General features: G+C 41.9%; 1 protein-coding gene across 1 annotated transcript; it reads left to right on the top strand.

Annotated features, from left to right (window-relative positions):
- The first annotated feature begins 7686 nt into the window (after positions 1–7686).
- On the top strand, positions 7687–96181 carry DCHS2 (dachsous cadherin-related 2). Its single transcript, XM_042829684.1, is given in 22 exon segments — positions 7687–9498; positions 35513–35704; positions 42946–43177; positions 58488–58724; positions 60056–61075; positions 62440–62627; positions 63411–63510; positions 67414–67571; positions 68229–69069; positions 69935–70174; positions 73665–73799; positions 74011–74220; positions 75403–76260; positions 79695–79805; positions 80660–80871; positions 82641–82792; positions 85710–85840; positions 87174–87460; positions 90403–90541; positions 91911–94094; positions 94097–94227; positions 94229–96181. Coding segments are annotated over 22 exon segments (9759 nt in total). The 3' UTR covers positions 94418–96181.
- The last annotated feature ends 47998 nt before the right edge of the window (positions 96182–144179 follow it).

A 144179-nucleotide genomic window follows, 5' to 3' on the forward strand; every position in this document is an offset into this window, starting at 1 on the left:
ATACGGGTAGGAGAGCCTTTACAACATTAACACTACATTATTTTGTATTACTCTTTTGTATAATCCATCAGCAGGAGCATTGCACAGAGCTTAACTTAGAAAAGAACACAGACAAGAAGAAAATGCCTGAAGGTGAATCTAAATGGAGCTGAGGTGATGCTGAATTGGTGCTGAGGAGAAAACAAAGAGAATGTCTTGCCATTTCTATCTCAGATTTATATCGTTCCAAGCCTACAATCCAAAGACACGGTTGGATTTCCAGTCCCAATTCTGTCTGCATTTCTAAATGCTCAGGGCAGCACTTATAGCCTATTATAGGACTTGTAGCCTACTTATAGGACAACTTTTTGGGGTAGTGGTGGGGTAGGGGGGACCTGCCTGTTTCTGGCTGGAAGATTCTGATGAATCCTTCTGGAGACAGATCTTGTTTTTCCACCCAGGTCATCTTCTCCCCTGCAGAAAGTTCGTTCAACATCTTCCCTACAAAGATGCACCTTCCATCTGATGAGGAAAACAAGTACTCGTGGAGATCACGGGCTGGTTTATCCCCCAAGAGCATGCTGTTCCTGTTCTCTACAGCCTGTTTTGGCTACCTCATGTCTTCAATTGAACATGTTCGTTTTGGCTGGAGCAATTCGAGCAAGATGAGAGAGCTTGTCCTGTCCTGGCCCAGGCAGCAGTCAGTGCTGGCCCATGGCCTGGAGGGCTGCTAACATGAGAGGAAAAGGGGCAGCTGGAGAGACATTTTCTGCTCCGGATCTTTGATGTGGAAACTCACCTTCTCCTCTGGGTCAGAATGCTGTGAGTGAGGTGAATAAGAAGTGCTTTGGAGCTTATGCAAAGGAGGGAGTTAAGCTAGTGTCATGCTGTTTTCTGTTGCAAGACTGTAGGTGGTTAACAGACAATTGAGGGGATGCTCTGTCATCATAACTACGTTCAGTTTAAATATTCAGTGGAGCAAAAAGTGGCCACACAGAGAAAACAAACCCATAAGTGATGTAAAGCCTATATACACTAGAATATGAGATGATATTACGCCCTATCCCTGAAGGCTGGGTTGGGTGGGGCAGTGCCTGATCTGATGGGTGGCAACCCTGCCCACGGCACTGTTGTGGTTTTGTGATTTTTGTTCATAACATCACGCAAACAATGGGAGCTGAAGGGTTAATGTTCTGGTTCTGTGGACTGCCATTTTTGGGGGTTCGGTTCTGGGAGTGGAGGGGAGGAGCGGCATTCCTGGAGGAAGAAAGCTGGAGCTCCTGACTGGTCGTGAGTCTGTCCATCTGTCTATCTGTCTCTCTTTGTTGGCGGCAAAGTCATGATCCCCCTGCAGTCTATAGAGTAAGGCCTTGGTTTTGGACACTCTTTCTCATGCCGTTTGATTTGTTGACCTCAGTATCAATTGTATTGTGTTGCATTGTGTTATCTTGCATTCTTGCATTAATTTAGTAAATTTATGTGCCTCCTCAGATCACTGCTACTGCTGTTTTTTTTTTCTTCTGTTTGTTTGTTTGACTCATCTACTACCTCCCTACCCTTGCTCCTTTTCCCCTCTCCCAGGATGCAGGTCCCTGAATCTCCTGCCTCATTATTCACAGGGCTGGGCAGGACTGGCAGTAAACTATTAACACTCTTTTTTCCTCTCTTTTTTTTTTTCTCTTTCAGGCACCTGCTGTCCCATCACAGAACTAGAGATAACTCTGTGACATGCAGATACTAGAACTAGATGTAATCTTCAATGTCCTTTCCAACCCAAGCCATTCTATGGTTATAAGAAACCGACTGGGAGAAAGTGCTGGTAACACTGCTGACTGCAGAGTGCAGAACTTCTAAGCCTTGGCTGAAAAACACCTGCTGTCCAGCTCAGGAGTGGAAGCAATAGGGCTGTTTGAGAGGTTTGTGTGCAAGTAAGCAAGTCTGGTTTTCCAGAGCATACCTGTGGTATCACCAGCTCCCAGTAAGGGTTATTTACTTCCAAGCGATTGAAACCAGTCTGTATTTCCATGTCCATTTACAGTTATGCCTACCTGGCTTTTACTTATGTGATTGAAAGGAGGTATTTTATATTGATGAGAAAATTAAATTTTTCATCACAAGAGACTCACATCTGCCAGGCAATGTGCAACTCTCAACAGTGCACATTTTTTTCATTTCCCTGGTACGCTCTTGAATCCTAGCTTCCGATTGATGCTTCTGCTATAGCCTTGTCAGGCAATTAATCTGGGCATAAATGGCAAAAATTGTTGCAGTAAATAAGGCATTCCATATCAGCACTTCTACGCTCAGGGAAAAAAAAGCCTATGGGGATACTTCAGCTCCTTGGCCACAGAGTACTACGATCTGTCCTTGCAATGTGAGTATTTTCTGGAAAATATTAGCAAACACAGGTTCTCTTGTATTGTCTTATAACAAAGGATCATGATTTGGATGATGCTCTGGTTTAAGTCTGCTCTAAAATGGAAGGAAGTAGTCTAAAATAGTAATTAGAAGAGAGATTTGAGGGTCATGAATTGTTTTCTCTTTCTGTTAGTTCAGAACACCTTTGAAGTCAGAGGAAATCCTATTACTGATTTCAGTGGTTCTGAATCGGGGGCATTCTGTCTGAGCTGGGACATGCCAGGTGTCTTCTTGGCTGGGGAACGAAGTGTGCGTGCTGCTCTCCACTCCCAACAGGATTGCTGCAAAGCCCAACTCATCCCGCAAAGAGCATTAGGACTCGCAAACGAAGGACTCTTTTCAAAAATGCAAAGTGTTATTTCTGTATAGATTAATTCATTTTACCTTCCCACTTGCTGCCAAGTCAGTTTAGGACAGTGAAGCCATGACAGCCTTTGTCAACAACCAAAAGCAGTTCTTTTGTGACAGTGAGAGGAGGAAAGGAGAAAATACAGACTTGAACTCCTCCCCTTACAGAGAATGCATTAATCAAAGAATTTCATTGTGTACGAAAACAAAAACTGTGGCTGTCATTTTAAAAGCCTCCTCATAAAAGAAATGCATGTTAAATTAAAACCACTTCTATTTTTCTCTTTCTCTCATAATATGGACCCCTCCTGGTTCTTGATGAAGAGTGAGGTGAAATATCACACGACTGAGCTGCAGAGAAAATACAGACTGCTCCAAGTGCATGTGCCAGAATGAGTGCTCAGAGAGAGATCGCTGTGTCACGAGCTCATGCTGGCAATTTGCTTTTTTAGTATGGGTGTAAACTGAGATTTGAGCCTGAGAGCAGCCCTATAGTTAGCCTCACAGGGCACTTGCATGTGTGCTGTTTTCTTTAGCATCAGTGAGGAGGTTGCGAGCTGTTCCCAGTCCTAGAAACACAGTGGCAGCCCTGGCAAGTCCCATGGTCACCTCCACCTTCCTCACCACTATACGGTGATAAACTGAAGGTGGAGCCCAAGAGGAAAACACCCAAATTGTGGGGATAATAAAATAATCTGTCCTGCACAACTGTTTGCTTTTGCACTTCCATTGCAGAAATGGTGAAGGTGGTGGTCAGGGGTGGGGAGGCAGTGGTCAGGGGCAGGATGTTGGTCAGGTTGGCCTCTTCTCCCACGTAACAGCGATAGGATGAGAGGGAATGGCCTTGATATGCAATGGGGAGGTTCAGGTTGGATGTTAGGAAAAACTTCTTCTCAGAAAGAGCAATGATGCATTGGCACAGGCTGCCCAGGGAGGTGGTAGAGTCGCTGTCCCTGGGGGCGTTCAAGAATTGTGTGGATATGGTACTTAGAGACATGGCTTACTGCGCTATATTGAAGGCAGGTGAACAGCTGAACTAAATATCGTAGAGGCCATTTCCAACCTTAACAATTCTATGATTCCACCAGGTCGTTCCAACCCAATGGTGGAGATACCTGGACCCACCATTTCTTCAGGATACCCTGAGCATGGTCCGAAGTCAGGGAAGCACCAGATTTCTCAACACTCTGAATTTCCTGTCCAGGGAGTGCTGTGCTGCACATACCCATTTTAAAATTCCTCTTAAGAGCCTCCTATCTGTGTTACTGGCAAAGCCTGAAAAAGCATATTAACAATCCTTTTCAGTGTGCTAAGAAAGGACAGTAACTCGTTAGGAAAAAGGTATGTTTAGAAATAGGTGTGTTTGTCTAATCCCTAAAGCGCCACCCCAGCTGTAGGATGTGGCTGAGGCACAGGACCCTGGCACTGGGAGGGGATATCCCCCGTGGCACAACCTCTTCAGAGGAGCAGGTTTAGGAACCCAGTTTAATTTGCCTAATATTGCCATCAGCAGAGTTATGATCTGTGTTATCTTGAAAGAAGCAGCTGCAGAGCCCCTTGACACTGGAATTCAGAATTGAGGCAGCCAAAACAGGCAGGAACAAATGGTGAGCTGGGCACACAGCTCTTGCCCAAATGAGCTCTATCAGTTCAGTCTTGCCCTATTTTCTTGCTACTGTACTCATATGCATATATGGATATGGTTCTAGAAGTATTGCTTTGTTTTTGTGGATACCTTGTAGTCTTCCTTTTCCCTCTAAATGTGATACCAAAGTTTATAGCTTAAGAGCTAGTGAAGCTTCTCTTTCCTATCCTTATTCATTCTGAAATGCAACTGCTAGTCCCTGTACCCACTGCTGAATGACATATGCTTTACAACCCATGAATAGTTACAGGTAATAAAGTCAGCAGTTGTTTTAGTTTACCATTAGTTGTGCCTGTCTGGCCCTTCACCTGTCTATAGGCCTGCAACCTCAGGGCTGTCACCCTCACCAGCTGAAAGCAGGGTTGGCATTGGCTCAAGGTTCCCTTTCCTTTGCCTGATGTACATGTGCTCTGTAAATGAATAATTTAATATTTGCATGCACTCCTCAGTGTGGGATGGTGATAACAAAACTTCTCAGCCTCATAAAGATTCTGTAAAGATGAACTCTGTAAAAAAGGAAGAAGACCTTGTGTAAGGTGCTGAAAGCAACATAAAAATAAGATTTCCCCCTACAGACATGAAGCAGCCAATGAAGGTACAAATGACTGCTACTTCTGCTACCTCTAGCCCCGCAGCTCTCAAAGTGACGTGAAAGCCTTTTCTATCTCAGAAAGCACCATCAGGTATGTAATTCCCAATCAGGTTCTGGTCACAAAATGATGGTTGATTAGTGAGTGCTCAATCATCTGTTATGCAGCAAAATGAGCTGTGCAAAACACTTTGTGACCAGGAGTGAAAGGATGACTCCCAGTAAAACCATCCCTCATAGCTGCATTTCACTGTGATTATAAGAAAACCAGTCCCACACATAACTTTAATGTTATAGTCACTGTGACTATTATAGAAGTCCACAGCAAATATGTCGTGCACTGGCACTCCTTCAAAGATGTGTTGCTGAAATCACTATATGTCTGTATGGGAAACTACAAGTCATGGAACACCTGGTGCTGTGCAGAGCTGATGCTTTCTCCATGGGCTGCATAATCCAGGCTGAGCTCCTGCAGCAAGCCTTGCTGGTGGGGCAGCAGGCAGATGTCCCTTCTGAGATCTGGCTGCCATGTTTGGAAATAACCCTGGAGGTGCTCAAGGCCAGGCTGGATGGGGCCCTGGGCATCCTGAGCTGGTCGGGGGGGCAGCCCTGCCCACGGTAGGGGTTGGGGCTGGGTAGGCTTCGGGGTCTCTTCCAACCCAAGCCATTCTGTGATGTCACGGTCAAAGAAGCCACCAAGTGTCATCACCACACCAGTGAGCTGGTTGGAATGCAGCTGGTTCACTAAAATTTAGCACTCTTCCTTTAGGGTGATGCTGCTGTGGTAGCTCCTGTCATAGAATCATAGAATCACCAAGGTTGGAAAAGACCTACAAGATAATCCAGTACAACTGTCCACCTATCTCCAATAGTTCTCTCTAAACCATGTCCCTCAGTACAACGTGTAAATGTTTCTGGAACACCTCCAGGGTCGGTGACTCCACCACCTCTCTGGGCAGCCCATTCCACTCTTTCAGAAAAGGAGTATTTCTTAACATCCAGCCTAAATCTCCCCTGGCGCAGCTTGAAGCCATTCCCTCTGGTTCTATTACTGTTACACGAGAGAAGAGGCCATCCCCAGCTCACTGCAACCTCCCTTCAGGTAGTTATAGAGAGCAATAAGGTCTCCCTTGAGCCTCCTCCAGACTGAACATTCCCAGCTCCTTCTGCCCTGTGCTCCAGACCCCTCACCAGCTTTGTCACCCTTCTCTGAACCCGCTCCAGGGCCTCAATGTCTTTCTTGCAGTGAGGGCCCAAAACTGGACACAGAAATGGCTCAGAGAAAGCAGAGGGACAGAGGAGGTGGAAGAGCACCTAGAATGCTCAGGTTCAGAGCTCTGTTCTGTCCCAAAGATGTGGTACTTCTGGAAACGTGCTGTGGCTGAGGAGGGTTTGAGGAGGGTTTGACATGGCGTTGCTGGATGCCTCACTGAAGTTAGGGATGCCTGGCTGTCAGTTTGTGCTGCCAGACATCAGCCAACTGAGTCCCTCCTATTTTCTCCATGTACGCTGTCCTGAGCACAGAGCTTGCTCCTGAGACAGTGCCTGAGCTTGGCAGCAGCAGGTTGTATTTAGTAAATGTGTGGGATTGAGCACGATTCGTATCTTTTCTTAGTGACTGCACAAGCTGCGTGGGACATGGTTGTTTTTCTGAACTCGCTGTGATTCAACAGAATTCAGGCATTTTCATCACAAACAGCTGTGACTTGGGGAGGATCTGTGTGTTTCCTCAAAGAATATGAATGGAACTGTCAAGGCCTTCAGTGTCTCCTAGCTCCTATTGCTTGTAATTATCACAGTATATAAATATACAGAGACTTTCTCAGAATGTTGTGCTGCGCCTATAAAGACCTGACCTGGGGTTTGGCCCAGCCCCTGGGCTGCAGGCGCCACTCAGACCCAGCAGTAGGGGGAGCTCTGCCTGGAGCTGCTCCCCTGAGCGACCGCATTCCTTCAGGAGGAGACCAAGAGCAGAAGGTCTGCCACTCTGTGCCCTGCCATGCTTTTACTTGCCTGCAGCAGCACCAGTGTATTTTCCCTGAAGACAGTTGGAAAGGTAAAACACTCCTTGGTGAAGGTGCGGTGGGAACAGGAGCGAGGGCTGTTATGTTCTGCGTTTAGCTATCGGGGCAGAATAGATGTCTGGTGGCTCGCACTTACATGATGCTGTGTATTCTCGGTGTCATTGAAAATACACAAATGCATCCGTACACCATTCCCTATTAGATGTGGGAGTCTGGAGTAGTGAAAAAGGGAGGAATTTCTTGTCTCACGGAAGCCGATTGCAGTCTCCACTTGGATCTTCTTTCAGGCGCACGCTTCCCTACCACAGTGAAAGCTGATCCCACACGAGGCTACAGCGTGAGCAACGGGCAGCGCAACATTAAGACGAGGAAACCGCGCGCAGAGCGCAGCCATCCCCCGCTCATCCTCGTGGATCTCTGTCCCATTTACGCCCTCTTCCGGGAGCGCCGCGCCGGAGCTCCTGCCGCTCCCGAGAGCCCCGCACGCCCGAGAGCAACCTCCGGCACCACGTTGGCGGTGACGTGCGGCTCCGGGCCCCGACGGGGCGGGGGCTGCGAAGCGGTGGCGGCGAGGCGCTTCCCTGCCCCGCCCGCCCCTCGCAGCTGCTCGGACCTCCCGGCTTTGAGCTCGTAGGCGCTGGCGGCGCGGCGCGGCTCGGGGCGCAACCGCTCGGCCCGGGAGCATGGAGAGGCGGCATGCCGTCGGGTGCCGGAGCGGGCCTCGGGTGGCGCCACCGGGGCTTGCGTTGCTGCCGCTGTGGCTGTGGCTGTGCGGGGCGGCGGCGGGCGCGGGGCCGGTGTACAACCTGACGCTGGCGGTGGCCGAGGGGCTACCGGCGGGGACGCTGGTGGGCGACATCCGCGCCGGGCTGCCGACAGGTGCGGGGCCGCCGGGCGGCTTCCTTCTGTCGGAAGGCGGCGGCGAGTCGACGCTGCTGGCCGACTTTCAGGTGCGGACCGACACCGGCGAGATCCGCACGGCGCGGCGTCTGGACCGGGAGCGCCGGGCGCGCTACAGCTTCGCGGCGGCCACGCTGCAGGGCGACGTGGTACGGGTGGAGATCACGGTGGCCGACGCCAACGACCACCAGCCGCGCTTCCCGCGGGGCCGCATGCGGCTCGACGTGTCGGAGCTCAGCCCGCCAGGCAGCGCCTTCCGCCTGCCGCCCGCCAAAGACCCGGACGCCGGACGCTTCGGCACGCAGGGCTACGCGCTTCTGGAGGCGGGCGGCGCGCCGGGAGAGGCCCCGCTCTTCGCGTTGCGCTGCGGACCCCCGGCGGCGGGCTCCGCGCCCGGCCCTCTGGACCTGGTGCTGCTGCGGCGACTGGACCGCGAGCGGGCGGCCGAGCATCGGCTGCTGCTGGAGGCGTGGGACGGCGGCAGTCCGCCGCGCCGCGGTCGCCTGCACGTGGCCGTGCGAGTGCTAGACGAGAACGACAACGCACCCGTCTTCGGCCGCGCCGAGTACCGCGCGCGGCTGCCCGAAAACGCGGCGCCGGGCACCGCCGTGTGCCGTCTGCGCGCCACCGACCCCGACCTGGGCGCCAATGGCCGCGTGCGCTACTCCATCAACCGGCGGCTGAGCGACCCCGGCGGCTTTTTCGCGGTGGGAGCGCTCAGCGGGGTGCTGCGGCTGCGCCGGCCGCTGGACCGCGAGGCGCGGGCGCTGCACCACGTGGTGGTGGAGGCGCGGGACGGCGGCGCGCAGCCCGAGGTGTCATCCGCGCTGGTGTCCGTGGTCGTGCTGGACGTGAACGACAACGCGCCCGCCATCCGCCTTCTCTTCCTGACCGAGAGCGGCGGACCGCGCGTCTCCGAGGGAGCGCGACTCGGCGCTTACGTGGCTCGCGTCTCCGTGTCGGACGCCGACGAGGCGGACGGCGGGGCCGGCGCGGTGCTTGCCCTGCGCGGCGGGGACAGCGCCTTCGCGCTGCGCCCGGCGGCCGCCGGCGTTTTCTTCCTGTGCGTGGCGGCGGCGCTGGATCGCGAGCGCCGCGAGCTCTACGCGCTGCGCTTGGTGGCCCGCGACGGCGGTGCCCCGCCGCTCTCTGCCGAGCGGGCGCTGCTGCTGCGCGTCGTCGACGTGAACGACGAGACACCCGCTTTCGCGCGGGCCCACTATCGCGCCGCCGTCTCGGAGGCAGCCGCTCCCGGCACGGCCGTGCTGCGCCTCAGCGCCTCGGACGGCGACGAGCCCGGCTCGCCCAACGCCGAAGTGCGCTACGCGCTGGAGGGAGAGCCCGGCGCGCTGGCGCTGCTGCGCATCGACGCGCAGAGCGGCGCCGTCAGCACCCGCGGGCGCCTGGACCGCGAGCGCCGCGCCGCGCTGGAGCTGCTCGTGGTGGCCCGGGACGGCGGCCGCCCGCCGCGCTCCTCCCGGTGCCGCCTCAGCGTCCGCGTGCAGGACGCCAACGACAACGAGCCCCGCTTCCAGCGCCGCGTCTACCTCGGCCGTCTCCCCGAGCACGCCGCGCCCGGCCGCTGCCCGCTGCAGGTGAGTGAGCCCGCGGCGGGGCGGGGCGCGGGGCTGGCCCTCGAGCCGGGGTCGGAGCTCAGCTCGGGCGGCCGTCGGGCCCTGAACGGTTGAAGCGCGTCGCGTTTGACGCCGGGGCCCCGCGTGAGGTCCGTGGTGCTGAAACGGGGAAAGCTTTTCTTCCTCGGTGGTTGTCTTCATCGCGCTCCGAATCCTGCCGTGTGGGGTACGTTTACACGGTGCCGCGACCTGCCTTTCATCCCGTCTTTTGCCGGGTTCTCCCTTTCTATAGGAAGCCGCTGCTTGGAGGAATTCGGGAGGAGTGAACGGCTTTGCACTTAGGGGACGCGGAGCTGTCAGCGGCTCCTGTCAGCTGCAGGGGCTGCTCTGCTCCGCTCATAGCCACAGGATTTCCGTGCTGACAAGAGTCTGCCTCCCAGTATACATTGCCTAGAAAGGGGCAATCTGTATCTCCCAAAACAAGAGCGGTTTCATTTATTTGCTTATTTATTTTTGCACTGGTCAAGTTAGAACCGTGCTGATGCAGTGGCTGCATCACCAAAGCCTGGCAGCTGGAACTGGGTTTGACACGTGCTGATGTGTGCTTCTGTGAGTACTGCACCTCTGTGGGCTCAGAGCAGTGCAAGTGACCAATTGCCTCCCTTGTGAGCCACTCTCCTACATCTAATGCAGTGAATTGAGGAATAACACCTTGCCATTGGACTGCCTTGGTAACACAGGTTGCATTCTCAGTAACAATTTCATTTTCAAGCTTTTTAGGTGATTGTATTTCCTCCCCATGCTCACTGAAATGGTTCTGCCTACTACATTGTGTCGCAGAGTCCTGACTTGCCAGGTGTGTCAGGACTTTCCATCTTTTGGCTGAAGTTGCACTCTGCTGTCTTGGTCTCTCTTTCAGGCAGTGGCCTAAAGCTCAATGCAGATGGCAATAACCCAGCATGTCAGGTTGGCACCTCTTCCTTGGGCTGTGCCTTTTATCTTGGTAAGACAGAGATGCACTAGTTCAGTCTCTTACAGAATAATGGAATCAGAATTGTTTGAGTTGAAAGGGACATTTAAAGGCCATCTGGTTCAACTCCTCTGCAATGAACAGGGACACCTACAGCTAGATCAGAATGCTTGGAGCCCCGGCCAGCCTGAGCTTGGATGTCTCCATGGAAGTGGCATCCACCATATCTCTGGCAAGCCGCCCCAGTGCCTCACTGCTCTCACTGTAAGAAACTTCTTCCTTATATCCAACCTAAATCTCCCTTTTTAGTCTGAAGCCATTTCTCCTTGTCCTATCACAGAGACCCTCCTAAAGAGTCTGTTCCTGCCTTCTTATAGCCCCCTTTTATATACTGATGGTGTCCTCCAGATACTCCTGCATACATGAGTATTCCTCCCTTATGGGGCTGTGCAGAGCTTAGAATTAGAAAGAGATTCAGTGCCTGTGGCAGCTTTCAAGTGCAATCCTACTTCGAACTTAGTGCAGGTGTTTGTTGTGTGTTACACCAGATGATACACTCTGCGTATGTTGGGATTTAGGTGAAGCACGCTCTTGCTGCAGATCTGTGCTGGAGCTCAGGAGGTGGCTCACATTATTCTGCATGTGAGTTCCTGTGAAAAGTGCAGTGCATTACTGTAATGGCATCCTGAAGAGAACATAAATTGTCATGACTTAGCGACAGTCACGTTAGCAGCTATTTGTGGTTTTGTTTTTAAATTCATTTTCTTTTATAGTTCATTAGCAAATGTGTTTATTGGCTTTATAGCGATCTCTGTCAGAGAAGAGGAGAAAAACCACGTGTTATCTGTCAAACGATAAAGGCCTACATGCATTCTGCTGTTATGACAACTTGCACTTTGTGGGTCCATTAAGAAGGCTGCTTTAACTCACTGCTTAGAGCTCCTCCGTTCCCTTTCTTTAAAAATAACTGCCTTTCTGATGGCGAGATTGTGAGGCATTTGTGAACGCAGTGACAGCAAGTAAAGGTTTTGTTTAACGTTCTGAAAGGTAACCTAGGTGCACTGGGAATTGTTCCATGATTAGGGAAAGGCCTCAATTGTGTGGCTTTCTAGAGAAAATCTGTGGCTTTCTAGAGAACAGCATTTAAACCCGTAATGCCCGTCAGAAGGATGCTTCCCTTCTGAGAGCTTTTAAAGTTCTTGGCATGTTTGAGAGAGGAGGCTTATTCTTGCAGTTGCAGTGTCAAAGGAGAGGGATCTACAAAATGTCTTTCTATCATACAGCCATTCTTCAGGTTTTTCTCTGCTTTCTGAAAAAGAAAATTAAGACTGAGGAGAAGGGGTTCTCTGCAGAATTTAGTTTTAGAGTGTTTTCCCCATCCTGCAGTTACAAGAAACAGAAATGAAGCCAGCCATCTAGGCTGTGAAGAGCTGCAAAAGCTGACTGCTTAGAAGTGAGACTGAAGGAAGCTAGAAGAGGCACGTCATTTAGCTTCTTAGATTGACAGGTCTAGCTTCACTGTATTCCTGTTCAAGAAGTCAGCTTCAGAGGAGAGTTAAATGTTGTTTGTTGACTCAGAATGATACCTTTTAACACTAATATAATTGACGGTAGGGGGACCAAAAGCCTGGATTAACTAAATTTACAGCAAAGAAATGGATCATCTAGCCTGTAATTATAATTCAGAGTTACTTGTTTGTTTATCCAATTCACATTACTGTTTTATGGGATGTGACAGCAATTACCATATTGGCATTTATCTGTTAGGTATGAGATTTAGTAGCAATTACTGTTTATTAATTGACAGCAAATATTTCTTTGCTCCCCAGAAGCCGTTCAGTGGCTTCTCAATACATGATAGTGGCTTTGTGGAATGAAGTGTGTGTTTCCAGGGCTGCCCAGAACTGCATGACATCTGTACGGTGTTGCCAATGGTTCATGGGCTGGTTTGGCCCAATTCCATGACGAGTGTGTTGGAGGGACCCACGGATCCACACCCCAGAAAGGGAGAAGGGATTAAGGGTAGAGAGGGGTGCCCCAAAACAAAACAGCGGTCACGATCTGAGGAGAAACAAACTATTTTACTAAATAAGATATCAAATGCAAGATAACACACTACAACGCAGTATAATGCAATATAATTAAAATTGCAGCTAATATATATATATAAATATAATGAGAGAAAGAGTGTCTGAAAAAAACTGAAGGCTTTACACTAATGCTGAGACAAAATGTGAATAGTCAGGTTGAGCAGCAGGGAGGAGAGCCTGACCATCAAAAGGGGAAAAGAGACATCAGGTGACTTTGTCAGGGATTTTATCTCCTCTCTGAACACAAAGTGGCTGGGGTGTGTAGTTCTTCTCTTCTGGGACAGGTACCTGGAACTGGAGCATTAACTCTTTAACTCCCAGTGCACTACATGGTGTTATGATGGGGAATACTGATAACCAAAAGTCATAAAACCATGACAAATGTGCAGCACTGGGAGCTGTAAATGGCTGGGTATGGTCTATCCATTTATCAGATATGAATGTCAGCTCATCACCCACAAAAATCGTATTTTCATCAATTGCTGGCTCAGCAAGGGGCTCAGCCTTGGCTAGAAGGTTTTAAAGCACTGGGAAATAAATGAGTTCTCCATCTCATAAGGTGCAGCAAACTGCTGTGTCACAGAGTGAGCCCTTATATTGAGTGTGTTTTGCTGCTCAGTTCGTTCTTGAAAACAAACTGCATGTTGAAAAAACATGAACGATGCGTTTGTTTGTCTTTTAAAATTCACCAGTCTGATTAAAAACCCACCTGGGAGTTTTACATGACTCAGTGCAATGTGTGCAGGGGAAGCTTGCCCTGCAGGGCATTAACAACAGGGTTAGCAACACCCCAAAGCCTCACCCTTTGTGGCACCATCTGACAGGGAGAGTAAGGAGTCTGTATCCTAAAGGGAGATGCTTTTGTTGCAACCCCTTTTCCTCTGTTTACCAGTTTCTCATTGATTATGGCCTTTGAAATGCTGCTTTGTGCAGAAGTAGGTTTTTCTTCTGCACCTGCCAGCATGGCATTAGAGACGCATCTCTTTCCCTCCTTCATTGAAAACAAGTGTTGCATTTCTGCCAGACCCTAATAAGTCTGACTGCTGCTGGATGTGACTGAAATCTCAAGATACTGTCACGCCTATTTACTTGCACTCACAGGCTGCACCGTTTTAAGAACAGAGCTGCTGTGATAACAACAATATCTGCTATAATAAAAGCAAGTGCACTAGCTTCCAGCCTTGACAGCTGTCTGAGTCTCCTGCCCTGACCTTGTAGGACTCCTGCATGGTGTTTTTGTCTCCCCTTCCCCTCTCTCCCTCCTCCCCTTTGTACTTTGTGCAGGCAATTAGCTTGTCATGCTTATGTCTGCTACACTTCCACTGCCCTGTGTCTACATCTGGTGCTGGGGAAGGGGTGGCAGGAAGGGCAGTTTTTAACTAATGTCTGACTAAACATGTGTGAGACAAACAGCTTGTGTGTGCCCTGTGGTTTTTCTCCTTTACAGCCATAAATACACACACATATGGTATAGTTCAGTGTCCAAGGAGCAGGATGTATGTTGCCAATCAAAGAAACTGCAGCAGACTTCTGCACTCAGCCTCCGCTGCTTTACGTGCTGCACTGTCACTTGTTCACTGACATGTGAAACCTCAGTAAACACGATTTTACAGCACAGGTTCAGTTTTTCCTGTTGTCTTTTGCTCTGAATTCTGAACTCATGGCCAGACGTAGCAGTTACAGTTCACTGGAGCCATTTCTCCTCTCTGCAGGGTGACTGCCTTGATAGCAGACCTGTGATTTGTATGAAACTAGGTTTTCTCATTGACAGTCATCAAAGGCATGAATGTACTGATATCTTCACCTCTACTTCCATCTTAACACAGGGCTATGTGTTAAACATTCTCCATAGATATACAGACACCTAATTACTTTTATTTAGGAAAACATTATTAATCTTTGCATAGACTGTTGCTTTGGACATTGGTAGCTAATTTCTTGGCTTCATTTCAGTTTGGTAGTTTTAGCAGTGTAATGCTTGATGACATATACAAATGATACTTCTAGGTAGGAGTGATGTTGTGCCTTTACATGGGCATGGACTCGATAAAACATGTTCTGTAGCACAAAATTAAATTTTCAGCTGTCTTAACGTGCTGTTGGATGGAAGAGAGTAAGCCTAACTTTCCTGTGTATTTCTTAATTATAACACCTGTATAATCATTGATTATACAGTTTGCCAAAGAAGTGATTATTTTCAGTGGCCAGTCATTTTATCTGGGTGGGGATGTATGGTTGGAGACTTTTTAGTTCAAACGGTGTCTGTGAGACCATGAAGAAAACACTATTTATAAAACACATACAGAAGGTCAGGCGAAGTTTGTGAGTGGTTTACAGGGAATATTCATGAACTGTCACAGGGGGTGTGGATATTCTCACTGTCCTGTTACTAAAACCGCTTTTCTGGTGTGCAGTTGTTAGTGAAATCTTTGCAGAGACTTAAGTCAATCTTTCATGTTCTTCATCCTACTTATAAAAATGCTCTAGAAAATTCATGACTTCTGAGTGTTTAGGACAGCTGTAATCCCTCTTAGAATCGATATTTATTGATTGAACAGCTGATTGCTGTTGATGCGAAAGATGCTGACTTAGAAAAGCTGTGTTATGAAGTAAAAATTTTCACACATGGTTTTGGAATGATGTGAAGCTACGTGTCATTAGCATTACAAGTACTAATACAGAAACTCATCTGCAGGAAAACAACTTCCTGTGTGAAGGGAGCTGGTCATAACCTGCAGCAGCATCTTTTAGGAGTCACAATTATATGCATTTCATGTGCTCAGTATGCTCTGGTCATTTAAAAAATGATAGTATCAGAATGTAGGTATGTAGGAGTTCTGTTTGATACAAATTTCCTTCGGGTAACAAACTGTGGTCTAAGATAAGTTTTTCTCATTTGCAGGGTGAGAAAGAAGTGTAATGTTTCAGGGAAGAGATTTGCTCTAATGCAGTAAACATCTTTGTTGCAGAAAGGCAGAGGATGCTGATAAAACAGTGTGCATTTTGGCTTATTTTTGTTGCTGCTTAGAGTGCCCTTTCTTGAACTAGATTTTAAGCTGTTTCATTCCATATATACGCAGAACAACTTATTCTCTTTGGATACCTGCATGCTCTCTATCAAGATTAGCTATTTGTCCACTGAAGTTTCTTCTCAAATTATTTTCTAAAATTAAAGTGGTAGTATTGCTACTTCTTTAAAAGCTAATGAAAGTGGGATTTGTTCAGACATTGAAGTAAAAACAGCTCATCTGGAATTACTGAGCTTGTGGGAATAGCACACATTCTCCTCGTAACGGCAGTCTTTCTAGACCTCCTTGCAAAATGCAATGCAGAACAGAGATTTAAGGTCTTGGGAGCATTGTGCATATTTCCAATGATTCCAGGTGGACTGGAAGACTGTCATTGTTTTGGTCTTGTCTAACTGGAGCGTCAGTACTATGGGTAATATGATAAACTCTTAAAAAAATGTAAAATACAAACAAATTTGGTAGAGCCATTTTTAACTTCTTCTTTTTGTCTGTGTGGCTTAGGGTGATTTATCAGTATTTAGTAATTCTGGCATCATCTGTCAAAAGTTCTTTTAGGTGAAGTCTCTGGATCAACTGTATGGTTTTTAAATTCGGACCAGCAGCACAGAATGAGTAGTAGCAGAATTAGGCTGTTACTGATCTCTCTTCTAGTTCAGATCCCAGAAGTGCTGCCTTTAGCTAGCTTTTCTATCACACTTGTTCTGGCTCAGTGCTTTCCACCTTATCCTACCTTGTCTGTGATGAAAAATTGATGCAGATGTTCAGTTTGAAGAAAAATTAAAACTGCAGTGTATAGTGTTGCTTTTTTTTCTTTAGTTTCAGATTAAATATGACTCACAGAATCACAGAATGGTTTGGAAGGTACATTAAGAACCATTTAGTTCCATCTGTGGACAGGGTTGCCAGCCACCAGATCAGGCTGCCCAGGATCCCATCCAACCTGGCCTTGAATGCCTCCTCATTCACTGAATAGTTCACCCAATCCATCTATCCTCAGTTTAGAGATGAGGTTGTGGTTGGAACCATGTCAAATGCCTTGCAGAAGTTCAGGTAGATGACATTGGTCAGTCTTTCTGTGCCAGCTGGTGTAGTGACTCCTGCCCCTCCTTCCCTGCATAGCCCTTCTGAAAAGCTTGTAGCTCTCAATTAGTGTTCCAGTTGTGTAATTTGTCCCACCACGTTTCTGTGTTAGCAATTAGGTCATAGCTTTCTAATTGCACTGTGCTTTCCAACTCCTCCTGCTTGTTATCCATGCTGCACTTCCTTGTTAATTAAACTAGCAAGGTGGTCCAGGCTGAATGAAACATTGGCCTCGTTTGTAAATAAAGCATTTATTTTTCTTTCAAGGAAAATAAATAAAGCACACTCTCTCCCCTTTTAATCTAATAAATCAGTGATTAATTCACTTATACTGGGGCTGCGGCAGAAATTAAGCTCCCATCTCTCATTTCTGCAGGGAGTTGTGCTCAGTGGTATCTGTGAATAAAGAGTTTTCCTTATTAATGAAAAGAGGTACAATTCAGACTGCATCTTCCTTGATTACAGTTGTAGACTTGCACTTGGAAAATACTAGTCTTGAAGGTGTTCTTAATCATTGTGATATTCTTGTGGGACCCAGTAAGGTTGTAGGCTATTTCCCAAGGAGTTCATGATAAGAAATCCAGAACGTGGACTTTACCATGAAGAAATAAGACCTGTAAGAGGAACCAAAGTCCCAGACAGCAAAACAGTATTCTGTTTCATAAAAGAAACACCACAAAATTTCAGTTTTCTTTGTACCCTTGCCTTGTGCCTTCTGCTGGCATATTTCCCCTTAGTGCTCTCTTTACTGCTGAAAGTCTTGTGCTAATTAGCTCACTGTAAAGGCAGAGGAAACTGAACATCAGTGGTTGATGGGGATGACTTCGAGTGTGGTGGTAGGGGGGAGATGAACACGTGAAGGTCTTTAGGAACGCTCCCTGTAGGAGCACCAAGGCGAAGCTCCCCAGCACTTGGTGGGAGTGATAATGAGTTACTCTGGGATTAATTGCTTTATCTAGGTGTTAACAGTCTTAGCGGATGCAGCCTTAGCTGTATTCACTTCAGTGGGATGTAATACCTGGGGAGGCTAATTGCCTAATTCCATTTCTGGAGGAGAAGTAATTAATGTATTCATTCCCACACCCTGGCAATTTCTCCTAGTCGCATTTAATGTGCCTCCTGCCTTCACTTCCACTTAGTGGAGCGTTGTGTCACTGGCTTCTCTGCTGTTAGTTTTTCTTTAGCTACTGTAAAGCTGTGTGTTTTGTTAAATGAACGTAGGAAGTTTTTCAGTAACTCACGATATTTTTAAGTCACACAAACTATTTTCCTTCAGCGAGATTGTATTTCAATGAACTCTTGTCTGAGGTTTGAGGTGATGGCAGCAGGTGTCTGTGTACTCGTCTTTATTTAACCATTTTTACAGCATCTGAGAAGTAAAGGGAATTAAAAATAATACTTAGTTACCTTTCTCACTTCATGGATCTATGCTGAGGTCCAGCTCTGCCCCATATGAATAAATGGCTTTAAACTGAAATAGGGTAGATTTAGACGAGATTTCTAGAAGAAATTCTTTACTGTGAGATTGGTGACACACCGGAACAGGTTGCCTAGGAAGTTGTGGATGCCCCCTCCCTGGAAGCATTCAAGGCCAGGCTGGATGGAGCAATCTGCTTTGGAGGGAGGTATCCTCACCTATAGCAGGGGTTTGGAACCAGGTGATTTTAGAGGTCCCTTCCAACTCAGACTATTCTAGGATTCTATATCCCGCCTTGGGTGAAGCTCTCTGCCTTAAACCCAGCAGAAGACAGAACATGGAGCACAGCCACCCTTACTGAGACAGATGTGCTTCCAGGTGAAGTGGAACTGAGCGGTCATGGGGTCACTGGTGGTGCTGAAATCAGGGTGGGAGTTCATTGCTTTCAGTTCTCTGTGGAGTCTTTTTTGTTTCTTCTGTGTTTTTCATGTTTTATCGAGGCATGCAGTGTTCCTGTGCTTTGAGCACGTAAGCACTTTATTTTCCTTCTTTGATTTGCAGCTGAAGCTATCTCAGATTATTACATTTGTCTCATACATTCTGCCTGGAAAGGTATTTTCCTTCCACTACACTAAAGCCACTACAACACTTACACATTTCTGAATATATAAAGAGACTTTTACTTGTTTGGTTTCTTTTTACTTGTTTATGTCAAACTTTTGTGTTCTAGTATTCATCAGCTTAATAGAACTATGGTACAGTTTTTCATAGCAAAAGCCAGAATGGTGTCTTGTTTTCTGTTCTGCTAAATAACTGGTCATGTGAAAAACGTGCTTTTAATAATACAGACGGCAATAGATTCTTAAAGCTTTTATGTTTGCCAGCAACATTTGCATTTTCATGCTTAAGCAGTCAGGAACACTTAGTAACACTGACACAACAAATGCAGAACTTAGGATGCTTTTTTTGTATGCGGGATTTTTCTAATTAAATCAACCAAAGATTGTTTTGGTGTTATTTTTGTCTTGTCTTGCTGCAGTGTAGTTGGTGAATCCCAAACAACGTTATCCAAATGGTGGTCAGTCTGTTTTATTCCTGCTGTCTCATGTTGGCAAAGCGACATGAAATCAAATAAATGTGAAAGCTTATTATGTCAACTGTTCTACTTTTCTTATTCTTTTGATGTTGTTATGTTATGCCAAAGCATCGATTTTCTTCTGTTTTCCTGGCTGTGATGATTCTGTACTTTGAGTTTAGTTTTGTCCTACTAATCCTAATTCTAAATTCCTTGCCCACTCAAGTTTGGAACTTTCAACAGGTAAAAGGTATAAAAAAAGGCAACTGGAGAGTTTTCAGCAGTTCCTCTTGTCCATTATTACTCTTAATTTGATCATGATTGATTGATTCTCTGTTGGCTGTTACAATATTACTATTGCTGTTCATTTAGGTCTGGATCTGGATACTGAACTTGTACAGTGTTTTAAACGATCTACTGTAGTGGCTCTAGCCACGAAGAACAGCCAAACTCCATGTACTTGAGTTTGACATTTAGATGTCCATTGATCTCTGGAGCTTGACGACACCATTTTCATTAGTGTTACTGCATAAATTCTTCATAGTTTTGAGTAACCATTGGAAGGTTTTCTGCTTTATCGTTCTTGCTATTGTGAATTTTTCTCTATGTTCCTGTGATGTGAAGAGTCTGAATTCTCACATTTGTTGCAGCCTATCTTCAGATGCGTGTGTACATGAAATGCAGCTGGATTTTACCATCGGAGTTCACAAACATTTAACATGGGAGTCAAAACCTGAATACTGTGAAAGCAGTATTTCAGCAGGAGTAGAAAAACCTTGTGAGGTTATTATCGTTCACAGTAACTGTCAAACTTCCAAGTGTTTTTTGCAGAAAGATTCTGCACCAGCTGTATAGGTTGTGTATGTATCTAACAGATACAGTCCCTCAACAGCCATCCTACAATGAATTTAAAGCCACACATTTTATACTTTTACAATGACCGTGGGCAGTATTTTATTACAAAATGAAATTTGCTTTCTTCCGGAGCACAGCAGCTGTAGTGTGCCTGACTGCCCACATTTGAGGAGCTCCAGAATCAACAGGTCAGGTTCTATTGTGAAAAAGAAGCCACCTACTTTCTTTGGAAAACAGGATGCTGAGTTTTCACTGTGAAATCAGGGCTCAAAGGAGAATGTGAAATTTAACAGCTGTTTCTTAGTTTCTCTTGAGAAGGCTTACATGCTTCCATGAGGCTTGTTTTCATTGTCCTAGACAGCAAGAAACCTGATCGCTTGGAGGGGGTAAAAAAGAAATTGTGTATGTGTGGGGAACCAACCAAAACAACACAACCTCACACCCACAGAGACAAAAACAAACAAACAAACAAACAACCGTGTAAAAGCAACCCAAGACCTCACTGTCTCCTCTTGACTGGATATCGTTCTCTGTAGCTGCACGATGACATGTTCATGTGGTTGCTTATGCTCATCTCCAACTCTCTAGAGATTGTATAGATACAGAGATGTGTTTTCATGTACAACTTTGTTGTTGAGGCTATGTGACACAAACAAATGTGGCTTTCTTGGAGGAAGGAAGATGACACTGGGCAGGACTTGAAACAAACCATAAGCAGTATTTTTTCCATGCTGGACCTGGAAGCGTGGCAGATGCAGTTACAGTGAGGAAGGAGCTGTGTGTGCATTGTCTTCTGGGACAAAAGCAGACAGTGCTGGCCATTTCCAGGGCCAGTGTAGCTGACCTGCTTAGTGGAACTTGAGAGCTCTGGTGCAACTTCCTTATTCAGGCCCTTGGATTAGCACTGCTGCATGAGAGACAAAAGCACTAGTCAGGTGTAAAATGAGACACGACGGTGTAATGTTAATAACTGGAGAAGGAGCACATGAAGTCTAATTTGTGGAACTTGTCAGTATACTGTTTTTACTTGGTATAAAAAAAACCACTTAAGTGTGTTCAATAGCAAGTATATTAAAAATTGCTACCATTGTAACACGTTCTTTTGAGGTTTAAACTTACTAGTTACATGTATACCTGGCTTGTGGAAATCACCATGTTGTAAAGATGCACTCCTGTGTAGTGAAATAAGGGAACATGGATAGCTTTGCTCTCCTTTTGATAGCACTGACCATATCTTTAAAGTGCAGTACAGGGGAGGTTTCATTTCAGCTAATGTTAGCAGAGTAGCTTAAGAAAATAGTTTTTGCTTTCTGTTTTTTGATAAAACTAAAATTTGTGGTCCTCATCTCTTCTGGAAAGGCTTTTATTTTTGTGCCTGTCATGGGGAAATGACATTTAAGGCATCACATCAGTAACAGAACCATTGCTGATGGTTCTGTCATTTAGAAAAGCAGTTTATCTAGTAGCTGAACCTCACTCCAGTGAAAAGATCTGAAGGTAAGAATGGGAACCTTCACTTTGACCCATTAAGTTTGCTTGAGTGTAGCTACTGAGCATCCGACTTGCTGCGCTTGGCTCTGTTTGGAGCCTTTGTAGGACTGGCAGGCATCCTGTGTTCCACTGACTGCTCAGTTACAGTTGAAGTGGTGTAAAAGCTTTGTGATTAAGTCCAGCTGTGATGGGAATGGCACCCTCTGAGTAGCTCTGCCCTTTTAAATATTTGAGAAGAGTGATAAATTCAAGTGGACAGCAGAACTGGTAGCCTAATATTGTGTGGGGAGGTCACAACTGATATGGGTGATCCTAGAAATACGTTTTTTTAACAACTTTCCTTTTTCCATCAGTACCTTCTTACTATTGCTAGGGTTCATCTGGCTTTCTGGTATGCAAGCATGAACCACACTAATGTGGAGGTTAAGTAGGAAATACTGCTCTTATGTTTGATAGCAAGGAGGTGTGTTAGTGGTACATAAGCCATTACATTTAATTTTCCCCGGTGGCTTCGTGGAGAGGAAGCAGGGATTCTCTGAAAAGTGCTCTGAAACCATCTCAGCACAAACCCAGAAACCCTGTGAGGTGTTTATGGCAGCAACGTTCAGAAATTGTGCTTCTTGGCAGTTCCTGCTTGGAAGCAGTTCTTGTCAAACTTAAATAATAAGAGCTCCCTGTTTCTTCTTATTTGAACCCTGTGGGAACGAGGAGGGCTGTATTACAGATGGGACATAGATAGAGGAGTTGAAGAAACAGGGAGCTTAATATGGTGTGCTCCAAAGGAGGCCCTTCTCAAAAGCATTTAAAACTGGAAAAACAAAAAAGAATTTAAGTTTGTTGTTACACTGCAAGCCTGGATTGTAGATATAAGTAACACACGACAAAGACATGAATATTTCTACTTGTTGATCTCTCTTAGCTTTTAGGAATCAGGCTGAATGTCACAAGCCAGCTATTGGCTGTTTGTCAGAGAAACCACCATCAAAGAGGCCACTTTTTTTGGTAGCTGAGCAGAAAGACTAGAAGTGTGCACACAGCATCACCTCTGTACTGAGTGTGTTCCCTCATGGCTGGCACTGACACGCACTGAAGGAATTACTCCTGATGGGGAGAGGGAGGATTTCATCAGCATGGATAGTTTTGGGCTTTTGTGGAAACCAAGTCTATGTTAAGGAAATACTTGTGGGTTTCCCACAGAATTCGTGAAGTCTCATTATGCTTGTTTACATGAAAGGATCCAAAAACAGTTGTTCGCATGACATGTCTGGTTGCACGCAAAATGCTGTGTGACCTTTAAAGTTTGATAAAAGCAGTGTGTAATTGTGGGCAGGTTAGCCCAACAAACAAAATATTAATAGATGCTTTACTGAGTGATTAAGGCCTGACAAAGGGGGGAAAAATATATTTGATTAGGTAATACTCTGCCAAAGAAATTAAGGACCAAGACCTAAATAGTAGTGCAGATTTAAGACTAAGTAGATTCTAATGTTCAGTTACAAGAAAGGGCTTATATCAACTACATACTAGCTCAAAATCAATTCAACATTTGTAACTTTATGTCTACTTTGTAGCTGTGTTTATATGTTTAAGCATATTAATGTGAGACAGCTGCTGGTGCTTTGTACAGAGATTAAGTCCACATGATGAGCCTTTCTTCTATGCAGTGGATTTAGTGCTATTCATACTCTGAAGTGTTGTAGCAAAATGCTGTTCCACCCCAGAACTGCCTTGCTTGTAAGCAAATGGCATAACACTATAGGCCTTTCTTATTTCTGCATTATGATGTCAATACCTAATACTCATTTATTTTCTCCACCTTTGGGAGAAATACCTGACATTATTGGTTCTGACACAGGTATCAGGTGAATACATACCAGCATGGCTTTGTTCACATTTATCGCTGATACCTTTGCTATGGAATGCTGCCACTTTCTATACTGAGTGTCAAATGAGCCTTGTTAAGGCAGAGACTGTGCATTTCTTTCTCTTTGAATACTGATGGTCATGACATTATAAAGTTAACGATTGCTCTTCCAAAATTCCCCAAGCTATTGTTAGCAAATTAAAAAAAAAAAACCAACAGTGGAATTTTCTGTAAGAGGAAGGATTATTAAAAATGGTGGAGCAGAGTATTGCAGAGTTTAAAACAGAATTTGAAGCAAGCGTGTTTTTCTTTCATTCATTTCATAATAAATTACAAGGTTGCTTTTGAAAACTATAGTTTGAGAATTTTTCTGCATGCTGGATCATATTGCGGGCTTTTCTTCTGTCTGCAGCCTACCTGAATGATTTTTTAGGTTTCTCTGGGAAACTGTATAAGAAATTAAAAAATATTTTTGAGAAAGTTTTTTTTTTTCCCTACTTTCCATAGTTTCTCATTCTAGATTTTGTTCTGAAAACAAAAAGTATTATTTTAGCTACTTAGCCATGGCTTTCCAGGCCAAGTACAGTACGGTGTGCATGCTGTGAATGTGTAATGACACAGGAGTGTGAACCATTGGTGACCAATTTGCACTGCTGCTCTTAAGATGAGGCCACGGAGCATCCTCTCCGTTATTTCCAGTGAGAAGAATACTCAGTCCATCAGAATAGTCAGGCAGACTGCAATGGAGTCCAGTGTTGAGAGATGGTTCTTCTGCTGGAACGGCATCAGCAGCTGTTCTGGCTGTGATAATGTACAACACGCAGTGCTTCGGGAGATCTGGGTTTGTCAGGTGGTTCTTAAATGTCTGTGTGCCTGCAGAGCACTGATGCTGTCACTGGACTTACACAGTCAGTATGGCAAACCTTTTCACTTCCAGTGATGTGACTAACTGTTGTTTTACTAACTGTGGAGAAATATTGTGTGGTATTTTGTAAATGCTTTCCGTGCTTACTGATCTTTTGGAGCATACTGTTTGGCAGCATTATGAATCTTAGTGGCACGCAGAACATGGTGGCTAAGTGGAGATCATTTTTGCTTCCTGTCACAAAAACTTATCTGCAGAACACAATGAAATGCATGGATTTCTCTAATTGTGAAGCTGGTGGAGAAGATAAGCTTCATTTACTTTGTGCTAGAGCAGGTCTTTCCCACCAAAGCACTTCACTCTCAACATAACTTATCCTTCAATAAGTTTCTGATACATCTTTTTGGCACCTCATATGAAAGATCACATTCAAAAATTTGTTGTTCAGCTAACTGCTTTTTGCCTGTTATGATTGTTCTCCTCTCTTTTCATTCCTAGTTCTCATTTTTCTGCAAAGTTCTGTGCTTTGATACTAAATGTGTATATTGATATTGGGACTGACTTTCAAATTTTTTTTATTTTATGTTTTTGGAGCTAGGACATTGGATATCCTCCAGCTGTGCATGCCTCCTCCCCAAGTTATTTCTTAGCCAAAGGGAATTTGAGATGCACATGTATCATGCTTGCTTTAGACACCATGTGCTTTTTCCGTTATTCACTACTGTCAATTCATATTCTTCGGCCTTTCTGTCAGTTGATTTCAGTCCTGCCCTGTGCTCCATTACTGCATCCTATCTTTGGATCTGCACTCTGGATGCTTCTGGTGTTTCAATAAGTGCAGTATTTCCAAATTGGAAACATCTGCCAATTAACCAAGTTCTATACGACATGATGCAGTGAATGTAAGTGGCAGAAGTTGAGGAAATAGGCCGTCACAGTGTCTGCTGATGCCAGCTCCCATGAAGATAAATATTGGAAGTGCCTGGGCTGTCTTGATCACCTCATTCGTAGCCTGTAGCTGTAATGCAAGGACAGTACTGTAACTTCTGAGGTCCAGGAGCCTCTCCAACAATGGTGCTACCAGCAGAGAGGTGGCTGAAGTCTCCTCCCTTTCTGTTGTCTCAGCATCAATTTGAAAATATTCACCTCCTTTGGAGAGAAAAAGTATCTACGTGCATGCTTTGTTAAAGGTGCCTGCTTTACATGCCTGATTATACATCATCTGCAATGGTTGATATGAGACATCATAGCAGGGTTGATATGAGTAGTTTACAGAAGATATTAGGAGATTTTTCTTAATGTTGTCAAACAACATAACACAGTTCATGAAAAAGAAAAGACGTAATTTCAAAAATGATAAAATCCTTTCTGAGTAGAAAACATCTTGACATGGCACATCTTTGGAAACAGTTTAACGTGTTTGGAGAAAGATTGGATGTTTGCATGCAGTGCAAGAAAAGGCACTTCAGAACTCTGGGGAAGAGGAAAGACCAGAGCTTTAACTGAAATCTATGTTGAATCCTTCAGTGGGAAGGAGAAGGAAGAGGAAGTGAGTAGTTATCAGCAATAGGTTGTTGGTTTTTTTTTTGCATTTTAACTCCTAAAGATGTGGTGCTAGACATTGTCCAGGAAGTTTTGAATCTTTATAATTCCCCTTCAACAGGCTGTAATTTCATTTAAGAAAGAGGGGAGCAGGAAAAAAAGTGAGGTTATAATGAGGCAGGACAAATGAGAAATCTCCAATTGCATGCACTGGAAGATCTTGAGAATGAAATGCATAAGGGTATTTACAAGTGAGCTGGAAAACTGCAGTCAAACGTGGAAGGAGCTGCAGCCTGGATCTCCCTGTCTGCACTGCATGCTCTCCAGTGCCTCCTGTGTGGCTGAAGCAGAATGGTCCTGCTGTGAAAGCTTAGCTGCTGCGATTCCTGCTTGTGTCATTCAACAGGAGCCAGGTCTCTGTAAGAAACTTGTTTTGCAAGGTTAGTGAGAAGACTGTAGCTGCATGCCTGCTGTGTAGTTGCTGGTGAGGGGCAGCTGCCACCCTCTGTGGGGCCACAGAAAGAATGGAAAACCTGTGTTAGGGATAACAAGACATTGTGAGGTTGGGAAAAACAATCTGTTTTGGGACTAGCTGGTGAGAAGTTCCGATGCAAGCAGCTGAGATTAATGAGAGTTGTGGAAAGGTACCAGTACTGCTCATGAGCGATTGAGAACAAAATCTCATTATTCGGCAATTCCCTGTTCTGTATTATAACGTGCTTTTTGGTATTCTCTAGAAAATGCAGCAATGTTAACAGCAATGTGAATTGAAGAGCTACAAATTTAACATGCAGATGTCACAAAACTACAGGGATCCTTTTGGCTTAGTAATATCCAGTCTACTTATAGTCCAAATACCATCCTGCAAATGGTCTCATCCATTAATCTGAGCAAAAATGTGGTGAGAAAATAGAGAAAAATGATGTTACTTAGTGACTTAGTATTAGCAACGTGCTGTCTGAATATCCAGGGAGGCTTCAGTCCTCTCTAGACATACATATACAGATTCTGCTTTCCCCAGTTGGACATGTCTCCAATCCTCAGAATGCAGTACCTCCTTTTCCTAAGAGAGAGCAGATGACTTGAGAAAAGTCTGGAGCTGAGCAATCAGATGTAGCCATCTCAGTTTGATAAACTCCCATTTCAAAACAATTCTGTTGCACAAGAAGTATAGGGACTGTGCAGGGCTCCACTGTGTTGTTTGTGGGAGACCTCCTTATCAGAGTGAGGAAAACGAAAAGGGATGCTTCCATCTTTGTAAATGATGTGGCCAAGTTATACCCTGTCAGACTTTTTCATTTCCTTCCTGGAGCTTTACAGATCTGTTGCATTCATTAATTAAAATATGCCATTGGCATGCAGTGTGCCCTCTTTAGATGTGATGCCATAAAACCGAGCTGCGTTCTGTGCCTGTAGGCATGCGTGAACGACTCCCACAATGGTGATCCTTTTGTTCTGTGGTGTGTCTTGGCTCAACTGGCTGTGCTATTTAAAAACTCTCCCTTTATGCAGGAAAACTTGTTGGTGAACACTAATGGGACAGGATCTACTTCTGCAGCAGGTTTATTGACTACGACATTTGTCATTCTCTTCCCATTCTTGATTTGACCCTGCTAGCTGGCTCTGTACTGTTCTGGGCTGTAAAATTCTGTAATTTGGGTTTTCTCAGCTGTGGGGTGGATATGGCCCAGCAGAATAGCTGTTTCAGCCCATGGGGTCACTTCAGCTCCTATGGGACCCTTTTCAGTTCCTGGGTCCCATCTGATGAAGGTGTGTTCTGTTGTGGTTTTTAGATGAAAAAGATTAAATCTGTTTGCAGTATGGCACCATCCAGCTGTATATCCTGGCTTGTATGCATTGTGGCTGTCACATAAACGGAGTTGCGTATTAACAGAGAGGGACCACAGCAGAGGAAAGGCTGGTGCACCCCACAATTTCATGCAGACATCCAGCTAGCCTGTGGCCAGCATACACCTGGTGTGCGAAGGGAGTTCACGTACTTCTGGCCCCGTAATTCTGAGACAGGATAGTTAACCACCTGGATGTTCTGTGCTCATCTAAAGATTTGTGGCTTATGGAAGGGTGTGTTATGCACAGTCATGTTCATTCATCATACGTGAGGTTTGTTTGGCACGATGACTATCAAGTAAATTTTACTAGTTGTTCATTGAATGGAGTTCTCCTTGAGCAGAGTTTCCACTCGAGCAAAATTCTCATTAAACTAATCAGGATTTGTAGTTTGGGAGCAGGAAGTAATTTATGGTAAGCTCTGCTTTAGACAGTGAGCATGTTTAAGAGCTTTACTTTTAGATTAGTTTGTGCAAAGTGTAGAGTGGCAGCTTTGTGGTACTTCTGCATCTTGTTTGAACGTCATGGGTTGTCATGATGTCCTTTACCCTTTTGGGTGGTGCTCTGCTTCCTCCACGTACTCAAAAACTGGGCCATCTGAGTTGTTTGTAAAACATACCTGGCTTAAGGAAATTACTGGTTTAGTTACTCACATCTATTGCATGCAGTTTTTAATTTTAAAATAATTTTTTTTTAAAAAGCATCTTTTTTGTTAGCATGCTCTGTTTTGTTTGATGTCATGCTCTTCAGGTTAAGGTTTTGCCTATTTCTTGCCTTTTGATTTTTCTGAATTGCTTACAGTTCTGCTTTTTGGTCAAGTCTCTAAACTGCCTGAGAGCTGTATAGAGCAAAAAACAGCTGGGGACAGACATGGAACATTGGAGTAATGGGGAAAAAATGGTGTGTATGTGAAAAAAGGGAAGGGGGGGAGATTTCTCTCCAGTTTGTTAAAGGCTTCATTTCTGCACCAATTATTAGAATATATAGAGATCCCTTGCCAATTTTTATGTTTGCAATGAACAGAGTATGAAAATATTTTAAAGTGCTATGAATACATTACTCAAGCTGTGAGTTTGGCAGTGTTTTCAATTTTCCATAAAAGCAGAAATGAACTAAGAGAACTCTCATCTTCTTACTTGAAGAAATTTGAATTGGCTATAATTTATAAGGCTACAGTTACACAAAATACATGCTTTCGTTGGGAGAAAGACTGTTGTTTTTAATGGTTAGGGCATGGGTGTTGCAGGGAGCTGGTGAAAGCAGTGCAGGCCATGCTTCTCAGCGCCAGGCTGAGTTGCTCACTGATGACTCGGATGTTATTAGCAGTGTTATTTTGCTCATAAACATATAAACAGGTATTCACAAGGGAAGAGGGCTTGGAAGGCTTTGCATATTTGTTAAAATTTGGCAGACCCTTTAAACAAGCAGTTAGAGTGACAGAAATATTGGCTACCTGTGCTGATGTGTCCAGAAAAGCCGGTCACAAAGTGCTGGAGAGCCTCTCCATACTGTTGAAAACAAAATGAGAAGAAAGGCGCAGAGCACTGTTAAGCCACTCTCGTACCATCAGCTACAGTCACTGCTAAACCTAATTTTTAATGGATGGGAACAGAATACATGTTTTTCAAGGGTATATGCATGAGAATAAGAAGTCAGTTGAATTCCTTGTTGCCTATGACTGAGGTAGCAAGGGTGTTGGAACTTGGTGATCCTTGGGATCCTTTCCAACCCAAGCCATACAATGATTCTAAGAAGCATGGGGTAGAAGAGAGCCTGCCACTAGTTCAAGAAATACATAACCTTGAACCACAGGTCAAAGGCTGATGCTGTGAGGAGCATAAAGGGGAGCTTGCACAGCACTGATCAACTTTATTTTTAAAGAAGAGTTCCTTCCTGATTTACAGGAAGATGATTGATTTCCTGCTGTAGCAAACCTGCAAGTCCAGTGCATAGCATAGTTGTGTTGCAAGTGTGGGAGGCAGCTGGCACTGAATAGACCCTTTCTGAGACCCTTTCTGGGCTCATTGAAGCATTACGTTTCCTGAGAGGACCTTCTACAATGCTTTCTTTTTTTTTTTTTTGTTCAGAAATGATACATTGAGGTTGGCTTCTCCTGTGTGTCTGCCATGCTACCCTTGCTTCTATGGTAAGCTATCACATTCACTAACAAATGCAGCAATTTTTAAGTGGTGATAGAGGCAGTCTGCACTTGGTGTTTATTGACTATAAAGGTGCAATAACAAAGCCTTCTTCTCTGACAGCAAAATCAATTTGAGAAATTTTTACTCACTGATCCTTCCAAGTGAGAGTGGAAGTAAGCACAGAATTTTTTAACTAATCTGACTAAGTGCAAATACATCCCAAGGACCCTTATTTCATTTTACGTATCTTTTAGTGGAGAAGTTAAGCTCTGTTCTAAGTGATCTTGTTCACGAGGTGGCTTCATGAGTAGTTGTATCAGCCTCGCCAGGAGTGTTTGTTGAGCACTGTGCTTTGTAGGCAGGAATTAGCAGCTCAGTTTGAGGGTTTGGAAAACATATATAACCATGCCATTTCAGCTTGTGCTAAGGCCGTGCTATTGCTGGAAGAGTTTTCAATCTACTTCCTGCCACTCTCCCATCTTGTGCCCTGGGGTCAGCTGAATCAAGCTGAGCTAAAATCTACTGTTGCAAGAAGCTTTAATGACTGGCTTCCACTGGGCCACCTGCTGAAGGCAGACCTGGGTGTCCCAGAGGAAGGAGCGGAAAGGGCTGCTTATCCACATCTGCTGTTCTTCTTTCTCTCCTTTGTAGCATCCTCCTCCAATTTCTCCGTTAGAGATACCAGCAAAGTCTAAAGATCATTTTATCACCAGTGTTCTGCTTTAAGGTCACACACCTGCTCTGCATTCAGGATATGTACTTTGGCCATTTAGGCTCAATAAGCTAGACTGCCACATGGCAGCTTTGTAAGTACAGTAATTATGTTAATTGATTTAAGATGAAAAAATGAATTATTATTAATTTTAATTAATGTAATAATACATGTTACCTACAAAATTAACCAAATTATCATTCACAGGATGGAACTGTAATGGGAAAAACATCTCAAACAAGAAGATAGTTCTTGTCAATTAGTTCTTCTTTCCAAACCATCCTGTTAAACGTAATGTTAAAATAAATCCCACCCCCAGAAATTAAAATGTGGTCCGGTATGAGATCATCAAAATGTGGTCTGTACAAAATATTTCTTGGTGACATATTGCAGATTATTAAAGATATTATTCATAGCTCCTTGGTTTGCTCAATTAGCACAGAGGAGGGAAACTTGTGCTCTGCTGTTGCTTGACAGTGGTTCTTGGAGCTCTAAACTTGCTAAAGTTAATGAAAAAATGGATTTATACTTATGCTCTGAACTGTGCATAGCAAAGGTTTAGCAGGCTATACAATGTAAAACTGCAGCATGGCATCTGAGTATGAATGGGCTGAGTCGCTTTTTTAACTGAACAGTAGGAGTCGTCTTCAATTAAATAAGGTTTTAGTCCTGGTAATGTCTGCTACTTGCAGTGACAACTGGTTTTCCTTCATCAAAATATGCTGTCTTTTCACTTCTGTTCTTCTAGCATATATGGCAGTATAAATAAATGATAGAAATCCAGGCTGTGTTTGCACAGTGAGGAGGGTTGTCTAGACCAAACAGACCAAGTAGATGCTTGACCTGTTAGCAGATGGCCTTGGTGCTGGATCCTATGCTTCATAATCCCAAAATATGTTTTCTAACCACCACACTAACATGTAGTGAGTAGGCATTAGCAGCACTACAGCTTACTGTGAAGCCATGTATTGACAACTGATCACACTGCACATTGTTTGAGGACAGGCTGACAGTTCCTCTTCTTAAAGTCAAGGTTCATGCCTTTAGAACTTAAGCAAGTAGATAGGATGTTTTATTCTTGTATCTGTATGTTAAGACTGCCATTCTGGTGGGAGGGGGGATGGGAGGGGTGAGCAGTGATCAAACATGTTGAAACAGATTATAAAAAAAACATAAGTATTTGTTAAAACTCTTCTTGGGCTTAATGTTGGCATTAGCACCCACACTGCCTCAGGTAGCTAAGAGATAAAGATCACTAATTATAGGGCCTGTAAGTAAGAGCACTGGATTAAAGACATCCAATTAGCCAACTGGCCAGAGGAGCTGAATGCTCTTTGTGGTGGAAGATTACGGACTTCCAGAGGATGTTTCTGGCAGCTCATGTGCTAATCTCACAGGTATGATTATGTCTGAAGGACTACTAAAGAAGAACAATTATTAGTAAATAATCTTTATTTCTGCAGCCTCATTTCACTGAAAGCACACTTTGGAATTGTAGTGTGGTGAATGCTTACAAAATACTGGTGGTCTGTCATCCTGGTGGTTTTTGGGTTGTACTGCAGTATTAGCTGGGCAAGGGGCAGACATTGGGCATTGCTCCATCACAGTGAACACATCTGATGTCGTTTCATCAGAAGAATGTAGGAGTTCTGGTTGGTGACCCTGGATATCTGTAGAACAGGACTATTAATACTACTCACCAGCAGCATAGCTGTATAGTTGAATTACTTCCTTTCACATTCCTGGTAGTTTCCCTATGTCTGGATCCATCTTACATTTGGATGAGTATGCTGGAATACTGAATATGTGCCCTGAGTTTTTGGGCTGCGCAGTTGAGGTGATCAGATCGCATTCTATGGTGTAGTTTGGCATACAGAAGTCATTTCTCCCATTTTGCACACAACTTAAGATATCTGCTCTTCTTTTCAAGATACATTCAGTTGATATTAAACAGGAGATAACGCTGCAGGAAATAAAGTGAAGATATCTAAATCAAAGGCAGGAACCTTTTTTGTTAAACTGTTGAAACAGTTAAATATATGTTTGAGAATGTCAAAGCAGTGGAAATGAGATGAAAAATGAAAATGGTGACTTTTCTCTCAAAATCAAATAGCGCCCAAAGTAATCTGGACTTTTGGAGCAGGTATAATTCTCTCTAATCTTGTTACTCATGTATTGATGACACCATTCCATGCCCTTAATGCCCATTTCATGCCCACGTGGAGGCAGATTGCTTAGTGTGGTGAGTTGTTATTGTCACAATGAAGGGAGGGGAACCAGCTCAGGTTCTGCTAAGTATTTGCTTTCTGTTAGCTGTAAAATCTCTCCTTCTTTAGTGTAATAATGAAAAAAGATGTTTCTGTTCCCATCTGTATGAACACATTGCCAGCATTTTTCCTTCGTTCAGACTTCCACACCTATTGAAGGATTGAAGTGTACATTTAGGTGAGGTTGATGTCACTGAAGCACACAGTGCTTCCCTCTATTTTTTTCTCTGAGATCAGGGCTTCTTTCCATAGGCAAATATGGAAATAGGTCATTTCTGCTCTTCCAACACTGTCTCTTAGCTGGTCATATAAAGAAACAGATGATTTTTCTTTGTTTATCTTACATTCTTTAGCACCTACTGGTTCCCACCATTTATTCCACCCATGTGCTGGTCTGTCTGAGCATCGCATCGACTGATCAGCTTTTTGATTTGTTCGCTGCAGCATTTCTCTAGGTCTCCCTTTCCCTCCTCTTCAGAGGCTGTCTGCCTTCTAACCATTTATTTCTTTATTGGTAGTGGCAAAAGAAACTTTTTCCCACCTTGGTAGTGGCAAAAGAAACTTTTTTTTTTTCCCCCTTTGACAGATTTGCAGACTAAACAGTCTGCAAATGGAGTGAAGCATGTAGATTACAGAAAGCATGACTGACTGGAGAAGAGCAGCCAGCAGCTATCCGTGCCGTGGCTGTGGTTGGCTTTTAAAAGTGTTCTGTGGGAAATGCTTTGTCCTGTATTTCCATATTCCCAATCTACATTCCTTAACTACACGCATCTTCAGTTTAGCACACTGAAAATGTATTTACCTAGGGAATATGAAAGGCCCCTGAGCTTCATCCTCCCCTGCTTCCTTTTCTCCCACTATCATATTCAGCCTGACCGTCAGGGATCTGAAGTTACAGCTCCATGCTGGTTGCCTCCCCCATCCTTACAGCCCATAAATCCCTTCAGCTCTATCACCTCTGTGCTATTGCCAACGGAATGCTCCTGATCAATGCACTGTGAAAATTCTTGCTGCTGCCTTAATTTCCTCTCACTTGGACTGCTGTAACTCACAGCTCCTGAGCACTTTGCTGCTGTAATGCCCTGTAGGAATGGTAGTGGTGCACCTAGTTACTGCCTGGAGCACCTGTTACGCCCTGCCTCATGACCACTGCATGCTTCCAATTCTAAAATGTGTGGATTCTTCAGCTGCATTGAAAAACTTAAACCTGCTTGAATTTTTTCACTGGGTTCCTTTGAAATGATGCTACACTGGTAACAGCTAATTGCTCCCCAGACCCCAGGTGTTTCAGTGCCGTCAACCTCTACTGTGTTACTGTAAATTCTTTCTTTCGTTTCTAATTCCAGATTTGTTTCTCTTCAGATCAAAGGTTCTGTGGGCACATCTGCAGAGTGACTTAAAAAAAAATACTATTAGGTGGGTGGAATTTGAATGGATTCTGAGGATTTGGACAGAGTGTAAGATAGTGTTTTTATAAATGCCACTTAATTCTTCTGCCTGAGTCATACACGATTAATGTTACTGCAGGTGACCACAGTTAGACCTTCAAATCTGCAATGCTTTGAGCTGAAGAGTTCTGATTTAAATTCATCACTCTTGATTCTTTCACATGTACTGCTAAAATCTAAGAACTGCAGAGTTTAACAGAAGGAAAGCAAGTTACTGAACTTGTCATGGGCTACATGGGCTACACTTCCAGCAATGCTCTTTGCACACCTGTAGTTACTCACCCACACTCAGTTGCAGACACAAGTAGCACCATTTACACGGAACCTTTCAGTACTGGCATTAGATTTTAGGCGCAATAAGTAAGTTGAACTAATCTTTTCCTAAGAGCCAAGTGTTACTGCTCCATAGCATCAGAGTGGCTGAGCACCAAGGGCATGCTTAAGCTACTATTTCTTTCTTTTTTTTTTCTTTTAACATTAATTTGACACAGGGGAAAAAAAAAAAAAAAAAAAAAAAAAAAAAATCAACCTAAGAAACTTCTTGCTAGGAATAGTTGCTGGCATGTCTTACTTGCCTTCTGTCAGAGGTACGTTTAAAATCATGCCAGGTGTTCAATGGGTTGGGGTGGGCAGACACTCTTGCACTTCTTGGTCAACTTGCCCAAGTTTCACTCTCAGGCCTGGTAATAATAACGTCTCTAAAGCCCTGTTAAGTTCTTCAGGTGTTGCACTTGCACAGATAGGCAGGGGGAAAATAGGATTTTTCTTCAGAGGAGTAGAAGAAGATGGAGCCAAATGAGGAGAAATCCTCCAAGTATATTTTCAAGTGGGGCAAAGTAATGCACTATAAATACAGGCTATTTTAACATGTACTGAATTAGGATGTGGGGAATCTTCCAGAAAAATATGTTTGGTAAGGATGTCCTGCATCCCACCTCCCTGATGTGTTGCAATGTAGTTTCTGTAGGGCTGGTAAAAACATGAAGGGGAAAGAGGCTGAAGTTACGGCCTACTGATGTGGCTTAACGTGCATAGCTTTTCCAGTTGCAGGGTGTTCATGTGATTGAGATAATTATCAGTAAATGAATGAGGATGTTACAGACAGGTTGCAATCGCTCTGTGCTTGTTGCAAGAATTACAGTCAGTATCCAAGTTGCTGTCTTGTAAAATGCACACAGATAGCTCAAGGTGTCCTTGTATTCATTGGCTGAATCCACATCTTCTTCACTTGCTTTCATGATACAAGGGGCATATTTAAAGTACCTGAATTTTAGAGATTGAGTAGTAGTTTCACTTCCTGTTGCTCCTGTTCACTTCATTGCTCCTGTTGTTTCCCTGCAGGTCACGGCAACAGATGCAGATGCTGACAAGTTTGGTGAAGTTGAGTATTTTCTTTATGATGGATTCCATTATTATGAAAAATCCAAAGCTTTCCAAATCGATCCACGTACTGGTCAAATCTGTGTCTCTCAAGACATTGACAGAGAAGGAGGTCAAACTACTTATGATCTATTAGTAAAAGCTACAGATGGGGTAAGTTTTGTCCTTCTGTCCTGCCAGGTTTGTGACTGCATTTGCAAATTTGGATGTGCTGTACACTATTGCAGGGGAAAGGTGTAAATGAAAATAGCATGGTTTTGAACACATTATGTTACCCCTACAAAGGACGGAATGATAGTTCACAGAATGTAAATTTGACCCAAACTGATAAAATTCACTGTCAAATCCACAGTTACTCCCACATGAGTTACTTTAAATCATTTCTAGGATGTGTTAGTTCCTGCTGATTCTCCTTTCGAGGCTGGTGGACTCCAGGTTACCTCTGCTTTTAGCATTCAAGGTGACTTCAGCAGTGATGAGCCAGCAACTTGTGCCAGAGCTTCATGGCAATAGTGCGTGCCAATGATTTTCCTGGTGAGAAGTGGACTGGTGAGCAATGGAGATTAAGAAATTGGTCTGTTTTTTCTGAAAGCTACCTCTAGTCCAGCTCTGTTAAACTGATGGCCCTTTGCAGCTGGAGCACATTAGCTACATTAAGCACATTCATGGAGCACCTCTGTCATTTAGTTCCAGCATGTTCTGTGGCCTTTGAGGCCGCAGACAGTGAGAACCAAAGCAAGGTACACAATGGCAGTCAGAGAATTGTCAGAAAAGTATTCACGGTAACAAAAAGCATTATGAAGAAGGCCATTTCTTCAGACTAGAAATAGGTTCAAAATAGAGAATTCTTTTTGTTGGGACAGCGCCTATTTTTTTTTTCCAGCAGAAGTTCATGTGTTCATTTTGGAATTTCTCTGAAATTTCTGATTTCTATCTTGAATTCCTTTCTAGGTGATATTTGGTAGTGTACATATGTATAAACTTGAATAAAACCTTGAATAAAGCAGTCAATAATACACTGTGTAACGTCAGAATATTACCTAATTTGCTCTAGCTTATCACTTCATTTTTCTCTCATGGATCCAATACTGATTTTGTGCAGGGCCTCACATGTTTTGCAGCTGAATAATAAACATAATACAAATGGAATATCAAAATTAATCTTATACATCAGGTCTATGGGAGAGCTGAACAGCAGCACTGCAAGTCTGACAGCTTTCTCACGTGTGTTTTTGATCTGACCCAGAAGGTTACTCTGAACATGTAGAAAGAAAGTAGGTTTACATGAAAATGATGGACGCTTTTTTTATTAAATTGTTGCTCTGGTTATAGAAAAGCAGGCAATGCGCTGAAACTGTAAGATTATTACATTTTTTAAGATTGATCTGTAATCTGTATTCATTTAGAGACCTTGGATTTTTCAGAATTTCAGTACTGGGTAAGGAGTGCAATTTCAGATTGCAGGTGGGATGTGATTTTTTAATGGGAACCCCACACTTTTTAGCTACCACTGATTGCGCTCCTAAAATTTAAGTCACCTGATACAGCCAGTTCAAATCACCTAAAATCAGCATTTGCTTTTCAAAACATCCGGTGTTACCTGAGCACGTGCTGAGCCACCACCACCTCTGCAGCAGAGCTACAGTGGCAGATTTTGTTTCCTGGCATTCTGCTGCTGATGGTGGTGGATTAAACTTGTTAGGCGTGCAGTTTGAAGCAGATGCATTGACCAGGGGAGAAGTGCATACAGCCAAGTCAGAGAAGGGTGAAGCATCAGTGATTACAAAGGGGAGGGAGAGATGAAGGGGAAAGAAAATAAAAGTTAAGTAGAAAGGAGGAAAATATTTTCCAGGTGGTACACAGCTTAACTTACAGAATAGCTATCAGATTCTTCTACCTGTTAGTGCCTACTCTGTTACACGCTTTTGGAGCTTGTCATCTCTTTTATGTGCTATTTACAAGCGGTGATGGAAGAACTGAAATTGCATGTGGGAGCCCCTGAAGAGGCAGGTGTAAAACAGATTCTGTTTAACTGGTGTTAAATAAACATCCTGTGAGACCTTGTGGGAGTTTTGCCTTGACTTGTAAGGGGACAAGGCGAGTCATAGTGCTAGTGCTAGCTTTTTCAGCAGCACTTGTTCTGGTCCCTAAGCCACTTACTTCACATATGTCTTTGGTACTCCTCTGTGAGAGACCTTTTGGGTCTTTTTGGTTGTGTCAGACAGTAAGACTGCTCCTGTAGTAAGGGTTGCAGTCCCCTGATCAGCGCATCAGTGCTGCCTGTTCCTGCTCCCAGCCACCCTGCACTGCCAGCCCCAGCTGCAAACAGCTGTGTCAGGCACTCGTAGCACATCAGAGAGTCCAGCTGGCATTTTGGGAAGCTTTGAACTTTCAGTTAAAAAAAAAAATCTTATGATGATATTAACATTCCAATGCTTTTCTCCTCACCCTCCCAAAACAAACAAACAAAACTTTGATCAAGTGGCTTTGCTTAGGAAACCTTCAGAAACGTTTGAGAGGTTTAGATCAAACTTACAGTGGAAAGCCAAGTCTCAGAAAAGGAAAACAGGGAGAAAATGGGGATTCTAGTAAAAGTATTTGTGTTTTCAAGTGTGGTCTTGAGGACAAAGTCGATATGGGGGAGCAATTATTCTGATTACTAATTTTTCTTTTTGAACATACGCAAGTTACATATGCTAAGCTACTTATGCTTGTTTTTTGTTTGCTTTTGAAACATGACTGAAGCGGACTCTACACTGTGTTCTTCCTACTTGCACTGGAATCTCCAAACTGTTACATATGCATATTGGTGTTCCATTACTCCTCCTGTGTACTCAACATGAATTTATTGTTATACAGGAAACTTTTTTCCCTGCAGTTTTCCCCAGTAACTGAGGAAGACCTGATTATCTACATTTGCACAGGTTCCATCAGGGATGGCCAACTCCAGCAATAAGCACCTCTCTAGCTGATATGGTGCACGTACCAGTCTGCCATCCCTCTTCATCACTGTGGCAAGCAGTTTCAAAACCTGCAGAGGACAGGAAGGATGCTCTTTCCCTTCTTGGTGTTCCACCACATCCTCACAGCAGTAGATCTGCATGCATCAGTATGAGCTTGAATTGATCTAATGTCAGATCGATCCCCATGGCTCCTGCTAGCCTTTGGTGCTTCATGTGCCCGTCAGCTAAATTCGGCTGCTTCTTGTGTGCCCTCCCATTGCAAGCTGGCAGCAGACACTGATGCAGCAGCTAAGAGCTCCTAATTGTGCAGATTGCAGGATATGTGTGGTATTCAGGGTGAGAGGGAGCAAAGCAGGCTGTGAGTGGTGTGTTGAACCTTCTACAGTGATTAAGCAGCAGCTGAAAAAACTTGAACATCTTGCATTCCCTATAAAAGAAACAAGAATGCTTCTTTTCATCTGTAGTTAATCAGTAGTAAGATAAGAACACACTGGTGTATTTTCTAGGTTTCTGAGTTGTTAGTCTTTCCATCTTTTTCTGGGAAACTTGTCTTTTTTAATAGCTTCAAAATCAGATTTGCTTGTAGAAAGTAAAATAAGTTTTTTAAGTATGGTTCTTTAAAGTAGATCAGTACTCAGATATAATTGCATACACAAGTGAATCTGCTCAGTAAGGCACAAGGCAATTACCATCACATCTGTACTGCATACTCAGGGTGGTTACCTGCTGTGTTTACTCAGGATTCTATGTGGCCTTACACGAATGGGTGTTGTCATTTACTCCTTGCTATAAAACATTTCTCAAAATTCAGCTTAAATGCATCAAGAACGCATAAGCAAAGTGCACATCTTTGAAAAGTAACAAACAGAGAGAAAAGACTGAGCTTCGTGTATTGTGCAAAGACTGACTTTGGTGTCACAGAACACTTTGTTAAAGCTGCCTTACAGTGTTGACTGCAGTACTGTGCCAGGGTTTTCTTTCTACACCACATATTTGGTATGTAATTGCACGTAATGTCTTCAAGGTCTGTTGTGTGCAATAGGAGCTTTAATGCACCAAGGGACAAGGAAGTAAACAGCACACCCAAAGAGTGAAGGGTTTTTTAAATTAATGTTTACTATTTTAAAATATTAACATTTAATAAATTTTTGCATATTTCATATGTCAATGATTTACGGGCTGGATGTTATGATGTGGAATACTGACCAAAAATCACAAAACCATGACATAATATGTTTTTCTTTAAAAATAATAACAAAACTACAAAAAAAGAACCCTCATGATTTCTAATTCATCATGAAATTGTGAGTGGAAATTTTATTATTAATAGAAGGTAGGAAGTTAAGGCTTCGGGCTGGTGGACAATGCTACATTTATTTATTTATAAGAACAAATTCAGAGTGTGTCCTGAACTTTAAATTTTGACTTACAGCAGGTAATGAAATTTCCTATCAACATCAAGTATGCCATTACTAAATTTTATGTTACAGCTCTTTTTTTTGGGGGGAGGGGTATGAGGGGGTGGCACCCAAACAGCGTTTCATTAAACACATCATTTCACTAAACACTTCACCTGCATTGAGTGCACCCTCAGTAAGTTTGCGGATGCACCAAGTTGGCTGGAAGTGTGGATCTGCCTGGGGGTAGCGAGGCCCTACAGAGGGATCTGGACAGGCTGGATGGCTGGGCTGAAGCCAATGGGATGAGGTTCAACAAGACCAAATGCCACTTAGGTCTGTTCGTATTTACTTAGATTCTGAAGGACTTCTAAGAACGTTGAAAGCACAGTTTCTTCTTTTCCACTGTCTTTGCACATGAATAAATATTTCCTATTTTGTCCTTTTTTTTAGTAGGCCGTGCTGCCTGTGCAGATTTCACTGTCTTTTGCACTGAAGCAATTAAACACGGAGATGAGCACTCAACACTCGCAGGCAAAGCTTCTAAAGATGCTAATGCTTTTAAAATAATTGGCACTGTCTCTCCATCTTGACAGCACTGTGACTGGATGGTGACATACCATCTTTTAAGTTTAACAAAGAAAAGATTATTTTCATGTCAGAGATCCTGTGTGTCACAGCTGAGCCGGGAACAAAAATTCAACAGTATTGTTCACTGACAAAAGCATTGGAGGCTGTAGTGGAAATCCTGACAGATTCTTAAGTGTTTTGCAGAGTCAATGAGAAGAAACATGGCTATTCAAAACAGCACCATTTCTACTTACGAAGCTAAAGAACCTCCAAGGCAGCACAGTTATTTGTTTATTGGAAACAGCATGAAGAGGGGTAGTGGCAGCTTTCTATTTTCTGACAAATTTGATCCTATCCAAGAACAGAAAATATTACTCGTAGTTATTTTGCCTTGGTGAAAACTTCTTATGCCCCATCTTTATTCTGTGGGTCACAGAAATCACAGGATTCTGACGAAGAAGCAGATATAATTGTGAGCTTTTGTTGCTTGAAGCAATAGTTAAAATACTTGCATGCTTGAGAAACAGTTTAAAAATGAACAACTGTGGCTTTCTGTTTGTTCTGACAAATGTTATTTTCTATCAACAAAATACTTGTTTAAGTCAGCCTTCATATTTCAGAATACATACTTTGTGTTTGCTTTTGAGTCTATGAAGTACATCCAGAAGTTAGAAGAAGCATCTTGCTCTTTCTCAGTCATGATGTTACTTACAAAATTTCATTTGCCGAGTAAGAACTGGGCCATAACCAGGTTAACATTGCTTTTGCCTCATGTGAAGGATTATATTGCTGCTTCAAGAAGAGCTGTGCCTGAATCCATCATAAAATTTGGTGTGTTTTCTGAGAGATTAATAGATTTCCAATTTACTTCCCCCATATAGCTAGAGTGAATCGATTTCCAAAGATTTTAGTCTACATACAGCTCTTTATGATAAATTTAAATTGGCTGAAGAGGCCATTTTTTCATGTCTGTTTAGTAATATTGAGACTTGGAAGAAGCAGTGTAACTCATTTATTGCAGTTGCATCTTTTTAGATGCTTTTTATTCTTGACCTCACTTCTTCCTTGCCCTGTTTCCTTTATAAAGGTTTGTGATTCCTGTCATTAAGTACCTGAAAGCTGTGGAGCCACAGCCCCAAGGAATTGTCTGGTAGTGGGCTTTTAACAGAGCGTGAGGTTTCCTTTTTGTGCAGGGGTTTCTTCTCATGGAGATCACAGCACTGGAGAAGCGCTCGCTCCACAGTGAAAATGAGAATCTAGGGAGAATGATAGCAGTATTTCTCCCTCAGGCTTAAGTCTGATCCTGTGGAGATAAAAAGCAAATTCCCAAAAAGTTTGGCACATAGTGCAAGCATAAAGTAATATACAGTCAGAATTACTGGATGGTTTCTGTGATTATTAGATTTAGAAGTGTACAGAGAAGTTAGGCTGGTCTTTAGAAAGCATATAGGTAGAAAGATTATCACATTAGAAAGGGATAACCTGAAATGAATGGAAAAGCTTACCTGTGCCCTGGGCTCAGAGGAAAAACTCCAAGAGGAGCAACCTCCAGAGAGAGAACCTTCCCCAGTGGCAGTCAGCCCTTAAATGGGGTCCAGGAGAGGTGCAGCCACGCTCCCCCCTTCTGGCCACACAACTGAATTGCCTTCACCTGAGCTCCCTGGCTCCCATGGCTGACTCAGGTGATCAGTCAGAGGTTTAGGCTGTGATTCAACAGTTCCCATACAGTATCTAACACATAGGATTAGGTTGTGGAGACATGTAATGTAGTTGTTTTGAAATATCACCGCTACTGTGACAGCAAAATGAAGTTTGGACTTGCTCATCATAGCTTGTCATTTGTACTTACCAGCATGCCATCTGTGTCAGCAGTTTTGGTAGGTGCCATAACACATCCGAGCACCGTGCTCCCAGCCTGACTTAGTAGCATGCAGGATCCTTCCTCCATCTGTGCATTGCTGTAGTGTAAATAGTGCGTGCAAGGTGCATGCGTGTCCAGTCCTTTATGCCTACGTAATTCTTCAGGCGGGACCGTGGCAGGTAGGACTTTGGCTGTCCTGCATTGGTCTGCTCCCAACATGTTTTTCTAATCAACACCGAAAACGTCTTGTGTGTATTGTTGCAGTGGTCATACTTTTAAATCTGAAAGCTTCATAGATAGAAAAAAAGCTATTAAACCCTGACTTTCGGCTCTGAAGATGATGCATAAGATGATTTCCACATGAAATCACCAGCAGACTTTGCAGTTGCAAGAAGTTGAACTTCTGAGTGTATTGTCAGCGAGCATGCTGGAGCTGTCCTGAGCATAATATTTTGGGCTGCACATACCTTTTGTTGTTTTTAGTAGACATTTTCACTGCTCAGTAGTGTTGCAGTGTGTTCTTTAATGATCTGCTGAAGCTAGACGTGTCATTCTATTGTGTACATTTATGATACTGAAATATTTTTCTGATTTGTCTAACAGGGCGGGCTGAGTGCCCAAGCTTTTGTTCGCATTGAGATAGAAGATATTAATGATAATGAACCTGTTTTTGAACAAACCATCTACGTGACAAGCATCAGCAGTCACACAGAACCAGGAGCAGAGATCATCAATGTTGTTGCCAGAGACAGAGATTCAGGCATATATGGAGCTGTCACATATGAGCTGGTCCCAGGAGAATTTTCTTCTCTTTTCACAGTGGACCCCACTACAGGTACTGTGTCTAATTCAGAAGGACTATAATTATACTTCTGTATCTTTTCCTTGAAAGTTGGTTTGGCTGTTTTTTGTTTGTCTTGGTTTGTTTTGGTTTTTTTCCCCACCTGGAATCACGTAATACAGCTGAAACTGAAGTTCTCCATCAGAGGATGGAGGATTTAGGTTCAACATGAAGCTTTTGCATTCACTGGAATAAACAGGAGAACAGGAAACTACAATATAGAACAAGCAGTTATGTCCTTTCAGTGTTTCCAGACAGAAATCCACTCACTGTTATATGAAATAATGACTTTTTACAGTAATACTTGAATTCATAGAATCATAGAACTGCTCAGGTTGGAAAAGATCAAGTCCAACCACAACCTAGCCATATTACCCTGACTCTAACAACCCTCTGCTAGATCATGTCCCTGAGCACCACATCCACATGATTTTTAAACGTATTCTGGTATGGTGACTCAACCAACTCCCTGGGGAGCCTGTTTCAGTGCCTTACAGCCCTTTCTGTAAAGAAGGTTTTCCTGATATGCAACCTAAACTACCTTGGTGCAACTTGAGGCCATTTCCCCTCGTCCTGTCACCTGAGAGAAGAGACCAGCCCCACTCTCAATTCCTCAAATTTTTAGATATGTATTTGAAAAGTAATCAAAACCCAAAAATGTTTCTTCTTTCATTTCATCTCTCCATTTCTGTCCTAATCTTTCCATGCATTGTGCTAGAGAATGGGAGACCCATTCTTCTTGCAGTCTTAAAATATTCATCTGAGTCCCTGCATAACTTGATGATTATCTACAGAAGTGTCTTCTTCTGCCTTTTTTTTTTTTTTTTTCTGGTGTGACCCTTCCCCCTTCTGGTTTCCAGGAAGAAGTTCAATGAAGCTGTGACAGTGAAAGCAAGAAAGCAATTTTGGCAAAAACAAATCTAGATTAATTTTTTCTATGCCAGTTTCAATCCGGCAGATTGATTTGTTTTTCCAATGGTCATAAGGCAGCCTGTGTAGCCTGCTTTCTAATCCTACAGTAATTATCAGTGTCAGCTGGAATGAACATGAGCCATGTATCCGTGAAGGCCCATGGATCTTTCAGAGAGTAGCTAACCAAGCTGCAGCTCCCACTGTACTGGGAACTCGCCCTTGCATACTGCTCACATACTGGATGTATCCTGATCAACAGTTTTGCTTCCTGATGATGTTGGCACAGGGGATTATTTTATATATATATTTTTAAGACTTCAGAGTTGTTGTATTGCCTCTCGTCAGAGAGCCTGTGTTGATTGTGCTAGAAGAACTAGCTGTGCTGAAGTTCTTCCTTCTGTAAAGGGTTCTTCCTCAGATTGGGACCTTTTAAGCTCTTTTTTTTTTCTTTTCACTTTTGGCACTTTGTGTAGGACAAATGTCATTCTTAATCAAGAAGACCATAGAAGATGCCATTACCTTGCAGATCTATCATAGCGTTTGATCAAAGGCAGACCAAGTTCAGGTGAAGTAATGTGAGATCATTACTGACATTTCATGATGACAAACACATTTAGGTTAGAAACGCTGTTCCCAACATTGTAAAGCTTGGAATCTGTCATGGGTTTATGATTTTTGATTATTGGTATTCCACATCGTAACATCATGTAGTGCACTGGGAGTTAACCTGTCTGGAAAAGAAGAACTACATACCCTAGGGGACTTTGTGTTCAGAGGAGGGATAAAGCCCCTGGCAAGCTCGTGAGACCAGGCTCTCCTCCCTGCTGCTCAACCCAACTGCACATCTTGCCTGAGCATTAGTGTAAGGCCTTCAGTTTTCAGATACTCTCTCATTATATTTGATTTATTAGCTGCAATTTAATTATATTCTATTGTATTGTATTATAGCGTGTTGTCTTGCATTCTGATATCTTATCTAGCAAATTAGTTTATTTCTCCTCAGATTGTTGCCACTTCTTTTTGGAGCCCATCTCTCTTTCCCTTTAATTTTCCCATTTCCAGAGGTGCAGACCCACAGGTCTTTCTGCCTCACTAGTCACAGAACCAGGCCAAATCAACCCATAAACTGTTGATGTGCTTGGTGGAGAATGCAGGCAAAAACAGATTTAAGCAGGCTCCTAGTCTCTGCCTTGAATCTTTTATGTGGTTTTTGAATGCTCATCTGTTCACGTTAATCTCCCTGAATATACTGTTCATTATTTTAATTATTTCACTCAGTATTTGTATTTATCATATTTTGAAGAAGCCTTCCCCAAAACCAGAGAATACTGAGTGGCAGAGAGTGTGGAGGGTCCTGGGAGAGACTTTAGAGAGATGGACATCCTTGGTGTCATGGAACTTTACTCCTGAACACCTGCAAGATCCTACGAGCCTGAACAGATATTTGAGACAGGGATGCTGTGGCTCAAGCAGGTCTGAGGAGGCACAAATGATTTGGGGCCTGGCTAATGCTTATAGGGATGAAAAGTAAAATGAAAGTCGACTCAAGTAGAACAGAAGGAAGAGGAGGAAGAGAAAGTAGAGGAAGCAGATACTGTAAGAGAAGAGGAAGGAAGAGGTCCAGAGGAGTGGCTCTGAGCTCTAAGGGACCCAGAGGGAGTGCTGAGACCCCCAATAAGATCACAGTCACCAATGCCTAGGAGGGTAACAGCGAGCCCTGGAAGAATAGGAGGTGAGCAAGATATCATCACCATTACCACTCGAACTCTGAAAATGAATGAAATTTGAGGTCTGTAGGCTGTCTGTAGGCTCAAATGAGCCTACTGTCACCTGATTACTTTGATACTGGGACAATGTGGCCAACAGTGTGACACTAGATAGAGAAGCTCTCCAACTGAGTAGCATTGCCAGGGACTCAGCCATTACAGAGGTATAAGTACGTGCCAGGATGAGGCCTTCACTCTCTGGAAGTGGATGCTGTTAGCCATAAAAGAAAAGTATCCCTTCAAAGATGATCTGATGACTGATAGAAAGAAATGGGCTGACACGGAAAAAGGCATCCTTTATTTGAGAGAGTACGCTGTGGTGGAAATGCTACATGACCATGCATTCATTCCTGACAATCCAGACTAAGAGCGTGATCCTGAGAGAGTCAGGTGTACACCAAACATGTGGTGTACATTCACAAAGACTGCACCAGAAAGGCGCACCAGAAAGGCACACCAGCACATTGCAGCAATGTGTGGCAGAGGGGAAAGAATACCTTTTATAAATGAACTGATTAATAAACTTCAAGACTTTGAGTTACATTCAAGCCCTCTGCGAGCTTGTGTTTTAGATACTGCAAAAGTGACTGACCAACTGGACAAAATGGAGAGCAATTACGAAGACATAATAGACAAACTGTCTACCGTGCTTTTTGCTGATGGAACCAATGAATCCATGGCAGTATCAGATACACCTGATGGGGACCAGGATTCCCAAAACAGCCTACCGGTTCCCTCCCAGTCTGCATCATCCAACATCTCAGCTATTAGAAGAAGACGTCCTTCTGCTTGAGCAAGTGACAACAGTAAGACTATGACACATATCGCCTTTGGCATTACCTACGTGACTGTGGAGAAGATATGAAGAAGCAGCACAAACAACCCACTCCTCACTTCAAGCACGGATGAAAAAATTACAAGACAGATCAAGCACCATGGTGAACTTCTCCATAAAGGTGATTGCTCTAGTTGCTTCTGGACATGGCAAAAGCCTTAAGAATGACAGAGGTAACCTGTCATAGAGGGGCCTGAGCCCAGCCAGGGAGTGGAAAGGGATAATAGAGCGTACTGGGCTGTGTGGATTAGATGGCATGGCACATCAGAACCACAGAAATATAAAGCATTGGTGCACAGTGCACTCTAATGCCCTTAAGTCACCAAGGGACAAGATCAATTTGTATTTCTGGGGTGACTGCGGATTCCCAAGAGCTGAATATCTTGGAGGCTGACATAAGCCTCACTAGTAAAGACTAGCAAAAGCAGCCCATAAATCATTGGCAGAATCTGATTGCACTTAATCAGATCTCCTGGGTAATTTAAGAGGTCAGACTGTGTATAATCAATGGATATTAAAATGTTACAACCACAAAATAAACAAGAGAGTTAGGTGAAGTAGATTGTGATAACAAAAGAGAATAAATGGAAGGCTTACCCTTAGTTGGGCTCACCACAAAACACAAGAAGGAGGAATCTCCAGACGAGATCCTTCCCCCACTGGTAGCCAGGTCTTAAATAGGTCTAAATTGCCTTCACCTGTGCTCCTCTGGCTGACTCATGGCTCGCCTCAGGTGATCAATCAGAGGTTCAGGCCGTGACTCAGCAGTTCCCATACACACTGTGTTTTGTTTTCACTTATTAATACTAGTGGCATGTGTGATTTCTGAGGAATACATGTTTTCTATTTATGTTCTTGCTAGTGTACCTACAACAGTGCTTACTATTTTAGACTGTTGGCAATACATAGACAGAATGAACCTAAAAATTGCCAATTTGCTACACAGGAGTTTTTGCATCTTTGTGTGTTAAATAGCCGCAAAAGCTGTTTGATGTTCAGAATGACTAAATGGCTCGTTGTGGTGCAGAGATTTCAGTTATTCCTCCTCACTTCTTAGGATGTTGATTTTTTCTAGTTTTTGTCCTTGTAAACTTTCTCTGTACACTTACAGAGGTTGCATACAAGATTATGTGAGCATCTTTAGATTATCTACTTATGTGGACGGCATTCTGTAAATGGCAGATGTTGTCCAAATATGACTGGAACAGCAGTTCTTCAGCACTCTGATTGCCAAACCTATCAGCTGAACACAACACTATCGTTTTATTTATTTTCCTTTTAGTGTTATAGGACCTGAAAGGAGGCGCAGCAATGGTGCTGGAGTGTTCCATGGATTTACCTTTCTGTTAAGTTTTATTCTTAAGCAGCTAGCTTTTCTCACTAGTAGAGCATTTAGAAATGGGAATTTAAAATCAGTGCATTCATCTTTGAGTTACTTTGTTGATTATAGCCCTGAGTGTTGCCTGTATAAATAGACAAAGGTATTTTCAGTGTTATGAGATGTAAATTAATTACTAGTGAACAGTTTGTTACATTACACTATGATATATGAAAATCATATGCAAGATGAAGCTGTTGGAGTGCTTCATTAGAATACTCACTAAAGATTCACTTTTTTCCACAAATCCCTTTTCATTTTTAGAAGAGAGATGGGTAAATTAATAAAATAAAAACTGTAACCTCTTCAATGGCTGATTTATGGCTGTCACTTTGTTAAAGCAATTATATAGGCCTATCAGGAAAGTCTTTTGGTTTGCATAGTGAACTGTGTTCACAAGACAGGCATCACACTAGCTGGTTAACCACTTGCTGTATTTATCAGTGACACTTTTGGTTCATAGAGGTTGAGGTCAGGCCACATCCAAGCTGTTTGAAGGGGTGCCATCTTTTGTTTTGAGCACTGTGATGTGGATGCCGTATAATTCAGTGGAAGAGGGCAGGAGGAGCTTTTTATTGGTCAGACAGGTGTTTGGTTAAAAGGTTCTTTGAATTGTAATTCAGTAATAGCATATTTTAGTATGCATATGCACAATAGCATATTTTAGTAATAGCTTTTTTTTTTTTTTTACTGGATTCTGTATTTATTGTTTGTGACACACTTTTGTATTCTTGTAAATAATGTATTGTGTTTTCTTTTGAGAAAAAATTGAAGCAGTATTTTTCACTTGGTTGATGATAGACTGTCCACAGGAAAATAAAACATTTTGAGAAATGGATAGCTAGAAAAATGTGTGGCTGAAGAACTGCTGACTGGTTCCTTCGCTAGATCATGAATTATTATCATTTATTTCTTGTCATCTTGGCTTCATTTATTTCCTTTTCTAGGTAGCTGATCTGTAAGTGGTCTATGAACACCACTTGTGAACTGATTGTCAGAGCAAGTTAAACAGCATTCCTGGCTAAGAAAATATCTGAATTATGCTTGTTTGTTTTCCCTATTGTTACCTAATAAGCTGAAAGACAAGGTGTTTGTATTTGTGGCTGAGTAAGTAATTAAAATTGTAAGTCACAGGATATGATCACAAGTGTGGCAGAAAACCTACACAGTACTTAAGTTAAATTGTTAAATTTACAAACATTCATTATGTTGCAAGTGTTAACATTTTCTTTCACCCATGGGCAAAAGAGTAATTTTTCCGTTGATCTTAGTGATAACCTTCTTGAAAGCTGGATAAATATGGTTATCATCTCATTATCATCCTGGTTCAAAGAAGCTGCTTCAAATGAACAAAAATAATAATAGTTAATAATAATAATAATTAATAATAATGTTGTTTTTTAAAACAACAGTCTAGAACAACTGGCTAGTCACTGTGTATGAGAAGTGAAGTCATGAAGGTCAATAGCCGTGGATTTGTGTTCGTTTGAAGATACAGAATAAAAAGGATGTACAGAAGGTAGAGTTCACATAGTCGACATCCCAGTAGTATAATCATTTAACTTAGCTTTTCTCTTTCTTTTGACAGTTTAAGACATTTAGGCTCTTGTTTCTGTGAGTCTTTACCATATTAGATGTCTAGAACAGAGGTTGAAATGGAAGAGATATATGGAATGGAAGCTGTCCTGGAAGAGATGGGGGGCAATCCAGGGGCTTAATCCATTGGATAGAAATAAAGGAAGAAGACAGCTGAAGAACATAGAGGCTTAAGAGTGTAGCAATTTCTACTTTAGTCATCCAGAAAGCAGATTTAAGTCCAATATCTTAAATCTTTAACAGCATCTAGTAATGAAAGCAAAAAGGAGAGGTTAAGAAAAGACTTCTGCAACATGGTTCTTCCACTGGTACATTTGGCTTGGTTTGGCAGCGTGCAATTCAGTCCTGCACTACTTCCAGTACTCTTCTGCAGCACCATATGTAAATTCAATTTAATGTCAGACTGAGTTTAAATAACCTTCTTTATTTGGTTTAGAGCACAGAATAGATTAATTCCAGTTAAGAATGTTGACAAGTTCTGTTTTGTTGATGAAAATGGAAATGCTGTTATTCGACAGTTGCATCTTGGGATATTTTCATTTTGCCTGAAACAGTCTTGTTTGTTTTTATTACAATATAGGTTGACAATAAAAACTAAAATACCAAAATTTCTCTTTTTGGGAAAGAAAATATCTAACTTTTCTCAACTGTATGTTTTATTGAATGTTTAATATGTAGCAGATTGTAATAGGCATCAAAGTAAATTAAGAAAGCATCCTTTTTAAAGAAAGCAAGGCTGTTTTTATGGTGATTAATGATGTTTTCCTACAGTACTGTAGGAAAAAAATAGTTTATTTTTAAACTACTTCTGGCATTTTCTTACAGCATAAAGTACCATTTGCTAAACATATGAAGAAGTTCTTATAAATAATGTACAAAATTAGGAGTGTTTTTATTCTGGAACATTTTGAGACCACGTCTTTTAACTGATGTTTCTTCCACTACTGTTTTTCTAATCTTTCACATGAAATTGATATCATATTCACAGTGCTGCAAATTAAAGGAATACGTGTGAGACATTGGATTAGCTCAGTAAGTTTTCAGTTTTGAAGAATTTTATTCATGTTAGGACACAAAGGAACAAGTAGAGATCTCAACTGAATAATCCATGAACAGTGACCTTTATCACTGAGTTCTCATCTATTGAGTAGTAAAGGAAAAAGAAGCATACATGTCCTGAAGCATACGGTTAAAATTTGTGTAGAATCAATCATGTACAAAGAGAAAAATCCCTGCAAGCTACATGCCCAAAGTTCAACAATGCAATAGTAGTGATATGTGGAGACTCATTGTGTGTGACACAGTGCAAAGTATTTCCAAAAAGAAAATTCTAACCCACCTTCCTTTCTTGTAATTCGCTCATTGTCAGATCTCAGAAATCCACCAGATGAAACCAACTGGGAATGAGCTGCCCTGGTGCTTCTATGCCACAGCTCTTCGTCTGTGTGAGGCAGCTGGTGAGGGCTGGCAGCAGAAAAAATGAAGAAGAGAAAAACTGCACTCAAACCTCAGATTTTGTAGGAGAGGAATAACGTGAGGCTAGTACAGTTAAATGCAGGCAATCAGCACGTTTCTTTAATAGATTGTGTAGTTCTCAAGCAAGAAGTGTTAAGTAAGAAACCACCAGCTATTGCTGGCAGTGGAGACATGTTCTGTTATTGCATTCTCTTCCATTTCAGCAGAACAAGGTACTGGCCTGGCACCTTGCCTTTCTCAGCAGGAGCTCAGATGGACAGGGTTGGCACCCCACTGCCCCTGTCCTGTGTCTGTCCTGCTTAGTTTTCAGGGAGGTGACAGTCCTGGGGCCTTGCAGTTGGTTTCTGCAGAAAAGTGAAGGCTCTCCTTTGGGTTCTCAGTTAACTAAAAGAACAGAGTGCCAAGTCACACAAAGAACAAATAGGCTTGACTAAATGCCTGCCCTGCTAGGCTGTTAAAGTGAACATAGTAAGGAATGTATGTAGCAGAAATTCTGTTTTAGAGGATTAAGATAAGCATCTGGACTGTTCTGCAGTGCTCTGAATACAAGAACATCAAATATCTCTTATTGTGCTTATCATGCTTTAGTTAGTGCCTGTGCTGGAAATGCGTATCTTCTTTTGTGCAGTGCCTTCAAGGAAATACCACCTTTGCTTACTCTGGCTGTGGAGCTTTTTCAACAAGTTGTGTATTTGCTGGCTTTGAATCTTCAAGCTGGCAGCTGGATTGCAGAGGTCTTCCATTAAGATGTTTTTGGAAAACTTCAGTCAGCTGGGCAGCTGAAAGTGCAGTGAGATGGCAGCGCTGGAGCTGCAAGGGGTGTGGGGAAGGGTCAACCTTTCTCTTGGAAAGCAACAGCTGGTCTGACAAGAGTCCAGCCTACTTCACTGTTAAATGCTGTTTTTAACCATTTCTTTGTTTCTAAACTCAAGCCTAGTATTATACATTTGCACACAAAGAGAACTGGTGTTAGGTTCTGAGTTACCATTATGTTAGATTAATAGAATAAAGCAGTATGAAGGGAAATGTCCAAGGAGCTGTTTGATTTGAAGAAGGTGCAGCAATCATGCTTACTGGAAATTTGAGCTGGTTTTTTTTATGTTGAAATTTAACATGGGGAGAAAAGGGTCAAGCATCTCTCCATCGTATTTGAAAAGCCAAGACAAACTTTTCTTGTAAAAAAAAGCATAAATTGGTGGAGCCAGCACTCTAAAAAATTTGCCTTTGTTGAACTCTAAGCTTCTTGAAATCATTGGAAGTGGTTTTTTTAAGAGTTGTAAATTTTGTTTGGAGTTTTACATGGGATTGGTGAGCACTGCTTTAGGATTGACTGGGACCTGAGGACGTTTACAGAGGCTATGTTATAAATATCCAAGTATCAGTTCCTTATATTGCAGATAACCAGTATTCACTGAAATTCCAACCACTGTTTATGTCATGAAGATTAAGCTCTTACGAGTAATTTTTATAAGCTGAAGCTGAGCACGTTATGTGGGTAGGCAGTAAATAACACCATAGTTCCTCATTAATTCTTCCCTTTCCCTTAACAGTTGATAAATTAGCTCTTCAAACAGTGCAGAATTTTGCAGAATGTTGATGTGGTTACCATCAAAAATTCAGCTTCACTAAAAAAAGAAACACCAAAACAAAACAGGTGCATCTTAAATACAGATGAATTACTAAAACTGCAATCTGAGCGTTAAATGGAGCTGTCAGACACTCTGGTTCTCCCTAGGACAGTGCTGTTTTTAATGTGAATGCAAAGTCTGTCACCGGACTGTGTGTGCCCCTCCAAGGCAAATTTTCTCACATATTTCTTTGCAACACGTAAAAAAGCAGAGCTGTATGAATGTCTGCATTGAGAAGTTAATGTGCTGCACTGGGTCAGACATGCTCCCAATAGATCAGTGGGTTTGCACTGACCTACGTGGTGTTAAACTCCAGGTTTAGAGACCATCTTTGGAGGTGAACTGGGGTAGTGAACTAGCATACCTTTTTGCCATCTGCTTACTGTCTGAGTTATTTCAGTCCATGTCCCATCCTAGGATATTTGCTAAAGGAATACTAACATCATCTACAAATGTTAGGGAATCCAGTTCCACAATCTCGGAAAATGTTGGTGTTTGTTGGCTTTATTCCTCTTCCTGTGCGCTGAATTCATTATGCTGTTACCAGAGAACAGCAGGTGACACAGAGTCCTGTCTTTCACTAGTGCGTTTGCACATTCTGGGCAAACGTTGGCTTCATTTCACCTTTTGTTTTGTACAGAACAGTGTTGGAAGTGCCTTAGCACTTTGATGCATGTCCAGTCACAAGTTCACCCTTTATCAGTACTTGCACTCACTGTAGCACGTTGAATTGTAACAATTTTCATACCCTCGTGAGCTAGAATTGATTCCAGCACACTCCCCTGCTCAGTGAGGAATGACCGGAGGTAAAATCTTCAAGGCAAGTGCAGTAATGCAGAAACAGAAAATATGGTCCAGTACTGCTAACTTCTACAGCTTCCTTCCCAGTAAATGGAGTCATCATATAGCTTAATGTCTGAAGTATTTCTGTTCCATGAAACAGTCGGTGCTCCAGGAGGGAAGCAGGTTTTTTTCTGTTCTTGGCTAGGGGGTGTTCTGACACACTATTTATTGCTTTTAAAGAACAGATTTCAGCATGATGCTTGTCCATAGAAGTTTTTCTACTCTTCTCATACATCTTGGACTACATCCAGTCTACTGCCTGTGAGGAGCTCTGTAATCTGTCCCCCTGTGTCCTGAGGGAGGAGAGGGCTCTCATGGCTGCAGGTGTGCCATGTTCAAGGAGCTGCTTGAGCAGATGGCCAGGCTGCAGCAAGAAATCAGCAGCCTGAGGGGCTCTGGGGAATCTCTGAGGGAAATGGATAGGAAGAGGTGTCAATCTACTCCCACTGCAGACATAAAGCCTCCTCCTAAGTCCCTGCAAGTAGAAGCGGCCAATCCAGCTGCTCACCTGCTGGACAAAGGGCTAGACAACTCACGAGAGGAAAAGAGTTGGACCCTCATCTCTGCTCGAAGCAGAAGGAGGTGTCTGCCCCCAGTACTCAGAGTATTCCCCAATCCCCCCAACCCCTGCAGAGTCCCCTGCAGTGTCCCTGAGTAATAGATTTGAGGCTCTCAGGCTGGATAGGAGTGAGGGTCTGGAAAACAGTTGAAACCCATGCCCTGATAAGCGCATTGAGAATACAGGAAGTAGCAGGCAAAGGAAGTGGGGCTAGTCAGGGCACTGTCAATACCAGAGCTGCCAAAAAAAGGGTGGAGAGTCTTAGTAATTGGGGACTCCTTACTGGGAGCCCTGAGGCTCCTGTTTGCCACCCAGATAACCTGTCCAGAGAGGTGTGCTGTCTTCCTGGGGCGCAAGTTAGAGACATTGGGAAGGTTTCTACCGCAGCTCATTAAGCTGGAAAACTACTATCCTTATGTTGTCATTCAGACTGGGTCCTGGGATGCTGCAGTGATGAAACTGAAGAATGTTAAAAAGCACTTTGCATCTCTTGGAATGATGTTGAAGGGATCAGGGGTGCGGGTAGTGTTCTCCTCTGTCCTGATGCGTAGCTGGGACCCAGGAAGATAGAGAATATGTTGAGTAAATGGCTGAGGTGCGGTGTCGTGATGGAGGCTTTGGGTATTTTGATCTTAGGCAGGCCTTTGAGAGACCAGATATGTGGGCTCCTGATGGACTCTGACTGAGCAAGTGCGACACGAGTGTTCAGGGGAGCAAACTCTCTGGATTGATTACTGAGGCTTTAAACTAGATCTGAAGGGGGAAGGCAGGGGAGTTAAATGTGACAGAATAGGGCTGAGGGATGTTGCCACTGTTGGAGATTGCGGGGAAAAACCTTTGAGTTTTCCCATAGGATTGTGAGAGGACTCCTCAGAAAAGGTCGTGTTGCTGTTACCTCACGTAAAATCTTCTTGTGTCCCTCTATAGGTAACTGCACTTGCTGCTTCCCTTAAGTGCCTGTATGCCAATGTGTGTAGCTTGATAAATAAATGGGATGAGCTGGAGATCTGTGTACAGTTGCAGGGCTGTGGTGGGACAGGACGCATGACTGGAATGCTGTCATGGAGGGCTGTGTACTTTTTCAGAAAGACAGTCTGGGGAAATAAGGTGGAGGAGGTGCCCTTTATATGAGAGACCAACTAGAATGTAAAGAGCTCCACCTGGGAGAGGGGGAAGAATGTGTGGAGAGCTTCTGGGTGAGAATTAAGGGTGGGCTGGTATGGCTGATGTTGCTGTGGGAGTGTGCTACAGGTCACCAGATCAGGAAGATGGAGTTGATGAGGCCTTCTGCAAAAAGCTGGAAGTAGCTTCACAATCCCGTGTGCTGGTTCTCATGGTGGACTTCAACCATCCAGATATCTGGAGGGCCTGTTCTCTTTGGAGGAGTATAGGAGTGTTGTCAGGGCCTGCAGAGAAGCAATGAGGAAGGTTCTCCTGGAACTGAAGCTGGTGAAGGAGATGAAGGATAATAAGAAGGGTTTTTTTTTAACAGTAAAAGAAAGACTAAGTATAATGTGGGTTCCCTGCTGATCAAGGGAGGTGTCCTGGTAATGGGGGATGCTGAGAAGGTGGGGATGCTGAACACATTTTTGCTTCGGTCTTCACTTCAGAGACTCCCCCTTGGGACTCCTGGACCCTGGGGGGAAGAGAGAGTCCAGGAAATGGTGAGCTTTTCTATGGTAGAGCAGGAAGTGGTCCGGGAGCATCTGGGTGGGATCAGTGTGCACAAATCCATAGCCCCTTATGGGAGGCATCCACACGTGCTGAGGGAGCTGGCAGAGGTGTTGGCCAAATCACTCTCTATCATCTTTGACGGGTTTTGGAGAACAGGAGAGGTGCCTAAAGAACTGGAGGATAGCCAGTGTCACTCCAGTCTTCAAAATGGGCAAGAAGGAGGATCCTGGAAACTGAAGGCCAGTCAGTCTCACCTCTGTCCCTGGAAAGGTGATGGAACAGCTTGTCTTAGATGCCATCTCCAAGCAATTGGAAGAGAAGAAGGTCATCAGGAATAGTCAGCATGGATTCACCAATGGAAAATTGTGCTCGACCAACCTCATAGCCTTCTATGATGGCATCACCAACTGGGTAGTTGGAAGGAGAGCAGTAGATATCAGCTACCTTGACTTGAGCAAGGTTTTTTATACTGTCTCCCACAACATCCTTATATTGAAGCTAAGAAAGTGTGGGATAGATGAGTGGACAGTGAGGTGGGTTGAGAACTAGCTGACAGGCCAAGCTCAGAGGGTGGTGATCGGTGGTGCAGAGTCCAGTTGGAGACCTGTAACCTGCAGTGTTCCCCAGGGATTGGTGCTGGGTCTGGTCTGGCACTGGAACAGGCTGCCCAGGGAAGTTCTGGATTCTCCTTCTCTGTAGATATTCAAGACCAGCCTGTACACCTACCTGTGCAGCCTGCTGTAGGGGGCTGCTTTGCAGGGGGGTTGGACTCAGTGATCTTTGGAGGTGCCTTCCAGCCCCTACAGTTCTGTGATTGTGTGATCTTGAAGTATCCAAAATGAAAACGAGATTGTAGGGGTTTTCAATATAAAACTACCCATTAGTTAATAGGTAAAGTTAGTAGTATACAGTCCATCTCATGTTTTCACTTAATTTGGCAGCAGCAATGTTGAAAATCCATACTTACAAGTTTAACCTCTGGGAAAAAAGAAAAAGAAAAAAGTTTAAAAACCTTTTTCCTTTGAGCTACAGTTGCTCAGATTACTCAGGAAATGACAGAAATTTATGTCTCTGGAATACTATCACGTTAAGCTAACTAATCATAAAACCCAATTATCAGAAGACCAGGAAAAAAAAAAAACACCTAAACTAAAAAAAGGGTTGATTCTTGGAATTGCAACAATTACTGGCATAGGAAGCGGAATGATAATGAATTCTGAATCCACCTATATCTTCAAGGTTTTACTGTGGTTTGTCACACTGGAATATCTGTGTTTTGTTGTTGATAGAAAGCATTCTTCTTTGATCCTTGATGAGGGTGCTTGGAAGGCATTTTAAGGCACAGTTTATTATTATGATGTCCTGACAGTACTTGGAAAGTGTAAAGCATGCACATTTCAATATTTATAAGGATTTTTATATATTTTCTGTTACTCTGCTTAAAAGTGCATTGCAGCCATGTTATGGCTTCATGCTGAATTTTCACAAGATATGCTGTAGTGGAATCATGCACTGATTCTCCTAATTTTTACCCTGTCTGTCCATGGGACCAATCAGTGACTGACTTAAGTGCCTAACATCATCCTTACTAAACCTATCTTGAGAGCCAGGAAGCCACAAACATAGTTCAGAGCTTAAAAGTAGAGAGCTACATTCTGTATGTGATTCTCACTCCTGGGATGTCTTTGCTCAAGTAAAGCTTTCTTTGAAGGTTAGACAACCTTTCATTGCAGAAGATGGGACAAGATTCCTGCTGATGTTCATAAAGACTTAGTAGCATAAAGAAAATGCATTTGGAGACAGCTAGTCTCTCATTCACTAGTTAGTGGATGAAAATGTGTTTCTCTTAAGGAAAGTACATCCAAAGTGCTGGATTTCTGGACAGAGAATTGCATTTTCTTTTCACAGGATTACTTATTTCACATAGTTTAGATGAACCATAATTGATGGCAGTAGATGGTATTTTAATAGAAACTTGTAATCAGACAGCAGGTGATTGCTTTCCAGATAATTTCCACAGAGCCCAATGCTCCTGAGATTTGCATTTGGGGGCTTCAACTCTCCTCTGGCTGGATGTTTTCAGTGGGGAATTGAATTAACTGCAAATTTTGTTGGAAATAAAGTTAATTTTTACCATTTGCAAAGAGAAATTCCTTCTCGTAACATGTTTTTTTTTCCTCCAACTCTCTTCAAGATTCTTAAATGTTAGTACTGCTGAAAGTGTCTTTTTCCCAACATTGCTGAAAGCTCAGAACAACTCCAGTAGCTCAGTGAGGTTCTGAGATCTAGCCAAATTTGTTTCTAAAACAGGAATGCTGTGTTGTGACACAGAGCTTACTGTGAGTGGCTTTGAGCACGGTAGAAGACTGTATGATTTGAGAAAATTTGGCCCTTTGGCCCTTAAAAAGGGAACACTGCATGCCTAGTGATTGGAAAGTGGTAAAGCATGTGCACAGTCACTGCCTTCGGACATTTTTTCTTAGTTGTGTCTCACAGTCCTGGAAAGCTTTTTTCGACATTGTCCAGCCCTCTCTCTTAGAGCCAGAGGAATGCTGAAGCCATTTTGACAGCCTGCTAGGTTTGGAGAAGAGAATCCTGAACTTTTTTCATTATTCCTTTACTTCTGTGCACTTTCAGGAATTATTTACCTGATCTCAGCTTTCAGTCACCTGGCACATTCTGTGGTGCTTCTGGTAGTTTCTGCACGGGATGGGGGTGGTCTTTCCTCAGCCACCCATGCGGCTGTCACGGTGCACATCCTTCAGACCACTTCGCCCCCTGCCGTATTTGAGAGATCCCAGTATGCTTTTTCTGTACCTGAAGATGCACCTGAAGACAGCCTGGTTGGAGCCGTAAAGGCCAGAGAGCCTCCGGGTGAGTTGTGTGTTCAGAGATGATTCTCTCTTACAGGTGTAATGGGGAGCGTCTACAGATAATATTCATTTAAACTTTCAGATGACTTATTAGTTCTGATGAGCATCAAATAATATTTACAGCTGGTATTTAAAACAGCTGGTGCAATTGCTGCTATTTTGGGATGCCCTCTAGATCAGGTGGAGATTATGGTCATTTCTTTGGTGGCCCACTGGGAATGGCCCCATTTTTTAACTTTAATTTACTTACTTGATTTGCAGTATGGTTTAAAGAAGCCTTAGTTTTCTAATACAAATTTTGCATGCAAGCAGATGCTGTATTTTCCAGAGGGATTTGTGTAATTGTAAATGTGGAGATGGGGAGTACACTGAAAGATTGTGGCTTGTGTTAAAACATTTTCCATGAAAGAATATCTGAGAGCAACACTCATGAGCGGAGGGTATTCTGAATTATCAGAGAATCTGTAAGATATGCTGCCACAAAAAAGAAATTTTTTTCCAAATCAAATGGTGAAGTTTAGATGGGTGTTTACTGGGCCTTAAAAACACATATGGTTAAGCTATTTGTTTTGTTTAGTCACTTTTAGAGGGAAATGGGTTGCCATAAAATACCCTGTCCTGAGAACCATGTGTGTTTGGTTCTTACGCAGAGCGCTGGGAGCCATGTGCTCATATAGTGGCTTAGTGATGAATCTCCAAGTGCGGCAGAGAGAGAAGTTTTAGGAATTTGTGATTAGTCGTGTCCCTCCATTTTCTTCTCCTTGGAAGGGACAGTACATTGACCACTGTCCCCAGAGAGGCAGCACCTGCAGAGCAGCCTTGGCACTAAGCCTTTACATAGCTCTTGCTTTAGACAGCATCTGGCTGCCTCAGGTTGAAGCAGTGGTCCTCCATGATCAGTAATGACAGAAAAATGCCTTTCTTGGAGGGGTCTGCTACCTGTCTCATTCCTTGCTGCAGTGAATGTCTGTGTACAGTGAAGTGATTCCCTTAATAATTTATAGGAGCATTTTTCTTCAGTTCAGATTAGGGAAAAACAAGAGACTATTATACAGTTTTTCACTATATAGTTTTATCATACTGGAGATGAAAAGCAAACAGTGCACAAGTACACAGAATAAATAAACGCAGATGAAGCTTATGCAGTATTTATGTTATTGAAGGGCTCTGGGGATAGGAACTAGGAAGCATAAAAAGCCCAAGTCAAAGTCTGTGTAGCTTACAGCTATCCCATTGAATTGAACAGCATGCATTCTTCACATTTCTCACCAGCCTTCATGCTATCACTCTACTAGTATTATTCTTTTTAACTTTTATTATTTTTATTTATAGATTCTTTAGGAGTGGTTTCATACAGAATTTCTTCTGGTGATCCGCAGGGAAGATTCTATATTCACTCCCAGTTTGGTATCATTCGCATCAAGAAAGAGCTTGACCATGAAACCCAGTCTGCTTTCATGCTCACCATTCAGTCACAGTTGGGAAAGTCTCCTGTTTACAGCAGCACTCACGTCAATATATCTGTGATAGATGTTAATGACAGCCCTCCAGTATTTCTTACCAGGTCTGATAAGGTAATTATTTCACGCACGCAGCCTCCTGGCACTGCTGTGTACATTGCTCATGCAGAAGATAAAGACAGCAGCCTCAACGGGGCAATCAAATACAGTCTTACCAGCAATCAGACAAATGCATTTAGTATTGATTCAGATCTTGGAGTGGTAAGCCTCATCAAAATGGTGTTTGAGGATAAACAGCAAGAATATACTCTGTACATAGCAGCTGAAGACCATGGAAGCCCTCCTCTGAGTTCTTTGCTGTTGTTGACAGTGACTGTTGAAGAGCAGAGGATGGGCCCCACTTTGGTTTTCCAGAAGTTGGTGTACCAAGTGGAAATCAGTGAAGCTACATCTCCAGATTCCTACATCCTTCAGGTTCAAGCCTCCTTATTTGATCCACACCATGTTAGCTCCAGGCTGACATATTCCATAGAGTCTAGCACAGATTCTGCTGCATTTGGAATCAGATCTGATACTGGTTGTATTTATCTTCGGAAACGTTTGAACTATGAATGTGCACAGATTCTTAGTTTTAGAGCCCTGGTCAGCACCTCAGAAGAGGAAAACTCCATGCAGAGTGCAAGCGCGTTAGTAATAGTAAATGTCCTGGATGAAAATGATAATTCCCCTGTGTTTATGCATGAGAGCTACTTCTTCAAAATGGAGGAAAGTCCAGTTCCCAGGGGTGTGATTGGCACTGTCACAGCTGTTGACAAAGACTCGGGAAGAAATGGACAACTTTCATATTTGCTTCTGTCTGATGGAAAGTATTTCAAGATGAATTCCAACACAGGTAGCATTTTTATGATTTATAATCTGCTTAATATTGCTTTTGGAAAGCAACCCACCCTAAAGGAATGGAAATGAAGTATAAAGCTTTCAGGAAATGCTGTGAGTCTCTTGGGTTGGTTGGTATGTGAAAATTCTAACTGGAAGCTTCGCAGTTGAGAGAATGAAATAAATCATGTTTATGAAGGACAAACTAACCCTTAGGATTTGATTGTTTTTGTAGCTTCATTCTAATCACTTCAGTGCAAGTTTTCACTGTTCCAAATTAAAAGGGAATATTAAATTATAGCTTCAGTAGATATGAGACTCTGGACAGGCAATTATCTGTGATCAAGTACAATTGAAAAGTATGAATCGGTTGTAAAAAATTATGAAAGTAAGTGTGATGTTTGAAAGTGTTTTAAAACATTTCTGGAAGCTTCAGCAAGCTACATCAATCAGTATGGAGTTCATATTGTGCATGGCACTGAAAAAAGCAAATTGGCTGAAATAAATTCTTCACAAAGCGTGTACTCTGCAGGGAATCTCAAATGCATTGTGAGATAGATAATATATCCATGCAGCGTAGCAGTAGAGAATACAGCATGGAAATCCCAGGGGAAGGGGATCCTGTAAGGAACTTAGGCATTCTAAGTAATCCAGTTTAGCAAAATAATATCTAATGCTTAAAGATCTGCTATTTAAAATTTATTTTCTTGGAGATTCTGTCTTCGTAGGCAGAATTTCTCTACGAATTTCGTAACTGTTATTTCAAAGCAAAGGTTTATTGGGAATTCCTAAAGAAATCTAAAGGTGAACAGAATCTCAGGAATTAACCACATATTATTTTAACAGTACCTCTGTTATCTGTGTGAAGGGCTTTGGTCAACCACAAATCTTCAGCTATATTGAGTATGGGTGAGCAGATGGAGAGGAGATTGTGTTAGATTTATTTACTGGGTTTACCAGAATGTATAGGAGACATAAGGCTTCCTGATTAATGTACAGATGTTGTGTTCAGATTGGCTAACTCATGGGCATAACAAAGCCCATTTTTATCAGCAGTTAAAACCCTGTGCTCATAGATTATCTGTCCTGAAATTTGATGAAAATCCCGGTTGGGTTTGTTTAGAAGGCCAGTGTGTTGCTTTGTGCTGCTTTACGCATTTTCTCAGGGGAATCCAAAGTACAGTGAAGAATGTAATGTCTCACTAAAGTACAAGTGCACACTTTGACATAACATTTGTATGGAGTTGAATTCACAAACTGGGATTTCAGTGTCAGCAACAAGATATATCAAAAGACGTCTGATTACTGCATGTCATAATATTAGTGCTAGTGTACAATAATACGCAATTCCCTTTCTCCCTCATTTTCCATGTCCATCAGGTGAAGTTATAAACTGGGTTGCCTTAGACCGTGAAAAACAAGCACACCACCAGCTGACTGTACTAGTGACTGATCATGGGTCACCACCACTTAATGTCACAGCAACTGTGTACATCTCAGTGATGGATGTCAACGACAATAAACCTATCTTCCCTCAGATTGCGCCTGGAAAAGAGCTAAGCATCAAGGTCTGTAGCAGCCTGTGCTGCAGTTTAGGGTTTGTTCTGAGCACCACCCTGTGGTAAGAGCTCAAACTAAACACAAGATTTTGGTCTACGTAGCAGAGAGCTAGGCTGGTGCCTGCTGAGTGAAACAGCTAGCGCAGCACACATCTTTCAGTCCAGTGCATTGCCTGCAATGCCTGACCCAACTGAGATTCAGTTAAGGTTAATTAATTGATGAGGGAGCAGCTACTGGTCTGAATTTTCTTCTTTTTTTTTGCACTTATTTTTTACCCAGGTATATTCAGGACCTTCAAAATTTGTAAATAAACAAAATTTTTAAAATGAAAAAAAAAAAAGCAAAATATGTGGACTGTTGTTATGCACAAAGGATATATGTATAATTTTCTTTATGTGTGTAGTAGTCTTTTCCAGCTCCTGACCTCTGAATCTGCTATATTAATTCATATGTATTTTTGGATTAGTAATATATGTGGACCATAGTAGGAGATTTTTCAGGACTACGTTGGATGATGCCCTGGGCAGCCTGATTTAATGGTTGGCAACCCTGCCCGTGGCTGAGGGGACAGAGCTTGATGGTCCCTTCCAATCCAAACCATGGTGGTTCCGTGATTGTTAGAACTGTATTACTTAACCATTTTCTGAAATGCCATTTGTGCTGATTGTACACCTTACTGAGATGGAAAATATAGCAGCAGTAAGCTCTTGTGCTAAGGGGAGGAATTTCTTTTGAGGCTCACAGTTATCCAGTTATGCTTGCAAATTAATTTATCAACTGCTCAATGACAGGTTTTGGAAGGGCAGCCATCGGGAATGCTCATCACCTCTGTCTTTGCAAAGGACTTTGATTCTGGGAACAATGGTACAGTACTATATGCAGCAGAACCAGGTAAGAATCTAACGTGGAATTCATAAGCAAAGATACACTGAAATAATCACCATGTTAAAGATGCATGCATACGTACTGAATTTCAAGTCTGTTTTGTCTGTTAGAGAAGTGCTGCCCATATAAATATGAAAGAGGAACATTCTGTGTCTTAATTATGTCTGAATGCACAGACAGCTTCCCTCCCTCCCCTCTACTCCACGTTCCCAGGGATTTGGGTGTTTTTGTGGCCAGACAGAGGGCATCTGAACAGCACTTGCAAGGGATTAGGTCCATGGTGTTGTGCTGAACAATTCAGTGCTTCAGTCAGTTGTCTAACATGGTAAAAGAAAGATGATGTCCCTTTCCCAAGACTAACAGAAGGTTCTCCTGCTAGAGGAATGGTTTACAATAGACTGAGGCAGGAATCAGAAGGATCAGCAGATAATCTGAGCAAACAATTAAGCTTGTGGGTTTTAGTTTATGCTGTACCCTTTTGTTAGCCTTGTATCAGCATTCCTGAGGGGTCACCGCCTCTCTGTGCATCTGGCTGTATTCCTTCCTTTAAGCAGCACATTGGGTTTTCTTATCCCTTTCTGTAGAGCTGCAGAGCGAAGTGAGAAGGAATTCCAATGGTAAAAAAAGACTAGCAACACAAAATAGGTCTGGTCTTGAAAATGATGTCTCTAGAAAGGACAAAAGGATAAAAACAGAAGCAACCAACCAACAAAAAAACAAACCCACCACCACAAACAACAACAACAACAACAAAACAGACCCACGCACAAAAAAACCAACCCACTGAAAGACCCCTCCTGGCCTTACAGGTGGATATGTTCCTGGTAAACAAATACAGAAACAGCTGGACTTCTCTGATGTTAATTTTTGTTGTTGCTTTTCGTTGGCTTACAGCCTTTAACATCTGCTCTTCTGCAACATGGTGAAGTTCTTGCCTTCTTTATATTTAAAATAGTGTTTTCTAGTTCAGGGGTACTTTTCAGTACTAAAACTTGAAGAAATGTGATGCAGTTTATGACCATATTTGCTAAACGTAGACATCGTGTTCATCGGAGAACTGGAGACTAGAGAAATACAACCGTAGATAAATATAAAAACAAGAGATTAAGACATGCAGGAGGGCTAATAACAGATGGTGGCAAATTATATGAGGAAAAGGTCTGTAAAGTGAAAAATGAAGATATGGCTGGGGGATGAGTTTCAGCCTTCAGTGTTTCCTTTGAAATGCCCCTCCCTCTTTCAAGAAAACCCAAACAAGTAATCCTTAAGCTTTCTGCAGATACATTAAAACCTGACTATGTGATGAAGGCAGCAGTTGCCTCACTGAGGTGATTTATTGAGAGAAAAGTTGAGAAAAGGTTTCTGGAAGTGCAGCGAGTGTGAGCTTCTAGAGCTATGACTGAGATGCTCTGAGTATCAAACTTAGTACCCACCTTTTTCCCTTATTCCTCACTTTGAACTCACAAAAGAAAAAAGAGGAGAATTTGGAGTGCACTTAGAAAGAGAGCAAGCTAACACTCATTCACACTTGTCCTCTATTATCTTGGGCAAAATATTTATAATTGATTTGTCTTTTTTTCTTAATATGTGCCATATGTTTCTGATTTGGGATCAATCGTCTCCCCTTTGCAATTATTCATGACTAAATTAAAATTATCAGACTTCCTTGCTACTTCTACAAAACTGATGATTTCATGCCATACTTGAATTTTAGTGGAGTGATAGAGTCTAAAGGATGTTCCTTTTCTGGTTGTCTAAATGGTCCTAATCACTGAATCACAGAATCACAGAATGGCCAGGGTTGGAAGGGACCTCAAGGATGATGAATCTCCAAACCCCCTGCCACATGCAGGGCCACCAGCCTCCACGTTTAATGCTAAACCAGGCTGCCCAGGGCCCCATCCAACCTGTCCTTGAACACCTCCAGGGATGGACGGGGCATCTACAGCCTCTCTGGGAAGCCTGTTCCATTACCTCACCACTCTCTGGGTAAAGAATTTCCCTCTGATGTCTGACCTAAATCTCCCCTCCCTCAGCTTAGAACCATTTCCCCTCCCTTCCAGCTTCAGTTATTCTGAAGAATGTTGAGGATTTGGGATCATCACTCTTATTTTACTAAAAAATATAAATCCTGAGCCTTACCTTTCAGTTTCTAATGAGCTTGAACCTCTAGAAGCTGTGTTGACTGATGCCTATTTCAGTTGACCTTAACTATACACTCTGTTACTTCAAATGAAAAAGCAAGCAATTATTGGTCCTTAGCCACTTAAGCAGTGTCTGGAGTCACTGGACGTCCTCAGTCACTGTTAGCTTTCTCTATCAATTATGTCAGTTTTAGCAATACATTAAAAATATTTGAATGGCATTCACGTTGTATTCTTCTTTCCTATCTATCTTTGCTGTTTTGCTTAACTGGGATTTTGTTTCCAGAAACACTGCATGGAACAAAATAGCTCATCTGTGCATGGAGACACACTGTTGGGACCTAAGCCAGAATGTACGAGAATATATAATATATATTATATAATTATATAATATAATAATATAATATAGTAATAACATATATTGCAGCACTAGTATTTTGAGGCTGTCATCAAAAAATGCAGAATGTGGACCTGTCTCATTCAGATGAATTGTCTCTACATGTTGTGTCCCTTTGACAATCTGTTTGTTACGTTTCTTACTGCTGGAGGAGCCCAGAAGGGACTCGTGGAGCATTAAAAACACGGAGTTGCTCAAAAATAACAGAACAGTGTTGGGAAAAGTGTTGTGTTAGTTGTCAGAACTCTGTTTTCTAACCTGCCTGCTCAACCTTTGGTCGTATTCTGCAGGTGCAAGTATTTCGCTGTTACAGACAAACAGAAACGTATATACAAGTGAATACTTCTGTGTGCAGCTAACTGATTTGCATGTGCAGATTTGGAGAACATAAACAGCTTCATGCTCTCTTAGGTGCCTATGGAAGTATGGTTCCTTATAAGTGTTCTCTTTAGTCCATATGCATTGAGTTTATTTTTACCACAGTTGCTTATTAGAATACCAGCTGTTCTACATTACTTTGTTTAACCTGCCAGCACAGCTTATTAAAAATTAATATACCTGAATTGTTTGCATAGTATTTTAAGGGAGAGGGAGTTATGACAACTTTGATTTCCTCAGCTTGTGGTAATATATATCAAGTAATAGATATTTTCCAATTTTACTAAAAAAAATTGGAGATTGATTTCAGTTGTGTTCCTTGAATATGGAGAATTCACAAAGAGCTAGTTACTCTTCCATCGTAGAGTTTTTTTTCCTTGCATCTGGAATAAATGCAATAGGATGTTCAATTAGAACTTGCCAGTTATTAGCATGCAGCCAGTCCTTGGTGACAGACAAAAGCCTAATTCCCACTATGTATGCATTGCTCTGGAACCAGTCAGTGTAAGATGCTGGACATCCCCAGTTGTGTCTGTGCTGGGAGCAGAGGCAGGGAAGGCAGAGGCATTGCTGTGGTTGCATTGTCGTAGGGACAGAGGAGTCTTTTTTTTGGCTTGTGGTAGTGTATTCAGCATCACCCGTTTGACCCTTCATTGCCTCTTCAGAGACCTAGTCTTAATTCTCTCCCTGTCCCTGCTTCCCAACTGGCATTGGAGATAGAAGTAGCAGTCCTGAGGTGTCTGCTGTTCTCCTGATGCTCATCACTAATATGAGCAGCATCAATACAAAAACAGGCAGTTGCTTTGGTATAGGTTAAGCTGGCTATAGTAATTACTTACTCAAGGAGGTGAGCCAGATGAGTCTGAGAAATTGTAATTGTAGCAGGTTCCCTTTCCTTTGTGTCCTGCTCTTTCTTACTCATTAGTTATGATGGAGACGTATGGCGAGTTGATGAGGTCTGCAGTAACTGATACCCATTTTTTCCAACAGAAGAGGATATAGGATACTTCCAGATCGATGCTGTCAGCGGGGAGTTGAGAGCAACCCGGCCTCTGTCATATGCTGAGAGATCAAGCTACAGAATGGTGGTCACAGCCAGGGACCAGGGGATGCCTTCCCTTCAAGAACAGGCTGTTGTTGACATCCAGGTACTTCTTGGTATTGTACAGATAGGAAAACTATGCTGCATGCTTATTTTCTTTATAAAAAATAAAAATAAAAAGCAGTTAAACTGTTCTGGGAGAATCCAGGGAAATAATCTGAAGATAGGAAAAATTTGAAACTAAATATATTGTTTTATAGTTTTCTTTAGTTTGTTTTTCTCTTGAATGAGGAAATGAGAGAGCAAACTCATTTTTGTTTTGAATACAGAGCAGCATGATGAGTTGCCTTATGAATGGAAGGTGTTTATGCATTAGTAGGAAGCCATTACAAACCCTGTAAAAGAGAAGAAAAATATCTACTAGCGGTGTTCAAAGTTCCTGTATTTGGATGCCTATGATTCAGTGGGTACCAGATAGTCTTGTCCCTCTTTCTTTTTTCCTTTTCCTTTTTTCTGGTGTGGGAACGAAGAAGAGAATTATGGAGCATCTGGTTAAGCACTGTTTGAACGCTGTTGTAACATGTAAGGTTTGTTTTCTGTCTTCAAGCCATACACACTACATAGAACAACATATATGTAATAACATACATACAATAACATATTCACAAGTGATGAATGAATAAATTGTCAAGGAAAATAATTATCGTTACACTGCCTCTAATAGCATTGGGAAAATTTGTCAGTCTTTGTGATTTTGTTACAGGTCATCCCACTTCCCACAGGGAGATCTATCTTCTCTCAAGATTTCAAGCACTTTGTCATACCTGAAAATTTTAAACCTGCACGAGTATTCACTTCTGTAAAGTTGCCTGGTAATCATCTGACAACTAACAGGAAACTGTCTTTTAGTGTCGCTGAAGGTGACGATGATGTTTATTTTGAAGTAGACAGTTGGACAGGAGAGCTTTTTCTGTCCAAGGAACTTGACTATGAAACATCTTCACACTTCTTTTTGCAAGTTATTATAAGGGATTACAATAATAATCCCCCACAGAATAATACTGTCTTCCTCAGTATTGGTGTAGAAGATCTGAATGATCATTCTCCACATTTTCAAGACGACTTCATAGTGATTGGCATAGAGGAAAATGTACCTGTTGGCACTCTGGTTTACACATTCGATGCAAAAGATGGAGATGGCAGTTCTCCAAACAGCAAAATACAATATTCCCTGGAAATGAGTAACATGGCTGAAAACCCATTTGTTGTTCACCCTTTCTATGGTACCTTGGTCACAGCATCCCCACTGGACAGGGAGATTACTAGCTCTGTGATCCTTAAGGTATCTGCAACAGACCAGGCAATAAATGTGGCTGATCGCAGACGTGATTCTCTGACTGCAAAAATTGTTATTCTGGATGTCAATGACAACAGTCCCAGCTTTATATCTGCACCTCTTTGCTATGTCATGGAGGATGCAGATGTGGGCCTCCTTGTGCACCATGTAACTGCAAAGGATCCTGATGAGGGAGGAAATGGACGTGTTATGTATCACTTAATTTCAGGCAATGAAAATGGATCATTTATATTGGATAAAATCACAGGTACTGCGACTCTCTTGTTCTTACACTGTTCTTATCATGGTAGTATTGGGGAATGCATACAGTGCAGTAACAGGATAATGAATGACAGTGCCACTCTACCCAGAGTATCAAGCACCATACAAGTGTGGCAGTGCTGAAAGCTTAGTGAGACTTAGCTCAGAAGTTTCTGCATGACACTCTGACTGTGTTGTGCAGATGTGCTGGAATGCCTTCCAGTGCATTACTGGGGAAAGTGTGTGCAGTGCAATGCTTCACACTGATTTTTTACACAGTGCATACTTAAAGCTTGTGTACATGTATACAGTGCTACCTGTAGATGTGAGGAAAGGCAAAATCGAGATCAGAAGAATGAAGGAGTGCACCTGCAGATAGAATGCATTCTGTAGGTGCTCAAAGTGCTGCCAAATTTTATTCTATAGCCTTTTGAAGTTCCCTGGTTCCTGAATGAGTTCTGTGGCTGTTATTCCACAGAAATAAGCATTTCACTGTAATAGTTACAGTATTTTCAGATTCGTGTTCTGATTTTAAATCCATAATGTGATACAGCTGACACTGATTTGTGGAGTTGCTAATCGGAGAACCGATGTGCAAACTAACAACAACTATGAAGATATATGAAGCTAAGCATAATGCAAAGCTCAGAGTTAAGTAACATATTTCTCTCTTTGAACCTCATCTGGATGTTTCATGAATCCCAATTACCCCTCTTGTCAAAATGAGCATTTCTGGGCTGCTCTCACGGGAATTATCCAAAGTCTGGAAGCCTTGCAGCAGTGGCAAGAATGTACTTTAGTGTGAGCGCAGGAGCAGTCGAGATCCTAACCTGGAGCTGAGGCTTCTTTACTGTTTACATTCTTTATAACAGGACTCCTAAGTACAGCCCAACTCCTGGACCGCGAGGTTCAGGAGCACTACAGTCTGACAGTCATGGCTCTTGATGGTGGCAGTCCAGCTCTCTCTGCAACACAGGTTCTAACAGTCCTTGTTCTTGATGTGAATGATGAGAGCCCAATATTTCTGCAGCAGCTTTATGAGACTGCAGTTTATGAAAACCAGGATCCGGGGGAGCTGGTCGTAAGAGTGGAAGCTGTGGATAGAGATGCAGGTAATTTCAACCTTTTTTGCTATTGTGGACATTGTAGACTGATCAAATCTTACTTTGCTCCGTGCTTGCATGTACAAACATCATGCTTTTCCCAGAGTAATGTCTGCGTTTGAGTTCCAAAACATGGCTGTTAGTTCATTTTCTCAACATTCATTCAGGGCTTGGAGATCTTCTGACTTACACACTCGGCTAGCCTCAGCCCTAATTAACATATTCAATACAAGTTGAGTGCATGGGCAATGTGGGGTAGCTCAACACACTCCGAGTGAAAACAGCTAGAGGATTCTGGTTCTCATTCAGAAAAGAATAGTCATCTCCATTAGACTCGATATTTAGACACTTCTGTTTCTGTCAATGAGTTTTTACTAGTTTTAAATTATCTCAGAAGTTCAAATCCCAGTTTCGTGAAGGCAAACATGCACTGATGTCCTCTGACCAGAGAGGGGCACTGCCATCCAAGAATTTCCAGGCACCTGAGCTGTGAAGGAATTTTGAAAACTGTCCTGGATTTCAAATATGGTTTCACATACACGCTTTTTCAAACATACAGAAAGTAGATGAATAAAAGGAATGGTTAATATGCTCACAGATAATGATGTAAACGTGAGAATCTTCGCTAACCAACAAAAAAGTTCTTGAGCTTTTGTAGTATCTGAAATGCACAGGATGTTACAGATAGTCTGGGTCTGGAGATAATTTTGCCTTCAGTAATGCAAAACGTGGTATATGCAGTTGATGTAACCTGAAGCAGTTTCACTGAGCCTGTGATCTGCATTAAAATAAAAAATGAGGAGAGATTTTAAACCTTCGGATAGTGCTGCATTTGACCCAAAAGTTGTCTCTGCTTTGCAAATGATTTTCTCTTGACCATGGATTCGCTTTCTGCACATCTTTACAATTGTTTAAGATTGTGCTATAAAAAAAATAATAAAAAAAATCCTGTTAGCAAAACGGTCTTCTGTCTCTAGAAAGATGTCCCATTTTAAAGCAGAGCACATACTGAGTCCAAAAGAGATGGAAGAGCCATTTCCCCACAAGTATGTGAAGTATCTGAAGATCAGGAAGGAGTCAGTATTCATATATATGAAAATCTTCATGATAGCTGAGCAGCATTACTGTCTACCTCTGTCTCATTCTCCCATATATTTTCTTTTTGGCTCATCCTGTAGAAACAAAGTATTTGATGTAAAAAATTGATACATGACATAGAAAAGAAATAGCTATCTTGAATTCTTGAATTCCTTTTTCTTATTACGGCATCCCTCTCCCTATTAAGTTTATTATTATTGTTATTTTGTATTGTGCATTTTATGGGAGGTACAGCAGGAGATGCATTTTGAAAGCCTTTAGTAGGAGGGAGCACTGCTGGCTTGGCTGAGTGGAGAGGAAAGGCACTGCAGGTCTGCTGGGGGGCACGAGGCTGGCCAGTGTGCGTCTGCTGGTATAGACAGGTTAGGCTGGAACACGCTGCTGCTCATGGTTCTTTCCTGGCTAATTTTGTCTCTTTGTTTAATTATTATTACTTTAATTTATATGTTTTCCAGTAACCAGAGCCCTTCTGCTGGGGCTTTTTCTCACATTTTCAATTTTTGGCCCAGTGTCATATGTATGTTGCAGAATGGTTCCAAATACTGAAAGTGATGCTCATAATGTAAGAAAATGAGATTGATATGGGAGTCATACAAACAGAACTCATTTTTATTACTTTTTGAGTAGAAGACTCCTCGTTGTGGCCTTGATTTTTTTACTTCCAATTTTTTATATCGTTTTTATTTGCTCTTTAAGTTGCAGTTCAAATCCCAGGAATATTTGCATAGTCTCAGTAGAGGACTTTCTTGCCTGTATTGTTTTTTTCACCATAAGTGTTCCCTAACTGACCACAGGGAGGAATCATTCTTACTGACAATCACAGCCATTATCAGCCTTATGTTTTATTTGTTTTCCTACTTCATGGATTATCTGTGAAGAGAAGAGCAAGCAGCTGTCATCTGCTCCGTATCTGCTCCAGGCTTTAAGCTTGATTTCACTTCAAAAGGTCTTTCTTGGAAATCTCTGCTAAAATTTTTGCCTGTATGATTTTTTTCACATAAATCATCTTGTACCACTAACTTGTACCTGCACATTACAACAGGAGCACCATGAAATCACCCTGCTTCCTGGAAAGCTGGAAAGATTTCTATAATTCTTTTTTTTTTGTGTGTGTGTGTTTTCGTGAATAAGTCCCTTCCTTGAATTGGTGTAGGTGAAAGTGCATTTACAGTAATAATTCTTTCAATCAAATGTCACTAGCTTTGTTAACTATTTAGCAAAACTCTTCAAAGGCAAACAAAGGCAGTCATGGACATTTAAACCGTAGGCTCTGTTTCTTCTCTTGCAGTAGTGTTTCTCCATCAACTCCAGCTTAGATTGTCTTATTTTCTGCTGTTCTAGTTAAGAACAGAATGTAGTGTTGACTCTAAGTTTAGTATAACTAGGAATGCTGTAGTTTTCCAGGTGCACTGTTCTTACACTACCAAAAGTTTGTGATGGATGAAAAAACACAGAATGACTGAATGAAACTTAATTAAAAGAAAAAAGGCAAATAAATGAGTACAATTGCACAAGGTGCAGTAGTAGTTGCTCTTCATGTAGAACGTGGGATTAAACTCATTGAAGATCTCCTTATAGAAAGGACACAGTATTTTCCTCTGAAGGGTGTTGAAAACAGTAGAAATATGAGAGATTATTTTATGGTCATAACTAGTAGGAATGTGGAATCCCATTTCTCCTTCAGCTCAGGCAGCTTTGAAAGCATGACTTGTGAAGTCCTGCACAGTTTTATCCTATTCTACTATCCTACTATTCTAGATAATGATAGGACCAAGAGGGAATGGTTTTAAACTAAAGGAAGGGAGATTTAGATTATGTGTCAAGGGAAATTTTTTACTGAGGTAGTGGTCAGGTGCTGGAACAGGTTGCCCAGAAGTTTATGGATACACCATGCCTGGAGGTTGGATGGGGCCCTGGGCAATCTGATCTAGTGCGTATTCTAGTGGCTGGCAGCCCTAGTTTGAAGCTTGATGATCCTTGAGGTCCCTTCCAGCCCAAGCCGCTCGATGATTCTGTGCTATGATTGCTAGAGAAGGACAGGAAGAATAATATTCAAGTATTGTATACAAATGGTAGATCTAATTAGGAACTGATTGAAAATGACATTCAGAAAAACACTGAGAGAGGGAAAATCTTTAACTTAAACTTGGTAACTTGCCTTGGGTCCCTCAAAATGCTGCTGGGCTCTCTTGGAATGCCTGGAAAACTTACACACAATGCAGTAGCTGTACAAGGATTTTGAAGATCCACTTTTAAATTTTGATCTCTTTTGTTAATGAAGAAGCAGTTTCAGCATTGAGAGTAATAATTTCATTTCTAATCTATTTCCTAGAAGGTGGGGGGAAAAGAGGGCATGTAAGGAGAGTGACTGTTTTATTAGCATTTCTATGTTCCTTTTTAGGACAACATTCCTTGCTTCAGTATGATATCTTACCAGGACCTGGATATGAGAAATTCAGGATGAATTTGGACAGTGGAGAATTGTTAACAACTGTATCACTGGACAGGGAAACCCAGGAGGTTTACAGTATTAAAGGTAACAGCATGAAGTAGCTATGACTGCTTGTGCAATGGGAGGTGAGAATGGCTGTGGTGTTACTGCCAGAGTTAGTCTGGGTTACATGGAAGTGCTGATATATTCAGGAACAGGGAAGCGTGTGCTCTATTTATAGCAAAAAATAATGACTATTCTGCTATTGCTAAGGAGCAGTATGCCTCCGTATTTGCTTTCTGTTTCTAAATCTTAGTTTTGGTTCGAGATGGTGGAACTCCATCTCTATCAAGCACAGCGACAGTTGTCTGCAAAGTGCTGGATGAAAATGATAGCTCTCCCGAGTTTTTCTTTCCTGTCTTTGAGATACGTATTCCAGAGAATCAACAGCCTTCAGCAGTTTACGTTGCCAGGGCTACAGACATGGATGCTGGCAATAACGGAGCTCTAAGATACAAAATAAGTGGTAAGTTATATCTTGTTGTTATTGTTAGATCAGGAAGCGTATCAACAACAATGTCCAAGTTTTAGGCCTTGTCACATGCTTTTTTTATGTGCTGGATGAGGAAAAAAGTCTTTCACCCCTTTGTCAGTATTAACAAGCCTTTTCCAAGTAAACTTTAAATCTGCTCTCTGAATTTGAAATGGTACAGAGGAGGAAAACAAAAGCTGTGAAATCCTGCAAGAAGGCATTCATCACAAATGCATAATTTTATCCCTTTCATTGTAGTTGTGGAAGCTGTGAACATAAATATACTCTTTTAGTAACTGCAAGAATTAATCAAATTTTTATTTTTTAATTTTATTTTGTGAGAGCTTTCACTCACCAATTAAAGTAATACTTGGTTTTCATATTGCCAAACTCTCCTCAAGTCTGCTATGTCAATGTAAGCTCCACAGCTGTTCAAAGCCTCTTGTAAAATCTTTGCACAAATACAAGTATGCCATGCTTACTTTGGTTTGTGGCTCCCAACATTAGCTCAAGCAGAAGATAGCTACTGTGATACCAGCTGACAAATTTTTCTTTGAAGAAACTGTAGAATTTCTTTGTTTTCTTGGTTTTAATTTCACAATCTTTTACAATTTTAAATTTATTTGCCATTATTGGTCTTTATACATGTTATAAAGTATGTATGCCATTCACTACAACTGAAAATGCTGACTTTTCTTCTGTCAACTGCTTCATATTTACTTTCTCTTTTCCTTCCCCCAAAATCAAGACCTTGAAGTGCAACTATTCATTTCCAAGGAACAAATTTGTAGAATAGAGCAAAGAGCAACTAATCGCAATTGTCAGCAATGCCTTATAGGTTTCTGGAACTTGTAGCTAAGGTTGAGAACAGGTCATCTTGTGATGTAGCATAGTTACAGGAGACTTTGTAAAGTGTGCAGCTTTGGGAAAAAAAAGACACATCTGACAAAATAGCTGTTCTGTAAATTGATATGATGTTCTGTATTTACTGTCATTGCCACCTGCTGATTTATATGAAATTCTTATAAGAGGAATAAAATGCGCAAAGGATACATGAGCACACCAGCTGCCCTTGCAATTGGATCATGTTGTTGTAGTAAACATTGTGGTAGTCACAAGAGATTCTTTTTCCAAGCGCAGTTGTTTGCCATGATTTTATTTTTTTGTGTTTGAAAGGTGGGAACGTTGGAGAATACTTCACACTAAACAATACTTCTGGAAAACTGCTGGTCACTCGTACCTTAGACAGAGAGGATGTCAGCAATTTTACTCTTGTAATTGAGTGCCACGACCTAGGCAGTCCACCAAGGAGTTCCACTGCGCTGCTGTACATAACAGTCCTGGATGAAAATGACCACAGCCCACTGTTTGAAAAGAACCAGTATCACATCTCTGTGAGAGAAGACCTAGAGGAAGGCACAGCCATCCTGGACCTCTTTGCCTCTGACAGGGACAACGGCCCGAATGGCGAGGTTACATACTCACTCATTGGAGACACCTTTGGAGCGTTTGCCATTAACAGTGTCACGGGCTCCATCGTTACTACAAAGGTGCTGGACAGGGAGGTCAAGTCCCAGTATGATCTTAGGGCTGTGGCGAGTGACTGTAGCTCCCATTTGCCAAGAAGCAGCACTGCCAGCATTGTGGTGCACATCGATGATGTCAACGACAACAGTCCGGTGTTTCTGCAGAGCCCCATCAGGGCCTTTGTGCCTGTCCAAACCGCAGTGAATGAGACAGTAGCCACTGTGAGAGCAGAGGATGTGGATCTGGGGCCAAGCGGAGCTATTGTCTTTAGTTTGTTGGCAGCAGAAACTCTATTTGAGATTGACTCAGAGACAGGTGACATCGTTCTTCTGGAGCCCTTGGCTTCTGAAGACTTCAGTACACAGTTGCTAGTGATGGCTTCAGATCAAGGTACCTCACCTCGAACAGCTGTGACTCTGGTCATTATCTTTACAAAGGAACAAGAGGAGGAGATTTTGTTCAGCCGTAGCCTGTATGAAGCAAGTGTGCCTGAGAACAGTGCAGCAGGTGAGTCTCAAATCGTCCTCCCTGTTCTTGCACCTGCTATCTCCTCTCTAGTTGGGATGGTAATTGTAACAAATTGTGCAGTAGCAGGGAAAAGTGAAGTTGGATGAATCAAATTCCTGGTCCAGGTAATAGATGGACCGATCTGGGGTGAAGCCTAACTGGAACTAGTGCTCACTAACACTGAGGAGAGCATTATAGAGGTTAAGACTGGAGGCAGCCTGGGCTGTTGTGATCATGATATGGTGGAGTTTGTGATCTTGAAGAATGCAGGGTTGGCAAAAAGCAGAGTCAGGATCTATGCTTCAGAAGAGCAAAATTCCGGCTGCTCAAGGAATTGCTGAATGGAATCCCCTGGGAAACTGTCCATAAGGGCATGGGTGCAGAACAGAGCTGGCAGCTTTTTAAAAGCACCCTTCTGAGAGCAAAACGGCTCTCCATCCCCCAGCAGAAGAAGTTGAGCGGGGGAAGCAGGTGACCAATGTGCAAGGACCTGCAGCTTAAACTTAAAAAAGGGCAATGTACAGGAAGTGGAAACAGGGTTGTGTAGCCTGGAAGGAATACAGGGCTGTTGTCTGCATTTGTAGAGATAGGATTAGAAAAGCCAAGGCACAAATGGAGCTGAACTTGGTGAGGGATGTGAAAGGTAACAAGAAGGGGTTCTACAGGTACATAGGCAGGAGGAGACAGATCAAGGAGAGTGTTGACCCTCTGATGAAAGGTAATGGGGAGCTGGCTTCCTCAGACATAGAAAAAGCTGAGGTGCTCAATGAGTGCTTTGCCTCAGTCTTCATGGGTGGTCAGGCTTCCTGTGTCTGCCAGGAGCCTCTAGGTGAGGGTGTGGGGAGTGGATTCTGTCCCACTGTAACAGTCCAAGTCCTCCTCGTGAAATTGAATGTGTGCAAGTCCATGGGGCCGAGTGATCCATTCTAGGGTTTTAAGAGAGATGACTGGTGTTAATCTGATTCAACTTAAAATATTTTGATTACGGGAAATTTAGCAGAGCTTCAGATTGAGCAAGAAGCTAGAGGGTCTCACCCCTAAATTTTAGTTTCAAGTATGAATAGCCCCAGCGTATTCAGTCTGAGGGAGATTTACATTACATACTGATTATTTGTAGAACTGGTATTAACAAATGTGGCTTTTCCTCCTAATTTTATTTCTACCTTAACTAATAAAATGGGAAAGCTCTAAGTTTATTTTTAAAAGAATTGAAACTCAAAACAGTGTAAACAATGAAAGCCAAAGCCCAGGGCCTGGAGCTTTAATTTCATCTAAAATCGCCTTTTGGGTGGGCACCTTAGGACTTTCTTTCATTAGCAACTAAGAGATCTCAAGAAGAAAAGGGCAAGGATGAATCGATTATGTGACCACAGAGGAAGGAAGAGACTACAATACTCACTACAGAAGAAAGAATGAAAACTATGACACTGATGTATTCTAATTGAGAGCAACATTTTGTTAACCTAGTCCCAGAAAACCAGGGATTCAAATGGAAATACTGCTGCTTGCTCTATTTCTGGTAGCGTTTCTTCTAAAGCCAACAAACAAACCAACTGCTAACAGTATTAGGAGAGAAATATTAACATCCTGCAGTCCTTGATTTATGCTTTCTTTTATCTTTAGCTAGGGATGCTATAAATGATCGTTCTTTTGCTGCTTTCTGTTGTAAATCAAAGTTGCCCAGTGTGAGATCAGTAAGTGTGCAGATGTTGGATAGAATTATGGGATCAATAAATATACAGAGAAATTAGGCTAGTAAGATTACCATTCTGGAAAAGATAATCACAGATAAATGAAAAGTGCTCACCCGTGTTAGAACCTCACAGAAAGCTCCACAAGAAGCAGTCTCCAGAGATAGATATTTCCCTACTGGTAGTCAGCTCTTAAATGGGTCCGGGAGAGGTGCAGCCAGGCTTCATCCCTTCCAGCAGCACTGGTGAATTGCCTTCACCTGTGCTCCCAGGGCTGACTCAGTGCTCGCCTCAGGTGAGCAATCAGAGGTTCAGGCCGTGATCCAACAGTTCCCATATACCCAGCAAAGAAAATTCAACCCACCATCATTCAGAACGCACCCACTGTGTTTTTTTTGTTTTGTTTTGTTTTTGTTTTTTGTTTTTTTTTTTTTCGAAAGAAACAGTGTCAATTTTATATCCATTTGTTTTTTGGTTAGATTTTATTTACAGAACTCTTCTAGTAAATATCCTATAAGTATATTCGCTAGTGCAGGAAAATGCATCTGTCATGATTGGTGTGTTTATGCTTTTGATTCCCAAATTTTTAGGAGTAAATTACAATCTATTTAAAACAAGATTTCCTGGTTTTAAAATCAGTGGCTACCAGTACTAAAATAAAGCTTAAGAAACCCAAAATATAGCAGATAGAAACTAAGAATATTTTATAAAGGTAAAGCCTTTACTTCCAAAATTTTGCATGAGCAGCATGTGCTTTGTTATGTAATTAAATAGCTTGTTCTCTGTAATACTGTTGGAAAGGTTGTATGGTGGTAATATTCCATCACAGCTGAATGGAATAAATTAATTTTAATTTAAACAATCAAAATCTATTAAGTAGCAGTTGCTATCTTGAAAACAGTAAGTTATTTGGAAGTATCAGTAACGGCCTTACTAAAGCTTGCTATGATTCTTGTTAATATTTGAAATACAATTTATATTTCACATTTTTTGTATTTTATTTTAAATCATTACTTGTTGCACAGAATCAAGATTCTGCTGGATTCAGCTGCCTTTAACACATGGCTATGCACGTTGTTTCAGCGTTGCATTCTCAGAAAATAGCTACATAAAATTTTTACATATGCTTCATCCTAAGTATTCCTCAAAAATCCAGATAGAGCTGAGATAAACGGCACAATAAATAAAATAACATCCTTGTAGTGTTTCAGAGGTAACGTGCATTCCTATGCGTATCATTAAAAGGGACTTTTTTTTTAGAAGAATCCCTGAAAAGGTTGAATTAAAACATTGCAAGATAGCATAACCTGAACAAACGGAATGCAGCCACTACTCCAGACACTCCGAGAGGGAATTTCATAGCCAGTGTCTGTTTTGCCTTCCACTGAATCAATGCTATCTTTTTCCAATTGTGGCTTCAGGTAAGACTTAATTTCAGTGGTACGAGACAATTTGCAATCAGCAGAAGTTAAAAACTCATATTTTCATTAAGTAGCTCATGAAGTTTCAATCAAATGACTAATTTACTGTGCAAGGAGGGAGGGGTAGTGCCTTTCCTTTGATGTGCCATGATGATGAGAGATCACGGAAGACTTGTCTTTGTTGTCTGCTTTATTAAGCTATAAATAAGCAGCTAGGCTAATACACAGATATTTGGCTGTGCATCTGCTATTACTCATAGTAATACCAAATTACAGTGTACCTTCCTTTAGCAGACATGAAGATGTCGTGCTCCTTCCGTAGGTACATCACTTCTAACTGTAGAAGCTCATGAACGCAAATTTACTGGAGAAAGCATAAAATATAGCATCCTTGGTGAAGAGGAAAGCGTATTCTCCATACACCCCGTTACAGGTAAACTTGTATTTTCTTTATTGTTTCTGTCAATTGTCTGTCTGTAGCTTAAAGCGTGGCCTTGTCTGAGGCCTGTTTAGAGGGCATAGCACCTCCAGTCAGCTCTTGGCTCTTTCCAAATGTCAGCAGAAGGAGACTTGGCCTTTTGAACAGCCATAGTCTCTCTGGGCTGGCATAGACAAAGTATTTTTCCTGAGGAATAATGGGAATAGTTTGTACTCATAACAGATGTCTGAGTTCCCTCTGGTTTTCACCTCTGAGTACTCTGATAGCTTCAGGCATCAAGCAGTGAACTCTCCTTAGAACTATCACGTTTACTGCTGATGGACAGTTTAAAATGATTTTGTTTTGTCCAGATGAGGGGCTATTAAAGTGCCTGTGCTTAATTTTTCCAGGAAAAACCTGGAAAAAATCAGGAAAGAACCAAGGGAACTTTGAGTGTAATGTGGAGGTACACAGTTGTGCCTGTTGTCTCAATCAGTGATTATTTTTGTTGGGAGAGCTCACCACATCAGAAGAAACTGCACTGTTCTGCCTACGTGTCAGTTAGATACAGGTAAAGCTACTGCTCTACTTGAATGTAGGTGAAGGGCTAGATGTGGGTATACCGAGATGAGAGCCAGGAGTATCAGCTGGTTTGCTGTCACTTTAGAGCAGCACATGTAGCAACACAACCTCTAAACAAGTTGGTCTTCGTTTTAGGAAATTGCATGGTAGTTAATCAGTGAAAACATAGCTGTTAGAGTACAGAAAATTGTGTGTGGAGGATGGTGTCATGTAGAGGGAGGATGCAATGAGAAGCTCATTTAAATTCTGTGCTGTTTTCACAGACTTCTGATTTATTTTATAATCAGGTACAATCACAGTAAAGGAGCCAAAGTTTCTCGATTATGAAGTTAAGCACAAAATACATCTATCGATCTTGGCCGAAAATAGTTTAAATTCAGCGCTATGCAGAGTTACAGTATTGATACAAGATGTTAATGACAACGTACCTAAATTTGAACAAAGCTCTTACAAAGCATCAGTATGGGAAGGCCAAACACCTAAAACAGATGTCATACAGGTAAGAGGAAACATATCTTCATAGGCTCAGTTCTGTTGTTAAGAAATTGGATTTATTGGATAACAAATGCGGTCCTGCTCAATTTGTCTTGGATGATTTTCTCTCAAAAACTGAGAGTGGATTCTTTGCACAATGTAAAACATTTTATGTAGACCATACTTCAGAACTCTTCTCAGTTTCATCAAGTTGGGGGAGAATTCTTTATCTTCTTACTAGTTGTGCAGCTGGACTTAATATTAAAGAGATTTGAATTTACTGTTTCTCTCCTCAAGTAGAGGAAAAATGTTAATCAAGTTCACAATTCTAGTTATGATGTAGGCTAGACCCTGCATTAATACATCTACTGTGAAAGGGCCATAGTTGCAAAAAAGAGTACTTCCAACCCATCAAACCAGGAATGGAGTTAAACCTCAAGTGTTCAGTTTAAAATCTGATGCTTAAAAAGGAGTTTGTCTGAATTTAAGTGTGGCAACATTTCTTCCTCTGAATAGATCTAAAAGCATTTCCAGCTGGCCAGGTAAGAGCAAAAGATGTTGGACTAGAAGATCACATGATTTCCTCAGTACATGTTCTTGCATTGCAAGTCAGGTTGCAGTAAGATGCAAATTGCATCTTAGGTACTAAAGATACTCATCCTCTAGACATTACGTAAATGGAAAGCCATAACTGCCTCACAGGCCAAGTGATTAGAAATTGATAGACATTGCATTAAGAGAAACGTGTCCAGCAATAGGGAAAGATCAAAAGGCAGTCAACCCAGATGTGTAGCCAAAACTTCATGACAATGTACAGCCTGTTTTCTTTATTCAGTGACTGGTTGTCACTGCCATGGTTTGGATCCCACACTCATTATAATGCTTCTTCAGGAACTAGCAAAATACAATGACAACTCATTGAAGAGTTGGAAAAATCTTTGAGAAACTTGTTACTGCTGTTGAATGTTATTTATTATATTGGTTTTATAGATTCCCTCTGCCCCCTTGCATTTTTTTTATTTGTGCTTTTGTAGAGTAAGTTAAAATCTATCCCACAAAAGCTCTGAAAACCTTAATAATTAGTTACACTTATTCTTTGACTGTATAGTGGTAATATCTTAAGGGGTAGTCCTGGACCAGTGAGAAAGTAAATTTTAGTCACCCAACAGAGACAGAATTCTAACAACAACCTATACAAATAAGCAGTGTAAAAATGATTATATATATATTATATCATACCTAATGCCTTGTGTAGCTGGATTTCAGATTGTGCAGGGAAATTCATGCACGCTATTTCAGTTCAAGAGGAGAATTCATGGCTTGTGTGTAATCAGAATATACAGATGTTATAATTAAGAAATAATTAAGGAAAGTTAGGCTAAACAGATTATCACGCTAAAGAAGAATGGATGTAAGGCTTACCCTTGTCCTGGGCTCACTGAAAAGACTCCAAGAAGAGCAATCTCCAAAAGAGATCCTTCCCTACTAGCAGTCAGCTCTTAAATGAGGTCTAGGAGAGGTGCAGCCAGGCTCCACCCTTTCCAGCAGCACAGGAGAATTGCCTTCACCTGTGCTCCCAGGGCTCATTGCAAACCTCAGGTGATCAATCAGAGGTTCAGGCCGTGATTCAGCAGTTCCCATACAACCTCCCATAATACTTATGCTGGGGACCAGTGTGTGTGTTTGCTTAAATTTGAGCAGTCAAGAGGAATGCATCCAGAAATATAATAAAGCTTTCTTTACAAAATCATGTTCTACCATTTTGAATTAAGCCTCAGATTTGCTTCCTAACAGATATCTGCAACTGATCTTGACAGCCAGCTGAATGGTGAAACAGAATACACAATTTTGTCTGGTAATGAAAATGCAGCATTTCTAATTGATTCAGCACGAGGGACTTTATCAACTAATACTGTCCTCGATCATGAAAAGGCTTCATGCTATAGGTTTGTATGCAGAGTTCCTAAAAAAAAAAAAAAAAAAAAAGCTTTTTTTTTTTTTAAATTTTAAGGTAAGTTTGCTTAGAACATGTATTTTACAGTTTTCTGCTGATATCCATTACCTACAGAACCTGGGTGCAAAATTAGGCAGCACTGAAAACAGCTCTAAAGCTGCTCATTTCTAGCGTGGGTTTCTGATTATTTGTTAGGGGAAGGAAAATAGTTTTGTTCTGTCAGTTGCAATATTCACTGATAAAAGTGAATATGATTCGCCAGAGGAATGACGACTGCTTCTGGATTTTAGTTTACTGAGAACTATAGTTTCATAGAATCATTAAGTTTGGAAAAGACCTCCAGGACCACCTAGTCCATCTGTACCCCTACCCCCAATATTGCCCACTGAACCACATCCTTCAGTGCCACATCTCCATGTTTCTTGAACACCTCCAGGGCCAGTGGCTCAACCTCTTCCCCTGGCAACCTGCTCCAATGGCTTGCTGCTCTTTCTGAGAAGAAATTGTATCTAATATGTACAGCTCTTCCTTTTTGGATCCTTTTTTTTTTTTAATTTTTTTTTAATTTTTTTTAAATAATAATTGAGACAGAGAGAAAGAACTTGTCCCTGTTTGTTGGATTTGGTTCATGATCTGCTTTCGGATTTAAAATAGAATATACTTCAAACTTTCTTCTACATCATTTGATAAAATTATTCTGTAAGCTGATTATATCTATAAGCTGTCCTGTGCTCAGTATTAGTTTCTGTTTTCCTAGAAATTGTGAGTAAATATGATATCAAGTAAATGTGACATTTTATCAGGCATGCTATAATTGAATTTAGAAAGAAAGCAAATCATGCCTTGCGGGGAAAGTAAGAAATTATGCTTTGAAGAGAAAGTGCAAGTATCTTGATTCATAAATGTATCCTTCTTATATACTACAATCTCTATGAAAACTAGATTGCTTTATATGTGTTAGTAGAAATTCCTTTCTTTTTTTCCACATGGCGGTGTGGGGCCTCAAATTTTTAATCATCCAATCAGAATTATTGTGAATCAGAATAGTGTTTAGAAAACCACATGAGAAAGATGAACAGTATATGATTTTTTTTAAAATGTAAGTGTAATTTGATAATAGCTTCCTAAAGAAAATGCTTTATTTTAAATTAATAAATAAATTAATACAACACTTCACTCGCAGTTTATTTTTCAGTTTTTCACTGAATCAAAAACATCAGTTCTGATTTTTAGTCACTATTTAAATAGTGATATATAATAGTGATAAATAGTAATACATTTTATTTGCATGTAGTACTTTAAAAGAATGCCAGGAATAAATCCTCCAAAGGAAGGACGTTTATGGTTAGTGAAGCACTGGACATGTAATCCTAGCAATTCTGGTGTCTATCTGTAACTGGAAACATGATTTATGTCAATGTTTAAGTTGGAATTCTATCATTTTTCGATGGGCAGTTTGTTTGAGGATTAGAATATTCATATTCCCTCTCATCATCTTTTAATCTGTGTCACGAGGTGGGGAGTGAATAACAAAAGAAGTTTTGAAAACTGTTTTGCTCTTTAATTTCAGAATTAGACTGTTGATTCTTTCCAGTTTGCAAGGAGTTATTTATTTTATCTAAATTGAATGTTTTCATCCTTAGAAGTTCTAAGTCTCTTACAAGAGAGTTTGTAATGGAAGTCTTGACAGAACCTTAATTTAGCCTTGGCTGAAATTTTTTTGAGAGTTTTTTCCTGAAACCCTAGAAAGTGATTATTTGTAGTAAAATATTTCTATATGTACCTTACCAATAATCATTCTAGAAAAAATACACTTTCTGTATGGAATTATATGTGATCACTGATTGAATACCAGTCTGCAGTTCAAGTTGTGTGTTCTCTCAGTATAGGAAACCACTGAGACACCCAGGGCAGAGTTTGCATGGCTCAGGAATGGAAGTGCAATCCACAGCTTGAGTTACAGCCTTGTTGTTCCATACTGTTGTGTGAATGTTTAGAATGTAGTATCTTCTTGACATTTGGAATAGCAATTTTCGACTAAGAGGAGGAAGTGAAGCACTGAGATGATTTATTGAAAGACCCAGAAAACGTTGACACACGTGTGAACAGTTGCTCCTACCCAAAACATTCAATAGAGATGCCAAGCCCTGGTGTAGCTTGATGTCTTCTGCTTTCAATCAGTTGCCTTCTTAGAGCACCTGTTGAGTCAGATGTAATTTTTAATTCCTGTCATAATCTTGGGGAAAGATGGAATATTGTCAATGGTTTACAGGCTGGTTCGGTCCAGTTCTGTGACCAGCAGGGCGGAGGGATTTCGTGAATCCACGCCTCTGCAAAAGGGAAACGGGACCCTGAAATAATTAAAAACAGCGGCAACGATCTGAGGAGAAACAAACTAATTTACTAAATATGGTATTGGAATGCAAGATAGCACACCATAATACAGTATAATCAGAACTGAAGCTAATAGATCAAATATAATTAGAGAGTGTCGGAAGGGTGGATAGGCCCCACCACAACGTTGAACTGAGATGCACAGTGTGGTTGAGCAGCAGGGAGGAGAGCCTGACGAAGAAAGAGAGCATCAGGTGACCTTGCCAGCGGTTATAGCTCCTCTGTGACCACAAAGCACCCTGCGGTGTGTAGTTGTTCTCTTCTGGGACAGGTGCCTGGAACTGGAGCATTAACACTTGAACTCCCGGTGCACTACATGATGTTGTGATGTGGAACACCAATAACCAACAATCATAAAACCATGACAAACATAGGAGGAACTGCAAGGAGCAGAGAGAGCTTATCTTTTTACTTATTTTTTTTTCCTGGTGAATATTTCTGTGTTTTCTGACAGATGCTGACAGTTTTCTGTTTTCTGACAGTTTTCTGACAGTTGCTGCTTCCTTTAATTGTAGATTGGTTGTACAAGTTGCTGATAAAGGAAACCCCAGGCTTTCTGCCACAAGTGTTGTGAGGATACAAGTGGTAGACATTAATGACAATGTTCCAGTTGTTCAACCACGTGGTGAAGTGAAGGTCCCGGAAAGTAAGTGTGATGATACAGCTAGGTAATGTATAAGACTGGGATTTGTCAGACCACCGTAGTGTTTTCTGTGATTCGTATAACCAAGAGATAACAGCCAAATGGACAATGGGTCATATTAATATTGAAATATCTAAGTAGACTATGATCTGCTTTTGTTCTCAGAGGCATTATTCTTTAGATATTGTGTTTAAGAACAGTTTCACATAAAACTATAGGCAATTCAGAAAGAGAAGAAACTGCAGAAGTACATCTGTAGTCTGTTCATTTTGGACTCCAGTGCCGTATTGATCAGATGTCTTCAATTTATTCTTTTCTGCAATAACAAAACTTGGTGCTAAAACCAGCATTGGTAGAAATGAGGCATACTGAAGCTCACTGTGATGAAAGTAATCCTGTAAATTCGAATGAAAGCTTAAAGTGCAGTGTAGTTTGATCTGGTTGATGGCATGAAGAAGAAGACTCAGATCCTGTTCTCATTGTAGCAATCAGTTGGTAAGGTTGTGTGACATTAGCTTAGCATTTACATATCTCAAGTCTTTTCAGAATTTTAAATAGCAGGCATTGTATATGTGATGCACTGAGGTAACAGCAACATGTTTGTAAATACTTAGTCCAGTCCTCCTACTAGCAAAAGGCATGAAGGCTGTCTGCTTATTATAGCTTTTTTTGTGAATTTAGCTTCCACTTGTAATGACAAGAATGGGAGTCATGGAAGTATAGAAACTGTAAAGTACTTGCTTATTATTTGGGCTTTTCTATTCGGTTGAAGAACATTTGTCCCAGAGCATGGCACAGTGTGTTTAAAGCTTAATGCCCCAGGGATGCAAATGGGAAATGGTTTAATCTCTGTTGACTCTAGGCTTGATTCGATTATCACTGATAGTGGGGTTCTGTTTGCAATTCCTGATCTGTCAGTTTGACACAGGACAAAAGCTGTCTGTATCCATCATTAAATCTCAGAGAAGTAAACATCAGTCTCTTAAAATTCTGTACTTGGCTCTGCCTGGATGTCTCTCTGATGGCCCCTTCCTCCTGTGGAAAAGCTTCAGGACTACAGCTGTTGATTGTACAAAGATCAGGGGACTATGCCTCAGTTAAATATCCCTGTGGAAGTCTGTGATGCTGTGCAATTAATTCATGTCAGCTAAATATATATCACATTTCCACATTTTGCTGATGGGAAGAACATGAAAGTTCCTCTTCCGAGTGAAGAAACAGTCTAAGGGTATTTTGGCATTACCTCTGTCTAAGATTTAGTATTAGGAAAGGCAAGATTTTAAGAAGTAGAAACATTATCTTTAGTTGTGACTTACTCTGAAAATTACTGTTTCAGATGTCCTGCCTGGTTTTACAGTGATCCATGTATCAGCAACTGATGCGGACTCTAGCCCAGCACTTCAGTTTGACTTAATTGATGATAAAAGTTCTAGAATGAAATTTGCTATCAATCAACACACTGGTGTAATTTCAGTGGTAGAACCACTGGATTTTGAAGAAACTGCTGTGTATAAGCTGGGAATCATGGTTTCAGACTCTGTCCATCAGACAGAAGCAGAACTCACAGTCTATGTTTTGGACGTCAATGATAACCCACCAGTGTTTACTCAGGATTTCTATCAGGTGAGGAAGCAGCAAACAGACAACTGTGTGATGACTCTGTGTGAGAGGACAAGGAGTGGGAGTACACATTCATCTCTGTGTTAAAATTGTGTTTGATCACCCCTGAGAAGGAATGTCTCCACGAAGCAGACTGTACAAACTGCTCTTCTCAGAAATCCCTGCCCTTTCCTAGGAATTCTGTGAAAAAGACCAAAGGCTTTTGTTCGCTTTTCATGTTTGTGTTTTGTGGCTTCAGAAGAACGGTGGTGAGAATGCCAGCTGTACTCCTTGTGCTGTACATTCATCACTCAAAGTTACTGCATATAATCCAAAACTGGTTTGGTGAGCAGTGTCTGTTGTTCAGGACTTCTTACACTATTCTTCTGACAGAATAGTAAAAAAAAAAAAGTTGGTAATTTATTCTGACTCAATTACTATGTCATGTATTTCTTCCTTTTCAGTTACACAGCTCTACAGAGGTGTAGCAGCTGTCCCTGTGATAGGTTAGGCATGTGCAGTTTGTAGCCTTGTCTTACAGCCATGGCACACTTGTAGGCAGTGAGGGAGACCAGTTTTGACTTCCCTAGCAGCTCCTGCTAGAAGGAGGACTGTAAGGCAAACAACGGCAATGACAGGGCCTTTATTTGAGACACAGGCACCACAGAGCAATATATCAAAGAACGAGGAATTAATTTACCCCTTCCAGCAACAGCCTGAAAAAAAGGGAGGCTGAGAAATGCAGACTTCTGTGATTCAAACTCTGGTGCACCGTAAGGAGAAGGGTGGGGGGAAGCCCACACAGACTCAGACTGCACACATGCTCCTGGAAGCATCACTGAGACTGGGAGAGGGGAAGAGTGGATCTAGGCTCCCCCAGCTCCTCTCGTGCTCACATAGTGGTTCAGGCTGTGACCTGGGAACTCCACTGCAAGGACACAGATCAACTTTTGGACTTCTGGACAGAGATTTGAATGCTAGACTGTTTTAGACGTCAAGATGTCCAACAATGTTTTGAACAAAAGCTGCTTTAGCAACTATGGGCCACTAAGATGATTGAAGGAATTGGAACATATGTCATACAAGGCTCCCGAAGGTAGGGATCAGACTGCTGAGAGGGTTTTGGCCTGACATCTTCATGTGATACTGAGGCTGTGGAGCTTGGGCTAAGACTAGGCACATGTAGTGGCTTAGGTTAGGGTTATGGACAGGGGAGAGACAGCCTGGAACTGAGGGGAAGTTGTCTCCTTAGGGCTCGTTCATGTGTGGCTAGTCTGTGGGTTTGCCCAGGAGAACCTAGAGCATGGACTGTTCAGCCTGGCAACAAAAGACTCAGAGAGGATCTCGCCACTGTATGTAAATACCTGATGGGTGTAAAGAAGAGCTAGACTGTTCTCCGAGGTGCCCAGTGACAGGGCGAGAGGCAGTGGGCACAAACTGAAGCACAGGAGATTCCACTGAAACTTCAGGAAGAACTTTGTCCTGACAGTGGGGTCGTGGAGCCTCCATCCCTGGAGATAGCTACAAGTCTGGCCAGCATGCTTTAAGTTACCCTGTTCTGAGCAGGGCCTGGACAGCACAGCCTCCAAAGGTGCCTATCAGCCTCAGCCATTCTGCGAGCCCGTGAGGTCAGCTATTGGCATGTCTTGGTTCTGTTTGTGTCTGTTGGGTCTGCTCAGAGCCATTTTCATTTACAAATCTCAGGCAGCTCTGAGGAATAAGCTTAAGTAGTTGATGTTCTGGAGAATTTTAACCTCTGAGCCTGTGCACAGAAAGCAGCTTAGCCACTCACATAACTGGAATAGACTGTAGGCACCTGTGAAACTTTCAGGTACCTGAGCTGTTAGGATTTGTGTAAGTCGTCTGCTTAAACCTGTAAGTCAAAATCCCAGAAAAAATGCACTTGTAATGCTCAAGTGATTTTTAGAATCTGGCCTTAAGTTTTCCTTAACTCTCATGTGTGTGTCTGATGTTGAAGAATGATTTAGGAAAGTCCTTGCTTATGCAGGTGCTAGGAGAGGTTGTGTGGATGAAAGTGAACGTTACAGGCAGTGTTATGACCTGCTGTAAATCAGTGTAACTCTATTGACTGTGCTAACAGAAACAGCTGATCTCTGTCTGCAGTCCTGATGATATGTTGCTTGAACAGTAAGATGCACTGCTTCTCCTCAGTCAATGATATATATAGTTCATAACCCTGTAATTTTTATCCTTTTGTTGTCCTTCAAATCGTTTTCATATTTATACCATGTATGTCTATTATATGCACATAGAATCTGCATGTTGAAATGATTTAGACTAACACTTGAAGCAGCTGCCTTTGTATCTACTATTAATTTGAAACTGAATTTAGAAAGTAAAAGGAAACTCATTACAAAAATAAATAGTGTGGGTGAGCTTTTAAGGAGGGAATGGCCTGTCTTGTCCCAGGCTATGTGTAGAAAATGGAGAAACCTGAAAAATTATTTGGAGTAGTCTGGTAAATTTTCGGACTTGTGCTGAGATTTTCAAGTTTTGGGATTTCAAGTTTTGAGGATTTGGTTTCGTTTTATTTTTTTTAGTTTCTGCAGAATGGGACTGCAAACTGTATTGCATGTACAGAAATCAACGTGTTCCTTAAAGGAAGGAGTAAAGCCAGTCCTAGTTGTAGTACAATGCAAAGTATTCCTCTTGTTAGTGTATTACTGAAGAGAGATTCAGGGATTCATCAACCTCATCAAATGGAGCCTGAATAGATTAATTTTACTTCTGTTTAAATGTTTCTATAAAGCCTGACTCTGTTGTATGCATCATTTTCAGCATAATAGTTCTTTATTCTTTTGTCCATTAAGGAAAGGTGAAACCTTTACTAAGGATAAGGACTGTATTCCTTTTTCCGCATCAGATTAAATGAAAGAAAACCAATTGTTTATGTTCAAAACCTTTCATGAAGTTTGCTCAAAACTCAGTTTTTCTTTATATGACAGGTGAGCTTGCCGGAGTTTATTTCAGTGGGTACCACTGTTATGACTCTCTCTGCTGTGGATAGGGATTCAGAGCATAATGGAATGGTTTCCTACAAAATCCTCTCTTCCTCAAAAGGATTTGCCATTGATCGCAAGAATGGTGAGTCTGTAAGCATGGTTTATTATTTCCACTTTTTCACTGTAAACTGAAAAACCGTATTATTCCACTTCCTCACTTGCTGCCAATGATCAGTTCTAGAAATAATTGGTGTTATTTCACCAATTCCACTGTATATTTTGGCTACATCTAGCATTGCTGATGAAGAACTGACAGCATCAAAGACCAGTTCTCAGTTTGTCCGTGAACCATGCTCAAAACATCTACTTCACAACATCCATTAGCATAGGTACTATTCTTCTGATGTAGTTTAACAGAGAAACTGTTCTACACTGCTCAATGTTTCAGGGCCTTTCAGCTCATGTACTAAGCTGCATTAAGTTTAGGTTCATACCTGTTGCTTTTCAAAATAAGTTGAGCCTATCATAATGGAGGTTCTCTACAGCTTGGACTGTATGCTTTTTGCAGTACTGGTTATTCAGTTATCTAAAGTGGAATTTAAAAGTTTTCTAATTTGAGAACTCACTGTTTGAAGTACACCAACTTTGTTAGTAGCTAACAGATTTACTGATTTGATTTTTCTGATGTAATGTTGTAATACCCTGAGAGGTAGAAAGATGGTGTGTGTGTCTCGATATACATATGTGCATATAATTTTTTGCTAATGTCAGCTTCAGTTGTTGTAGATACTGGAAAAACAATGTGTAACTGTTCAGTGTGCAAGTGCATATCACTTATTTTTTGTTTCCAGGCATTCATGACGTAAATTTTTGAATGCATTTTTATTGAGTGATGCTAACTATAAACACTGAACGTACAAATTTCTCGCCCAAATAAAATTGTCTATTTTTTACTCAATATTTAACTGGCCTTTCTTTTATCCTTACCCAGAGGTTGTTTTTAACAGAGAATAGAAAACTGTAATTGTCACATAAGGTTGTCTCTGTGTTGCTTAAATAAAAAAATGAAGTGGATGGCTTATGAACGTGTTCAGATGAGTTGAATGAAACATGTCGACACATTGCCAAACCTATCTAAATTACAAATATGCCCACGATGTTGCTACCAGATTGCAAGCAAAGGAGAACCGATGATGTTCAGTAAGGAACAGCAGAGCCACCCCTAAAGATGAACATGTTATACTTTATTTTGCCTTCTATGTTCTGCTATTTGCATGTTCAACCTACTATGAGGAAGAGAAATTTGTTTGTCTAAGTGCAGTATGTGTATTTGATACTGCATCCTTGTGGGCAGACCTTGGCTTACAGCATTAGCTGCGATTTCATAGAGTTACATTGTGGTGTGTAACATCTGAGCCATTTTCCAACATGACTGATAAGATTCAGCTTTTGCAATCATGTTTATATGCCTTAAAGAGTGCAAACTTTCACGAATTGTGTTTTATTTTCAGGTTCGTTGTTCACTACTGAGCCAGTGGCACATGGGGAAAACAATGCCTTTATTCAGGTACTGGTAGCTGCTGTGGACGGTGGCAGTCCTGCTCTGAGCACAGTCACCTCTGTAGAGGTACACATAGAAGATATAAACAACCATGCCCCTCAGTTCACAAGGGCGCTGTACAGTCTCAGCGTGAGTGAGAGCGCTTCAGTAGGAGAAAGCATCCTTGCATTTTCAGCAACAGACTATGACTGGACTTGTGAAAATACATACGTTGAGTACTCTATTATTGATGGCAATGCTGAGAACTTATTCGCCGTGGAAACAAGTGTCGTGGAGTCAGAAATATCTCACAAGCTTGTTGGCAACCTTGTTTTGAGCAATGTTCTTGACAAGGAAACTACTGCTTCCCATCGTTTGGTCCTCCTTGCCTCTGATCATGGAAAGCCCTCCTTGAACTCAACTGCTACTGTGCTGATAAGTGTATTGGATGTCAATGATAACCCTCCAGAATTTAGCAGCTCAGAGTACCACGTTCACATCAAAGAAAGCCTCCCTGTTGGGAGCCGTGTCACAGAAGTTTTAGCAAATGACCCTGATGAAGGCCGTAATGCAGAGATCACTTATGCTATAGTTTCTGGAAATGACAAGCAGTATTTTCGGATGGATGGGAAAACTGGATCTGTGGACTTGATGAAAACTCTGGATTATGAGGATATCACGAAATTTACTTTGGTCATTCAAGGCTCAGATGGAGGAGCTGATGTAAAAAATGTGGCTTTTTCTGTTGTCCACGTTAGCGTCCTAGATGACAATGATTATGCCCCACTGTTTTTGTTTCCCAGCATGAACTGTAATGTCAGTGAAAACCTGCCCAGCTTTTCTTTTGTATGCACTGTCACTGCCTTGGATTTTGATAAAGGCTCCTATGGACATCTCACCTACTCCATCCAGTCTTCATGTTTGGCTCAGCGTGAAGCTCCTGGAGATCATCACATGTTTTTCATTGACCCTTTGACAGGAGATATTCATACAAACCAAACATTTGACTATGAAAGTCAGAATAAGTACTGTCTCATAATCCAAGCAAAAGACAAAGGTGACTTACTGGCCACAATTACAGTTCAGGTAGATATTGAGGGGAGAGATGAATTTGGCCCAGTTTTTTCACAAGATCTATATTTCTTTAATCTCCCTAAGGAAAATGAAGCAGGCCAGTTGCTTGGCAAGGTGATAGCATCAGATAGTGATGGTGGACCGGATGGAGATGTTCATTATTCCCTGCTAAACACTTCTGCATTGTTTTCTGTAAATCAAAACAGCGGTGGTATTTATTTGACTCAAACTGTTCACCGAAATAGAAGTGACAGCAAAAGCAATGATGACACCTTGAAATTGTTGGTAAGGGCTCAGAGCCCAAAAATGGAGTCCAAGTTTGCAGTGTGTACTGTTCTGGTGAATGTTTCCAATTCTCCTGAAAGTTATCCCCTTGTGTCAGCCTACAGTCTGACCATTAGCCTTTATGTCTCTCTCATGATGTTTCTGCTGCTTTCCTTGCTTATCAGTGTTATTGCTCTTATTCTGAGACGTAAGCAGAAAGATGTGATGAACTCCTACGTGAAGAAAGAAACATTATCTTCCTCAGCTACTGATGTGAATTTGGCCAGAGAAGATGTGGTTCTTAAGGACTGCCAGAATATCCAAAGTACTGAGGGCAGCGGTGTGCTTCCCATGGGTGCCATAGCAGATTGGCTGAGGTTGTCAGGAATCAAAGAGAGGAAAGATGATGATGTGCCCTGCAGGCATTCAGGCTTCAGTGGCCACAGTTTTGCTAGAGGAGAAACTGCAGAGGATGAAGAAATCAAAAGGATCAATGACCATCTTTGCAGGAAGAGTGCTGGCTCCACGCTGAGCGAGCGAGACTCCCAGGTGCCAGATTCAGGGATCCCAAGGGAGTCTGACCAGCTCTCCTGCCCGTCTGAGGAAACTGACATCGTGGCTACCACGCAAAGCATGGAGAGCATGCAGGCTGTTCAAGGCAAAGTTGGAGAAGCCTGTGATGCAGCCTATCCAAATAACGAAGTGTTGTCTCAGACACTTAAAAAAACTGAAATGAAAAAGAACATATTGACAGACCTCACAAGAGACTGTGCCTTGGTATCAGATAGGCAGGTCTCTGGGTGTGATTTGCTTGCAACTCTTACACCTCTGATGAGGACCTCAGAGGCAGTTATAGCTGGGGTTACGTGCTCAGCTGGGAGCCCAGATTTCAGCCTTTCTCCTCACTCTTCAGTGACATTGCAAAACTGAAAGATGACAGTGGATGTGTTTTGTAGCCTTCCTAAGGAGAAGCCTTTTCTTTTCCCTCCACCCTTGGTATGTTACCAAAGGAGTAAATCAGTAGCTCAACCTGGCGTAAGGCCAGTGCCACCACAGGTGCCAAATGTAATATCGGGGCAAGCATTTAAAAGATGCCCTCGTTCTCCCCTTATCCCGAGTCTTGGATACCTCCACCAATGAGGGCCCTCTGTTTTTGTCCTTCCCTATCTTTGTTTACCATGCAGACACCTACTGCTTCTGTGTTAATCTCTGATAGGAGAAGCTAGGAATATGTCTTATTTGTCCAAGCCGTTAACTTGCACCAGAGGAGCAAATTCAAGTCTAGGTTATTAACTGATGGTAGCTTGTGGAAAAATACATGGTTTGAAATGTTTTGTTTTGTTTTTAAACAAGCAAAGCATGCCTGTCAAAACATGGTTGCTATCTTGTCTGTTTTCATGAGCTGAAAAGGTTAATATATAACACAGCCACAAACTTTGTAACAATCCGTCCTGTTCTTCCCGGAGTGTGCTGCCAGTCCATGAGGTTTGTCCTTTCACAGCTCCCAGTAAGTGTGGTTTCCCATGTAAATCACACAGCTTGGTGCCTGAAAACCAACTTGATGATCAATTCTAATGTTTTTAACAAAATATGTTAATAAGAAATTAATGGCAGTAGCTGTTTTCTGTGGAAATTTTTTCTGTGGTTGCATTGTGAGGGGGTAAAATCACAGAATCATAGAATATCCCAAGTTGGAAGGGACCCACAAGGATCAAGTCCAACCCCTGGCTCCATACAGACCACCCAAAATCAGACCATATGACATAGAGTGGTGTCCAAACGCTTCTTGAATTCAACAAGCTTGGGGCTGTGCACACTGCCCTGGGGAGTCTGTTCGATGCCCACCGCCTTCTGCTGAAGATCCTTTTTGTAACCCCCACCTGACCTTCCCTGATGCAGCTCTGTAATTTACCAGCACTGAAGTGAGGCTGACAGGTCCCTAATTTACCAGGGTTGTTTTGTTTTTTCTTTTTCTTCCCTACTTGAAGATTGGAACAATGTTAGCCAGCTTGCAGTCAGCTGGGACCCTTCCCCATTCCCAAGACCATTGAAAATAATTGAAATTATATTGGCTAGCTCTCATAGTACCTTGGGGTGAATCCCATTAGGCCCAAGGACTTATATGTATCCAGGTGGAGCAGCAAATCACACACAAGTTTGGAGTTGGCAGGGATTTTATTGTTAGTGCAGTCACTGTTCTCTAACTCAGGGCACCTAGGGTGCCAGAGCCTATCATTGATGTTGAAGATAGAGGCAAAAAAAGCATTACATGTCTCTGTTCTATGTCTCCGTTTTTAATATGACCATTCTAATCAAGTAACAGATAAATGTTCTCTATGGTCTTCCCTTTGTTGTTAACATACTAAAAACACCCACCAACAAACAAACAAACTTTCAGTTGTCGCCTTCAGTATTGGTCATCTCCCTACGAAGGTGAGTGACATCACTGTAGTCCCCCTCGTGTTGGCTGACCTTGCTTCCAGCAGCCATTCACTTTCCACCTAAGCTCTAGAATAAGATCACTGTTCAGTCAAACTGGCCTTCTGCCCCACCTGCTTGAATTCTGACATTTTGGAATTGGCTGTTTCTGTATTAAGACCTCAGAAAGAGCTCTTACTTTATAAGTAACCAGGCACTAAAAGGTACTCGAGTGATGTGCACGTTTGGCAGTTTGGGCCAGCATGTCATGATAATCTGCATAATAACAGTTCACTCATAGGAACCCTTGGGAAAAAAAAAAAAAAAAAAAAAAAAAATAATGGTGAGATAAAAGCAACCTTCTTTATTACTAGAGTTAAAATAACTATCCGTTGTCTCTCTGTCCCATTACAGAAGATGGCCTGTTCTCCATGCAGCTGTAGGATAGGACAGTGTCACAATTGAGAAGGTCTTCTATGCCTTTATGCTGATCTTTGGTGCTGTTATGGGCACGTCTTTGCAAGACCAAAAACAAACTGGCCTTGTTTGTTGTATGTGTCATACGTATCACATTTTGTGTATGTATATCCAGTCACGTACACATACATGTACTGCTCTGTATGCTTGTATATTGTATGAGACTAATAAAATAGAAAATACATCCAGAATAACTCTGGCTTCTCTTCGGTGTATATTTAAAACTCTTTGCTTCTTTTGCATTGTGCATATAAAAACTGAGCTTTAGGGAAGTTGGATATATACGGAAATGTATGTTGTTCAAGTAACAGATGGAGGAAATGCATACAGTGCTGTTAGACTGCGTGATTACTTGGCACATGTGTCAATTATTTCCTCAATCACGTAAGCCATGACCCTTACTGTTTGCAATCTGTGGTTGTAGCAGAAGTGTTAAGTCACAACCTGAAACAGTGGTTGAGCACCTGGTGGGAAGGCAGGGCAAATCCAGGAGAGCTCAGGTGCATGCAGTGCACCTGACTGATGGATGAGGTGGAGCCAGGATCCACTCCTGCCCAGACTTCATTTAAGGGTTGGCAGTGGAGGTCTTGCTGGAGATCTTTGTCTACCTGAGGTTTTCCAAAAGTAAGCAGTTCTTTTCCTTTGTTTCTGCAGCTGCTGCATTTGGGCTTTTTCTCATTTGCTGTGGTAGAAGACTATGCCACCCTGCTATTGATGGGGTATTTTTCCTTCCTACTATACCATTACAGTGGTTTTATAGCCTGTCTTTGAATGTGATTCTGTTTCCATAGGTGTGCCTGCTTTGTACAAATGTATAATACAATCCTTGGTGCTGTGCAAGAGTGCTTCCTTTAAAGGTGTAGTGTTTGTTATACTGTCACAGTTGAAAAAGCTGGCATAGCTCAGTGATTCATCGGGATCAACAGATCTCACTAAGAAGGAGAGAGGAAGATAAATCTCATAGTTGGGCAAAATCCTGTGCCAAGAAGGAAAAGTAGAGGAGTCATGCCTAGTTCATATCTGAACATGGAGCATCAGTTCAAGGCCGTTGTTTCAGTATGAATTGAGTCATTAGATTGGGAACCACAGAGTTGTGTAGTGAAACTTCTTAGAACCTGTCTGAAGAAGGCAATATGCTTTGGCGTTTTTATGTGATTGTAGGATGCATGTGTGGTTATTGAAGTTCCAGGTTTTCTTGATGAGCTTTCAGAGTGGCTTGTTCTGACTACTTTTTGATGCAGTTATTTTCCCAATTGAATGGGTTATGGAAATTTTTTTAGTGACACTTCAGTGGAAAACTTATGTACGTGAAAAGCAACTGTAATGTGATGTAATAGCAGGAATGTGTAATAGTTTGATAGCTCAAATAATGTTACAGTTTTCTAGAACCTAACATTCTATAAACATTACCCACAGAACTTATTTTCCACCTATTAAGATTATGCTTTCTACAACCCCTTTGGTGTTGACTTAATATCTTGAATTGTAACTGCTAAAAAGAAGTGTCCGCTGTGATGTTGCTATGTGTGGCTGTAGCTTTGGGAGGCGCTCATGGCACAGAGAACTAGCTTTTCTGTGCAGTCACCATCTTACTGCTTTTAGTGTCATGCAGTCATGGTCAAGTGGCAGCTGTTGGTCTGAGCAGGAGCAAAAAGCACGTGCTATGCTGGTAGAGATCGTCTTTGCAGTGGGTGTTTGGTGGAGGAGCAAGTTCTACACAAAGCAAAATGATGTATCCTTCACTTTCATGGATATAAAACAGTATCTCAGCTTTTGTTTCATGTATAGATTCTAGATTAATGAATAGCTTTTTATTCACTAATGCTGCTGTTGCAAAGGAAATATTAGCGTTAGAGATCTTCAGAGCATGCAGTCATAATTTGTACAAAATTTAGACCTCACCATGTTGAGCTCTGCTTGCTACAATTCTGCTTGAAAAGTGAGCAAATCTTGTTTCTGTCTGTCCTTTTTGCTCCTTCAGATATATTCTGATGCCTCTCTGAAAGACTAAGAATACTTGCATCCAGTTTCTCATGCACACAAATCAACCAGTGTATGTTCTGTGTTCCTCTTACGTTTATGAGAACCTTTTCCTTGTCTGAGTATTAGCTCATTCTGTATTGAACAGGAAACAACAATCAGTTGAAATGTTTTGTATATAGTCAAGCTTTATAAAGTGACTGTTGAGACGAGCGTTTGCAAGAAATCGCACAGTTCTTCTAACCTTATTTTTTCTTCTCTCAAGTAAACAGTATATAACATCCATAATTTACCATGAGTTTAATATTAGCTTGAATCGAGAAGGCTGTTACTGTGCAATTCCACACACCACTTTTAGCACTTTGGAGAAGGTACAAAACTTGTTAGTGGAAAATCGTATTAAGCTCAAAATGCATAACTGTAAAAGATAGTTGTCTGTTCTGGAATTTTGGCTGCCTGCCTTCTGGATTTCTTGTTGGCAGCCTTGAAAATACTAGTGTAAATCACTACCAAATGGATATCCAAATTCCATCTACCAGTAGTAATCATTAAATTGATATTCAAGCAGATTCCTGTGCAAAGAGGAGAAACTTTTTTTGGGTATCTGTCATGTAGGGATTTTACATATATATAATACATATAATATATTTATATATGCACGCACTCGTTTCCTAAAAGAATGAATGACCCCCAGTTAACTACATGTGTCCACGTTTGGTTTGTAGTTTTTCAGCTGAAGACAGTTGTTTCTACTACATTCGTAGATAAGAAAAAAAAATTCAAGTGAAAATGAATCTTGTTGCTCAGAAACCAGCGTTGCTGATTTCCTACTATCGTTTATATTTGGTTGCTATCGATTCTCTGTGATGTCTGTCTTTTTTTCTTTAACTGCTGTGTAGCTAAGCATACTTCAGGAAGCAGTATGTGGGAACGTAGTAATTAGACTTTCTCCTCAGTCAGGGCTGCCAATGTGTGTGGACTGCAACACTCCTTGAAAACCAGACCCTGCAATGGAAGAACGTGGAGGGGTCGTTGTAAAAGAGGGAACTGGCACTGAATTAGTAAGCATGGAGAGAGATTTTTCCTCTAAAATCCAGTAAAAACACTAATTGGAATAGGAGGCACTTGTGACTGTAAGGGAATATCCTGTAATGGGAGGTTTATGTTTAGAGTTTAGCTTACTCTGAGGATGAAGTGGCTTTGCAGCTTTTTGTCTCTATTATCTGGCACAACAACCAACTCACTGTGGCAATGCGTGTCTCAGGTAACTGTTGATGATCTGGCTGGAATAGCTAAGGTGTTGCAAAATCAAATTGAGCCCTTCTGGGTCTTGTGTAGCTGTTAGTTCTGCTGGCTGCTCATCGTCACAGTATGTGTTCAGTCTGAGTGTGGTTTTGTATATTCAGATCATATTAAATAGATCTGCAGTCTGGCATACAAATCCTCTTGCTGGCTTTGAAAATTTTACCATAAACACAGAAAATATTTTTAAAACATTGGAAAAAATACGGATATCTAGACAAAAGAAGGGGCCTTACAGAAAAGAAAATTGATAGAACCTTCTGATTTAGACTCACACTTTACTTTGCAGCTAGGGCTATTATTCATATTAAAAAAAATAAAAAAATAAAAAAAAACCAGATGCTTTCCTTCTAAAGTGTATGAAAGGTAATAGAGGGCCGTCTAAAAGGAATGCAGGAAGGCATCAGGGCACTCCAGAATTGTGAAATGGTTCTGTTTCTTGAACCACATGTGCTACTTCAGCAAGGTAGAAAAAAGTACCAAATCCTTTAGCTAATTATTGTCACATGAATCCAAGTTTCTTTACTGTTTATTTGTTTGACTGTCCCAAACAAGTCTTGTGCCTGATGAAGCATTAGATGTTAAACAACATGCATGAAAATGCAAGGCATGTGGTAGAAGACTGAGATGATACACTGTAGTATTCAAAACTGCGGTTGAAAGTCTTTACAGTTAGAAAACTCAAATCTCTAATGTGTTAAAAACAAAGGAATTTGCAGCACTGTAAAACTACATTTTGAAATATCAGCCCTGTCTATGTAACCTTATCCACTTGAAAATAATCTAATGTTAAACACTTCTGAAGCAGAGATTATTTAACTGAACCTGAGTTGCCTGCCCTAAAACTCCGTGTAAATTGCTTGTGAAAAGCTGTCATAAATCTTAAAAAATGGAAGCTGAGCTGTGTGCTGTAGGAGCTGGCCAGCCAGAAATAGACGTTACATAAAGCAGCACTTGAGAATGGTTAGGGCTAGGTGATGCCTGCTCACCAGCACAGCTTGGAGGAATGTTTAGCCATTACCAATGGGGGCCCACTGCATTTGGTTGAGAACTTTCAGATGGGAAATTCAATAGGGTTTATAAAATGGCTTTACTGGTGCCATATCTGAAAGAAGCAAGTAGTGAATCAAGCCTGCTTGCACTGACCTCCAAATTCCTGCATTGAGCCTTGTTTAGCTGGGCATAGGCACGTTTCCAGCATCTCCCTTTAAACAAACAGTAGGGTTCACTTAATTTCAAAAGATTTTAAAATGCTGGGTTCTGATCCAACACCATAAGACTTCCACTGATTTCAATGGGCCTAAGTAAAAAATACACCTGGAAGAAATGGACAACATGTGTGGCTTCCTGATAGTCTAACAAGAGTCCCTGGCAGTGGAGAGTGGGCTCCCTGGTGTACAGGACTGTAAAGCAGCAGGAAGGAATATTGGAAAAAGGGAAATCAAGACCCTGGAAAAGAGAGTAGAACCAGCATGTGGCGGGGAGATTTGGAGGGGGGAGGTACCTCTGCTCTGTGGTGACTGATGCAAGCCTTGCTTTATATACTTCATTGGAGTGCCTTTTGCACGAGTCTGAGAAGGTCTGTAAAGAAGAGGTCACTTTACTGTTCCATCATTCTACTGCTATGTAAAGCATATTCTGTTGCCTGATCTGCGACTTCTTTTATTTAAATTATGGAGTAAGCATGCCTTCCCATAGCGATTCCTTTGCTTGTCTTTATACCATAAGCACTTTCCCTGAGGCCAAGTGCTGGGTAGAATTAGTCTTCAAAATTACACTGGCAACTGTTAACGTGACAGGAGCAGGAAAAGGATTGGAGTTTAATGGATTGTTGGTGGGTGTTTTGGTTTCTTTTTGTTTTGAGAAATGAATGTGTTTGATTTCAGTCTTGCTTTTAGGCTTACCTGAATAGTCACGCAACTCTTGCAGCCTGAATTTTTGGCTTCTGTGGCGCTTTTGGAACAACTGGTGCCATTGGCTGACCACATATTCACTGGATGCAAATAGATAAGAGGTTTCAGCTGCCTACTCAGTTCTCTGGCAGCAAAATGGCAGAAAACTACCTGTAACTTAATTGCTGAATATCCACTGTACTGGATCAGTGACACGTTTGAGCTCCCACCATTTTTTTCCAGAATTCTTCCATTCCAGTGTGCATGATTGTCCCTCGTATGTTTCTTGTAACTTTGTTTTAATAACTGAAAATTGGAGGTTCTGATTCCCCCTCCCTCCCCAGTCAGCTAAGGTGTGAAATCAAGTTGCTGGCATTTCCTATTGAACCAGTATGATATGTTCTATCATTGTAATTAGACAATGGAGGTAGAGTAACAGAAAACTCTATTAACAGTTTGTATGGGACTTAAGAGATTTTTGTGACTTAAATATAACTACTTAATTTATACCATACAAACAAAAAGCATCAGGAAAATGTGATTACTGTAAGGAACATAAAAATTAAATGAAGAAGTGAAGAGGACATCTTAATAATTAAATTTTGAAACATTAGACAGAGTTAAAGGCACACCCAGTCCTTCTGCTCACCGGCAAAATTAACTGCTTGGGGAAGATGAAAGGCTGTGTGGAGCCAGGAGTTGGACTCTGTCCTCGTGAGTCCCTTCTAACTCAGGATATCCTATGATTCTGGGTCCTGTGATAGTCAGCAGCTCTAGGAAGTATGAGCGGTCCTGTGATACAGCACTTCATTTTTTAGTAATGATAATGTTACAGTGCAACCTAGGAAGAAATGGTCTGCTTAACAGTACCTAGCCAGCAGAGAGAACAAAATTAGTTCTGTATGAGCTGTCTGAATGTCTCGAGTTGTGCTGCTGCATGCTTTGCTCCAGCTAACTTATTGGAAGTTATTAGCTCAAGTGGAGCATCACTCTGTTGTAGCTACACTGCCCAAAATAGCTTTGATCAGACTCCCCACTGTTCCCTACTATGTAAGATATATTCAAGGATTACTGACTTCAAAGAACAAACTTTTGTAGATAAGAAGTGAAGACATTGGGACAGTATTCTGACAGCATTCAGACTCCTGTCTGAAAGGAAGAGGAAGTTTAGAATTTGTCAGGCCAAAGATGTGAACATTCTCTGTGACTGTCTGGATAGTGAAGGCTATCCAGGGAAAGGAAATTGGTTCTCCAGTAAGGATTGTTTGTGTTTTGAAGGGCACAAAGGAGTGCAAAAATAAGTAGATAGACTGGAGAAAGTTACAACAAAATGCCAAAGATTCTTTGCTCACCAGAAGGAAGAAAAGAAATAGAACCACTGGGAATCAGGTAGAAATTAAAAAATAAAAATAAAAAATTCTGACTCTTGGCTTAAGTAAAAGCATGTTCAACCTTAATTTGTAGTAAAGCTAGTGATGTTGACCATGGAGGAATGACAGGATGGAGCAAATAGTAAGGGCAAGGGAGGAAATGGGACAGAAGGTGGGAGGATACCTCAGAGATTTTAAAACATGATCAAACAGGAGGAAAAGAATAGTCCTTGGCCTAGAATAGAGGAAGACTATACGTGTGTGTGTGAAATTCCATGCCCAGTAGCATAGGTAGGCATGCTATCTGAAGTTTCAAGGAAGGGATGAGAGAATGCCACTAGACTGTGTTGCTGGAGTTTCCTTATCAAAGAAGGGGGAAATAAATTGTTTTGCACATCCTTGGACTCTGTTTAGTTATCTTCTGAAGGCTAGAATCACGATACAGATGCACCAGGATCGTGCATGGGTTTCGAAAGTAGGTAATGTGCTGAAACCCACAGTCTTTCAGAAGATAACTCGGTGAACATATTCAGTAGAACTCATGTGTTTGAGTTTCAGAGAAGTATTTGACACGGTGTCAACTAAGGATTTGTTCTAGAGCTACAACGCTGTATGCTCACTGCAGATCACTGTGCCCTATGAACAGTGCAGTAGGGAGATCACCACCAGACAGGCAGCAGAGGGTGACCTTTAAAAAGGGAAGAACAGCGCCAGAGTGAGATCAGGTGGGTATCTTTATTTTCCATGTTATTGAATGTTTTCCAATAAAAACAGTGATGCGAGCAAGATTGATTGGAATAGAGCTTGATCATTTTATTAGAGGAAATCTGGATTAATTTAACCTTTGGATTTGTTAAACTTCATTTTCCTATTATTCTTTTTTTGTAATACCTTATTCTGCTCTTTAATCAAGAAAATTTCTGGTATTATTGCTCACCATAAAGCAACTCTTATTTTAATCTCTTTTGTCTGCTAAAAATATTTTTTTCACTACTCTCACGTCATGATTGAATCCCTGTAGTCCCTTACTAATTTTGGTGGCTCTCCTCTGAACCTGTTTTGTTTTGTTTTGTTTTTTTTTAACATCTTGAAGTGAATCCAGTTGTTATCCCAGTATTCTTACAAAACTGCAACTGAACATTTGTAAGTCTGACTTATTTGCAAGTAGTTCTGATTCTTGGAAAAAAAAAAAAATCACGGCTGTTTATTCATCTATACTTATCCTCATCTGTGTTCTCTCAGTAACGTCTTCTCATTTACAAACTGAGTAATTCTTATTCCTAAACTGTTAGAGGCTCTTCATGTTACTTCAGTTGTACAAACCAGAAAGATATGATCAATGCTTGAATTGTTAGTAGCTTGCACAGTTGTATTTGAAGAAAGAACTTGCCTTGCTTTGCACAAAGAAAAGAGCATCATTCAAGGAAGTTGCATGAAACGTGAATACGAATCTAAAAGAGAATGTGCTGAGATAGTGATGTCCAAGTGGTGTCCATGGTGTAAATTGGCACAGATGTCAGTACCCTTAAAGGCACTGTAACTCAGAAGGCTGTTTAATCCATTAAGCTGTCTAGAACCGCCATTTCTTGATGTGAATTTTGGATCAGTAGAGCTGTTTCAAAAAGCACCAGGAGTTCAAATACTTAATGCTTTGTTTGAATTTTCATCAAGGTATTTTGAAACATGACAGAGATAATAGCATTTAATAAATTGCTCAAAGCAATTCAAAGGCAGGCACATCTTATTCAAGCATTCAATTGTATGATTCTACATCTTTTTCCTCTTCTGTTTGCCCTACCGCTGTTCTCTTACGTAGTATCTATTTCTGCCAGAATTGTTTCAGAAATGGAACAAGGATGAGCAGTCATCAGATGGCTGAGAGCACAGTTTTCCATTAAATGTAATATTTTTTTAGAGATGAAAGTAAGAAAGGTGTGTGTGTATGTGTATAAACAGTGTAACATTCCAGAGTATGATCTGAAATGTTTAGCGGTATGTATTTGGAAAGCTGCACTATTTGAGTGGAGATTGTATGAGTAAGTTATGTAGGTCACCTCCAGCAAGCAGCAGTAAATCATCTTTGAGTATTTCACACCACAGTGTGCTCCATAGATGCTTGATATCTTATGGCAGCTTATTCATAAAGTATTTCCATAAGTTTTAAAGTTTTATTGTTTCTATTTTTGCCTCTGTAGCTAAAACCGAGCTCCACTAATGCTACAATTCCAACTATAAAGAATTCTGAGAGAGGAAAGAAACTTATAAATAATGCAGTTGGAAACCTCTAAAAAATGATCTGCAGAACTTTTGAGATGGTGCTTAAGGGAGAGTATTTTGGATAGCCTCGAAGAGATGTTTTCCTTCGAGACTTGAGTGGAAGAAATTTCTGATTTTTTTTTTTTAATGGATTTAAATGTCTTGCTTGCAACCTAGGACAGTCATTATGCTTATTAGTAGCTTATTTTTTAAGACGTGTTAAAAACCTCTGTGGAGGGGAGGATTTACTATTTTTTTTTTTTTTTTTTTTTTTTTTTTTTTTTAATAATGCAGCGCAAAAGGATTAACAGAGCAAAATACAGGTTAAGCAACCGAAGAACAAGGTAAAATGCTATTTTATTTGATGAGTCAGTGTGCTAGTCCAGCACAGAAATCCTGCTGACATCTCTGGCTATGATTAAAAATAAAAATAAAAATTCTATCTCCAATGCAGTTTAGCTTTCTGTGTATCAGTTGTCTTGCGTGCTACGTAATTCCATCAGCTGTGCACTCACAGAGGGCAAAATACTAACTACAACTGGGGTTTGTGGAGTGGGCAGGGAAGGTTTTTGATGGGGGAAAAACAGAAGCGCGAGACAAAGATTAAAGGGAAAGCCTTATGCTACGATCCAGGTAATTCTGGGATGGAAAATTGGTGTTTCAGGGGAAAATGGTGCCTTATTTGCAGGGACAGGGGTCTGTCTCATTCAAATGCTGCACCAATGAAACCAGCTGGATCCCAAGTTCCTTGCTGAAAGTCTGCAGTGTCATCTGTAGCTCAAAGACTGAGTCAGATCTCTGGATGTTATGTACTTACGGTTAACCTAAAATCTGAATAGTATTGTATGGCAGTTTTGTGGAAATTCTGGAGGAAACACTTTAAAAAACCAAACAAACAAACAAAAAAACTGTACTATCTCCTCTCCAGGAACTTTCTCTAGTGGCTTTCTTGTTGTTTTGAATAGTTTGCTGGTGCCTTCTAGGCAGAATGCTGCTCTACAAACACAGTTAGAACAGTCCCTTTCCTCAAACACCTTTCAAATCGGGCCTGTTTCCATGGTGAGACACAGGAAAGTCCCACTCTTCTGTTGGTCTCTAGTATCTAGCACCCATAATATTTCCCTCTTTTTTTTTTTTAAATACCTGCAAAAATGAAGCTGAATTTAGCCATCTGGGAATAATTCAATTGAATCCAATTTTCCACAGGGCTTCAGTAGGAATTCTCACATAGGATCGTTCTCTCAGATACATGGAAGATTGCTTACAACATGAAAACTACATCATTTATGCTTCCTTGTGCAAGAAATCTGTAGCTTATTGTCATCGTCATGAAACCCACTAATCAGAAGCTAAGGTTTATGAATCAGAAATGACTTTAACAAGACGCTGTTGAAGATGCTGAGGGAGGCGTACCATGGCAGTGGAAACTGGCTGTGGTTGAAATGCCTCTGGAGGCATGTGCTTAAATCTTGTTTGGTTTCACATTTAGTTCTAGACGGTGTAGCTCAGTGTAGGTTGAAGAATTCAAAGAATTCCCTGCTGGCTTCACCAAAGGAAAAATAATTCTTTAACTTCTTTAATTTCCTTCCATTTCTTTTATTATAGGTGGTCTAAATGCTTTTCTCACTTTTTTGACTTCCGATTGCTCAAGTATTTCAGTACTGTGAAAGCACTGTCAGTATTTAAGCTACCCTGAAGAGCAGAGGGCCAGAATCTTTTCTCTGTTGCGTTTTCATAAATGTTAAACAGTTCCTGCCATTTTCACAAAGCACAGGCAAAACAGAGTACAGTTCAGGGAATAACTGTGTTTGACAGTGGCTGCTGAAGAGCAAACCTGATGATCTCTCCAGGAGAAAAGTGGAGGCTGGACAAAGAGATATTTAAAAAAAAAAAAAAAAAAAAAAAAAAAAAAGGGCAAGCTGAATGCTGTCCCAAATTCTGTGGTTGTCAGATGGCTTGGCTCAAGGGTGAGGTTTCTTTTTTTGGTCAAGTCCCTGAATTGCAGCTCGGAACTTTAAGCCAGGTCCTACTGTTTCTCTCTTTGGAATGTACTTTGTTCTCCAGTGGCTCCTGAGGTGATCCACCCACTGCTAGGACTGACTTGAAAGCATCAATCCAGTATTTGTGGGATCAAAAGCAACCCATCAGAACGAGAGAGCCTCTGAGGATAAATTCCTTTTTCTGTATCTCGCTGCTTACAGTCCTGCCCAGTTACTGTAAAACCATTTAAGGCGGGTTCAAAGTGGCAAGTGACAAGAACTAAGAACTTGGCCAGTGGGAATAGTTGCCCATAAAAGCAAAGGTAACTTATGGTTTCTAATGCAAGCCGCTATATTACATTGCCAAAGGATTTTAAAGCTGGCTTTTCTCTCAGGTTAGACTTGGTTCTTGCTGAGGAGCTTCAGTGTTCCAGTCCTTCCTGCACTAATAATTAGAGATTCACTCTAATATTAAAGGATATGTGAGATGTTTTGGAAAGTATACAGAAGTTGCTTGCTTATTTTGTAGCAGATGCTTCAGTCTGGCACGTTGCTAAAATTAGTAGGGAAAGTAGTTCGTAACTCCAAAAGAAATAGGAATTGTTATGGGTTGTCTATTTGTATTTATATTAGCGGGTTTTATGCAGTTATGGCTGCATCTTTGTAACTTGTAAAGGTCGAAACTTAGATTTCACAGAATTAAAGAAATTTTCTTAAGACTCCAATCTGCTCCCAGCCATCTGTGAGTGCTTTTTTTTAAAGTATTGGAAGTAATTGTAGCATTATGCTCTTGTATAATCTTCCATGTGCTGTTACCTGCCAAATCTTTCACATGCACTTTATTTTTTGAAAGAGCCCAGAATGTGGCATTGTGAGCTTTGACGAAGGACAAAATAGATGGATGGTTCTAGAAGAACAGATGAGCTTGAGGGGAGAGGAAGCATGTGCAAGGGCTGCTCCAAAAGTAGTGCCTCTTATTTTATTCTGTTGGGCCATCATGCCAGAGGTGGATGTTGATGGTATGGCAGTAGAAGTTGAACCTCCCTTACATGTTGTTGCTGTGTGACAGATGGCAGTGGGGGGGCAGTCTGACAAAATGGTGTCTGACATGGAAGTGTGTATGAAGCAAAGTTGTGGCACTGAATTTTTCCATGCACAAAATGGGTTGTCCTTCATCAACACAATGGATCACTTCCACTGGTGCAGATTTTTTTTACAGGTGCAGCGTGCAGGCTCCTTTTCATTGCTGATGAAAATGCTTAGCTCATGGTGGTGCCTCTGTTGCAAAATAGTGTTTTGTAGCTGAGAATTTGCTCAGTCAAATGTGCTGTTTATATCTGTTGTACTTTATATGGAAATAAATAGTAGGCATTACTTTTGGAGTGACCTATGTACAATGAGTGTTAATCATCTAGATCTTAAGCATTGCTGGCTGGATAACACCATTTCCTAGCTAGTGCAGAAATTAAAGGCAGTAATCTGTTACATGTTCTCTAAATGCTATAAAGACTTCAAAAATAGGGGAAAATCACGATAGCAATTTTCAGATTAGTGAAAATGTTTTTATCTTTAAGTTGCATTTAAGTTATGCCAAAAAAAAAAAAAAATCGTGTAATTAATTGTCCAAGGAAATGATTCCCAGAAGAAGAATCTTGTTTTGAGGATTTTTCTATTGACTTGGTGGAAATTGCTTCATAAGATTTTTCTTGAACATCAGTGCAAGCAGTGAAGCCTTTTAAACAGTATTAGAAGCGTGTAAAGAAAAAAAAAAAGGATGTACAAGTGAGTAGTACCTAGCTATAAGGAGATATTTCAGCACAACACTTAGGAAATGATACTGAATGAAGTTGGGATTGTTTTTTGTCTGGACTGCTGCTTTGCTGAACATTTTCTTATATGATTTCTTATGTTGTTTCAAGTACAACATTGATTGGAGAGAGCCTCCATTAGAGGAAGTACTCCAAAAAAGCAGTGGTGACATTTCAGAGATCCACCCCCCAAAAAAAAGAGGGTAATTGTTCCATGTGTTGACTTAACTGAGTTGCAGTTTCTACAGCAAGATAAAAATATTTTGAAATGGACACATTAAACTCTGTAGAGATCATCATAGCCATGAGAAGATGGTACGATGTTTTTAGAAGTTGCAGCTTTGCTAAAGTCAATTGCTTTCAAAACATGCAAGAACGCTAATTTTCACTGATCATTTATGGCCAAGTTTAAAGCTTCATCTGTCTTTACTGTAGCTTTTATGAAGAAAGTTTGGTTAGAATCACTCTCCCATAACCTAAAAATGTTTGCAAGGATTTTGCTTCAACTTTAAGGGGATATGAAAAAATAAATCACTCTAGGCATGGAAAACTCCAGCCTGAACAATGAATGTTTCCAAAAACTGTGGCTGGAAGAAAAATGGGCTTTTAATTGGGTTCATTTTGCTTATGTAACTGGTTGGCTCCTAAGTAAAGATGTAAAGATGTTCCAATAATCATTTTGCTTATCAATGAAACAAGTTGTCTCCAAACTAATGTCTTACTTTGTTTTTTAAGGAAAAAAAAAAAAAAAAAAAGTTTGCACACATGTGCCCGTGTGTTTTATTTTAATATTGTATTTTAACTTCCTGCATCTTATATTTGTGGGGGGGGGGAAAAAAAAGTCCACCAGGGGCTGTGTTAATAGAGTGACATTTCTTCTGGCTCAAAATCCTTTGGCCACAAATGGCTGGAGTTTGGAAGTGTGTTCTGGAAAAAGTAGACTTGCTGTATTAGATGAGCCTTTCATCCAGTACCCTCAACTCTTGGTGAGCAAAACAAAAGCAGGTCGAAGAGAAAATTCCTACAACAAGATTGAATTTTGGCTGCCTTGTCCTGAGTTTCATGGAGAAGGAAGAGTTTAGCCCTCTCTGCTTCTCAGTGAAATGCCCCATGTACCCTGGAGGTAGGTGGTTACAAGGACTTCTCAGCGAGCTCCTACTCAGGTGGTTAGAGAAGCATCCTGCCTTCCCAAGGCTGTGTAAGACAGGGAGCTGGGGCTGTTCTTCAGTTTGCGGCTGGCTTCAGCGTGGAACGACTCTGAGCTGTTAATCCCACTGGGTTAGCCGCAGTGGATGAAGCCAAGCAGAAAGACTTAGCACTGAAGTTAATGTCAAGCAAACACAGGAGCTGACAGATAGAAGAGGTAAGTAGGTGATGCTTTTATCCCGGTTGATGGCAAATTGCCTGCCGCTAATGCAGTAGTCCTGTAGGTTAAACCACAGGTCTAAATAATTGGATTTCAGGAGTTTTGGAAGTGCTACCTGAGAATGGACCGGCCTTTAAATGTGGGTGAGTTTTATGTCTTCAATGACAAATGAATGTCCCAAGTGACTCATATAAATGTAAATATTAAGTCAATATTGAAGTGGAGACAGCTGGCGTCATCACTGTGGGCTTGTTGGCCTGGCTGAACAGAACACTGGGAAAAGGCTGAGGTGTGAATCAAGAGGGAATTAAACAGTAGTAAAGTGCATAATGCCAGTTCACAAGGACTAAGACAGATTTATTAAGGTGAGGGAAATGAGAATTTTCCAATTTAATTCGATAGAGATTTGTAGAGGGTGTGAATTATTTCTGCACTGATGTGAGGTCCTTGGACCCTGGAAAGTGTATTACTTTTTTCTCTCCCCTATATTCTAGCTTTGACTTAAGAATGGAAAGTCTTTATGACCTAGTCAATGAAATGAACAAGATCAGATCTTGGGCAAATGTATTCTATCTTTGATTAATGGTCTGAAACCTAAAATTCCAGTTTACTCAAAGACTAGTAGTCAAGGGATGTGCACATTATGGACACTTTCTTCTCCAGCATGGCACTCCATCTTAAGCACAGCATTGGCCTCTTTTGTCATAGCAAAGAGTGATGCAGAGAAAGAGCTGGGAATTGTGGTGGCTTAGTGGGCAAACTCAAGCTCCTTGTACAATGCTTCAGCTAAAAAGGGGAGTTGAGCCTTCATCCCCTTGATTACAGATGTAAGGCTGTTATACAGTTTGGGGACACTCTTGTGTTTGTACTTGGTACAGTGATTGCTGTGCAAATGTGGTCCTTTTCTGGCACTCATTAGTCAAGAGTGTGTTGAAATTGAGATGGATAGAGGTGATCCATAAGAGCATTACAGCTCTACAGCATTAAGTGATGCTCATTTAAGCATTGCAATGTCATACTTGTTTCCTTCTGCTGAAGTTGGGCCAGTGAACATAAAAAAAAAAAATAAATTAAAAACACAGATTTCTTCAGGTGAGAGAAGCCTTATGAAAGGGAGCCTTGCTCTGTAAACTGCTGATCTGGGCCTTTACCTCCAAGGGAACTGCTGAATTTCAATGTGAAAGCACTAATAGGAAGCGGTAGCTTGACCCCGTTTAGCAAGTGAGAGGCTGCCTCTGCTGGCATAGGAAGTGTAGTCAAGGCAGCATTAAAAAAACTTTGTGTACAAGATATTTAATGAGATAAAAGAAGTTCTAGACATGCAAGCCGTCTTGTGCAGGTAAAAGTAGACTCAGCTTCCGGAAAACTTTGAGCACAGGCCCCTGTGTTCAGTGCACAGTGTCTGTGCAGTGACCATAAGCTCCCTGTTTTGAGTGTTACCACTTTGCCTTTCAACTCTCCTCTTGTGATTCATCTGGTTTAGGTTGCAGCTTCATAGCTTCAAATCCCACTAATAATGCAGTAAAGAGGGCAAATAATTGTCCCCAACTGCCTGAATGGAGAAATGCTAAGACAATAAGCTTTTCATTTTGGTAGAACCCCCTCTTTTAACCCCTCCAAAAAAAAAAAAATGAAGAAAGAGTTGAAGAAGATTCAGTGAATTGAGTCATTGTAAAACCACCACCAGAAATGAATTTGAGAGATGAATAAAAGCTTTTATAAAACTTACTTTTAAAAGGTTGTGAGTACAGCATGAATCAAAGCACTTCGTTTTAATGAAAAATCAAAATATTTAAACTCTTCTGAAATGGTTGAATGCTTTTGGCCAAAAAAATCAGCCAGAATACAGAGAAATTGGTGGATTTAATACACGTTTTTCAGAGGAAAAATGTTTCTTCCAAAAAAATGCCACCATTCTCTAGTCAACAGAACATTACAAACAAGCCAAGTAAATTTATTCATCTGTTATATAAAACTATGGAAAGACCCCACCAAGGAATGATATTCCCTCTTGACCATTTGTTCCATCTGATCAAAAATTTGAGAAAGGTCTTAGGATGTGATAACAAACTGCAGACTTCGAGGTTATTTTTCCCCTTCTTTCCCTAAAAATAATTGAGTTAGGCAGTTTAATCCAAGCGGTCCAATTTTCAGAAGCGTGGAACGCATCTACTGATCTGCAGAGTTCTGTGTTTTCATCCTGCTTTTGTTTGTTGCCCTGGAGCCCAACAAGCTATCTGGATATTTGACCATTGAAGGGGCTGTTCTGGATTACAGCATTTAACTGCGTGACTTTTCCATGTGGCCAGTGCAGTGCGCCAGCATTCAAGTCCTTTAGCTGGCTCCACGTCTCCCCTGACATTGAAGTAACTCCCAGCTATATCCGGAGGTTGAATTTCAGTCCCTGACCACCACAATAGCTGTGACAGTGTGGGCTGTCAGGCGCAGCTGCACTGCGTGACAGTGCAGTCACAAGGGTCTGGTAGGGAACAAGAATCCTGAAGAGAAAAGGCAAGCATAGAGTGTTTCTCCTTGGGAAGCAGCAGAATCTCCTAGGTCTTCCGAGCTGCTTCACAGAACTTGTCTCCAGCCTTTTTGTCAGTACTGCTGTTCCCCATCCAGTTGCTCTCTCAGTCCAGTTTGACCAGTTTTTCTTCCAAAAGAAACATGACAGATCATAGGCCCTAGTGGATTACATTAATTTAAACAAAGTGCTGTGATTATTTATTTCTATGATGATGGACAGCCTTAGAAATCTCAACGTAGACTGTGAAGAGTTTGGGAAGAGAAACAGCATTTTAAAAAGCAAAAAAATTGCATCTAGGAGTCTGCTCTTTCCTCAGATGCTGCTGTTCAAGCACAGGGGCATCTCGAGGAACTGCCAGATGCATCAATGTCTCTCTACAAATTAACAAAATGGAGCTGTCAATTATTTAAAAATGTAGATGCAGCAAGCTGTTTACTGTGTCTGGTATTCCTCACAAAGAGGATGCCAAAAATTTACTGGCAAAACACTTCAGCTAAGTGATCTTGGATGAAAAAGTGACAGCTTCTGCTAATGAACAGTCAGGACTATGAGCATAAGCACTCATAGTAGTCCTAAAGTGGAGGGATCATGGTAATATCTGGCTTTGCAGAGACTGTTGTGCTCTTTGCACCCTTGTGCACATCTAGCCCAGTCTTAATCTGGGACAGTTACTGGAGCTGGAATGTATGCTGCAAGAAAGAGCAAAGGGCAGCTGCTCTTCAGGGCACAGCTCAAATGCCTTGGGCATTTCCTCCCCGAATGCTATAGCTTTGTTCCAGCGGCAGCCACAGGAAGTTCAGCATGCTCATGGCTCCCTAGGCTGCTGGAGAAGATCATAGGAACCATCCCATGTCCTGTAGCCAGCAGCAGATGCCTGGGAGAGCAGTACCAAAACCATCACAATGTGCTCTGTTGTGGGTTCGGTGTCTGCTGAGACATGATAAGCTGTATGGACAAATTGTGCTAACTTGTTTTCTTTTAACAATTCTAATCTCTTTTTGCTCCTCTTTATACTTCTGGTTTTCCTCAAGTAACAGCTGCTGTGCATTTCATTGTTTAATTAAGCACGATGTGGGAAAAGGGTTATTTTTTTCTATTCATGGCATTAAAAATGAATTGTTCTGGGTGATGTGCATGTTTGGGAATATTTCCCGAATATGACCACTAGTGAATTATTAAAACTGGTATTAGTGTCATGTGATTTAAAAGCTAAAACATTGGATCAGCAGTTTATGTACTGCAGACACTAACAAATATTTTAAAGGGTTCTGGAGTCAAAAACTGTAAGAAAAGGAAGCAGTTGTGGCTATGTTGCTGAAGGTTTAGCATCTCTGCTTGTGGGAAGCCCATATTAACTGGCACAAATGGCACCTTGGCATTGCCGAAAAGGGGTCTTAGTAATGCCATCCCCTCATCTCCAAATGACAAGCACACAGACGTGTCACATCATCTGCAAATTGAAGACAAGCCTGGAAGAGATTTGATGTTTGTAGAAGGATTTTCTGCAGCATTTGAAGAAGGGAACCAGGAAGTGTGTTCACCAGTTTGATGTAAGAAACCTTGCAAAAAGTGTCCAGTCTCTGAAGAATCACAGACTGTGGTGGCCAGGGACTTTATAATGCATCTGAGCTCGTGACTGAGGATGTTAGCAGGGCTAAGCAAGTCTCGACACCTCCCACTGCACCATGCAGGACTTTCTGAGAACACCTGGTTCCTTGGGCATGGAGGAAAACATGCTCCAAAGCATAAGTTTAAGTCCATTAAAAAGTGCAAAATCAAGGGAAGATGTTTCAAAGGACAGAACCAACACATTATCATACATAGCAGCAACACATGCCCATACAAGAGAATGAGTTAATGTTAGTGGCCAAGACAAATCCCTGGGCTGAGAGCACAAATGAAGTTCCTCTCAGTTAGTTTCCACTTACTGCAGAAAAATCTATTCTCCTTATAAACCAATATGGTCCCTCCTCTGTTACAATCATGCAGTATAACAGCTTAACAGATGGTAGGATGCGGCTAGTTTTGTTCTGTGACGTGGCTTGTTTGTTGTCATTAAATATTTTGCCCTTCACATTTAGCCTTTGGGGTTTTATTCTGCCCATACAATGCTTTACGTGCCCCATTTTGATGGGGAGACATGATTTTAGCCAGTTTGCCATGAAGTGCAATTTTGAATAGGTATCTGCTCACCTCTGTTGTGCTCAATCCACTGCAGAGTTGGAAAATGCTAGTAAATAAGATGATTCTTGAAGAAGGCTTCACAGCCAATGCCTAACCTATATATAGAAGTCTCAGGACAGCAAAACAAAACCTTGCCTCCCATGTATATTTTTTTAATAGAGAACTGAGAACTAGAGTTCTGTTTCAAAGTCCCTATGTGGAGGCATCAGCATATACCATCTTTGTCCACCATACTGTACCATGTGTCCTGCTCTTGTTGCTGCAGTAGAAGTAATGCGTTAATTATTTACACATCATTTCTGTTGTAAATTTTCTGGCTAATCAAGGATTCTGTTTCCTCTGTTTTTATCCAGACTGAGACTACTCTCAGTATTTTTGCACCACCTTAAGAGTGAGTTTTCTCTGTGGGAACTGGGTTAATGTACCTACAAAGGAGAGCAGCACAGTAAAGTGTGCGAATCATGAGTTAATTTTTACCAGACTTCTGGGCTCTCTTCTCTACTGACATTTTTATTTAAATGTTTTATAATCCTTACTAGATTTCTGGTTTTACTTGCTCACAACCAAAGCTTTATCTCTTTTCCCTTTTTCAGACTTGGAATCCCATCCCCTTGCTTGTCTTTCAGGGTGCCTCACCCTCACACTCCCTTGCTCTTCTCAGTGTGTTGAGATGTGCTCTTCCTTCCCCTGTACGTTTTATGTCCATGGGGGTACTTATTCTGTAGATGTTTCCTGTTCTAAGAATGTGGTTGCTGCTTTGTGTCTTTGGGCTGTTTCTGGTTCATCTCAGCTGATTCTACATCTCTTTTTTGAGTTCTCCTACAGTCTCAGGGCACAGAGGGGTTGAGGAAAGACCCTTGGGCTGGCACTTAGCAGTTGTCCAGCAAAGAGTGTGGAGCTGAGTAATGGTAGGAGACAGAGAGACAAGAAGCTTCAAATCAGGTCAGTTCTGAAAGCAACAGTGAAGTGAAGCTTCCACCTGCTTGTTTCTTGCCTTGGAAAATATGCTGAGCAGTCACTTTCATGGTAGTGTCAATCAGGTACACCTTTGGCTGTGGACTGGTACTTGGAGAAGTACATCTGGAAAGGCAACCAAACACTGGGATCAGTCTCATGGGCATCAAAAGATGGACGCTTCTGATCAATGTGGCAGAAAACACCGCAGCCAATTTTCTTCTTATCAATCACTTGCAAAGTTAAATTTTCAAAACAAATGTTTTGAAGGAAGATTGATTTGAGGTGCCTGAGGTGATCCATTGCATCTTTTCTCTAGCTATCAATTAATAGCAAGAACGTTGTTGCTTGCTGTCTAACAGCTGACGAAGTAACCAAATTAATTGGCTATATTTAAGATAGCTACTCCCTACTCCTGAAAATTTCAGGGAAATAGCTATCTGGAAGAAAAACAGGGTTTGAGTGTTATTGAAAATAAATCTAGTTTTTAGACAATTAAAACATTTTATTCTCTAAGTTAAAGAGAAATGTATGCAGCCTGTTTCTCATTTCTATTGTCTGTGAAATTGAAGCAGTGTATTCATCTTGATTTTCATGCTTGTTGTCTCCAGCAAAAATGCTCTACATCATTTTCTCATTATTTACTGAATTTGTTTACTGTTACGTTTGTGTACTAAACAACCTCTGAAAACTCCATCATCTATCACATAGTCGCTACTCCTTCCTGACAAGGCCACTTTTCTTACTGAGCAGTGATGATACTTTTCTTCTTATTGAAAAAGGACTGTTTCAAATCTTCTGTTGGACAGAAAGTACATGAGAAAGGAGAGTTTTTTAATAAAGGAAAAAAACGCTATTTTAAAGCTAAAGTAAGAACCAAGCAACCAAATAATGACATTAGCTTAGCAAGAGGTAAGGAAATAATGATCTCATCAAGGTCAGTACATACGATTATGCAGCAGAATATGATTGATTAATTGCTTCTATGCCAAAGTCATAGTTGAATGATTCCCAGGTTACAGAAATATTTTTAAAAGTAAGCAGTCAACTTATGAGTCAAATCGCCTGGTCACTGACACTGAGTGATGTTACAAAGGATTGGTTTGCAGCAGGAAAGTTTTGTGAAGATGTGATACTGTGGGCTTTACATGTTGACACTTAAGGAGTGATACACCCAGTGCTATTGTTTTTGTATTTTGCCCATTTTCATCCATAAAAAGAAAGAAAGCCATTATTTAGAATATCAGCGGATTTCTCAAAGGCAAAAAATGGCTTCACTAGCACCATTCTTGACTCACTGACCACTTTCCAAGCATCAAGCCATGCGAGCAGAAGAAAGCTAGCCTTCAATCTGTATTTGCAGCACAGAGTACAGAGCCCACCCAGCTGAGTTAAATGGAAAATGAGATTGCAAAGTACTCCAGAGGTCAGAGAAGCAAAGGAGGTCAGGAAAAGTCATATTTGACAGTGGAGCCAAATTTCTGGGAGGTGCCTCAGGCTGATGCCAGGCTTCTTGTGCAGCTGGTAAAGGGAAGGAGCCCAGGCGTTGGCTAGATTAAGGACAGCCCAGGACAGAGAACTAAATCACCACTAAATGTAAGAAGGAGACTTGAGTTCCTCCTACAGACAGCTTGCTCTCTGTTAAGTAAAAATTACAGATTGTTCCAGTCCTATTTCCTGCTCTGGCATTGGTGACAAAATGGGCAATTGCATTTTAATGACTCGTCTCCATTCCCCATCTGCTTGTCATCATTGGGAAGGGCAGGAGAAAGGGAGAAAGGCTCCATGGACAGGAATGAAATGTTCTTATTGCCACTGGCATGGTATGTCACCAGCTCCAGAGGAGGCAGGCATGGCTCTCATGAGTGCTCACACCACTAAAACCAGTTAGGACAGCAGAAGAAATTGCACAGGAGGAAATGCCCTGGCATAGAAGGCCTTTCCCAGCCAGTACTTCTCAGGCCAACCCACTATTGGGCATCTGTCCTCCTCAGGCAGGCTGCATTCAACTAGCAGTTATCTTGTTTTCCTTGGTATCTGATTTAGGCATCCCTAGCTCAGGTCTAATACTTCTAGAGCCACATGTCTACGTACGTAGTTGGTTATGATCTTTTAATATCAGGTTTACACTATGATATGAATTAAATGATATTACAAGGAGTGGCTGGGGGAGCTTTCTGTCTGGAGAAGAAGAGGCTCATGAGACCTTATTGCTCTCCACAACTGCCTGAAGAGAGGTTGTGTGAAGTGGAAGTCAGCCTTTTCTTCTGAGTAAGTGATAAGACAGAGGGAACGGCCTTAAGTTGCACTAAGAGAGGTTCAAGTTGAATATTAGGAAAAATTTCTTCTCAGTGTGACTTTAGAACAGATTGCCCAGGGAGGTGGGGGAGTCCCTGAAGGTGTTCAAGAAAAGGGCAGATATGGCACTGAGGAACATGGTTTAGAGCTATCAGAAGCATGGGCTGATGGTCAGACTGGATGGTCTTATTGATCTTTCTAACCTTTATGATTTTATGCTTTATTTAGAATATTGGAGCTTCAACATAGGTAAACTTCCTTGTAAATTCATATAAAATTCCATCAATGCTTCTGGACAAAAAAAAAAAGCAGAAATCAATCTTTGTCCTTATTGCCTGTTTTTAACATTTGCTAATCGAATTAGGAAAAAAATGTATTTTTCTTAACAATTTTCCTCCTTGAAATCAGCTTGTTCTTAAAGCTTTGAATCATGCAGAACATTTTAGTCAACTTGAAAAGCACTCCTCAGTGAAGTATTCTGCTGATGAAACAAGTAAATGCAATTTGAAATTGGGATCTGAAACCATTTCACTTCCAGTTTGGCTGGGGAGTTGAGGGAATTGGCCAGCTTCTTCTGCTCTTCAGCCCAGGACTACAGGAGTGCTCATACCTTGGGTTTCTGACCACAGGAGACTGTGAATTGCAAAATAACATTTTAGCATAGTGCTCCAACTCCTGGCTACAAATAAGAACATACCTTTGTGGAAAGCTAATGAAAAGATAATTCACAGGTATGTTTATTGGTAGGAAGCCATAGCATACAATGTACGGTTCAGGCAAAACACTGATTAAAATACCACCCAGGTAAATCAGCTTCCTAGGCAATATGCAAAGAGCAGTGCCATTGAAATGCTCTGAGGCAGCCAGCAGAAACTCTGGAGCAGCCTGCCAAAAAGCTGGATATTGCTGATGGAAAAAATTAGCCTCAGTACATTGGCATCTGGAGTCTGTGACTGCCATCCAAGAAGAAAAGAGACTGGTGGAATTGGGTAATTGCACTCCAGCAGCCTACCGCATGTCTGCTGTGACTGTCATTTGAAATAAATAACTAAATTTAGTGTTTTTAATTGAAAAATGAGCCTTTGAATGTGTAGGAATAGGATGCTAGGGGAAGGCATACAATTAACTGGAAGAAGGGAACCACATTTTCTCTACGTGTCTGGGCACAATAAACACAGAGATAGGCACATATGCCTATGTGTGCCTGTACCACTTTATGTTTGATTTTTTGTTTTTCTGTTAACTCTGTCAGTTTCACAAAGAATTTACACACTCCATTTACTGGAGATTCCAGTGTATATTACTTGAGGGGGGGGGGGGGGTAACTTCTGAGTGCAGCCCATGTTTTAGCAATTATTCTCTCTTTTTCCTCCTTTTCTGTATTTTGGTGAGGGGATGGGGAGGCAGATAGTGTCAGGTACAGGCGGTCACCCCTGCCACCCCCCATTGTGATCCCCAGGGCATGGGTGCAACTGGAACCAGCGTGGGGCAGCCAGCAAAGTTGCATCACTAGCCTTATTGCTGAAAGCATGCTTTGTAGTAGGAGAAGCTTGCAGGAGCCATGGCGCATGAATGCAAACATTCGGTTTATCTGAATGTTCAGTTTGCTTTACTGCTGATGCCCAGCCAAATAGCACTGAAAAATACTCCTTGTGCTTCTGCATGGCACTTTATTTTTGGAGTCTGGTTGCAGGAGTCTGGGAGACCATTCCTCCCAGCTCATACACAAAACTTTTGGGAAAATCCAATTAAGCATCTTAGCATTAAAGTAGATATTAGTGCATTTCTTGTACGAGACTGACTGAAGGATGGCATAGATTTAAAACCTCCAGATCTGTTGTTCAGAGAGGAATATACTTGTGACTGTTTCTAAGAACTGAAGAGGTTATCAAAGGCAGAAAAGTGCAAACTGCATGGACATAATATGCTATTTTGCCTATTAATCCAAATATACGTGGACCTGCTTAAATCTCACCTTAAATCCTTGACCTACTACAGAAGAAGTGAGTAAGCATTTTATCCATGGGACTAATCATATACTTAAAGTTAAGGGACTGCTTACGGGATTTGCTGGATGAAGGCCTAATGGCCCATGTATGCTGCTAGGGAGGTTTTCCAGTGAAGCTGTGGGTGCCCTGTCCCTGCAGGTGCTCAGGTCCAGGCTGGATGGAGCCCTGGGTAACCTGATCTTGTGGGGGGAAGCCCTTGGCAGGGGTTGGGACTGGGTGGGCTTTGAGGTCCCTTTGAATCCAAACCATTCTGTGAACATGTTCAGAGGTGTTGTGTTGACAGATAGATGTTCTTCATGTTATATGATAGTGAAGTGTTAATTTTAAGGATGGTTCTTGTATACTTTCTGAATAGCAAATCAGAAAAATTAGTGAAAGCACATTGAAAATGTTTTTAGTCATTTGTAGAAAATCATTTATCTTAAAAACCAAATGAAGCAGAACGCTTTCTTTAAGGTAAAGGTGAAACAAAGGTTATTTCAGAAAAAAAAAAGCACAGATTTAAGTGCAGCCCTACACAGAAAAGCACTTACGCAGGTACTCTAGGTGGAGCGTATACCTGATAGCTTTCTCAAGTCATAGTTAACATTACAGAATGCTTCATTTGCTCTGTGTAGTGTCCTCAGGTCTGGGGATCTTTTTGCTTTCAGAGAATAATTGTTGCAATCAATCAAAAGGCATTAGCATTCCCACTGTTGGGATTATGAATTACATAAATGTGAACGCCATTTCCCTCTTCTTCTGTTTCAAGAGTCCTAAAACTTTTTTTTTCAACTTGCAAACTTGCTTTGACGGCTTTAGCTAGGAATGAGTGCTTCTGGCTCACTTGAGCTTATTTGGCAAATAATTTTATAACAACTTCTATCTTACATAGAGTTGCAGGTTTTGACATGCTTCTCAATGAGCCCTTTTTTCATGCAGTTTGTTTGATTAGGTGCCCAGGTGAAACATGGTCAGGGAACCTGGTGAGATGTAAGGCCTCCAACGGGAAGAGGAAATGAAGTGGTTTGCTTGCTCTTTAGCTGGGAATTACAGCTGCTCCACTGCTGTCTAAGCCTGCTGTCTAAGGGTGTCACCTCCCTATGTCTGTGTTTTAGGAGTGCTGCAGTTGTATTTCTTGAAAAGTCCTTTTGTGACAAGAAGTGTTGGGCATGATATAGGTATCAACAGGAATGACCACCTGAGGGGGTCTCAACAGGGGGCTTTGACTTGGCTTAATCCTGATAGACTGCCAGCATTTGTGCAGGTCTCTGTCGCAGGAGAACCATGCTCAGTCCTTGCTGATGGAGCTTCCAGATTCCAATGTTCTTAAGGTAGGTCATGATTACTGCTTTGGATTTAACCTTTGTAACTTTATCTGAGCCTCACATTTGGTCTCCCAGATGTTTGTTTAGTTGTTGTTTTTTTTTTTCACTCCCACCTGTCAGATTTTCCCAAAAGCTACTTTGGTTGGGGTGGGCTTCACAGCATCACTATGATGATAAAGCTGAGCTGGCAGAAATAGCCCTGGTGTTATTGGATCTCACCTCTTGCTTGTCACAGGAGGCCTTTACTACACAGCACTAGTGTTCCTACAATGGAGAAAAAGCTCACAGGCTTTATTGCAAGTTTTAGGACATCCAGAGGTATGGAGCCAAGCAGCACCCCCCCATGCCTGGCTGCTGTGATGACCCTTGTACTGCTACTGCAAGGAGGGAGAGCCCCAGCGTCACTGACAAATTCTGACAATAAAGAAGTTGCCTTCATCAAGGAATTAATAAAGCATATAAGTCACAAGCAGTAGAGGAGAAAACAACAACAGAAAAGACAGATCATTTCTTTCCAAGCTCCTAGTGAAGCAAGGCATGTTATATCCTGAGGATAGAACAAGAAACCAGACTGAGTTTATATAAAAACTACACGTGGAAATCTCCCCTGGTAACGAAATGAGCAATAAAATCAGATATCAATGAGAGTCCAAACATTCATTTAAAATCACTGAGGAGTAAATTACAAATCACAGATGTCTTCAGTGTTCTGGCAAAAGCTGCACAAATGGAAACTGCTGAATGCAAATTAAAAACTTGTATTTGTTTAATTCTGCAGCTAGGGAAGGGCTCCATACCAGCCACGCTTTTTAAACAAGGTGCTTTTTTTGCTACCTGAGCTGAAGCTGAAGCTGAAGTGGCCAGCCCTACATATGGAACATTTAATTAGTGATGGTGGTTAAATAAAGGTGGCAGATTTCTGCCTCCCTTGCCCCTAAGTGAGAAGATGGGCACATTTCCTGGGACAATCCAAAAGAATGTCAGACATTCTTTACTGAAACCCACAGTCCTAAAATATATCTGAAAGAACTGAGTGGCTTGGTGTTCTTTTTCCATTGGGAGCTTTTATTTTCCTTTACCCGGGGCTGACTTACGTCAGGGCCACATGAGCAGCAGCCTGAACAGCAGCGTGGAGAATGAGCTCGTCTGTTGGCCTGTCTTCTCAGAACTGGGAAGAGGAGGTGGAAAAGGAGCCTGCACCAGAGCCTTCTTTGTTTCAAACGTGCTGAAACTCAACAGGGCCCTTTTCCCTTTTTCCTACATCTCAAGGCAACGGCAGCAAGCCTGACTGAAGGCAGAGGTTGGAACTGTTCCTGCTCAGTGTGGCAGGTGTGGAATCAGGCCCTTAACAAACAGGGCTTCTCCCTTGCAGAGAGTGGGGGCTACAGGATTCTGGTGCTATCTTTACCTCGCCTATGGCTCTGCACTCATGAGGTGCTCTCATTTTCTCAGTATTTTTTATGTGATGGTGATTTCAAGGTCTCCTCTACCTGGACCTGTCATCCAAAATCCTTTTGCTAAACTAATGTATTGCTCCTAATATGCTGACATGCTGATCCCTGTTGCTAAACAAACCAGCCTATATCAGACCAAAGGCCAATTCCCTCCTGAGCAGCTACGTATAAAACATCAGATGGACTTTCATGTAACTCACTGTTTTTCTTATCGTTTGGAAATAAAGAAGTATGTCATCTGGTAATGCACAGATACTCTTAAGTTGAGGATCAGCAGAGGGGGGTTGCAAGACTTTACAGCTCTTCTAACAGTTCTCTTCCCCAAGTTATTATAAGGTGACTTGCACAAAATGCTCTATTAATGATTATTCGAGTCTTTCCTCCCCCTCGTGCTTTGGTGAGCAGTGATGAAACCTTGTGAAATGATCATCTTTGGTAGCCTTTATTTGTGGATGTCTGAATAAGGCATTCTAAAGCTTCAGTGATAGATTATGAGCCCTTTCTTTTAAATATGCCATTACAATTTCCCATTGTATTGTTCCAGAGGACTGAACGTAGCAGCAAACCAAATCTTAAATCCATAAAAACAGTAAATTAAATGTGGCTCCAGTGGTTTTTGGAGCTTGACCAACAAGTTATCTTTATGAATGTATTCAGGGAAAAGGTCTCATTTTATTACATTATTTTCTTAATGATAAAGGCAGTAATGGAATCTCATCAGAACACACCAAAGGAATCTTAGTTTGCTGGCAGTTGGGTCAAATTTTTCTTGGTGTGCTTGGTATAGGGTTGAGACTTGGCAGAGTCCAACTCACTGACTTCTGTCTTGAAAAGCAGTCTTTTACTGCTTCTCTGTACTTGCTAGTTGACGTTTTCTTGGCTTTAAATTAAATTTTGACACATAAATCCCACATGTCAAATGATATTGTAAAACAAGTATCCAAGTGTCAGCACATAGCCTAATAGTCTAGGGAGTAAAGAATAGAATAAGGAACACCTTTATGCAGTCTTTCATCTACATCCAGCCATCTGCAAGTAATTTGAAACCAGTTTCAAATGAAGCTAGGTTGTTTGGCCTGTTAAGGCGCACAAAGCCAAAGCAGAAGTTTGGAGTCTTCATGGCTTTTATTGACTTGCTAATAAGTAGATAAATCTTTCATTTTCCTAAACTGCTATTTTCTCAGATAGTCCATTCCAAAGAAAGCTTAATTGAAATTACAGAAGCCTCTTGCAGAGTGTCACAAATTCCATTTTTAAATAGCCTGCTGATATTGAAAGTGATGAGCCTTTCACTTGCAAAGCAAGACTAGTGGGTTCCCCACTGATCAGCTGTTTTGTTTGAGTTGGGGAGGCTCTAGAAGTAGCAGGTCCCTACAAAACAACAGTGACAAAGGCACGTGGATTTACATGGTGATGGGGTGGCTGCTGAAGTACTCTAACTTCAAGGTCTAGCCACTGCTAGACCAGAGAAATGTGGAAACAAGCACCAGGACAGAAAAATCCCAAAAGAGATTGGTGAATTTACCCTTTGCTCAATGAAGTCCAGCTACTGCCCTGTGACATCAGGAGTCTGAAAGAGAACTGCATGCAGATAGGCCGGTGCTAGATGAGGACAATTATTTGGGATTAAACCCAAAGAGAAACCTGTGGAGGGTAGCAAGACAAAGCTGTAACCATAGGAATTGAGTGGTGGATTTGTTAGTTTTGTTTGTAGCCCAGTGAGGCCTTTCAGTTATTTTTGTTGGTTCTGTGCCCAGTAAGCGGTCATGAACAGCACAGCTCAGCTGGGGGTGTAGAGGTAACTGGCTCCTATCTCTATGTACTTTAAATGTTTATTTGGGCTTCATCAAGCACCTGAGATTCCTTCATGTGGTGCAGATCATTTTTAAAGGGGAAAAAAACCCGCCTTCATGGGAAACATATAAGTGAGAGCAAAATGATGCTGATTGAATTGAAACTCTTGTGAAGTACTTGTATGTATGCTTTTAGAGAGCTCACTTCTATTTAGTCTGTTTCTGGCTCTATTTATTGCACTGTTTTTGACTTCCTGGAATGACTTATGATTTCAGCATGTGCACGTGGAATTAGATGTAGCAATTAGAGGTGAAAGTGGCTTCATCCTAATTTGACAGTCCTACCTTAGCCTAGCACTGATGATGGCCAAGCGTTCAGCAGCTACATCTCCCTCCAGTGCTCTGCAAGAGGAGAGAACCAGTCCAACCCCTTTCAGAGAGCTCTTAAGGCAATGCAGTCCCTCTCATTTCAGAAACATTGAAATGTATTTAGCTAACATAGGAAGAGTAGCTTTGCCTTCCCCATGCTCATCACAGCCTATATCTTGCCTTGCAATATGTAATATAGTATACTACATGGCATCCCTCTTTCTTTAATTGTACAGCTCAGCAGTACAATATAAGGCATTTCTATGAAAAGTTGCATAAATGTATTTTGTGAGGTACTTTCTTTAGAATTTAGTGACTGTTAGCATTTAAAAAAAAGAAAAAAAGTATAGAAGCATTTTTTGGTGTAATTCCCTTCAACTCATAGAATCACAGAATCATAGAATCATAGAATCACCAAGGTTGGAAAAGACCTAAAAGATCACCCAGTCCAACCGTTCACCTATTGCCAATAGCTCCTACTAAACCATGTCCCTCAACACAACATCCAGTCTTTCCTTGAACACCCCCAGGCTCGGTGACTCCACCACCTCCCTGGGCAGTCCATTCCAGTGCCTGGCCACCCTTTCTGAAAAGTAATACTTCCTAATGTCCAGCCTGAATCTCCCCTGCCGTAGCTTGAAAACCATTCCCCCTGGTCCTATCAGTAATGACACGAGAGAAGAGGCCGACCCCCAGCTCACTACAACCTCCCTGCAGGAAGCTATAGAGAGCAGTGAGGTCTCCCCTGAGCCTCCTCTTCTCCAGGCTGAACATTCCCAGCTCCTTCAGCCTCTCCTCATATGGCCTGTGTTCCAGACCCCTCACCAGCTTTGTTGCCCTCCTTTGAACACGTTCCAGGGCCTCGATGTCTTTCTTGCAGTGAGGGGCCCAAAACTGGACACAGTACTCGAGGTGCGGCCTCACCAGTGCTGAATACAGGGGAACAATCACCTCTCCGCTCCTGCTTGCAACGCTGTTTCTGATGCAAGCCAGGATGCCACTGGCCTTCTTGGCCACCTGGGCACACTGTCGGCTCCTGATCAGCCGAGCATCAATCAATACCCCCAGGTCCATTTCCTCTACGCAGTCCTCCAGCCACACCGCCCCAAGCCTGTAGCATTGCCTGGGGTTGTTGTGGCCGAAGTGCAGGACCCGGCAATTGGCCTTGTTGAAACTCATCCCATTGGCTTCAGCCCAGCTCTCCAGCCTGTCCAGATCCCTCTGTAGGGCCTCGCTACCCCCAGGCAGATCCACACTTCCAGCCAATTTGGTGTCATCTGCAAACTTACTGAGGGTGCACTCGATGCCCTCATCGAGGTCATCAATAAAGATATTGAAGAGGACAGGCCCCAATGTCCATGTAGTTAGTGGTAGGGAATATTTTTATTTGTACATATTTATTTCATGTTCCTGCAAAGTTACTATTTTCATGAATTATGAATATGTGACACATAATTTTCGTATACTTGAAGCTGAATGACACTCCTGTTACGCAGTCATGTAGAAAGACCACAGAACCAAGTGTAAGGTCTGGAATTCTGGACATGCAGAGTTCAACTCATTTTTGAGAATGACATAATCACACTAAAAAAAAAAATGCTAGCAGATTTGTAAGTCTGCTTTTAGAGATCAGTTCCTCTCTTTCGCAGCAAGTGGATATGGAGCTCTTCCAATGCACTCAGTTTCTCCAGTTCACAATGCTACAGGAGAAACTGGGTTCATTTTATACCTCTATGCAACCAGGAAAGCATACACTTCAGCAGTTTATTGACTTTGGCTGTTAACAACGGCATCACAAAACCAGTGATGCAAATTGTGTTTTGTGGAGTTCTGTTCTTCCACTTTTTTGGAGCAGTATTCCTAAGATGAAGGGGAAAGAGTTAGCAGAAAGGTATGTTTCTGCAACAATTGTAACTGTGTTAAGGCCAACATAACTGACAGTTTTATGGGGTTCGAAATGAGCTTCACTCATTTTGCAATTAAAAGTTTCATCAATGCAATAGGGAGAATGTGGCATTTGTGGCCTCTAAAGAGGTTTGTTTTCATTGCTATGTTGATGCAGTCCAGACAAATAGAAGACTAGCTCTAAATCAAGGCATAAGCTTCTGCAAGATGTTTTACACTCCATCTGCTTTTCTCTACTTGGGTCAGCTGTGTACCATATATGTTGGTAAGACATAGTGATTTATTTACAAAACTTGGTATGTTTCCATAGTAGTGAAGTTTGTAACAAGCAGCCTGATGTGCTTCCAAGAACGTATTAATCATCAGTGATTTTCCTTGTTTAGAAAAAAAGCATCCCCGAATTCTGTAGAGTCATAACGAAGAAGCTTTCACACACTGCCATAATGAAAATCACCAGAGTTCATCTATATTTTGCTGGTATACCTCTACACGTAACAGGTTTTGGAGAAACCTCCTACCATTTCTTGCTACATACCAGAAGCAGTTCATAATGAGTTATAATGAGCAGATCAGCTGAAAGCAGCAAATTCATTTACCCCACCAGCTAGGTTAAATCTACCTCTGTTGCATTCAGGGCAGCTTTCAAATGCATGACATTTTAAAAACCTTGTGGTTACAATGAGTTTTCCTTTCTTACTGAGTTGTTTCACTTCCCACTAAGTGTACTTAAAAATGCAGATCAAAATTTAACCCTTGCAAGACACGTTTGTGACCATTGAGACACAGGTGAGATTCAGTGTGCAGAGTGAAATCCAAAGATACATTTTTCTTCTAGACGTACACCTAAGAAGGTGAGAGTGTAAGCTGATGTGTTTTGCATATCAGGATCTAGAAGAAGGCCTGGAAAAAACCTGTTTCAAAAGGGCCTTGAATATTTGGCTCTTTGGGTTGTTTGACAGGAGGATTTTTCCTAGCTTTCTGGCCTGTCGTTCGTTATTTTTGTCACCACTTTGCGTGAATGCATAATGCAAAATGGCTGGTTTGTGACTCAGTGCACACAGAGGGCTTTTACTGATCTACTGCATCTATGCAAAACACATAGGCTATTCTCAGGAGCTGCATGAAATAATAAAAGAACTTTAATATCACCGAAGGCACTGTGCTGAAGAGGTATTTTTATAGTTAAAATAATGACTAAAAAAAAACAATAAAATATGAAAAGATAATGGATGAATTGAAAACATTTGCATATTAATATGATTTCTATTGAGAACACTGATGCTAGTGAAAGAGATTTGGAAATATTTGAAACTCAGTCCTGAATTCATTCTGTAATCTTTCCTTAAAATTTTCTGTGCTTAAAATTTCCCTTGCTCCCACATCTAGTCGTCTTCTCTATTTTCTAGGTACTCAAGTAGTGCTTCTAGGATGCCAGATGTGCTTCCTCCTAGGAGGATGGATCTAGGAATGCATGGGTTTACTCCAAGGAGACCATGGGTTTACTCCAAGGAGACATGCACAACTGCAAATGGATTTCAAGATTCACTCCTGTGTACTAGAGTAAGATCAATTATGCCTGTATCATTCTTGATAAAAGTTTGATTTGGCCTTGGCTGTAGGGACCCCACATGCAATGCAGAGCAGTACCTGTCCTGTTCAGTGGTCTCCAGAACATCTGATATGATCCTTCTCCACAGTGAGCTGAGCCCTCCATACCTTGTCCTCTTCCCAGGGATGCAAAAAACAACACATTGCTTCTCCTTGCATTATGACGGCCATTTATGTATTACACGATTGTTGCTTTGCCCATTCTCAGTCATTTCATCTCCTGAGCAGCCTCCATTTGTTCAACCTTCCCTCGGAGGTCATGTTTTTGGGATCATTCCTGATGGGCTCTCCTCTGGACTGTCTCTAATATTTGTGTATTTTAACAAGTGACTATTGATACAAAATGCAGAGATGAAAAAAGTTGCTTTTGCTGCCTGTGGATGGTCCAAGTTGCAGAGAGATCCACGTGAGCCAGGGTTTTTCCACAGTTGTCTTGGCCCTCCTGTCCCTCAGTGGAATGTATGTGGTGAGGGATTCATACACACATTTCACTTGCAACAACAACAAATGCAGAGAAGGGGAACATTTGTGAACATCCTCTGACATTTAAACAAGACAGAAGTGAAAGGATGCTTTACAGGGAGAATATTTATGGTAACATGCTGGGAAAAAAATAAACATTTTATTCTCCTGGCAGCCAATCAGCCTTGCAAAAATCTGTTCTCTTCTGCTTGGGGAAAGCCTCAGGCAAGATCAGTGGTGCCCAGAAAGCAAAAAATACTGGGTTTTGGAAAGAGAGCATACTCTCTGCTGCTCCTTGGTGTAGGAGAAAGCCAGGATGCTTTCCCTTCCCCTGGAGATAACACCTTGTCTCAAGTCCCGCCATGAAGCAGGGTCTGGCATGGAGCGAGGAGCCTGGGTCACTGCGTCTCCTGGGACAACAAACATGTGGGTGCAGAGGGACAGCTGGGGCATGGAACAGCATCCAGGTGGAGGATGCCAGCCAGTTCACAAAGGTTATGAGAAATGTTCCGAAGAGCACTTGCTTCCTGCCTACCATGTGGAGGAAGCCTGGAGCACTTCATGACAGGATTTAGAGGATGGAGTCCGTTGGGGAGGACAGGCTGAGGTTGGGGTAGTGGCTTTCACATGTGTGTGGTCAATGGCTAGTGACCCACCTGTTGGATGGACACACACCTATAAGAACTGTGGCAAATGTGATGAAAAAAAACCAGTTTGAGGAAAACACGATGTCCTTGTGGCAGTGTCAAGGACAGAAAATGGACAAAATTAGTTCTTAAAAAATATGCATGCTCTGATTTATTTTCAAATCTCAAAGGAGATCCAAAAAGTCCTGTGCATTTTTTTCCTCCCCTGTTATGCTGTAACAGAGGATAGAAGCTGAGATTAAAAATGTTGCCCACAATCAACGCAGTTGTACAACAAGGAAACTTAAACTGTCAGGTAACATAGTCATGTAATTTCCCATTTTATGCCCAACATAATTTGATGCTAACCTTGTGGCAAGTGTGCAGTAATTCTATAGGCAGATCTGCCCATGCACTGATCCAGTGCTCTGCAGTGGCTCCTTTAAAGTGAAATAACTCAGTTTTTAGAGTCTGTATGTACAGGAAACAGGAAAGAAATTGCAAGCATTTCTCACTAAAAAAGGGAGAAATTCTATTTTTATGAGAATAAAATATATTAGAGATTGCTCATTTGTTTACTTGTGCTGAAGGCACATCCAGTATGTGTATATAGCAACGTGGTGTAGTCTGCAAGGCCTTTCAGTGGATGAAGGTAACACCAAGCTGAGTGGTGCAGTCAATACACTGATACAAGAAAGGGAAGTCATCCAGAGGGACCTGGACAGAATGGAGAAGTGGGCTTCTGAAAACCTAATGAGGTTCAACAACACCAAATGCAAAATGCTGCATTGGGCTGGGGCAATCCCAGGTGTTTATACAGACTCCTTGAGAGCAGCCCTGCGGAGAAGGACTTGGGGGTCCTGGCAGGCGAGAAGATGGACATGAGGCAGCAGCCTGGAAGGCCAGCTGTGTTCTGGGCTGCATTAAAAAGGGGCGGCCAGTAGGGAGAGGGAGCTGATCGTCCCCCTCTACTCAGCTCTTGCGAGGCCCCATCTGCAGCGCTGCGTCCAGGCCTGGGGCCCCCAGCGCAGGAAGGACGTGGAGCTCTGGGAGCGGGGCCAGAGGAGGCACTGAGATGAGCAGAGGGCTGGAGCAGCTCTGTGTGAGGAAAGGCTGAGGGAACTGGGCTTGTTGAGCTTGGAGAAGAGAAGGCTGCGGGGAGACCTCACTGTGGCCTTCCAATGCTTGAAGGGAGCATATAAACAGGAGGGGGAATGGCTGTTTACAAGGGTGGATAGTGATAGGACAAGGGGGAATGGTTTTGAACTGAGACAGGGGAGGTTTAGGTTGGATATTAGGAGGCAGTTTTTCACCCAGAGGGTGGTGAGGCACTGGCACAGGTTGCCCAAGGAGGCTGTGGATGCCCCATCCCTGCAGGCATTCAAAGCCAGGCTGGATGTGGCTCCGGGCAGCCTGGGCTGCTGGTTGGCGACCTGCACACAGCAGGGGGTTGGAACTAGGTGATCACTGTAGTCCTTTTCAATCCAGGCCATTCTGTGATTCTATGATTCTGTGGTTCTATGATTCTGTGATTCTATAAAGGTGACAGACACTGTCCAGAAGCATTTCTTATATTTCATCAGATTGGCCACTGCAATAAAAGGGAATAAAAAATCCTTTTATAGATATATCAACGGTAAAAGGAGAACCAAGAATAATTTTTCTCCTATACTTGATGCAGCCGGGAACGTGGCCACTGAGGATAAGGAGAAGGCTGAGGTCCTCAACGCCTTCTTTACATCTGCCTTTAATAGCCAGACCAGTCATCCTCCGAGTATTTTATGCCCTGATCTAGAAGTCTGGAATGCTACTCAGAATCTACCCCCAGCTATTCAGGTGGAGACAGTCAGAGAGCTCCTCCTCCATCTGGACTGTCACAAGTCCATGGGACCAGATGGGCTGCACCCTCGGGTGCTGAGGGAGCTGGCAGGGGTGATTGCTGAGCTGCTCTCAGCCATCTATCAGCGCTCCTGGTTAACTGGTGAGGTCCCAGAGGATTGGAGGTCAGGTGGTCAGGCATGGAATGGCTGCCCAGGGAGGTGGTGGAGTCGCCGTCCCTGGCAGTGTTCAATAGGTGCCTGGATCAGGAGCTGCGAGATCTGGGTTAGTGCTTGTGGTAGCAGTGGTGATGAGAAAACAGTTGGAATACATGATCTTGTAGGTCGTTTCCAACCTTGTGATTCTATGATTCTATGATCTTTCTCTCTCTGCCATTGATTTTATTCTATATTGCTTTATACCTTTTATTCTGTCTCAATTGGTTTAATAGGGCCTTTTCTATTTGTTTAAGACTGAACAGTATGGAAAACATGAAGGAAAAATAAATTTTTAACTTGAAATATTTCAGACCATGTGTTTTGAGATGCCAAGGGTCTGTACTTTGTGTATTCTCTACATCACACAGAAAAGATGTAAAGAAAGTCTTGATACAGGTCCCAGGGTAGCCCAGAGTTGCACACCTCGTGGTGTTCAGAAACTCTATGTCCCTTTGCTCCTAGAGATGGGATTCAGCTGCAAACTGTTCTTCCCCAGGCCACAGTAGTGTCGGGATTTTTAGAGTCCGGTTCTGACCAGAGAGAGTGACCAGTGCTGCGCATAACACTAAGCCCGGTATCTTCTACAATGAGGCTGCCACTGGGCATGAGATGGGTGTTGAGGAGAGGCTCAGGCAGGTGGTGGGTGGCAGCCACATTCACCTGGGGCTGCCCTGCAGCAAAGCTCTGGCTCCAGCATGGGCTCTGTCTTTCAGCAGCGTAGCATTAACTTGTCACCCTCAGCCTCACTCTTTCCTGTGGTTTAATCCAGAGCTGGGTTTGAAATGCAAAGGAATTCTTGTGTTTCACATTCTTCTCCCTAGTTGCCTCCCTCACTGCTGTTGCTTATTTATAGAGAGATTGCTGCAGGTGATACCTAGAAATTGCTTACTGTCTTTATATGGTGCTGCCTCACTGCTATAGCTTGGCAATGCTTACTTTATATTTCCCCCCTGTCTCTCGTGCACTTCACTTACAGAAGGTAAATGAATTTATATGTATTTCAATACATGTAAAACAGACAGTAGAAACAGGCAGTAAATGCTTGTAGGGTATCCCTCTGAATGGAGGGTCAGTGATTTAGCATAATACAAAGCATAATTCAGGTTGGGTATTAAGAAAAACCTCATAAAGAGTGGTTGGGCATTGAAACAAGCTGCTCAGGGAGTTGATGGAGTCACTGTCCCTGGGGGTACAAGATCCGTGTAGATGTGATATTAAGGAATATGGTTTACTGGCAACATTGGTGGTAGGTGGATGGTTGGACTAGGTGATCTTAGAGGTATTTTCCAAACTTAGTGATTCTATGAGTCTATAATTCTATGAAGCATCAGTGTGTACGACCTGAATGTGTACAGCTTCAGCTACAAAATGACCTCACATTCTGTACGTATTGTGGTTTGGCAGAAGTGTTTGAGTTGCTTTTCTAATTGTTTCCCCGTTTATTTTTTAAATCAAGAGATACTTCTAAAACTAAAGTTTCAAACAAAAATGTCAAAAGGTTTCAATCTGAAATTGCCAGAAGTATTTCAATGTATGTAATTTCCTTCCTCTTGTATTCTCTTCTTTGGATCCAGATTACATAGGAAGTCAGAGTAAGTTTTATACTGGTTCATAGAGTCAAAGAATGTTTCTACCACCTCACAAAACATTGCAGTACTCTGAAAAAATTTCTCAATGACACCCATGCAGTACTGTGTTCGTCATTGATGCATTTCTCAAAGCTGCCTCAACAACTTCTACTGTTATTTGTTTGCATTAGCGCCTGCAAGGTTAGAGGCTTTGTCTTGAAAAATAGTAAAAAAACAGTAAATATAGCTCTTGTCCCTGAAACCTTACCATTTTCAACGTCCATGAGGGATTTTGATGAATGAAATAACTCAGTTCTGCCACTCTGTCTGAATTAGCTCATTAGTTCATTCCTTGAGCGATGTGCGTAAAATGGTGCAGACTGTGGATGGGCAGCAGGAATGGCTCCTGAAGAAACACCACGTAATATTTAACAGATTTAGAACTCCTCATTATCGTAGTATCTCCAGTCTCAAGTAGTCACATGAAAGACAAAATGAATGAGCTATAAGAAATTCACACCATGCAGCATTGCATGTAATATATCTCCTGCAGAAAAGGAATTTGTATAGAAATAATAAAAGTATCAGATGGTAAGAAGAAGTAAAACCAGCTGGGTAATATAAAAGAAAATCTTTATCCTCATCTCACTGGTGAAAACTAATTCAAACAAAGTCCATTATATAAAACATACACTTGAAATTATTTACATAAAAACAGATGGAGAGAGTTCCTACTGCAGTGATGGTGTTTTAGCAAAGTATGTCTTCCACAGAGAAACTATCTTTCTGCAAACAATGGTGTTTGTGCTGCTTTTGTCAGGGTGTAAACCTCTGGCAACACTCAACCTCAGTGGGCGCTCAAGGATGATACAGTGCACAGCCTGTTTCACTGCCATTTTTGGGTCTACAGAAAAGTGAAGCTCTAAAGAGCTCTGCAGAGCTGGAGAGAAGCTCTGCAGAGAGGGACCTGAGTGTCCTGGTGGACGACAGGTTGGCCATGAGCCAGCAGTGTGCCCTCGTGGTCAAAAAGGCCAATGGCTTACTGGGCTGCATTAAAAAAAGCGTGTCCAGCAGATCGAGGGAGGTGATCCTCCCCCTCTACTCTGCCCTGGTACAAACTCATCTGGAGCACTGCATCCAGTTCTGGGCTCCCCAGTACAAAACAGACAGGGATCTCTTGGACAGAGTCCAGCAGAGGGCCACAAAGATGGTGAAGTAAGTTAGGCAAACCACACTGGGAATGGATTTAATTGAAAAAAAAACTTCTGCGTATACCAATGCAGAGACAAGGTGCTGACCCCGATGCACAGGTGATCCCATGTGCTCTTCAGCTCATAAATGAGGCTCAGTGTGCAGGGTTTGGAACTCTCTGCCTTCTACTGACCGCTCTCCCTTTTCTTAAAAGAAATACCAGTGCAATTTCCACCTCAGTTCTTGGGGCTAGCTCATTGCGTGACCTCCCTTCCAACTGCTCTACTGCTCCTGTGCTACTTCTTCAATTACTGTCAAAAACAGCTTCATGTTCAAAACATGCTATTCCTGTCAAAATATTGATTTCTTCCACATGCTGGAAAAATATATGCTGTCCCTTTAAAAATGTATCATAAAAATGAATGTTCATAAAATATGAGTTAAGTTTCCATGTACCTTAATCAAATTCTAGAGGGTCTCTAGGGGATGGCACTTTCCCTGCAGCTGTGCAATGTGAAGTTTGTTCCAGTCCTGATTGCAAGTATTTTTTTGTGCTTCCTTCATTTTCGCCAGTGAAAACCCCAAGGTGCTTTCTGCAAGCTGAAGGCGCCGTTATTGGGGGTGACACTGATGAGTCGCAGGGATGGTGTGGAGTACTAACTAGCAGACTTGGAACCAGTGCAGTCATCGAGCCAAATGTCAGTCTTGAAATCCTCAGAAAAAAATGTGCCTGCCTTTCTCATTCTCTATTTTTATTCCACGGGGAAATAGACAGGACCAGGTTTGCATGAGCTATAAAGTTTATGTACACAAGCAATACTGTGATTGGGTATCACAGATTTTAATTTATTTTTTTAATTTTTATTTTTTTTGCTTTTTTGTTAATGAGTAGTCTGATTCCTGAACTTGCTCATTTTTCCCTCCTTTCTTCTCTTCTGCTCCCCATCATTACCACTGCCCATACTGTTGGGTCTGCACATGACAATTATGGTGGTACCCATAGTTTGTACAGACCTTTCTTCCTACCCAGAGCACCTCCACCTATACCTACATTTCCCATCAAGAAGCTCATTAATTTTGTGCTTTTTACTCTTCCTTGGTATTCCTTGGTATGTCTCTGTAGCCAGGGAACTTACTTCCTCCTCTGTGGCCCTGGGAGTCTTTTTGGAGCAGCTCTAGAAGGGCATTTCCATGGATGGCTTCATCTGGTGCACTGGATTCCTACTACTATTTTCCTGGGGAGGATTCCACAGACTAATAGACCTCACTATTAGAGCATTTCTCCTAATTTTCTGCCTAAAATTACCTTTATTTTTTTCTGTCTCAGGGAAGCTTCTTGGTTGTGTGTGAGTGTCAAATGAAAGACAACATCAACATTTTTAACATTTGTTAATAGCCAAATGCTGATAAAGACAACTGATGCCTTTTAACTCAAGTATCTGCTGTCAACAGTCATCTAAGCCTTAAAATTAAAAAAAAAAAAAGTCTTTGCTGATACTTCGGATGGGTTTTGTTTCACATTGCAAAGTTGCCAAGTCCACAGGGAAAGGGGAGTTGTTGTAGGATTTAGCATTTTTACACACTTGGAATAGTGTTTGAGGAAAGTAAAGAGGGAGAGGCATAAACTGGGGACTGGGCCACAGATGGGGTTCACGGAGTGTGTGTGCATCATCTGTGAGCTATTAAGCTCTCATTGCTTTTGCCATCTAATATCCTTGTTCAAGAATGTACATACTTCAAAATAAATTAGAATGGGGATACAGTATCTTGTATCTCATCTCTGCACAAAGAAATTCACCACTCCTGGGGTCCACATCCTTCTGGCTGCCCAGAAGCAGTGACGAGAGCATCTGAAGCAGCATCCACCACTGTGTAGAGGGAGAGATGAGAGGTGAGCATTCTGCAGGGCCCTTGTGGACCCTGAGTACGGCTTCCAGGACCTTGAGTAATCTGCCCTGTTTGCTTGAAGTTTGCCACTGACTTGCAGAGCAGCTGGGGAAAGGGCCTAGGGCCCTTAAAGCACTGTAACCCCAGCTGGGGGAACCAGGAAAGCTGCTGCATCCTGCTCCCAGTTAACACTGGTGAGGGGTTTCTCAGACATCTATTGGGCTGAAATTGTGTTGCATGTACTAAACATATTAAATGAATTACAGCAGCTCAGCTCACATTTCCTGGTGACTTGAGGCCTACTGATGGCAGTTATTAGAGCGTTGTCTTTAGCTGCCGCTTTGTTGATTCAGTGTACCTCGCGTGCAAGCAGTCTCACCACAGGGGACTTATCATCTCAAGCAGGTCCTGGTTGCTGGGTGAAAGGGTGCTTGCAGCTGCACCATGGTCCAGCAGACGTGCCCCAGGAGTCCACAGTAAACAATTCTGCAGGGTTTCTGGAAGCTCGAGCAGCTGCTGGGTGTCTCCAGAGGATGCAGAAAAATCCTGAGGTGCTGAAGAAAGCTTTGATGCAGAGGATCTGCTGATGCATGCATTAATACAATGGAAAAAAAGCCTGTTAAGCCCTGTCTGAGCAGTTTTGGTACGTGGGTGCTCTTCCCCTTGGAGTGCTTTGGCATGCAGAAGCATCCTCCCTGTGGGAAGGGTGACCACAGAGAAAACCACTGTTTCCAGGCAGTGCTCACCAAGGTTTATTACTGTGAATCCTTTGAGGGCTGCGAACATTCACAGAGAACTGGAACTGCACAGCTGTGCACATGTTCTCAAACCTGATGTTTCCATAGGCTGAATAGGACAAGCTGTGAGCAGATGCCAAAGTTTTGAGTGCCACTGTCACATGCTTACCTGCTTTTCCAAAAGACCACGTCTTGTGAAGTCAGGATGGAAAATGCAGGAGTATTTTGGCTTCTAGAAGCATTTTTCTCCCTTTAAGCTTTTCACCTTAAGCTACTCATTCAGTAGCTGGAGGACTGTCACAGGCTGCCCATAGTACCCTGCTCTGGATGGCCCTGCTAGGACTGGGGTTGTGCCAGATGTGCCAGGGCACTTCTACCCTCAGCTGTTCTGTGATATTGTAATGCCTAAATCAGTTGGAAGCAACTGCTAACATTTAACCACTCATGTGAAATGAAAATGGGTCTTCATCCCATTACCACTGCCACTATACCACCTCCCAAATGATGCCACCAGTGCTGCTTACAATTGGCCAACAGCTGTTGCTGTGGTTGCCTTCCTGATCTTGGAAGAGATCTAGGCTGTGCAAATTTTGCACTGTCCTCCAATTTTATGTACTCTCAAGTGCCCTGTTTTGGCTGGAAAACCTGATGGTCTTGCCCTTCTGATGGCAACTCTTTGTGTTACAAAGGGAGGAAGAAAAGGGTTTGCAACCACATGATGAGAGCTGAGGGAATGACAAGTAGAAAATTAGTATAATTGTCATTGTTCTTTTTTATTTATCTTCTTGGAAATAAGACAAATGCTGTTCTTTCCCCGTTTCTCTTTGGCTAATATTAGGCACATAGTACAGGCTGAATACATAATTTAATCAAGACTCAGCACTGCTTGATTAGTGTTATTTGGATCACGTTTTGAGGTTATTACCACAAAATGGGCAAGTTTTGCTATGTATTAATTTTAATGATGATGTTTTTTCTTGTGTAACTTCAACTGAAGAGAAAGGCATCCTAATGTTACCATCTAGAGAGATTTCCTGGAAAGAATCCTACAAAAGTGGGTTAGTGAAACATTTCACTCCACCTATTAACTAAAAAAATAAAAGTCACGTGTTTCCATTTACAAGTATTTTAGTGAAAAGGTATTAAGTGAAACATTTTGTCATCAAACAGTGTAGCTGAGCATGTACCTTCTCACGGCGTGGTGTGCTTCAGATGTTTATCATTTCATAGAATCACAGAATCATTTGAATTGGAAGGAACCCTCGAAGGTCATCTAGCTCAACTCCTCTGTGAAGAACAGGGACACCTATAGCTAGATCAGATTGTTCAGAGTCCTGTCCAGCCTGACCTTGAATGTCTTCAGGGACCAGGCATTCACCACCTTTCTGGGCAATCTGCCTTAATGCCTCACCACTCTTATTGTAAAAACCTTTTTCCTTATATCCAATCTAAATCTCACTTCTTTTAGTTTGACACCGTTTCTCCTTGTCCTGTCACAGCAGACCCTGCTAAAGATTCTGTCCCTTTCCTTACAGCCCCCTTTTGGTACAGAAAGGCACTCTCAGGTCTCTCTGGAGCCTCCTCTCCTCCAGGCTGAGCAGCCCCAGCTCTCTCAGCCTGTCCTTATAGGGAAGGTGTTCCATCCTTTGGATCATTTTTGTGGCTCAGCTCTGGACATGCTCCAACAGGTCTGTATCTCTCCTGAGGATATCTGTACTGAGGACTCCACATCTGGATGCAGTACTCCAGGTAAGGCCTCACCAGCACAGAGTAGAGGGGCAGGATCACCTCCCTCACTCTGGTGGCCATGCTTCTTTGGTACAGCCCGGGTTGCAGTTGGCTAACTGTGCTGTGATGGCACACTGCTGGTTCATGTCTAGCTTGTTATCCCCAAGTCCTTTTCGTTTTGCATTATTTAGAAATACAGTGACATAAATTTACAGCATCACTAAACTGAGTATTAGGGCTTAAAATATGTCTTTTGAAAAACAGTATAATGCAGTAATTGTAAGTGGAAATGGGGCTTGGGTCGTGGAAGGGATCTGAGAATTTGAAAGAGGTACCTTTGGACCTGCATGGGTCTCCTAGGGTAACAAGGACCCTGAAGGTTTGGCACTGGGCAGCTGGGTTTCTGCTTCATGCTGTAGTTAATTACAATATGTCCTCATGTGCTCCCAGGGATGCAGAGTCAGGAGCTCAGATTTCCTTCCAGACACCTCTTCGTGATGCTGCTGCCAGAACTCCAGGCAGCTCCGTGTTTGCTCGAGAAAAGGCCCTGCAGCATCAAGAAGGGCTTTGCAGGAAGTGAATGTCATTAGTGACTCCAGGACTGCATTTTGGCTAAGAATTGTGCGATTCTGTTTCTGGGTTAACAGCTAATTTAATTTGGGTGGATGTTTGTCCTCAGAACAGCTAGTTTTTCCTCAAAATAATCTCTCCATTCTTTCCCATCCTGAGAAACGTCACTTGGGTCCCCAGGTGTGAGATCTGACACAGGAAAGTTGTTCAAAAAATTACACTTGGATGGCCCAAAATTCCCAAATAATGCAAATAGTGCAGTAGGTCTAAGCAGAGGTCAGGCATCAGCTACCTCTAGTGTGTATATAAAGAGCAGCTTGTGCAGTGAGGATCCTGTTCTGAGCATGCCACAGGAGGAATTCACAAAATGACAGTGATTTCCCTGGCCTTCACTCAAATTTAACCTTTATAATTCTTTTTCCTCACTTTGTTCCTCACCTCACAATGTGAAATTATAATACAACTTACCTCTCAAATAAATAGGTGTCTAAAATCTCAGAAGGCAGTGCATATATGCAAAGTAGGTCTTCTGTGCTTTGTTTTGTTGTTTTTTTTTTTCCCTGCTTCATACCTGAAAAGGTTTCCTTTGTGAACAGCTTAGAAGTTTTAAACTGGAAGGCCAGCTTAGAAGCAAACTGTGAAATACATGCAACATAGATATACATGCACATTCATGGCTATTTCACAAGGCAGAGGCCGTGTCCCTTTCTGACAGCTTGGTAGAGAGCATATCCCTCATGCGGAAGCTTGATGGTAACATAATTGATGAATGTTTCCCACTGATCTTGAAGACGGGTTGCAGGCTCAGATGCAATGGGGTTATGTGCAGAGCTAAATTCCCACTGGGAGGAGGACTGGGAAAGGCCTGGAACCCCATCCCAGGCAGGATCACCTGTACCTAGTTGTTCTTGGTTCATCTGGCTTTCCTCTAAACTATCTGGTAAGTGAAACAAGTTTATGGAGCAATTTATCACCTGGCTAGTTACCCGTTCTGTTAAATAGCCTGAGTCATTGCTGTTGAAGTGACAACCCATCCTGTTGTTCCACATGAGCTCATCCCATTCCTTTTGGCAATGAGCTTTTACAGGCAATCATCTACCCCTCCACCTCCTCTGCTTGATTTGATGATTCTGTAAGAGTGGAGAGGCGTCAGAATGGGCTGCCCCGGGGAAGTGGTGGAGTCAGCATACTTGAAGGTGTTCAAGAAAAGGATAAGTGTGGTACTGAGGGACATGGGTAGTAAGTACGGAGTGATGAGTCAGCAGCTGGACTAGATGATATTAGAGGTCCAGTACAACCTTATTGATTAGATGATTCTATTCCATGCTTGGGGCAATAAACCGCTCTGAAGTTTGGTTTCTCCAGGTCAGTATTTAGACTGCAGCCCCCAAACACCCTAACCAGGGACTGAGCTAAAGAAGCTCCAGGGTGCCAAAACTTAAGGAAGGTCTGCAAGTTTCTGGCTGAGTTGGAAATGCCCCCTGCACCCAAAAGTGATACATCCCATTGGTCCCCTGAAGGAAGAAGCAGCCATCCCTGAGCCTTGCATTGTCTCCCTAGTTCTCTCTACAACCCAGAACACTGACATCCTTCCAAAACACAGCATGAAAGTGGATATTAAAACAGGTATTTTAAAGGCAATCTTACTCTTTATTTTTTAGTGGAGTATCTAGTTATCTAGTTATCTAATTATCTAGTTATCTCTTAGATGAGATCCATTTTCTAATAGGTCAAAAGTCTCATGGGAATCAGGCAATAAGCAGTGACAAGAGTGCAGAACTGAAAGTATCCCCACTGCTCCCTTGCACAGACTGTGCTTCTCTGAGGCTGTGGGTGCAAGCTGAGGCTGCTCTGGCAGGAACTCCTGCAGTGTTTTTCTATAGGCAGCCTCCGATCACAAGGGTTCACCAAGGCGTTCATCACCATGCCAAGGGCAGTGTCTGTAGGGGGGAAATTGAAAGAAGCTTGCAACTCCTAAGTTTCAGCACAAAAAGCTTGTATTGACAAAAGCCGCTGAAACGCAGTCTTTCAAACACAGTGATGAACTTGAGTGTCTAGGATTTTAAACTAATTAAAATAGAACTGGATGGAATTAATATAAATGTAGCCTCAAACCAGGCCAAGAAAAACAAAACCCTGTGCAGGCTGGCCTGATGAAGATTGTGGAATGCAGGTGCCATTCAATTTTCTGGAATAGCACATTATTTTTTATTCTGATGTTGATAGGAAAATATTTTACAGACTCTCTCAGTAGGTTATGTTGGATTTCATTCCAGTGTCTCCTTTTGCAATAATGCTAGTGGCAAAAGAAATGCACATCATTATTGTTTTAGCTGCAGCAGAAACGCCAGGGAACTCAGACCTGTGCTATCACCTCATTAGTGGGCAAATTACTAAATCAGAATTTATGAAATTACTCAATATTTGTGCAGACGGCTTCCAGGAAAAAGCACTTGTGACTGTTTAGCTCTAGTGTGTAGCTTATGGCTAGAGACAAGTCATTTCTTTGTAGCCAGCCTCATACTGACATTTTAAGATTGCTTTACTTAGATGCTTATTAGTTCTTGTAAGCCAGACATTGAATGTTATCTTAGAGCAAAATTCAGTCGTGTAAAAGGACTCAAGCAATGTTATAGCATGTTACTTGCAAAAAAATTAAGTGCAACCCATCTTTTCAAAATCGTATTTCATTTTAACTTACAGCATTTAGATGTTAGAAGTCAGTTATTTATCCATTAACTTTAAGCTGTTTATGAACTTGTGTCCCCCAGGGCTCTGTCTTGGGACCAGTGCTCTTCAACATCTTTATCATTGACATCCATGATGGAATCGAGTGCACCCTCAGCAGGTTTGCTGATGGCACCAAGCTGAGTGGTGCAGTTGACACAGTGGAGGGAAGGGATGCCATTCAGAGGGACTTCAACAGACTTGAAAGGTGGGTCCAGGTGAATCCAATGAGGTTCAAAATGGCAAAGTGCAAGGTTTTACATTTGGGCTGGAGGAATCCCAGGCATCCATACAGACTGGAAGGAACAGCCCTTGAGAGCAGCCCTGCAGAGAAGGACCTGGGGGTCCTGGTGGATGAAAAGCTTAACATGAGCCAGCAGTGTGCTCTTCAGCTCAGAAAGCAAATGGTATCCTGGGCTCCATCAGAAGAGGGGTGGGACAGGGAGGTGATTGCCCCCTCTGCTCTGCTCTTGTGAGGCCCCATCTGCAGTGCTGTGTCCAGGTCTGGAGCCCCCAGTACAAGTAAGACAAGGAGCTGTTGGAAAGGGTCCAGAGGAGAGCAACAAAGATGATCAGGGAACTATAGCACCTGCCCTATGAACAAAGACAGGCTGAGGGAGCTGGGCTTATTCAGCCTGGAGAAAAGAACGCTGCAGGGTGACCTCTTTGCAGCCTTCAGTACCTAAAGGGAGCCTACAGACAGGAGGGGAAGTAACTCTTTGAAAGGGTAGGTAACTGCAGGACAAGGGGAAATGGTTTTAAGTTGAAGGAGGGAAGATTTAGGTTGGGTGTCAGAGGGAAGTTCTTTACTATGAGAGTGATGAGGTGCTGGAACAGCTGCCCAGAGAGGCTGTGGATGCCCCGTCCCTGGAGGTGTTCAGGGCCAGATTGGATGGGGCCCTGGGCAGCCTGGGCTGGTATGAAATGTGGAGGTTGGTGGCCCTGCATATGGCAGGGAGGGGTGGAGATTGATGATCCTTGAGGTCCCTTCCAAACTGGGCCATTCTGTGATTCTGTGATATTCTTCTATGCAATTCTTCCACAAATTGTGGGTCAGAGCAGTCTGACACTTATTACTGACAAATGGGACATCTTCTCTTCTTTTTGCTCCTCCAAAGAGCAGCCTTGGGACAGACCAACAAAGAGGAAGCAGGCCACAGTCCCTTAGGCTGAGCCTTCAAATCAGATTGCAGTGATGGATAGCTGATAGATGAAGCTGCAAGAAAGCCTTTTCCCTGGGGGCCACTATCAGCACAAGCAGACCCTGTATCTTCTCCAGCCTCCATCTACAGCTGTATTCCACCAAAGCTGTCCAGTTCAGAACTTTTCCCCCCCTCCATGGCAATACAGGTAAAGGTGGGAGAATTCCACAACTCTCCAAACCACCACTCTGGTCTACAGCCACATTGCACAGAGAAGTAAGGTAGGTGCAGGGATCTAAATAGCATGTTCTCTGTGTGACGCCAACCATTTCCACTCGCTTCAAAATCTTCTCATGCTCGGAAACGTGCGGCTCTGTGCATGTTCCTCTCCCATGCTTTCCATGCCAAAATTCCTGATTAGCAGTCATTGCTTACACAGGAGTTTTAGCTTTTTAGTAGTAAAATGCAATTGTCTATTCTTTCACACTTGTTTCTGAAATGTTGTGACCATGAGGGGAAAAAAAGGACAACGCACTTCAGAAGTTAACGGCAATCAGTTAATATGAATACAATTTCCCAGCATATCCTTAAGCAGTGCATATCAGACATCAGTGACTTCAGACAAGTCCTTAATCTGAATTCATCTTCGTTGAGGTTTGTACATTAGCCACACACTCTGTTGACTTTTAATGTGCGAGAATAACATTTCTAGATGTGTATTCCATGTTCTGATATCATCCCGAAAGCAATTATGTAGTGATTTAAACTACATAATTCACTTAAAAGTCCTAGCTTTGTGATAAAGAGTTTCTTGTTGGAAAATGTCTACGAAGTGTTCATCCATGGATGAACTACTTCTAAACCCCCAAACAGCTTGCATTTCTCACTACCACTGCACTCAACACAGCTGAGATGTTAATGAGTGATGAACAGTTTCTCTGTAACATCAGTTCTGCCTCTTCTGAGTTATGC

Source organism: Centrocercus urophasianus, unplaced genomic scaffold (genome assembly GCF_019232065.1).
Source record: "Centrocercus urophasianus isolate 14NV4802_14NV808 unplaced genomic scaffold, USGS_Curo_1.0 seq_32, whole genome shotgun sequence".
Taxonomy (NCBI): domain Eukaryota; kingdom Metazoa; phylum Chordata; class Aves; order Galliformes; family Phasianidae; genus Centrocercus; species Centrocercus urophasianus.